The sequence below is a fragment of the Erpetoichthys calabaricus genome, chromosome 13 (assembly GCF_900747795.2).
Source record: "Erpetoichthys calabaricus chromosome 13, fErpCal1.3, whole genome shotgun sequence".
Classification (NCBI taxonomy): Eukaryota; Metazoa; Chordata; class Cladistia; order Polypteriformes; family Polypteridae; genus Erpetoichthys; species Erpetoichthys calabaricus.
The window spans coordinates 110,052,843-110,197,021 of NC_041406.2; the positions used below are offsets into that span (position 1 = coordinate 110,052,843).

General features: G+C 37.9%; 1 protein-coding gene across 1 annotated transcript; it reads left to right on the top strand.

Moving 5' to 3' along the window:
- The first annotated feature begins 2,598 nt into the window (after positions 1 to 2,598).
- vwc2 (von Willebrand factor C domain containing 2) lies at positions 2,599 to 104,012 on the top strand. The gene is made up of 4 exons (XM_028818011.2): positions 2,599 to 3,010; positions 31,568 to 32,318; positions 60,069 to 60,198; positions 101,507 to 104,012. The coding sequence occupies exons 2-4, from the start codon at positions 31,647 to 31,649 to the stop codon at positions 101,656 to 101,658; spliced, it is 954 nt and encodes a 317-aa protein (XP_028673844.1). The 5' UTR covers positions 2,599 to 3,010; positions 31,568 to 31,646; the 3' UTR covers positions 101,659 to 104,012.
- Positions 104,013 to 144,179: the final 40,167 nt, after the last annotated feature.

Consider the following 144,179-nt stretch of genomic DNA (forward strand, 5'->3'; position numbering starts at 1 on the left):
ACTAGAGCTGACTATTGTACTCACAAAAAAATAACATTATGGAATGAATGGTCGACTCAGATGTTGCTAACACACTGTCTTGATTCTCTCGAGCTATTCTGGAATCTGCACCATGAGGTCTTTGCAGGGTATGCCAACCTGTTTTACTTGGAATCCAAGTACTGGCTGGGCACAAACATGCTTAGCTACAGGTAGATGACCTCTTCTAAAGTGCAGGTAATATGGCTACTAGCTGTGTGATAAGAGATAACAACAGCTACTATAGATGGGCTGTCTACAGTAGAACCAATTACTACTGCTTACTCTGCATTATTAGATGTTGCTCCACTAATTAAGATACATATTTCTGTGAACTATTCAGAGTGCCTAAGATTTTTGAACAGTACCTCATAAATATATATACATTCTCTTACTTTGCTAATCCATTTCAAATATGCAAGGGACTATAGAAAAAGTGGGTTCAGAAAATTATTATTCTATGAGGTTTTTATGTTTACAAGTCTATATGTGTAAAATTAAAGAAGTTGCAGGTTAAGTCATCTGGATTTTACTGTCCAGTCACTTCATTAAGCATTTTTTACTGTATGTGCTACAATTAATGGTTTACTAAATAATTTTTATTTCTTCAGTTTTTGTAAAATATCATTTTATTGTTACTTGAAAAAGAACTAAAGCACATTTTGGTTTGTTGCATGGGCAATACTAGGGAAGTGTAGGAATATAAGAATGTTTAGTGCTTTAGAATGTATCCTTCGTAGTTTCTAAATAGATGGCTAGATCCCAAGGTCCAAGTTATGTGCAGAAGACAAAAAAGAGGACAGACAGTGGTAGGTATTATTTATCTTCAGACACATGTGTAAATAGGAGATAAAGCAGGACAGACAGTGCCCATATTGATATACAATGACAGCAATAATATTCTTATTTATACAGAAAATTAGGTAACAGTTGAAAAGCATTAAAAAAAATTGGCAAAGTCCATCCAACCATCCATCCATCTCTCCGTTCAGAAGGCACTGAACACAAAGCAGCATTCAACCCTTGCCTGCACTCATACTAAGTCAAAGATGTGAAAGAAAGCCAACTCAATCAATCAAAGCCTACGCAGATACTGGGACCAGGTCAAAATTCCACACAGACAATAGGAGAGCTGGGAATTAAGCCTGGGCACTTGGAGCTGTAAGGCAGTGCAATAATCACTGCAGCCATTACTGTAAACTGTAAAAACGGTGTAGGAATTCAAGTCAGAAAGACGCTCAACAAAACTACAGTTGTGTGTATTGTTTAACAAGTATGCAGTACAATCACCCTAAGAAGTGAATGGGACAGTGTAATCAATCCATATTTATTGTGTATAGCATATATAGCACCTTTCAAATCATAAGATCATAGGATATTAGAGGAGGTGTTTCATAAGGCATGCACACAACAGTACAATAAAGTGCAAGAAACGAGTATGAAGGGTGCCTGAGCGCTGTGGTCATCTTAAACGCCAACGTGTGTTTTTTCATTTTGACATTAAAAAAAAAGGGAGAGCTGAGTTACATTTTCGTAAAGGGCGGTGCAGTGGTTAGTACCGTTACCCACTGACGGTCAAAGCCCTTATGACCAAACCTCAGGCACCACCAAACGCCCACCTTGGTGTTTGTACAGCGCATCCCCCGGATGACGGCGCCATAGCGGGCCACCTCTGCCGCTGCCTCGCGACCAGTGCGTCTTGGATTCAAACTCCACGCTCCGTTGTTGTCCATGAGTCGTTGGCACGCTCTTCCGTTCCCTATGTGGTATTTACTTCTACTTTCTCAAAGTCATGCAGTTTAATGTAATTGGTTACTTTAAATTGAACCCGTATGTTCGCTGGCCCTTCATGGAATCGCGCCCTGTCAAAGAGCTACTCCAGCCTTATTGCTGATGCGTTTTGATTCCACCCCAGACCCCAAAGTAGATTTTGTTCCATTTTCATGTGTTTTTTTTTTTTTTTTTTGCATTCGTTTATGTTTGGATGTATGTTGCTAAATTTACACTATATAAGCGAGTGTAGACGAGTGGGTGCACTGGCTGGATGGTCATCTTGAGCCCTACGATACCGGGATTGGCTCCGGATCTCTGCGAACCCGAAATGCAGAAGCGAGTTAGAAACTTAACAGATTGGTTGAGGTTTACTTTCTTCACCTCTCCAGAAAATAGACTTTGCGTATCCAATTCCTTAAAAGGAATTATGGTTTAATCCCTACACCCCCATCGACGCCGTCGTGTACAGTGCATGGCTGCTTGAAGTCGCTACCCCCTTGGCCACTTCTGAACATTCCGGCTGAAAGATTTAATTTGCAGACTTGCCAGCATAAAAACATAACGGTGTTTGTCGCATTGACTGTATCTTGGTTATATTATAGGAGAGTAACGGTTTAAAGCTGACTAATATCAATTCTCATTAAGTAATAATACATTTTAAATTTTGCTTTTGGTTAAACAACACGTAAGGATTAAATACTGTCTCAGCAATGCCATCAATTGCCAGATAGATAGATAGATAGATAGATAGATAGATAGATAGATAGATAGATAGATAGATAGATAGATAGATAGATAGATAGATAGATAGATAGATAGATAGATAGATAGATTTCATTCATGCGGTTTCCGCCGTGATACTGAGGTGGTCTCTGCTGGTTTTGCTGGGGACTCGCTGAGCGCCACAAGGTGCTCCTCCTCCGCTGACAGATCGCTCCGCTCTTCAGCCGCCAGACTCATCAGTCCTCTTCTGTGCAAGGAGAACGGAGTTGCGTTCTGAGAAGCAAGACTTTTCGAATCGCAAAGAGGAAAAAGAAAGAAACCTCATGAATCTGCGCAAGGTCAAGCATCCACTGAGCTGTTGGGAAATTGAAACGCTGCCTTGAATGTATTTGGATTCATTTAATGCAGCCCCGTTGCGCTCCGTTTACCGAGTTTTTCGGATTTTGTCGTAGATTTAAAGGACTGGAGTGCAATATTTTGAAAAGTACCGCTGCAGGTAACATTTATTTCCTTACTTTTACTGAGTAAACACGCTTATTATCACCTTATCGTAAAAGATAGTAATATTAATAATGAAAACAATCATCTCTGTTGTGTTAGCTTTGGGTTTCTTCACATAAATCGGTTTAAATTAGGTTGTGTTTTGATATAAGCAAATTGTCATCCGTGTTTATGTGTTTAATTCGTCTGTGATGTTTGTACATAGTTGGGAGAAGTAGGAAAATACTGCATCTTTAGCAGAGTAGAATCGCTACACCTGTACATCTCTCGTGAAAACGTGAAAGCGCCGCTGGTATCCTACTCGCAACATCATTGAACAATGTTTAAAAAGTCATATGAAGGGACGGGCACGAGGAGGAGCTGATCTTAAAGTAGTGCGTTTTACTATCTATCTATCTATCTATCTATCTATCTATCTATCTATCTATCTATCTATCTATCTATCTATCTATCTATCTATCTATCTATCTATCTATCTATCTAGATAGATAGATAGATAGATAGATAGATAGATAGATAGATAGATAGATAGATAGATAGATAGATAGATAGATAGATAGATAGATAGATAGATGTCTTTGAGAAAAGGGACCGTCTGTTTTCGTTTTGTCAAATGCCCCATCACGGAGAGCGCCAGCCAATTCCAGCAACAAATATCGCATGACAGGAACCATCCCTGGACAGAATGGCACACTCAAGCAAGCAGAATATTGTAATTAATGCTTAAATTTACCGGCATGCTATATATGCTATGGCCACAAAAGAAGAATGAAAGACTGGACTTTTAATCTGTAGCCTACTGTAGGAAAAAACACCTGATTTCTGTGAAGATTTTGTTTCAAAAAACTGTGCGTCAATCGGACTTCGTGTGGTTTCTTTCATTATTTGAACAAAACAGATTTAGTGTCAAATATACTTTTCTTTCTTTCTTTCTTTCTTTCTTTCTTTCTTTCTTTCTTTCTTTCTTTCTTTCTTTCTTTCTTTCTTTCTTTCTTTCAATAAACCACATTTAATATCTAATATGCTTCAGATTAATTGGAAATCTTCTCAACACGTATTGAGCGCATACGGTTAAATACAACGCCGATTACTTAGGATATAGCGGGTTGGATAATGGATGGATGGATGGTTTGATCTTTCCAGATACCGTAATTCATATATATGTTATAAAACTTTGCTCACATAGCCTATATACTGTTTAAATTCAGTATGTATACTGTATGTCTGTATATAGAAAAACAGTTGTTTGCAAAGAAAACAGATGTTATAAAAAGATTTGGCGTATATTACAGGATAAATAACAGCAGTATATATGCAAACCTGTGTGACTTAGCCAAGTTAGTAGATAGGCATAGCAGATAGCAGGGCTGCCTCACAGCTCCAAGAAACTTGGTTCAAATCCTGGCTAGGTCACTGTTTGTGAAGAATTTGCACCTCCTCTCCAAAGTGCATGAGCTTGTGTCTCCGTTCAATATAACCCCCAGCCCAATTTTTTCCTAGTCTTTAGTGGTTGTATTGAACAGAGACTCTACATTGGTTCTTCATAAATGAGTATACCCAATCAAAGTCTTACATTCTGTAAAGAGCTGACTCCTGCCTGACACTTGATGCTCGGACTCTTGTGGCTCTGAATGAATTAGGAGGGTCAGTCAATTGGTAGATGGATAGTTTGAATATATATATGGATACTTAATCTGTAAGTGCACAGTGCTAATAATTGTCCAGGTGTGACATTCATGTTATTATTTTAGTTATAATAATATAATTATTAAATATCATTGTTAGTAGTAGAAGTAGTAGTAAGTATAGTTTTCTACATTTTCTTAAAGCATAAACACATGGTCATATACTGTATGTCTAAGGATGGCACTGCGTAGTTGTATTTTACTGGCCTATTACTTAATTTTTATATATAAGATGCTACTTGTTGTTACTGTTCTCTTAGTAATATTGTTCTCATCAATTATTTTAACATAATTAGTAATACTTATTGAAAAAGAAAAATAATTCAAAATGTGTCATGTTTCACTTGTAGCAGTGATATTAGGTGTAGGTCAATAAGAATGTCTTTTGTTGTATAATATATTTATTTAAGAGAAGGATGGATCCCCATGTCCTAGATATATGGAAAAGATGGGGGAGTGGGTGGGTATGATTCACAGTTAACTATTGGTAAAGCTAGCACCATCACAGGACTGACTCTGGAGGCTGTTGTAGAGAAGAAGATGGTGGCTAAATTAAATGCCATCACCAGCAATTTTGCCGATCCATCCAGGGGGTGCTTTCTTGAAGTACTTTCAGTCACAGGCTTATTTCGCCATGGTGCAATAAGAAACACCTCTGGGGATCTTTTCTGCCCGCTGCCATTAGGCACTTCCGATGCTTCCCCTAGACTTCCCTTCCTTCATTTCATGTAGGAGACTTAGGAAGATAGAACAGACTTCAATGTATTACTGTTATTTTTAGCATACTATTTGTGGTATTGTATGCTTTAATCTTTTGTCTTATATTGTACTTTAGTTGATATCTTTGTATTTTATGTTTTTGCTGTGCTATGCATATGAATTTCCCTTTGGAGCCTAATAAAGTAAACCTAACCTAATCTAACAGAAATAATTACGCATGGATAGTATAGTTTAGTAGGTATTTCAAATTTGGTTATATGATATTTATAAATTGCTCAAATATCTTAGAATAATGTGATATGCTTTAGGACATATTTGTAATGGCCACAGGAAGTAGAGGGTGACATAGGATTAACAGTTACAGTCCATGTCAAATGTAATAGTAAGAAACAGAGTTTCATGTGTACAACAGAATACAGTGATTTAAGATCTTATCGTAGCTTCTAGCCCAGAGATATATGTGCAGAAGTGGCGCTCATCATGCTTTATCAAATCACTAACAAGACAAAAATGAACAGAAGTTTATAGTCACGTAAAATGTTTAGCAATATGACATCATACATAATATTTGTACAGACAAGACAAAACCTCAGATAGATAGATAGATAGATAGATAGATAGATAGATAGATAGATAGATAGATAGATAGATAGATAGATAGATAGATAGATAGATAGATAGATAGATAGATAAAATTACAGTTTTAATAATTAACTTAAGGTAAGTTCCACAAAGAAATTCTATGGCACTTTTTAAATAATAACACAAATTAAAAATCAATATAGTGACAAGAGCTAAAAATGAAGGAAATCTTATAAGTCTTTTCACCCTAAAGTTGGCCAATACAGAAATATAATACTCACTGTCAACTTCACTGCAAGTCTTCAGGCTATCTCGTAAAAAAAACCATCATATGAAGGTGTCTGACAAAAATGGTGCCTATAGAACTTTACATATTACGATAGCAGCACTGGTTCTTCCTTAGGAAAGTGTCGCCTGTAGGGTAATTGGACAGAAGAAATAAGGTAAATGTTTCTTACAACATAAAAAAAAAAAGTTGAGGATGGCAGTGTGAAGAAGTGCTTAGCACTGCTGCCTTGTGCATCCTGTAAGCTAGGTTTGAATAATGTGCCCATCTGTTGTCCATGTGTAGCCTGCATCTGATCAGGACAAATAGCCATTTTGTTTAAATGAAGTGGATATTCGGTAATTTTATCCATGTTTAGATTAAATTCTAAATGCCCAGCTTTTTACATGTTCCATTTTTCAACTTGACTACTTTTCCCCTCTGTTCCATTAGTATTCTCAAGAGTGAATTTCACTGAGTATCTCACTCTGTTAATCACTTTTTGTATTTTGAACACTTTTGTTAGTTTTGCCACTCAGTGCAAACTTAATGGAATCATCTAGTATGTTATTGTATTGTAGCACATACCATTTGTCTCCAGAGACACACCAACTACCTCTAGAGTCGACAGAGTCTAGGGCAGTAATCGGGTGTCTTTTCTGGCAGGGTGGTGATCATAGTGGTGCTGTTTGAAGTGAAGGTCTTTATTTATATTTTACCCCTTATGAAAATGAAATGCATTTAAAATATATATATATATATATATATATATATATATATATATATATATATATATATATATATATATATATATATATATATTTTAAATATATTACTAACAATTAATATATTAAAAAAAAGTTATTCTTAAAGGATACATATTTTACAGTATCTGGCAATACACTGAAGTACTTTATAAAATATGTAAATTATTGCCATTTTTGTATATGGTGATGCATTTTTCAAAGTATAAAAACATAGTTCTTAATATATTCTTTAAATACATTGAGGAGTTTGCTGCCAAAATATTTCACAAAATATATTTCAATATATTTAAAATTTTTAAATACTAGTTATCCTGTGAAATATATTTTAATATATATATATAAATATATTTGTACTAAGGAGGCAAGCCCCCTAGCGCCTTTGGAGCCCAACCCTCAGTTGCGGCCAGAATGTTAGTAAAATCTGTAAATGTACAAAAGAAAAAATATTATTTATTGGAGTCAAAAATCATAAAATTCTATAAATATGTAAAAGAAAAATTAATTATCATTTAACGGAGTAAAAATCATAAAATGAGAATAAAATATTTACTGTCTTACCGATCCCGTTAAAACTGAGGTCCACTATGCTCGATGAACAACTTTCTTGATATTTTAGTTTATAATTTAAAAACCGAATAACAATCTCAAAATCTAACAACATCACATTAAAGTTCGATAAATTCTGAAAAGAATGATACCAAACATATATATGTAGGTTTTAAAATAAGCCCAATTTAAAATGTGACAAAAAACAAGTTAACTAAAAATAGGTGATTTCAAACAAATTGTATCAAAAGAGATATTTTTAAATCTTTAACATTCTTGATTTTGATATGATGACTTTTAATTTTACTTGTAGCTTGTTACTTTATATCTTGATATGCTACATAAGAATGTACAATTTTCTCTAAAATAAGTTTTGCTTGGGATCCAATGTGCTAATATTCCAGATTTATTTCTATTTAAAATTATTAGCTGGAGAGTACATTTATTCATCTGCAAGAAACTATAGTTGGATAGATATGCATTTGACAAACATTCTGCCAAAAACTACTTGAATACATTTTTAAATACAGATTTATACAAGTGATAGAATCAAACAGAAGACTTTGCCATTTAGGTGTAGAACAGACTCCAAAATAAGATTGGAAGAGCCCAAAATAAAGTTTCTGTTTTTTATTATCAGGAATAAAAACAGAGGAAAGTATGCAGCAAATGGAGTAAAACATGTACACATACAAAATAATACCCATTATACATTGTGAAGCCCAAGGGCGTACGGCCGCCCTAACGCAGACACAGACAGACAGGACATAGGTTTTAGTCCACACAGCACACGGTTTATTCACAAGTGCGCTTTACAGCACTAAGGTTAAACACCAACAGAGTCCCTTTACCGCCTTCTCCAGTCTTCCTGAAAGGCTTTGCCCTCTTCCTCCCGACTCTGGCCACTGACTCCTGGTGACTGGCCCCTTTTTATAGGGCACCTGAAAGGGCTCCAGGTGCTCAACGAGCTTCTTCTGGCAGCACTTCCGGGTGTGGCGAAAGTGCTGTCACATGGGGCCCTGCAAATGTCCGGGCACCCCCGGCCCCAACAGGTTTGAGCTTCTATGCTCATGACCCGTGGCCCCACTGGAAACCAAGGGGGTTGTCCTCTGTCGGTCCCGGGGAGAAACGATATTGAAAATTCTCTTTCCCCTGGTCTAGCCATAATCAGGGCGTCCCGGCCGGGTCCACAGTGAGCCCACTACTTAATCCAGTTGCAGTCCTTCCTATATCTTGAGACGTTCTTCCAAACCAGTGGCCTCTTCTCTCTTCACCTCATAAAGTGAACACTTACTTCTACGTTTCCATCTGACTGTGGACCTAGCAGAAAGAGTGGAGGATCTTAATAGCCTGACCTTAGTATATTACTGGTTTCATTACATTTCTCCAGAGAAGACCTCTCAGATCAGATTCCTCCTGTGAAACCTTCCACAACAAGTACCTGGAGCCACCTTGTCAGCCACAGGTATCACTGCAGGCTTACATAATTCATTTTGCCTTAAAGTCACAGGCATCAGTTCAGGAACCCAATATCAGTAGTTGCTGGGTAGTGCCTATTCACCTGTATGGGATGTAGTAAAATCGACTGCTACTCAGCCTACATCCCTTTACAATGTTAATACTCTAATGTGCAGTTTTATTTGAGTCCTTATGCTGAGGAACAAGTAAAGTGTTTCCTGAAATTTAAAAAAAGCATACACAATTGTTCCACAATGGAAGAAACTGCAGCCTAAATGCTGGCACAGCTACCTACTTGAAAAATGTTTAGTGAATTACAGGGAGCTAGGAATAAACTGGATTAATTACAAAGACCGTGTCAGTTAAAAAAGACAAGCCAAACAAATTAATGATTTTCCTGAAGCATAGATCAGGACACGCAGTATATTCTGTGTCTTATACACAATATATTTGGGAAAAAGTTTGCTACAAAATATTACATGAAATATGTGTCATTATATTTAGGATATAATCATAAAAATATTTATATTATACTACATTACTAAATTATACTATTATACTATTCATATATTTTTGGGTATATTACAGTATATTTCATTTTGTAGGGGATCAATTTAATTCTTTTATTGTCCCAAGAAGGTTTTACAGAAAGGCCACAACATAATATTAAAACACAGCAACCAAACATAAATGTAGTTCAAATGACATTTAGCAATACACATAATACTTATGGTGAAACATTAGATCAAACATATCGCACATAAAATTTAAAACAACATATAGACTTGACTGATGCAAATGCTAACTGTTCATCTCATAAGTTAAGCCTGTGGATGTTTATTAAAGTTGAACTTCTTTAGAAGATTAATAAGTGTTGGGATGAAGGAGTATTTGAACCAGTTGCTTTTTATCCTTGGAACGTTGAACCTGTGGCCTGATGACAACACCTGAATTTAAGAATTTAGTGGGTGAGTCCTGTCTGACAGAATACACCCTGCTTTCTGCAATACTCTCTTATTAAACAGGTCAGTGATATTTGACATTATTTTACTACTCTGTTTTACAATTTGATTTTTTCTGTTTTTGTTGCAGACATTAAGATTTCCAAACCAGGACAGCAGAACATAAGTAAAGGCAGACTTAACACAAGATTTATATAAGTGTTACACAAGGGCAGGGCTCATATTAAAAAGACTTGTGTTCTGTAAACAGCAGTGGCACTGCTGTCCCTTTTTACTTCATTGTATACAAATTATAGGGAAAGTATTGTAATCGTCCAAAGATTCGATGTCAGGATTTTGATGAATCTTGACGCTTTAGACCTCCCTGACTTTCTCATATATGAAGTATTGGAATCCTCCAAAAATTCAATTTCGAGATTTTGATGAATCTCGATGTTTTAGACCTCCCTGAGTCTGAAAACACCACTTTTGGAATTATGTCTTTGTGTCTGTCTCTGTGTGTGTGTGTATGTAAACACGATAACCTGAGTATGCTTTCCGTTAGGTCAACCAAATTCCGCATACAGGTCTATGTACAAAATGTAGATTTCTATCAACGTTTGGGCTATTTATGCTAACCGGAAGTGGTACTTTACCTTTTATTCATACAGCTGCAGAGTCCGATTTATTCAACTTTACTTTTATAAAAACTTTTCAATATATTATTAATTTGATTTGTTGCTGATGGTTATTTAATGTACCTAATATAAAAATATAAGGTACTTTTCTATTATCGTGACACACAAATCAAAATCAGACAATTTACCCCTACCCAAATCCTAAACTTAATCTCACAAATCAGGCAGTAACAGTAACATGGGTCTCTAATCTTAATAAAATAACCCTCCGGAACATAACCCTAATATTAAAATTAGTCTCCAAGTAGGCAGGCACATGATGCCTTAATTTGTGTTACGATAATAGAAAAATACCAAATATAATCATTGTCTTTTGCTTTACTCCTCAAATATCCATCCCCATATCTGAGTATACAACAAAGTCAAGGGGAGACCACTCCCGATTTTTGAAGATGGCTTCTGTATTTTCATTTTTAGTAGGTTATTTAAAATAACATTGCTTTATCAGTTAAAATTAATCAAAATTTTTATGTTACCTTATATATATATATGTATATATATGGTCACAAATTACCTGAGAAAGGTTTAATGTGGTAATTGCATACAATATTGCTTTCCTCAGTTATCTACTACAGCATATCTTTGAGAAAAAGTAAAAGGGACTGAAATGCAATGTGAAAGCATTTGAAGATAAAGAAGCTTGCGGGTTTATATACTAGATTACTCATTCTGGAGGTGGCTAGAGATCTTTTTATTAAAGGCGATTGAACACAGTATTCATGTTTGGAGTTAGAATTTCACAAAATATATTCCTCCAATGTTGAAATGTATTTCCCCCAAGCTTTACTGTCGATTACATGGCTCATAACACATGAACATTTTCTTTGTGATGCATAAACCATATACATTTTTTAATAAAAACTCAACAGATAGAGTGGTTTGCAGCAGTGTTGATGCCTTGTCGCACACATTAATACAAAAGACGTACTTCTTTGAGATGTATTTTGATTCAATAATTGGACTTTATGTTTCATTTTTACTTATTCATCTGATTGACCTTCAGATTGTTATGCTTGCATGCTGTGATTTTATGAATAAGCAATGTCAGTTTTGATCAACGTTAAGGAACATGCTGGTCAAGTCAGCTGTTAAAGGAAAGCCAGCTGAGTTACTTGGGCTTTAGTTTTATTTTACATATTTTTAATTGCAACTGTTCTTCAGAGTACTACTAATAAAACAAATTTCAGCTGGTTCAAGGGCTCCCAATTTTAAAATATGCCTTACATACTAGCCTTCTTTTTCCATTTTTAATTTATTTTCTGAGATTTTATTTGCATGTGGGTTTTATTTTTTGATAACATTTCTTTATTTGTTTTTATTGAACTTAGTAAGTTTAACCAAATGACGTTCAGCAGTTTTTAATCATAGCTACTGAAGTACACAGTCCCATGGACCTAAAATAAAAGGCAAAAAAGAACCAAGTTAAAGATTAATAGCTGTTGATACATCTTGTGTTTTGTAAACAGTTACTACACAAGGCTAAATTTGACAATCCTCTCATTTGTCATTTCTGTCCCTTGGGCGTTCTTGCATTCCGCATCCTGGACTTTGTCTTGCCTGCCTATGAGCCATCGTGTTTGTCTGCTGCTCAATTGCTCCTTATTCAAGATTGTTTCTTGCTTGTCAATGTGATTCAGCACCTTGTCTGCTTATTACTTCTCATTTGTCATCTTTTTCTTCTAATTGTGGTGTTATTTGTTACATAAATGGCTTCTGTGAATTGCTTGATGCTCAGAAGATGCTGCTGCTGTTGTTTTACTTTACACTATGTCACTTGATTATGTACTTACTTTGCTGTAACAAACACACGACTACAGATAATTTTCCCAAGGCTGCTGCTATGTAAAATGTTTTTAATTTCTGTTCATAAGCTTTCGACTAAGACCAAGACCAAGACCAAGGTTCTAGCCCCAGCAATTTAGGAGTAATTGCATGACAGATGGACAAACCTTAGCATTTTATAATATATGTTTGATGTCTTATTATTTTTTTAAATTATTTTAGGACATGGTGCCAGTGTCAGTTGATTTGGAATCTTAGTCAGGGTGAATGGACATTGTCCTTTGTTGTCCATTGTTTTTGATGACCTGTTTCCCCCTCAGTGTCCAGAACATATGCCCCTTCAGTATCACAAGCATGTCCCTTTGTGTATACACCACAGACTTTAAGGAGTGTATGCCCCATGGTGTACGGAACGTGCGCACTTTTACTTTCATAAATGCTGCCCAGTGTGTAACAGCGCCCTCTGCGTATCATCAGAGTACAATGCCTAGGGAGGGTTTGATCCCCCACAGTATCCACAGCGTGCGCCATTTAACTTTCATAAATGGCTCACCTCAGATGATGACGCCCTAGGCAGTCACCTGTGTTGCCTAATGGATTGCCTGTCTCTGTGTGGTGCATTCTGTGTTAAGTTTGCAAGTCACTCCTATGTCTGTTTTCCTCCCACAGTGTAAAGTCAGGCTGTTAGGTCAGCCAAAGTCTAAAATTATTCCATTATGATTGTGCTTGTGTCGGGTGTTAAGGACTGTTGACCCTTACAATACTTCTTCCTGTCCTGTGTCAGAACGCAACTATTGTACTGACTATGTTGTAAATTAAAAATAAAAATTATTTACTGCACAATATTTAGAGTTGAGTGGTAGAAATACAGTTAGTGTTAAAAAAAGAGAAATCCAAATGGAAAATCTGAAACAATGGCATGAAACAAAGACAGGCAGTGTGGTATAGTGGTTAAGGCCTTGGACTTCAAACTCGAGGTTGTGGGTTCAAGTCTTGCTACTAACACTGTGTGACACCATGAGAAAGTCACTTGACCTGCCTGTCTTCCCCTTGGAAAATCAAAAGAAATATAACTAAATGTTGGAAGTCACCTTGGATAAGGTGTCAGCCAAATAAGTACCGTATATACTCGCGCATAAGTTGGGTCTTGAAACCCGAAAAATGAATCATAAAATCAGACCCCGATTATACACCCGTTCAAAAATACGACACTTAATGTTTTTTTATTTTATACATCTTCTTGGTTCCTCCAATCTTGTACCAGTTTCCAGTTTCTCAGACACATCAAATTTTGTTGCAGCAGTGCAGTTACCAATTTCTTTCACCACTTCAACAGCTTTAAATTTAAAACCAGCTTCATATTGTCTTCTGATCGAATGCACCATTGTAGATAAGGGATGCTCTTACAATAAAGGTGTATGAGGGTGTGAGATACAAAAAACACAAAACAGTGCAAACGTCGCTTCGGAATAGTTTGGGTATTACCGTGTGGTCAAGTAGGCACAATGCATAGAAAAAAAAAGGCTCCATGGTTACTGTCTCGGCTGGGCGTTAGCATATCATAATCTCTTGGACCAATAGTGTGAGTTTTCTGCATTTGACTTATACGACCGACATTATAAAATACTAGAAATTATACGGTAAAATCAAGCACCGACTTATCTGCGGGAGAACTTAAATGCAAGTATATACAGTAAATGTAAACAATGGAGAATCTAAGCACCCACACTTTAATCAATCTTATCCTCAGAAACTAAAGCAAAGTCATACCCAACCATTTCTAAATACTGTAAGTACTGAAACTTTTAAAGCAAAAATTGCTAATTTTTTTCCACTAGAGAGAGAGAGAGAGAGAGACAGGGAAACAAAGACAGGGAGGCCATTCCTTAAGTTTATTCCAAGTTACAATACTTCCTTATGAATGTCATCACATTTTAAAACAGCAGCTTGGTGATATTGCATGACATGTGACATTGCTGTAAACAGTATGGGAATGGACATAGAAAAACAATGCACAAAGTGACTCTACTCATTTAACCAAATGATGATATGATGAGGTCACAAAAAGTACATCAAAAAATAAAAAGAATCAAATAAAACAATACAAAACTGTACAACACAGTAGACACAAGTAAACAATGCATATTAATGCAATCCTGACAGGTATAAATAAAAATAAGTGCTCTGGTGGCAGAAAACATACTGTCGAGTTTTCTGAACTGCAACATGGAGACTAAAACAAAGCAAACAACATTTAATGTTTAAAGACCATAATGCTAGCCTGAAGAGATTGCTTCACCCTACTTTATTAAAGCTAACATCAAATGCAGGGGTTCTTAAGCTTTTTAATCTGAGGACCCAACTCTGAATATCAGTTTTATACTGCTATAATGACATAATGACCTTGAAAAATAATAATTACCATATGACAAAGAACAATAAATGGTTTTGTCTCCATTCACCCATATTTCTCACATGAATATTACTAAAGGAGCAAAGTGGAAAGCAAATTTATTGTTAATAAAACAATGATTATCATTTATGGCATTTTTTATCTTGATTTTCAGATGGCTTTTGATAAGGTACCACATGAAAGGTTAGTGATCAAATTAAAAGAACTGGGAATTCAGGGCTTGGTCTCTAGGTGGGTAAAACTCGGTTCAAACACAGGAAGAAAAGGGTTGTGGTGAGTAGAACATTTTCGAAATTTGGGGCTGCGTCCCTTTTTAATATACATAAATGATCTGGACAAGAATGTGATTAGTAAGGATGGTTAAGTTTTCAGATGATACCAAGTTAGATGGAATATAATCCAGAATCAGAGTTGTTACAGAGGGAATTGAACAGACCCGTGGCAGATGAAATTCAAAGTAATTAAATGTAAGGTATTACATGTAGGAAGTAAAAATATTATTGTAAGAGACAATTTTAGAAAGTTAAAGTTTTGAGTTAAACTCATATTAATGTTTGCTTAATTTGAATAGAATATAAATTTCTTCCATAGTCATAGACAATGGTATAGTCTTTTCCCCCTATAAGTTAGTAAGAGATAGAACCTTCTTGCTATAACTGAGAAACAGTGTGATAATAGATTCAGTTGTGTGTAGAACAGGTCCCAGTACATAGGGACTTAAAAGACCCATTTTCTACTCAGAGATGGGATAGGCATACTGTTTTCTGACCGTCGTTTTGAAATGGTTCAGAAATGTTAAGTAAATAGTAACGATTTGAGATGTAACAAGATTTAAGCTTTGAACAGAACTTTTCTTAACAAGAATTTTCTTTTCTTTTTTTGCCATCTTAATTTTCTTTTTTCTGTGAACTGTTTTACTAAACTTTTAAAAACAAAGTGGAAATGATGTGGAATCATTTCAGCGCGTCAGGCTTTTGTTGAATCCCATTTTTAGAGTTAGAGCTGCTGAACTTTGGTAACTTTGAAAAAACGCAGCTACAATTATATTTAAATACACAATAAGAGGTCTGAGTACACCTTATGTGAAGGATCTAGGAGACGTAGTGGTCATCAAGACAGTGTAGAGAAACAATCAAGAAAGCTAATAGGAAGTTAGGTTATAAAGCATAATGTAAAGAATACAAGTCAGAAGAGGTGATCCTTAAATTATATAATGCAATAGTGAAGCCTCTTCTGGAGTACTGTGTTCAGTTTTGGTCTCCATACAATTAAAGTGACATAGCAGAACTAGAGGAAGACCAGAGGAGAGCAACTAGGCTGATTCTGGGACTGAGAGGAGCTGTGAGGAGAGATTAAAGAAGTTTAACATTTTCAGTTTAAGAAAACAAAGATTAGGAGGAGGCATGACTGAAGTGTTTAAAATTATGAAGGGAAATAGTACAGTTGATCTTAGCTGTTGCTTTAAAATAAATTGTAGTAAAGGTATAGATTCCTGAGGAACATCAATGGCAGGGTAAGATTAGTGTAAGATTTGGTGAAACTGAAAGACTCTTCTTGATAATGGGTGTGGTGAGATGATTTTTGAAAGGATAGTTTTCATGGTCACTTAATTTAGTCACTTAACTAATGGCACTAGATAATGAACAAGTGATCAAAACAACAAAAAGGAAATTGATTGAATTTATTTACCTTGTCTTAAATAACCTTAAACATGAAATAAGCTTAACCATTAACAATATCCATCCATCCATTATCCAACCCGCTATATCCTAACTACAGGGTCACGGGGGTCTGCTGGAGCCAATCCCAGACAACACAGGGCACAAGGCAGGAAACAAACCCCGGGCAGGGCGCCAGCCCACCGCAAACCATTAACAATATATTTTTTGTAAACGAGTTTTCAAATTGTTCAGCATATCCAGGTTTTCATCTAACAATTAAAAAAAGAGTAAAAAAAAATGGAGCCAGATAGCTAAATTATACCTAAAAATTATGCGGTATTGACATATTATTCAGGTGATAGGATAAATTTTGTTGAAGAATTCAGTACACACACTAGCCTGAAATGTTTAATGTAACTGACAGACATTGTGCTGAATTTGAAAGGCTCCCCTCTACAGCCTGTCTCACTCTTTTGATATTTATGGCGTTTTTACAGTTTTCAGTCATCCAACAAACACATCCTTCAGACTACCAGTTGACTGGGATTTATCAAATCAGTGTAAAATACTGTTATGAAAAGGAATTCTTTCTTCTTGAAGGACATTAAACTTGATACAAAAACCTCTTTTGCACCTTTGTCACAAATTAAGATTCAATGTATGCTATAATGGTGAACACACAATGTGGCACTGATCAGTTGTCCTCGGCCACTGAAACTAAATTTGGCCTACAACATTCCTCCACCCTATTCACTTATCCCTCCACAGCATCCCATAAATTCTCTCATTCTTGAGCCACACCCTCCGTTTCCATTTTGAGATGTTAAACTAATACCAGATTCCCTCCGACTCACAAGCTTCTCTCTGTGTTAACCCCCCTTCCCCCCCCCCACCCCCATTCCTCTTTCTTATATATCTTTGCTTGCCAGTCACCTCAGTTTGATTGTTTCACAGGATGTGAGAGGGGTGGTGGTGTCGTGGGGAATATTTATTATATTTTCATAGCAAAGAAATAAAAGCTGTCTGTGATGCGCCGTTGGTGTTATTTATGGGCTGTGTCTCAGATCATACAACCACAATAACTGGAATGCTAAACAGAGGGTGGTATATCACTCAATACAGAACTTTCACTTGAAGAAAGCAGGCTAACTTTACTGCACAATCATGTGGTGACTCATCACACACGTCTCTGACTGACCCATAGTTTTAGAAACACTGCTGTAACATCCATAACAGTGCTGAAAATAAAATTAAAATGGCTTTTTAAAAATGGCTGACAAAATTAGCATTGTGCAGGCCTACGTTATATTGGGGAAAAGTAGCCACTAAACCCACGTAATCAAGCCTAGCATTTCACATAAGTTCACCTTGATATCATGATGTAGCAGCAGTTTAGGATCACTGAAATCATGTTAAGACCAATAACCACTAAACATTAATCAATAAAATAAGAAACAGAGCATAAAACAAGCTCAAATGTTTGTCACACCTGACACTTCTAGAAGGTGTTCTGCTACTATACTACCTCAGAGTAAGACAGAAAGAGTTTTTAATGGTAAAGTTCAGGACTGGATTAACTTGGTACTTCTAATAGATATATAGATCCTCTAATTTGTTTAAAATAAGGAGTCCCCTCAGATTATACCAGGAAGAAACCTACATGGATCTTCCATTAACCTTTGGACCTAAATACTCAAGACTATAGACTTCTTATGAGAGATGGAATAATAGATATGCAGAGAATATGGTGAAGGTAGATTAATTGGATCAGGTCACATTTCTTGACTGTTCATTAGTCATTTTTACTCTTTACTACACTGAACTGGTAAGTCTGCATTGCCAGGTTAAAGAAGTGCTACGATAATGGTGCCCAGCTCTGCAGAATTCTGGATTGGTCATTCTTGATGCTTCCTGAGGGCATATTTTAACATTAGCTTTCATTATGAGATCATTTGCTCATGTTTGAAGGATAGCAGAGTGGTGCATGGGTGGAAATAGCATCCTGAATCATATCTAATGTTCTTGTGAGCTTTGCATATTTTACCTCTATCAGCATGGATTTTCCTACAGGTACCCGAGTTTTATTCTCACATTCTCAAAGATGTACAGATATGGTTAGCCAGCAACTCAAATTTGGGTGAAGAAGTGTGAGTGAGTGGGTCCTGTAGTGTAGTGGCTGCCATGTTGTCCAGGGTTGTTTCCTTGTTTGTGTCCCCTGTTGACAAGTAGAATTTGGTCCCTGTAACCCTAAATTGGAAGAAACTGGTTTGGGAATGTTGCGTTACATTTGTTGTACAGATAATTCTTTCAAGTTACATTTATGAAGCACCAGAAACTCAAACAGGTATTAATATTCTGTTTTTGTGTCAGCATACCTAAATTTTTGTGTTTAAATATGTCTTTAACACAAGTGTTATAAAGATAATAGTTTCTCCTTTTTAACCAAAGAGACTAATTGCATTGTACTTTATGCATACAGAAAACCAAATGTCAATCTGTAAAAAGTTGTGTTTGTTTAAATTGATTTAAAAAATAAGTAATGAAAAAGTAAAATGTTATCTAAAACTGGCTCAGACAAAAAAACAGTCAAACAATGTTACTTGTCACGAAAAGCAATTCAGAGTAGTGGCCTACATTGAATTGTTCATTCAGTTGATTTGTCTCTGCTTGCGTGAATTGACTTTCATCTTGTACTTTTCTTCAGCTAAATCACAGTCTTAGTGTGAGCTTCCAACCAGAGTTACCATTTAATAGGATGGTTCTTCCTCTGGTGTCTCATGAGGAGATAGACATTACGCAACTTTTTTACTAGAATTAATAACCGAAATTAGGCTGATGGCCATATTTTAGATGTTTTCAACTGTGAGGAGATCTAACTTTAATACAGATCACATCAAACATAAGCAACAGTGATTTGCATGTTTAACAACACAGTAGATACAGAAGAAAGTATTGTTCTTTCTAACTTTAACATGATTGCTTGTTCCTTTTTTTCTTCACTGTTTTATGATACAGTATGCATGGTATCAGTTTTGCCAACTTATGTACTTATGTATAGCATACTTATGTATAGCACTTTGCTACGGACTGAAGTTTCCAAGTTGGACAAATTCAGTTGAAGAATCTGTATTTAGTTCAATATACTTACTACTTGAATTTGTATAAAAAGTCACTGTTGCACAAAACAAACAAAAATCCAAAGTATTTCAAAATGGTGCATAGAGAAATAAAACTTGTCTTTTCCACGACAACACTGACTATAAGTAATCACTGACCACAATATCATTTCAAGCTGTAAGTCTAGGAAAGCTCAATTCAAATTCAAGTTTATTGTCATAATTAAGGGAAAAACCCTGCCTGAGGGTTACAAGATGACCTGTAATGCTGTCATTGGAGTTTGGAAGTGAGCAAAAATATCAATGCATCGTGTTGATTCATGCATAGGAAATCTTTTAAAGTTATACAAGTACTATCTGGCATTCAGGAAGAACAGAACATGAGACCATGAAAGTGACAGAATGAAAGAAGTCATGCTCCAAGGTGATCTTCAAAAGTTGTTTGATACTGAGAATTTTTGTGCAAACGAAGACAAGTATTTTCATCAAAGAAAGTGCTAATGTTGTGAGCTGTTCAGTTCAGTTCAGATGGCATAAAAATTGCCAAATGGAGGGAGCTCTAAATGTTGTTTATTTTAATTAAAATGTTGTGTGTCTGTTATATAAGGTCTGAAAATTAAGTTCGCAAACTCATCCTAGAAAAGGTGCTGCATATCTCATTGCTGAATATCACTATATTCACCTTCGAAGTTACTCCCCTTGGGAAGCTATGCACCGATGCCAGCACCTAGTCCACCCTTCAAAGCAATTTTGGAACTCTTTTTATGGAATGGACAAAAGAGCTTTCGTCGTATTACGCTTGATGTCCTGAATGTCATTAAAATGTGTTCCTTTCAATACTTCCTTTATCTTCGAGTAAAGAAAAAAGTCATTGGGGGCCATGAGTAGGGAGGGTGTTCCAATACAGTTATTTGTTTACTGGCTAAAAACTCCCTCACAGACAGTGCCGTGTGAGCTGGTGCATTGTTGTGGGCGAAAAGCTCAGGTCGTTTTTGTCTAACTAACGCAGCATTTTTAGCACTTCCAAATAGTAAACTTGGTTAACTGCTTGTCCAGTTGGTACAAACTCATAATGAACAATCCCACTGATATCAAAACAAGGTTAGTAACATCGTTTTGACTCTTGATTTGGACTGACAGAACTTTTTTGGTCGTAGAGAATTGGTTGACTTCCATTGTGCTCTGACACTTTGTTTCAGGGTCATATTGGTACACCCATGTTTCATCACCAGTAATAACATGGCCCAAAACATCATGTTGCCTCTCCAAAAGGTCTTGGCAAACTTCAGTTCTCCTTTGGTTTTGTTCATTGGTGACCATTTTTGCACACACCTTTCTCGTACCAAGATTTTCATTTAAGATTTTCCTAATTATTTTTCTGTTGATGTTTACTTGGTCTATGCTTTCTATGCTTCTCACAGTCAGCCAACAATTTTGCCGCACAATTTGATGCATTTTTCCAATGTTTACGTCGTTACTGCCCGCACTGACCTCTCTTCATCAGTGACGCATTCTTTCCCCTCAGAAAAATGTTTAATTCATTTGTACACTGCCATTTTCTTCAGGGCATTATCCCCATAACCTTGAATTAACATGTCTCTGATTTCACTTCCACTCTTGCCAAGTTTAACAAGAAATTTAATGTTTGTTCATTGCTGTAATGCAAGCTCCGACATTCTCGCAACGGTACACAAGAACACACAACAACAATAATGAACGCCACTTAGCAAGACACTACCACACGTCGACACGAACACAGCTGTGAGACACTGATATACCAAGGTTATGAAAACTTACCAAACTCTTAGTACAGTGCTGCCAAGTTCGTGAACTTAATTGTCAGACCGTAAATATGATAAAGAGTAAAACTAGCCTTGTGGACAACTTGAATCTGATAGTTGTTTTTTTGGACCACCTTAATACCTCTGTGTGGATATATTGTGATGTGTGAGTCCCTGTCTTGCACCACAAAACACGAGGCTGAGTCTCAGTACTTTAGCAAAACCAGCTTTATTCAGCTTGAAACAGGAACAGCACGGTTATTTGTTGTAGCAGAATCTACCACTCTCCTATACACAGACACAGCAGTCAGGGTCGTGGCCAGGTTAGTGGCCGAGTAATACTGTTCCCAAAAAGAAGAAGCCTTTGATTTCAGTCTGTAACAGCCAGTGTAAAGTTTGGGCGCATACACTGTCAGCACAGCGCTGTCAGATCTAAACACTAGTGTGGCAAATTGCTCACATACTGAATTGACTTTAGCTGCAGGTTCAGGTCTCATTTTACTTATGATGTCAAGAAGAGTTGTGTTGTGTTACAGCAGTCTGTTAACCGATGAAAGCTCTATGAAGAAGCTGTCTGTTGCTACGGTCCTGCCTTTGTCCAGTCTGATAGCAGTAACGAGACATTGTATCTTTGATTGTCGCTACAACAAACAGTTCTGAGCAGGCATCAGCCACAGCACTGCTCTTGTGAAAAGAATGGAGATAAATGCCATCAACTCAAAGAGGGAGAGGCAAGTTTGTCATACCACATGAACGTCACTGAGAGAATAAAACTGAATAAAAAAAAACAAGCGCTAACTTTTACAAGTAGCCAAAATTTACACCAGGTGTTACAGACCCAAATCAAATGTAGAAATAATAATAATATAGCAGCTCACTACTCAAAACACAGAGTACCCGGTCTCAACAGGACCTTCAGGTTATAAGGAAGCAGTTTTTACCTATGCACAATTCAAGAATATGTGTAGCCTCTCTGTTGATTGACATTATAGCTTTCCCTTTGGTTATATTCTTGAATAAAAATGCACATGTTTATTTGATTTTTGGACTAAAGTCTTCACACATTATACACTTCTCATCATTATCTGTATAACATGGAAAAAGTTTCTGCTTTAGGTGTGTGTTCAGCATTTCTTGCATTTCTCGCATTTCCTTTCATCCTACACTTACCCAGATCTTTGTACACTTGGAACACATGCCTTGGCTTGAGCTGGGAGAACTTTTTGCCCGAGTTGAGCTCCATCAAGGCCGGGGATGGGACAGCAGGCTGCTTGCTGTTTGTGCTGATCGACATATTTACAAAACAAAAGACACTGATGGAGAGGTGTGAAGGGATTTAAGGTGGGCCAGGATTACGAGTTTTTCGTAGGCTTCAGGAATTCTAGTGTTAAGACATGGGTGTACAATTACTGTATTTTTACCTGCAGGCTAGTTTTATTCTGCGCTGTTTATTCAGGGGCACCACACTTTAGCAATGGAATTCCGTTGCTTTCTAAATTTTTAAGCAAAGTGTTCTGCTGTACTGTGTTAATTTATTTTATTTTGTTTCATGTGATTTTAAACTTGTATTTCATCACATTTACTATATAATGCGAGGCTCTATAACTTAAGTAACAATTACGTAAACAGTGGCACTAATTCTCCACATGTATATTGTCTACAAAAGATTGCACTACTTATTCAATTAACAATTAAAGACATAGCATTTAATTGTACAACCTCAGTAACAGTATTTGATTTCATCAATGTAAAAAAATGACTTTAAACTCATTTACAGGACTTTATTCCTACCTTTTGTAAAAGATTGCACTACTTGAAGAAGTTGCATTTAATGACTAAAATTTCAATTATCTGTTTCCATCAAAGTAAAGCGTTTAATGCGTAAAGAATTGCAATTGATTTAAATAAATGTTTTATTGAGTTTCATTATATACTGTATTGGGTGTTGAAACTGGTGGTAAATTTCAGTACTTGTAGTATATAAAAGTTTCAAAATTTCGCATTGTAAAAACCGTAACATGGACTCACTAGTGCAACAGTTTAATGGTCGACAATTCACTTTCTGGCGTCCAAGATTACAGATAAACTCCTTTCCTGGTTCAAAAGGTTTATCTTTTGATGTAGTATTTCTGTTTGATTTACATTTACTTATTTGGCTGACACCTTTATCCAAGGTGACTTTCAACATTTGTGATACAATTGGTTACATTTCTTTTGTTTTCCCAGTTGGAGCACAGACAGGTCAAGTGACATGATCATGGCCACACAGTACCAGTACCTGAATTTGAACTCACAACCTCAAGGTTTAAAGTCCAAAGTCTTAACCACTACACCACACTGTCTTGATGATAGTGAATTCTGATTTTCTGGTTTTGATCCTTTGCTTTTTATATCGACTATGTTTCATTTTTTGATCCTTAAAAAAATCTGCCATCTCCATCTATGACAGTATACTGTAGGCATGGGCCCCAAGAATTTTAATACCAAAATCAGCTGTAAAGATGAGCAGTTTTAAGTAGATCTGAAATACTATGTTGGTCTGGTATGAATGTACCTGTCTGTGAACGTGACTTTATTCTATAATGGACTAGCACCTTTTCCAAGAAGCTCAATAATTATGATATATATATATGAATACATGCCTGGCTGTTAACAGATTTGCAGGAGTTTAAAAGCAGCCAGGGTGATAAAGGGAAGTGAAATGTGAAATATGAAAACTTTTACAGTGAGAGAGAGCAAGATAAAGAGAAAACTGGAATGTTCATAATGGGATGAACTGGGTGCGCTAGGTCCTAAGCACAGAAATGGTGCCCAGGTAATGGGACTCTCCAGATGACAGCTTCAAAGTTTAAAGTTGCTTCACAACCAAGGTCTAATGAGGATAATATAAGCATATGAATTTGAACAATGGCTCATTTTATAAAGACACCAGAGAAAGAAAACACAAGGTGAGTGGGAGAGTACTGTATGGCAAGAGGAAAATCCACCCCATATGACAGATAGTTGTTCTTTCTGGTGATAGCTAGGTCCAGGCAGGTAGGACATGGTGTATTTTCATGTTACCTTTCTATTTGTGTTTTACTTCTTTTATTCTTCCCTTGTGTATAGAATTTGATATTGAAATTCTTCATAGCATTATTCCAGGTATGGAGATAGGAAGGTATCTTGGGTAATAGATGAAAAAAGAGAATTAAAAATGTTCTTATCATTACACAGATTTTTAATATGATTGTGATCTGCATCAATCAAGGTGGTACTGGACCTTTCATTGGTTTCTGAATGAAGGCAGAGGAAGTTATATGATATATTACAGTTGAAAGATTGGTTTGTTATTCTTTGTAAGAGGTAGTCAAAGGAAAAATAATGAGGTAAACAAAATTGTGATTTTTATGGTTAAATTAAGAGCATATTGGATAATTTTTCCCTGTGTAAATTTATCTCATCCTTTATATAGACTTTGCATGTAGCATCAGATATATAGTACCATTGAAAACAGATGATATTGCAACAGTGGAAGAAAGCAGCATAGTATTAATGATTTACCTATGAAGTAGCTTTTCCATCTCTGCTGTTATTCATGTAAATTGCCCATAGCAATGTTTGGAATTTTCAGAGTATAAGGCATGAGGCGATTCTGAATGTCTGCATCATAATACTGTGAAAGAATGGGTTTGTTTACCTAACTACTGCAATGTCTAAAAGAAGTAAGTCTACAAATAATGATCCCCTCCATTTCATATCTCCAGAAACCAAGCTGTTGGAACTTTGTATTTCTTCTAGCTTCAATGCTGCTTCTGCTGCTCAAAAACCACAATCATTCTTCTAGTTACTAAGTCTCTGAAAGCATCCTCCAGGTCATTTTTCACAATGACTTCTCTCCTTTCAGTGCTTTGCTTTCAAATGATGCTCTTGTGGCACTAATGAAAAGTAAACAGACCACTTAATTTATTTTTGCAGTGTTCCAGTATCTTCATTCTTGCATTTAAATGTAACAAATTTTCCTGGATCAATACTTAAAGGCTCAGGCCTATAAATAAAATTATTTGGAAGAATTCAGACATTCACTGGCTATACATGGATCATCAAGGTAAATCTGCATTGGCTGTGAAACTTTACATATTTGAAGCTGTTAAATATGCCACTATGATTTTTTTTTTTATAAAATATTGCCAAAGGAGTTGTAAAAATGAGCTAAAACACAACTGATTACACCTCCAATTGTCCCACAAGGAGGTCTTTTGTAAACATAAGGTAATGAATGAAAACAGCTTGCACACACAATCATCTTAAGAATAAATAAAATGACTCTTCAATAAATCACTGTTGTTTGGCATCTCAAGTTGGCATGCAATAGATGTACTGTACTGTGCTTACTCAGTCCAAGAAAAAATGTTTACACTCAGCAACATTAAATATTAGAGCTTTTGACGGACCTGAAGAGCTTCTGTTAGCCACAGTTTTTCCTGCCATTTTCTACCAAGTCAGAGTGTCTTCATTTCTTTTGGCATTTTTGAACTAAATACTGCTCTATATATATAAAATCCAACATCTGTCTGTCTGTCTGTCTCTCTGTCTGCTTTTCACGAGAGAACTACTTAACTACCTCCTCACTGTCCTGTTTCACTAATACGCGGGCGAAGCCGTGGGGGACGGCTAGTTATAGTATATTGAATAAACATTCTTCTGCAGACCTGTTCTTACCACAAAAGATTGATTATGAAATATTCACAGTTGAAAAGCCTTCATTCAGAAATACAGACTGAATGCTAGAAATAGTTGCAACATGGCTGTACTTGCAATGTAAGGATTTCTAATGTGGGGTCCCAGATGCGAAAGTCCCTAACTAGACAAAACAAAAAGATGTGTGTCCCACTGCCGACAGTCATTTTCTTGAGATAGAGCGTATCTGCTTCTTTCTTTTGGGTCTACGGTGAGCCTGTAGGTAAGGAGACCTATTTAAATATGTTGTGAGCCAGGTCACCAGTCAAAAGATTTTCATCTGGGTCAGCATCTACCAGGCTATTGTGAAAGAAACGACTGTCTCCCCCTGGGTGACCTAAAACCTCTAAGAGGAAACAGGCAGGAGGAAGTTTAAATCATATCCATTTATTCTTTTCGAACAGGGAGCACTCCTATTACAGGATGCTGTAATTAGACGCATACAGCATTTGGTAACAAGATGCACACCTTTTCTGCTTGATGAGGTCTTTTTTATAAACAAGTAAAAGGAACAGAATTAGATTACATCATACAAAGTTTCTTATCATCATTGGCTACTTCCAGTTGCTAGCCAAACACAGGGCAAAATGAACCATAATACATTGTAAGTAAACATGGTCAGCAAAAGCCTGTAGATCATTAATGTCAAGTACTGCGTGTTTTCTTTGCCATTTCCAACACCTTTCTTTATAAGCGCAGAAGCTGAAGGCAGATGCCTTCCTCATGCAGCAAATAAACAGAGTTTCCTGCTGACAGCCTAATGTAGTCTGCTTGCATCCCGTCTCAGTTGTCCTAGTTTACCTGGAAGCACTTTTACATTATAGAGTGGACTTTGGTAAATGTGCTTAATTACTTTAAGATATAAAATCCAAACCTCACAACCATTAATTAATTTGTCTTGTTATGATATTTTTTACCACACTATGAAGGAAACAGATAGGTCACACTTCAGATTTAAGTAATATTACTTCCTTTGTTCCCTTTATATATTTGCTACAGTAAAGGTATCACACTCTTTTCCATTCTCTCATTTACAATATACTTATTACTCTTGTAAATTCCCCACAGGTCACTAGTCAACACTGTGGTTACACTCACAGGAGTACTAGGGATGAGAGACAGTCTGGCACTCCCCATCACACTCTCAGAAACCTGGTGCCACTAGCGGAAGTTCCTCAAGAATACCATTAGACTGTTGAGTGTTGGCCAGTTAGCACAGATGTGCTTAAGAAAGTTTACCCGGAAGAGTTCCTGACGCCAGGCTCAAAAACACCTTTCATTTGGTAAACGGGGGGCTTGGAGTTGGGAGTAAGCCACTAATGAGAGATCAGTAGGCAAGAGGAAGGAAGGCAGGTCAGAGTTGTGGAGAGAGAAGGCTGAAATAGTTTGGGAATAAAGTAAGGAAGGTCAGAAGAGTTAGGTTTTATTAATTTTATTCTTTATGTTTAATTTTTTTTATTTTTTGTGCTTTGATTGTTTAATTAGCTTGTTAATAAAGCCTTTTACTACTTTGGTCATTCTGCCCATCATTTGAGTTCAGGGATGACTCATAAGTGCCTCATACAGTCCACAATATATATATATATAATATATATATATATATATATATATATATATATATATACAGAGAGAGAAAGAGAACATATATATATATATATATAAACGTCTATGCGTGGCAGGGTGTTTGTTTGTTTGTCTGGCCCAGAAGTGAGAAGTGGAGTCGGGGTAAGGGCTCCTCCTCCGAGGTAACAGAAAACTCACTTAGCCACTAATAACATAAGCAAGGCCAAGAAGTCAGCAAAACGAAACCTTAGAAGAAAGACAAAGTTGCTTAGCTGCTAACATCAGCAAAATGATATCCCTTTTATTTTTCCTCCCACCACTAATGCACAAGCAATGTGAGCACGTTGACATAACGAATCCAAGAGATGCTCAGAGTAGTTTCTTTCAATTACCTGACATCTCTACATTTCAATTTTTTTTCTGACGATTTCAATAGTTTCTAGGACCCTGGGCTTTTTACAGCACGGGCTTACACAGCTACAGGGTGGGGCAGAAATAACTCCCACATTTCAAAGGGGGATTGAAAGAAAATGGTACGAGGTATCACCAAAAACTTTTTATTTCCCAAATGTAGATTTAAAAAAGTTTTTTTACTTTAAGTTTTAAAAATAATATCGTCCAAACGGTGGCCTTGACGGCTGATACACATTTGTAGCCGTTCTTGGAGGTTTTCCATCACTCTCACTAGCATGTCGGGCGAAATTCCTTCAATTTCTTCTAGAATGGCCTCCTTTAGTTGGTCCAAAGACTGAGGACGATGTTTGAAAACCTCGGCCTTGAGGTACCCCCTTCAGTGGAGATCCTGTTGCCCTTTCCCTTTGAACCAACAGCAAAATCGTTTTCTGGTCTGGAACACTTTCATTAGCACGTAAACCGAACCGCGTGCAAAACGCCCTCTGCGTCGCAGTTACAGATTCGCCATTTTTGAAAAAAACCTCCACTACAAAGCCTCGATGCTCATCTGACCACAGCATGGTGACGACTGAAAACTTTATTATGTACCCTACCTAACGGAATGGACCGCACCCCTCTACCTGCTTCGGGGACCCCACAGTGATTCTTCGAAATGTGGGAGTTATTTCTGCCCCACCCTGTAGTATATTATAAAAGGAATGCAGTTGTGGACTTTATGGTATTGTGGCATCTAGGATGCCAAAAAGGGCATGTTAAAGAAATAGATGAATACTTAGGGGCTAAAGTTAAGGCTATTATTGAATACTTAGGGGCTAAAGTTAATGTTATTACATTCCCCCATCTTAGCAGACGACAGCAGCTTTTGAAGACTGCTCCAGGTTCCCTGGCCATTGTAGTCCAAGCAGGCAATTTTCTCATTAGGGATCTGCTGCACAGTAATATTGCCAGTGTCAAAGTAACCCTTAAAAGGGAATGTATGAAAGCATGAACCGATATTCGCATTTAAAGTATTCATTTAATAATGCCAATTTTGATATGTGGGATTGCCATGGGGATAAATTTCAGTACTTCTATGAGGAATTGCTTCTGATATATGTCATTACAGCTCCTGAAGAAGTGGACCATGTGCAGATTGGGCATTATCAAGGGATTTGAAAGACTTAGCAAGTTCTTTACTAGGTTGGTCTACTCCCACACCATAAAATTAACACCCACACAGATCCTATACATAATTATGCGTGAATAATGCCTAACTGCCAGTTAGTATGTAATATGCTACATAGTATCCCATCCACATAAGAATGATGCCTGATACCTATTACTTGTAAATACTCCACATACAGAAGGGACTCACTATTTACTGGCAATGACATATAAATGTTTCTGAGACACACAAAGACTCAACACCCTTTCAGTTACATGCCACTTACCAACCAACAGTGCTTTACTTCTACTGCTCTTGTTCTTCCTATTGAGGTGTGATCTCTCTGCCTTGATAACCCTGGAGTGATGAGCAAATGGCAATCTCTCCTGCACCACGTGCCCCAATATTTACTTTATTACTTTAATCACTCAGGATAAAAAGAAAAGTATAGAAGTGTGAAAGCAACATGGTATTTATTAAAACATAATAGTACTAATATAAAAGTATAATAGAAAATAAAATTGATAGCAAAATCTGGAAATAAATAGTCTTAGAAAAAGCTACTAAAAATCAGCAGTGTCAAGGGTGTATGTTTTCCTGTGTGGCTTTTTAATTTAACAATCGGTGTGGTGCATAAGTTTATGTCCACCAATGTTCTGACCAAATGGTCACTCACTGTCTCTTATTGATGTGTTTGGTCTCCAACATCACTTCCAATATTGTTCCCCTCCCCGGTCCTTCGGATGGGCCATTGTTTATGTTTAAATTCCAAGTGGGGGCTCTGGGATGTGACATTACACTCATTTGATTGGCTAACTCTTCTTGTGATGGATGGCTCTGTTCAAAGTTTTTAATCTGTTCATATCCATAATGGTAAAAAAGAAAAGAAAAACAGTAAGTTTTAAACTAACTAAAACAGAAGAATTAAAGCCATGCATTACTGTGAAGAAAGGATGTTTTCGATGTAAATTGCCCATGTAGTTAAACTGCCTTAAGGGCCCTGTAAATTCCTTTGTAAATGAGTTCCTATACTGTTCATCCTGATTCGTCTGAGCAAAATTAAAACTTATAAGTACTCTGCAGTTTCAGAATAAGATGATTTTATACCTTAGGACAGAAGAGAATTGTTTGTCCTTCATGCTTGGTTCTTTATACTGTGTATTGAGTAGTAACCTCCTTGGGCTGGTCAAACTCCAGTGACCTTACTGGGTGTGATTTCTGTGAGTTGCTTTTCATTCTCCCTTCAAGGAAGAAGGCATCTGGAGTCCTTTGCATCTTCTCCTAGGGGTTTCCCAATGCCTCCAGCACTTACATTCTGAGGAGGAAGAACGAAATGTAGCTATGTACTGTATATAGATAAATGAAGTATTTCCAGCAGGTACAACTCAAATGACAGCATGATTGGAGATTAAAAAATAACACTTTATAGGAAAATTCATTAAATGACAGATAATGTCCCTTTTCAAACAGAAGGGTGTGAATCAGTGAAACACATTAGAAAGAATGTGTGAACACAGCAGCACATAGGCAATAGAAAATGCAATTTTGTATTTGTCTGTTTTGTGTATTTAAGTTAACATGGACTAGTAAGAAGCATGACACAGGGATGTGCAGCAGTGTTTCTGTAAGGCTCATAGGAGACTACTTTCTTAAAACTCGCATTTTATTGTACAGAATGAATTATACATTAAGGTATTATTTGCATTGTAATGTATACTGTGTTATTTTGAGGGATTTTCAAACCATAATTAGGATTTGGAGAAATAGCTGGAGAAATGTCACACATCAGGTGTATATATCCTAAAGTGGTTTGTTGGATGCCATTATAAAAACAAGGCACACTCAGAAAGGTGAGGAGTATCAGAAAATGAAGAAGCTAATTACACAGAATTTTAAAAGGGGGATAAAGAAAGACATACACGTGGGAGAAGAGGTAAAAGCAAAGAAGGTAAGAGAGGATGGAAGTGAAGGCGTGCTTCATGGCCCAAGACAGAAGGCAATAGGAGGGACTGTCTTTTCTGGCAGTGTGTCTTAATAAACCAAGACCAGATGGTTGTTTCATTTGAAGTCAAAAATACTGCTGTGACAGTTTCATTAGCCTCAATATTATTCAAATGTATTGCGTTTCAGTTAAACTTTTTTAAACATATTCATAAATATTCTAAGTTATCAAAAAAACTGAAATGTTGTGAGACTATTTACTGTATGTAAGCTGAGACCAGGTCTGTTAGAGTTGGTGGATGCCACAGTAATATGCTATTCTTTTTAATGATTGTGTGTTTGTGTCTAATTTCCAGGTGCTTGGCTCCTATATTAGTGATGTGATGCTTGAAGTGTGAGCCTGGGGGTCCTCACTTGTGTGGGTGGCAGCGAGTCATGCAACGCTCTCTTGCCGTCACGACTGGAGTCTTCTCTAGATCTTTGTTTTTTGCCTGCTGCCTTATGGGAGTTCTCTGCAATTCTAAAATCCCTTTCCAGAAGAGCCAAGAGAGGCTAGAACGTGCCTTGACCCAAAACAAAGCAGACGAAGCATCTAAGACTGGACTTAGTCAAGCTACCCAAGAACAACTCAAAGAAATTTCAAGAATGGGTAGAGAAGAAGTGACAAAGGAAGGGAAAAGCAAAGCTAATAGAGGTAATTGGAGCAAGCAAAAGTCAAATATGAACCTCCAGGAGAATGAGAAAATTCCTGAAATCCAGGAGCCCACCAAAGAAGTAGTCCCAGACGAGAGTGATGGAGGACCAACACCAGAGACCAGTGTTGCTCCTGATGCTTTGGAAGAATATGCTTACCCAGATTATCGTGGGAAAGGCTGTGTAGATGAGAGTGGGTTTGTATTTGCAATTGGAGAGAAGTTCACTCCAGGGCCCTCAACCTGCCCTTGTCTTTGTACAGAGGAAGGACCCCTTTGTGCCAAGCCAGAGTGTCCTAAGGTTCATCCTCGCTGCATTCAAGTGGATACAAGTCAGTGTTGTCCACAGTGCAAGGAGAGAAAAAACTATTGTGAGTTCCGAGGCAAGACCTACAAAGCATTAGAGGAGTTTAGGGTAAGCCATATAACTTCCTCTCTGATTCTTAGGGACAATTTACACTTGGGCTGTAGCTCATTAGAATGACATATATTTAACCCTATACATATCTGTGCAGTAATCATACCAAAAAATAATTAATATTCAGTGCGACTGTGTTGTTTTGTGTCAATCAGTGTGAACTCATGTGCCTCACTTCCATAAGTACAAGTGACAAATATGTTTTTCTGTAATTTTTGTGGATGCTTACAACTTGATAGGGAAAGCATTTTGGCTTGTCATCTCTTATTGTAGAGACTGTGCTTCATCTATTAAGAAGGATTAAACTTTCCAGAAGGCTATAAAGATATTCTTCAGACCAACATATAAGTAAAAAACATTTAAAATTGTGAGAGGATCCAGTTATTTTTATCAATCGAGCAGTCCCAGAAATGGGGTGATCAGCATGGTTTTAAATATAACACATTTCCCATAAGTTTTCATTTTAAATTTCTAGGTAACTTTAGAAGGGGAATCCCTATTTTACATTAGCATTCCATCTTACGTTGTCAGCATTTAACTACATTTCAACTTTAATTTTGTGTAATGTTTTAATTGTTTTCCATCATTTTTTTTTCTTTAACTCTGTTGATTTCTTCTCAAGTGCATGCATATAAGTGACATCATACAGTATCAACCATTTTATTAAAAAAAAATACATGGTTTGATCTTTATTTTAGGAAAGACAAAACACTGCATATTTGATGTCAAAACATGAATAAGTTAACTGATTCTTGAAAATTACATCTCTGCTCCTCTTTTCACATAGTTTAGTGGCTTTTTCGCTGTAACGTTGTTATTCATTACCTGGGGTGTAAATGTGCAGAGCAAGAAAATACAGACAAAGTGGATAAGATTTGTTGGCCATTTATTAAAACAACAGAATCACAAAAGAACAAAAAAGCTAAGTTACAACACACACTCCCAACGTTGTGGCCCTGTGGGACTCCATCTTTATGCCCTGCTGGTCTAGTCCCCATACAATCCAGCCAGTCTACCAGTACATTTTGCCAGCTCTGATATTACAATCCAAAGAACCTCTTGCCCTTGCCATGCTAGTACCCTCTGTTTTAAACCAGTGTCAGGTTAATTGGCTTTTCTCTGTTCTCTCTCCCCATGTCTGTTTCCTCCAACTTCCACTGGTCAAAAGAATTCATCTCCTGTGCAGAAACCCCTCTTTACCAGAAGGTAATCTGCATATTTTGCCAACCTGGAAAATTTCTGTTTTGTCCGTCCATGCCCTTGGAGCTCCCACCTCTCATAGCCTAAAGCGACTCTGATTTACATGGAACGTCAACCAGTTTCTTTATATACAGTATATCAATGGACACTACAATATTATCACAGTCACTGAAAATACAGTATGTAGTGACGATTTTATAGGCGTCTTCTTTGTTGTCCATCAATGAAAAGACAACCATGAGAACAAACATCAAAAAATACAAGTGAAAAGATCTCAACCAAGATTCTATGAATTCTTTTGTTGATCCTAAATTCTAACCCAGAAATCAAAGTTGAAGCCAGAAAATGAGTCTAACGCACCAACAATGAATTACAATAATCACATCACAAATTCTTTGGGTTTATCTGGAAACTCAGATGGCTGGGAAGTGTGTGGTACTGACCTTCTGTTGTGGGTTGTTGCATAGCAATGTCAAAGTAACTGATGCTCAAAATGGTGATGCCTGAAAAAAAAAAAAAGGTGGAGTTGGAAAAACACATAAAAAAATTATTTTCAAGAAAAACATAAAAAAATTATATTCAATGCAAAATGTAAATAACAGAGCACTTTTTCATGTAAAACAAACCCAAATCATGCCATGCTTATTGTAATAACAACATAGATGTTTTCATTTCTAAGACTCTCACATGCATAGTGTTTGCCCAGCCGTACTCCGTGAATGCTAACCAATTTAGCCATGGTTGTTATGTCTCCATATTCTGTAAGTAAATACCCCTTCCAATTACCCCCACTAAATTAGTTCTTTTAACTGTTGTGCTGCATTTTATTTACATCGAAAGTCAGATATTGGGGGTGCACGTAATGTCACATCTGAGTTGACTGCATTCTAGTAAATTTATTAGAAAAATAATATGGACATTTCCAGGAAAACCTTTCTTGTTCTTCCTCTTTCATAATACAAACAACTACCGAACAACGCATTATGAGGTATTTTGCACATCCACCCACCATAGTGACATGTCCACAGATAGAGTTTGGACAGTACTGTGTGTACAATCGATTTCATGAGACACAAATGGTCTTAAGTGCTAATAAACAGTATAATACAAACGACTGCAGTATGTACATCACCATTTTGGACTGACATCATAAACTGAAGTCAGACAAACTCAGCCTTGAGAGACCAGCTCCAAGTAGGAAATCTAACTTGTGGGGGTGCTCCAATTGAAAATTCCAAATAGGAACTCAGAAATTCTGACTTTCCAGTTCAAATGGAATGCAGCAATAGGTTAGCTCAGAGTTTTACACCCAACTTTTCAGGTTCAAGGACTGTCTAATGTCATAGTGAAACAGATCTCTACAAAGTGGTCTAAATCACAAATATACAACACAAAATAATTAATGGCATAAGTATTCAAGCCAGTATTTAGTAGGTGCACCTTTGTCAACCGTTGCAGCTTTGAGTCTGTGTGCACAGGTCTCTCTCTCTATCAGCTTTGCACATCTGGACACCGCAATTTTTTCCCATTGTTCTTTGCAAAAATGCTCAAATTCTGTCAGGTTGAATGAGGACTCTGACTCTGCCACTCCAAGATGACAGACAGACAGACAGACAGACAGACAGACAGACAGACAGACAGACATGCCCCCAAGGGGAAATGAAAACTTTACAGAAGCTCAAGAGAAAGAAAGAGAATGTATTTAATATAAATAATATTTCAAACAACATTTAGTTATGATTAAATAATAAAATATGAAGTTTGTCTTCTCATCTGCATCCACTACCAGACAAAAATAACATAAAAACCAAATAGAGACAAGTCAGGATAAAACTTAAACAGAAAATCTGAAATATTTGCATAATTGAACAACAAATTATTTGCTAACTACTTCTGGCAGTTTGATATGATATTTTTACCTAAAATACAATACATATAAAAACAACTCTACATTTCACAGTCCCTGTGATATTCCATATTAAATACAATACATATATACAAATACACAAATACAATACATTATATACAAATACAATACATATAAAAACAACTCTACATTCCACATTCCCTGTGATATTCCATATTAAAAATCCATATCGTACTAGGAAGAAAGAAGTGGTTTACAGCGACTATCCCCCCTAGGTTACTATAGCGAAGTTTTACTTATAATGGTTATCTGTCATCAGTTGAGGTGATTTTCAGTTTGGCCTCTGACATTTACGTCAGCCCCAATAACTTCAGGAGCATGTGTGGAATCCTGCTGAAGCTTTTTAAAAATTTGATTTGTCACATCACTAAACCAAGAAATGAAGCTGAAAGTGATAACAGACTGAATCACACTGTAATAAAAACACAACATAATAATCACTGATTGAATCTGGAGTATATATTTTTGTATTAATATTCCAATTAAGATTATTATCTAGGATAGTTTCTAAGTATTTATATTCAGTCACTATTTCACCCTCCTTTCTCAAAACATTGATGGGTGAACATGCAGATGTCTTTAGTTTTGCTGACAGGCAGAGTAATAGAGCTATTGTTGCACCAATTTAATAAACAGTCCACTTGGTTGAAGTAATGGCTTTCATCCTCCTCAGATATGTGCCATAACAGAGTATGTGATAATGGAAGAGTGGTCATTGTCCTGTCTCAGGTCACTTGTATACAGTATAAATAGTAAAGGAGACAGAACACAGCCTTGAGGAGCCCCTGTATTTGAGAGGATGACCTTTGAAAAAATGTCCTGTACTTTGACTATGTGTGAATTGTTTAAAAGAAAGACCTACATTCATAATGTAATTGAAGGGTTAACATTTGTACTGTTCAGTTCCTAAATCCATATTTGAGGAAAATCAAGAAAAAGCGCTCTGACATAGGAACCAGGCTTTCCACAGCTCAGGGACCAGTTAAGAAGCAAATGAAAAACTGGGGAGAGCTACTTTAAAAAAGGGACTTTAGGAGCCATCCTGACATATGCCATCTGGCCCCACTGCTCTGTTTGTTTTTACCTGTTGCAAAGATTTCTCCACTTCAGTTATACTGACCTCCATCCCAGTATGATGTAACTTTGGCAGCTGGCATTGTTTTTAAGTGATGCTTTGAATAAATAACAATGTCTGCTATTACCTGCACTACTGTAGAATTTGATGGCTTGCTTTTGTTCTCAGCTCATTTTGAAAGTACACCACAACTGCTTGCAGACGTAGTCCATTTACGCTTTAATGTATTTTCACATGAACTTTCAAATACAAATTTATTTTGTATAAGACAATTATTTTTAAAACTACTTATCCTTGAATAAAATTGGCTTATAACTTTCAAATTTGAACTTTCTCAAAGTATTATGACAGTGTGCGGTGCTATGGATATACAGTATTACTTTATTTTTTGTCATTTAGTTCAATTTTGTTGTTCTTTTAATGAGGTTGCTTAAAAGGATTGCTTGCTATGACACACCTAGATTGCATTGTGGCTGTGACAGATTCACTTTTTATAGCCCCAACCAGTGATTTGGATCTGGTGTTTGGTTTGCACTTTGTGTTTGAGAATTTTTCTGTATATGCTGTAGATATGAGTATTACAATTAAATCATAGTGGTTTGAACCCTTGCCATACGATAATTATAAAACTGATCTGTTACCTATATAGTTCAGTGTATTTCATCTGAAAACTACGAGGCCTGGCTCAAACAGCCTACACCAAGTACTGATTTTTTTTTTTTTACCCCAGAGTTATAAAATGAAAAAAAAAGAATAATTAAGAAATTTGATATGTGCATGAATGAATGAATGGACAAATGAATGTGAGTGGTGATTGAAGGTAATACTTTAACAGCTGGGAAATCAATTAAATTTTACTTAAACATAGCATTGTCTCAATTTACAGTAATAAACTGTGTGCTGTGTGGGACAATAATTTCTTCACATGTAATTATTCTCATTTTCTTTTGACTTCCAATAAGCTATATGCCTTTATAATCTGGGGATATACTGTAACATACAGTATATGGAGTATCACTAGATCACAGCTTATTCAATGAGGCTGTTGATTATAAATGTGAGTGGAGTGATAGTAGTAGTAGCACCTTTCACAGGGACTGCTAGATCAGGAGGAGACACTTATCTCCAGACAGGCACTTTGATTGGTATAGTTAGTGTCACCACCACAGGAATACCTCCTGCGGCCTATATGGAGTGTTCCTAATTTAGTTAGTGGATATTGGGTTTTCATGAGTGTGCTGCATGGACAACATGCTTGAGAGTGTATTGGCAACAGACTAGAGAAAACACACCTTTATCCTACTCAATAGTGCATGTTTGCACTGTTGCTGAACAAACCCAAAGCCAAGCAGAAGTTGTATCTATCAGACATATACAGTACACACAGAAAATCCAAGACACAACACTAAATATGTGATTTATTGCAGTGAAAAAATCATGAAACAAAATAAAGTTTTAAAATAAAAAATAAACATACAAATTCAAGAATGACACTTCAGAAGTTTAGCCTATAACTGTCTGCAGCTAACAAGTGTTGTGAACTTGGAGTTTCAAAGAGCACAAGTCTGAAAAAGCACTTCCAACAATGCCCACTATAAGGGCAAAACCTTCGAAACCTGGCTAGTACGAGGGCAAATACAGGATCTTTATAAATAAAATATTTATTGCCCAAAATTGATCTACAAAAAAAATAAATCTCATTGGAGCACAAATGCAAAGAAGAGTTGTCTAAACAATAAGGCAATCCAAAGCAAACACAGTCCCAAAACTAAATCCAGAGAATGGTTGGAAAAGCAGAGCAGAAGGTTAAATAGTTACAGTAGTCAAGTAATCTGTTTATTAATTTCATTTGAATTATATATATATATTATGTAAAACGCATGCATTTAAAACAAAAATATATACTGTATGTAAAAAATATTCAACAATTTGTACTGGAGGACAAAAGCCTGCCCCCCAGTGGTTCCTACCACACCCCAACCACTAAGAAGTCTCACACCTTAACTATTCCATGTTTTGTATATAAATATCTCTTTAATTACAACAAACAGATTCAATTTTTTCAAACGTAATTGCCTCTGGTCTTTCTCTTAGCTAGCAAAGCACTATAAGAGCTTTCAGTGTATCTTGCAGTTAATTTTGTCTCTCTTTTTTCATGGTCATATGCTCACTCTTTCCATAAAGTTCATCCCCCATAGGGTAGAATTGCTTCTTCTTTACAGCAGCAAAAAGTGAACTGCTCTTCTCTCTTCTAGTTGTGCCTTTCAAGCATGCCTTTGAGGTCATGCATTCATAAGGTGGTGACCTCACAGTCTGTTCTTTTCCATACTATTTCCTCAAACATTCTGGATACGGACAGTTAGTACCAATTTCGGGTCCTCAACTGAGAAAGATCACACTCTTTAGGGAGCTTCTCAGCCTATTCTTTGGGTTTTGTGAGGGCTTCCAGCTTGGGTATCACAAGGAAGTGTTGCAAACAGTGACAATGGATAAAGAAACTCGGTTTTTCATTTCTTTCAATATTCATTTTGTTCTTTAACCTTAAAGACCCATTAAAGTACTGAGTCTCTGCTGTGTCTCTTCTCGCTGATTCTGTTGAGCTTATATCAGCTTTGAGACATTAGCCCCATACTGGCATCTTACATTTTGTCTAATATTGAAGTTCATACAGTGGATGAACAGAAAGTTTGGGATTACAATGCCCATTCTCCTAAGGAGACATGTTGTTTGTAGGTGTTTTCTTGCATGGGTTTTTCAGATAATTCAAGATGGACTCTAACCCTTATGATGAACTAACACAACATTCAAAAACCAGGAGATTTAAAGTTTTTTCCTTTTTTTTTTTTTTAAATGGTACAGTATAACCTGTAGGCAACTCCAGTGCCCATATATTTACTTCACACCAGACACAGCGTGATGAATTGAGATTATCTTTCTGGAGCAAGTATCTGTTGCCAAGCTCTCTCATGAGACACTCCATTTAAGTCACTAGTGTTATAAGATTGAGTGAACTTATGGACAGTGCAGTCAAAGGTCAGTCTTAAGCTGTTGCCTCCAAGTAAAACTGCATCCTGCCGGCCCTTTGGGACACTGCAAGCCCAGTCTTGGATTATTTTAAATAGTTAGCAATTAATGACCATCCCATTTGAGACTGAGGGACTACACTAGTATTCATTATACAGTCCCTTCTTTTTTCTTTGAGTGACCCTTTCAATGGGGCACCTTGTGATAATATTTGTTAAGATTCCAGTCACACCATTTGGATTCAGCTAGTATTATTTACAAAAGAAAAATATATCAAAAAGCGATTTTGAAGAACTCAATCTCTCTTTTTATATTCAGCATGAACAGAGGGACACAAAACAAAAAAATGATTATAAAATGAAATGCCTTAAGTATCAGTACACAAAAGTCAGTTCTGATAGAAGTAAAATCTGTATTTTTTAGAGGACATGCAAGGAGAGCTAAGAATGAAGAAACTAAGAGTCTGTGCAGTACAGTTGAAGATGGAAGGTGTTTAGCTTACACTGAGCAATCCAATCATCTACATCTTGAAATGATTCCAAGTTTTTTACCTTTCCTGGCTCCCAGAGGTTGTAGTCACAGTCTTGTTTGGTATTGATAATTTCATTTTAATGCATTCCATCATTGTCCCCACTGTAAAAGAACTTACAGAAAATAAAACTGAAGGATTGATTGGTTGATGAAAGGGTGGCTAGATGAAGAGTCACTGGTTGCTTTCTGTGTTCTCCTTATGTCCACATTAATTTTCTCCAGTTTGCCCCCACACTTGAAAGACACCGTGTGGTCAATGGGGCAGTCTGATCCGGCCTGACAAGTCTCTTAGATTGCCTTGCATTGAACTGGCTTCTCCTATAGAGTTTGTTCCTGCATTACAACCTTTGGTGTTCATTTAGTCATTAAATCCTTGCATCCCTGACCAAACCGAATGGGATATACGAATGGATAGAAGTCTAATTCTTGTACTGTTTTGATGAGCATTGATTAGATGTTGCAGTGGGCAATCACAAAAGCTTTGAGCAGCAAAATAACACCTCTGTAAATGAAGAGTTAATCAAATATTGGAGCTGGCATTATGTAAGGCTTTTTTTGCTTTTTGTTTAATTTTCCAAATCATAAACGGCGTGATAATACAAGTGGATAAGTCTAAATGACATTACCACTGAAGCTCAAATGTTAATGGAATGGCGTTAACTCCAAAGCACTCAACTGAGAAGACAATTCACAGCTCTAGAGCATTTTATTTCTTTTCTTTTAACACTTTGGGCAAGGTGTTAAAGATGGACGCAACACATCATCCTGCTTTTATTCAGTTCTCAAGGAGGTGACAGTCTTAGCCTTTGGGAATAAGGCACAAGGATGTAGCTAAGAACCGAACTTTGGGCTTCTGATGATAAGTGGAACTGAAGTCTATTACGAAAACACCAAAAGAATACAGCAACATCTGTCCCTAGATTAACTGGGATGGGGGGTTATGGTGATAAGTATCATTGTCTTTCTTAATCATTTTCAAGTAACTGGTAATATTTGCTTAATCTCCGACTGTATTGTTAGATAATCAGAGACCCTTCTTTACCCTGTACAAGATGCCAGTCCCTTGCAGGGATGACCCTGTCGGGACCATTCTATGGCATAGCTTATATACAGTAAGCAGCACATCTGTCTGCAGGAGGCCCATGACATGCTGTACGCAATTCGTGCTGCACATTTAGACTGTAAAATGTTGACAGAGCTGTTATATGGAAACCACGTTGAGAGGATTGCAATCAGATTATCCAGACACACACTTAAAACGGGCAATTTAGTGCTGCCAGTCAGCTCCCTAATTAAGCAAGTAGTACTTTATAAGTAAAATATATTATTATTGCTATTATTAATATTACAGTACTAGTAGTGATAGTGTAGCGCTGCTGCCTCGCAGTTGGGAGATCTGGGGACCTGGGTTCGATTCCCGGGTCCTCCCTGCGTGGAGTTTGCATGTTCTCCCCGTGTCTGCGTGGGTTTCCTCCGGGTGCTCCGGTTTCCTCCCACAGTCCAAAGACATGCAGGTTAGGTGGATTGGCGATTCTAAATTGGCCCTAGTGTGTGCTTGGTGTGTGGGTGTGTTTGTGTGTGTCCTGCGGTGGGTTGGCACCCTGCCCAGGATTGTTTCCTGCCTTGTGCCCTGTGTTGGCTGGGATTGGCTCCAGCAGACCCCCGTGACCCTGTGTTCGGATTCAGCGGGTTGGAAAATGGATGGATGGATGGATAGTAGTGATAGTAGTATTCCAATACAGGGTACTCCAGTCATCCTGGCTAAATTAGAGTTTAGGCAACGACTAACTAAGGAGATTGTGTCAGTCTGTCTCAGGGCACCCTGACATATCCATCCCATGTCAGTCACGAGTCAACGTTTGTCTGCACTCATTTGGAGTATGGGAGTAACAGTAGAAGATCTGGTTAGGCAGAGTGAGATGGTAATTTGTATTTTCCATCTATTTATTGCCTCACTCCCCTTTATCAATTCAAGGGTACAGTAAGATGGCTCCTATGCTGAATGCATTCAGTGCATAGCAAGGGACATTTTCAGATTTAAACTTTGGAGGTTCCCTCATTGACCGTGTATAAGTGTTGGCAAATTGACACCATGGCTGGGGTTTGAGGTATTAGAACGTCTGCTCGGTGATGATGTGGTGGGCTTACAGTGCTATCCCGCAGCACTAGGAAACTGGACTGACTGCCATCTGTCGCCTGTGTCTGTGGGAGTTACTGGGCCATGGATGCGGATATTCTTCCCATATTCCAAAGGAATGAATAATGTGGTAATTTGGAGCTCTGTGTTGAACCCACAAAGGTGGATATAGCTGTGGAAAAGAGTGTGCTCTGTGATGTATAGGCTCTAACACCTTGCAACCTTTACCTAGAGTGTGGGGGTTCAACATTGGATGAAGACGTATACTCTTTTGTGACTTTTAACTACTCATCCACCATTCAGGAATCACATAATACCGAACATTATTGTTACATTAGAACACCTGTGTCTAGATGTTTGGTGGAAAAGAGTCAGATACTGTTTTTGTAACAGTGTATTTGTTTATTACACAGAATAACATTAATATGTAATTTTTGAGATCACAGTAAAAGGTAATGTACAAGAAACAAAGTGTGCAGCATTGGTGAGAATCGACTGCTTGCACTCCTGCTGAGGCCTTTTGTGTGCTTGCATTTTCTACCAGTGTCAAGGTGGGTTCGCTCAGGTGTCACCAGAATTCCCTCACAGTCTAAAGATAAGATGTTGGCTCAATGGAAGACTTTAAATTGTCCCAGGGTGAACATTACCATGGAGTCATTACAGCCAGAACAGGCTCTGATGGGCCTCATCGCTCTACTAGGAGAGACGTGTTTAGAAAATGGATTTATGAATAATTGGATATCTACTTTGAAAGGGGCTAACTAAAAAGAAGGAGTAGTGTTTTGTTTTACATTGCACTTTTTTTTGTAAACACAAAAAACCCATTAACTTTAGAGATTTATAGATTGTATACATGAAACATTAATTCAGTTCTATCTCATTATTAATTTGCAGCTTCCAGTTAGTAGGGCTAGCTCTACCATTTAGGTGAACTAGGCAGTTGTTTAAACATCTGATGACCTACATGAGTCCTTTACGGGTGGTGTTTCAAACCCCAGAATGCATTGTGTTCTCTTTACACTGTTTCGTTATTTTCTTCAAGTATAAGTTTGTAGTTTTTCTTTTGCTTTACTAGAGTATCCTCTTTGGCAAGTTTGTTCTTCATCGTATTTTTGGCCCAGAGTTCAAGTTTGGATTAATATAAATTTTAAATTCATACATATACAGTATTTTTCTTGCCATTTCTTCCTTTATTTTGCAAGCACAATGCCCAACAATTATGAGAGTTTTTAGACGGATTATTAATATGCCTGTTTTGAATCCTCACAATGTGAGGGATAAAGATGCTGCAAGGGTCGATTTCTGCCAAATTTCTGAACTGGTCAGCCTATTTTACAACCCTGGCATTTGTTGAACTGCATATTCAATACTACAGTATGTATGTTATGACTATTTCATATTGCTATAATTATTATTCTATTAATGGCATTAACGTCAATAATCTGAAAGTAGTGAAAATGATAGACAAACTGTATCATTCAAGGTAGAAGTAATTTCTGTGATTTATATACACGTATAATACTGTATATAAAGATATGTATTATGGCTGGGGGAAGAATGAAAAGGTTGAAGGAGGGTAAAAGTTGGGACATCAACCGGGTTGTCCTGTTCAATCAAATAAAAGTCCAATAAAAGAAACTCCTCTTGCTGTTATACAGACAGCACTTAGGTGAAATATAAGCAAAAGATGTTTGGCTCTTAGCTGCAGAAAATTTGTTGTTTCACAGGAGCTCTGTCCAGTGGGTTGCTCTGATCAGAAAAGACACCTCCTTCTGAGCAGCCGAGCTTCTTAGAGCCGATGAACCGGAAGGGGCGGGGCTAAATGCCTTCATTGGGCAGTTACTTGTAGCTGCCGGGAGAGAAGAAGAGAATGTTAGCAACAGAGTCCCCTACCTTGATCGAGCCCCTGAAGAGATACTCTGAAATGCATGTGTGACAATATATATGTTGTGGCCGGGTGCGGGAATGACAGGTTACAAAAAGGAAAGATATGGGGAGCCAATGTTTAACATCCAATAAATTAAATTAATTCATTCAATCAATTAATAGAATAGTTACTTTCATCATAAAATTAAAAAAAAAAATTATAATTCCCCACCATGCTAAACAAGTTTCAAAAATTGTTTAAATCAATTAATTTATGTGCACCCCACAATTTTATTTAGTCACATACAGCCACGAAAATTGTGGTTAAAGAAAAATGTATTGTTTTGCTTTTTAGTGCATTTATAACTAAAGTAAATAAAATTGTTTTACTTAAAAAAATTTTCATACCATCATACCTAATTATAGAGAAATGTTTCTAGAACTTTTTATGTTATCACTGTAAACGAAAAATTCTGTAGCCCTCTTTTTTTTTTAAATGATCACTCAGTTCAGCTAAGGTCCTGTATGTATCAAAACCTACCATTGAATATCAAGGTTGTGTTTAATAATCCTGGATTTTCAAGTTCTGCTTAAATACATATTTAATTTTTTACATGTTTTAAAGCCTTTAAAAGGATATCTTAAAATACAAATTTAATTCACCATTTCACTTTAGACTCTGCAGTTTCAAGTGGCATGTGTAATGTTAGATAAGAATGTATGCATTTATGTGTGTGCATGTTTGTACAAAATTTGTACTTGATATAATATGAATCCATTATGGAGAATTTCAACAATGAGACATTTGGAGACATCGTGGCCATCTGGTGGCAAAACCCTCCAATGTGAAGCATTTATTTACACTTTCAAACCACATTACTTAACTGACCTCTATAGTACATTTAATAAAACATTTCTCTAATTGAAAAAGTATTAGAGCAATTTCAATTTTTTCCAGTCATTTGTAAAGCAATGGCTAAATAAATAAATGTAAAGACTGTCTATGCAGGAACCATGTACAGTGTCTCTGGTTTCTAGTTTTCCACATGCTTTTTGCAGTAGCTGTAATCACTGTTTATCTAGCTATCTATCTGCGGTGCCTTTCATATGTCTAGACTACCTCCCATATCACACAGTGGACTCAGAAAGTATTCAGACCCCTTCACGTTCTACACACTTTATTGTGTTTGATTTCATTTTAAATGGATACATTTACCATTTTTGGCCATCAATCTACACTTAATAACCCATAATGAAAATATGTTTTCCGAAAGGTTTGCAATTTGTTTTTAAAATAAAAACTGAAATCTCATTCATAAAATAATTCAGACCCCTTTGCACTCCAAATTCTGGTCAGGTGTATCCTCTTTGTCTTTACAACTTGGTTGGAGTTGTCCTGTGGCAAACTGATTTGATTGGGTATTGTTTAGAAAGGCACATACTTGTGAAAGCCTAGACTTAAATGCCTTAGAATATCTAAGGAGAGACCTGAAGATGGCAGTTTACAAAGGCTTCCCATCCAATCCAACAGAGCTTGAGTGGATCTGCAGTGAAGAATGGGATAAACTGCCAAAATCCAGGTACTGTATGCAGTTTTTGTAGAGACAAACTCAAAAAGACACAGAGCTGTAACTGCTGCCCTAAGGGGTTCTGAAAAGTACTGAATTAAGGGGACTGAATACATATATGAATGAGACATTTCAGTTTTTGATTTTTAATAAATTTGCCAAGCAACTTTGCTTTGATTTTGTCATTATGGATTATTGAGTGTCGATTGAGGGGCAAAAATGGCAAATTTATCCAAAGTGTACAGAAAGTGAAGGGGGTCTAAATATTTTCTGAATCCATCCATCCATCCATTATCCAACCCGCTGAATCCAAACACAGGGTCACGGGGGTCTGCTGGAGCCAATCCCAGCCAACACAGGGCACAAGGCAGGGAACCAATCCTGGGCAGGGTGCCAACCCACTGCAGGACACACACAAACACACCCACACACCAAGCACACACTAGGGCCAATTTAGAATCGCCAATCCACCTAACCTGCATGTCTTTGGACTGTGGGAGGAAACCGGAGCGCCCGGAGGAAACCCACGCAGACACGGGGAGAACATGCAAACTCCACGCAGGGAGGACCCGGGAAGCGAACCCGGGTCCCCAGGTCTCCCAACTGCGAGGCAGCAGCGCTACCCACTGCGCCACCGTGCCGCCCATTTTCTGAATCCACTGTGTCATATCATATCATGTCTCTGCATGCATTTCTTTCACAGAGAACATTGTCACCAGATAATCAGGTGGATAAACAAAGGGGATCACCAGGGATCTTTAGATATGCATGTATTTACTGTATATGAATGCCTTCATGGCCTACCTTTATAGCCTTCATGGAAATAATTCATTTCTTGAGGTATACAGAATCTTCCACAAATACAGTTATTTTAGGAAATACAATATCTTGTAGCTACTCCTTTTATTCTGCTCCTGCATACAAAGGTTGGCTTATTAAGCTTATGTGCTTTTCTTCCCTTTATTATATTTCCCTGCTTGATGGTGATGTGCCAGTTTAATTCACTTGCTATTCTTACTTAACTCCATAAATGTTTATGAACTTTAATGCCTAGTATATTCTTCATGGGGCAGTGAGACTTTTGAATGCACACCTATAACAACAAGAATGTAAAATAAGGTATGCCTATGTGTTGTTAGTGTCCATAGTCCAAATGCAAACGTCCTCGCTTCTCAAATAACAGCAGTGTACACACAGAAAAGCATGAGTATGGGCATAGTGGTGATGAACAAAGGAGGAGTTCACTCTGTATTTTACTGAGCCTCTTTCAACAAAGCCTTTTTTCCCGCATGAAGGAACATAAAATTTCTGAAATAGCAAATCCCATATCTCCTAACAAATAAATAAAAAAAAATCTCCCAGGAGATAACAGTGAGCTTTGAGCAGGTGGAAGATTTGACAGCTCAGTGGCTTGTGGAAAAGCAGGCTGAAGCCAAAGTGGAGATCTGTGGCAGTGACTGAGGATAAGAAACAGAAGTGTGGCATGCCATCCACTCTATAGTGGGTTTTATGAAAATCTATCTGTCTATCTTAGAAATAATGCTAAGACGGCCAAAGAATATAAATATGCGTTTTTCCAGTACAAAAATGCACATCATTTACCATATCTCTGCCAAATATTGCACAGATTTCCCTTTTGAACAAAGGGAGGCCATAAACTATATTTCATTCCAAAATCCACAGACAGAAGTGCCCCTATGTGCCATTTTGGGGACTTGGCATGAACATGAAAAGTTGCTCTCCATGAACGGTTTAGTCAGTAAAATTTTGGCGTGGAGGACAAAATTTCCCTCTTGGGAGTTTATTTAGTCACCAAACCTGCAGTTTTTTCCACCCCAGGCAACACTGGGTACACCAGCTACTTATAAACAAAACGCACAAGAGAAGGATTAACAGAAGGCACAACAAAAATTCACCAACACAAAAAAATTGGGAGTGGTCTCCCCTAGACTTTCTCATATACTCAGATAAGGGGATGGATATTTGAAGAGTAAAGTGCAAGACAATGATTATATTTTTTATATTATGTACATAAAAGAACCATCAACAACAAATCAAATCAATTTAATAATATATTGAACAATTATAAAAGTAATGTTGAATAAATCAGACTCTGCAGCTGCATGAATAAAAAAGTATCACGTCCGGTTAGCAGAAACAGCTATAAAATTTATAGAAATCTACGTTTTTTGTAACTAATACTTGTATGCAAAATTTGGTTAACATAACTGAAAGCATACTCAAGTTATCATGTTTACATACACACACACACACACGCACACAGATAGACACACAGACATAATTCCAAAAATGGTATTTTTGGAGTCAGAGAGGCTTAAAACGTCAAGATTCATCAACATCTCGAAATCGAATCTTTTGACGATTACAATTCTTTCCCTACGAGAAAGTAAACCGGACTCAGGGAGGTCTAAAACATCGAGAATCATCAAAATTTCGAGGCTGAATTTTTTGATGATTACAGTATTTTCCCTATACTTTATATAAGAGAAAGTAAAAATAAGAAACCACTCTCCTACACACTGTTATAATTTTTTTTTGTTTTGCCTGTTTGCTTCGCTCACTCCCCCCCTCCCCCCCATCAAACCCCCAGGGCACGCAAAGCGCCAGCCACTGGGGGGGGGGGGGGGGGCTGAACACACGCTAAAGAGAAGCGGTCGGATCAGCTGCTGGCTGGCTGCTGCTGCCTCGCTGTATGTTCTGCTTGTCGCGCTGCGTATCATTCATTTAAAAGACTGTATAGCAGCTGTCCTTTTGTCTCACTGCCTTGTCTCGTGGGATGTTAAAGTGTCTCTAGCAGGACGTCAAAGTGTCTTCCGAAAAGATCACGTCTTGCCCCAAGATTTTTTTATTATAATAGAGAGAAATTTTTCTTAACCTTCATTTAGTCTGTCGTAATTTAAGATCTATTACTGTATTCCTTTTCTGGAGTCTGATGTTATTTATATCTTTTCCATCATTTTTTATTCTGTAGAATTTATTTCTGATATATTGTTATACCTCTTAGCTTTATTTTTATTTTCATTAGTTTGCAACGCCATTTTGTTTTTGCATTCTGCCACTCCCTATTACAATTGCAGTCTCCCGTGAGCCTCTGGGTGGGGTGACTGCTGATATCATAATGTGCGACGATATTTAATCGCCCCATATGAACTCACTTTATCCAACATTAGATAATCTTAACCTTTCTTCATGCTATTACTTTTGTTTCTGTTCTTACTGACTTTGATCCTCTGCTTCTTGTTTTTAAACTTTGAGTTTTAGTTCGTGATTAAGAGTGACGAGTGATCAGCTTGGCTTTTTGACTTTGGTATTTTGAACTCAGCTCATTATTTAACCACTGTCTGTATTTCATTAAATCCCTTCCAATCTTGCTGAGATGGAATGTGGATCTTTTTCTGATCTTTAAATGTCTTTTACAGATTTTTGACTGTGAAGATCCCAAATCTGGTTTATTTTTGTACATAAGGGTGTTTCACTTTGTTAAAAATATTTTACACAGTTTTTTACACAGTTTTTAATGCCACATTGATTTTGTGATGGGTACTGCCATTGAGACTCCTACTGCCAAGGCGCAGCTCCTGGTTGTCGGCGACATTGTCAGAGAGCTTGTGGCATCTGACATTGCTAATGCAAAGGGCTTAAACGTTCACTGCAAAAATGAAAGCAAGTGACAAGTGCGGGCTATGCATAGTGTAAAGGACCACCTTGCTGCTATCACCTGGAAAGAATTTATATATTTATACTTCATCCTCCAACATCATGCTGCTGTTTCTATGCCCCAGAATGAAATAACACACCTTTGTGGTATTTTTACTGTCTTAATAATGCTGTATATGCTGTTCCTGTCACACTTTGCTTTTCTATCACCAGGCCTTGTAGGGCCATGTCTCTGCTCTTTAGCTCACTATATTGCATGCAACTCTAGATATGACCTGGCATACACCTACACTATCTATCATATTGATTTATAAAGCCTTCTATTTGTGTTACAATCATACATTATGTCTGCTTGTTTGTCTATTGGTATTCTTCTCTCTTTTAATACTTGGCTGTGTTTCCTTGTGGAGTAGAGCTTAACACTTCCATCACAGCCTTGGGGATTTTGGATTGATTCTGGGTTTTTACCTCATTTGTTGGTCCACAGGGGCTTTATCTGAGTATTAATGTTTCCTTTCACATCACAAACTTGTGTGTATGTCAGGTTGCCTGGTGGGCCCTTAGTGAGTGGGGATGTGTCAGTGAGTGTGCTCTGTAATGGGCTTGCAGACTATTCAGTACTGGTCTTATCCTCCCAATCCCCGGAACTTGGATAAGGCAGCTCCAGTGGATGGATGGATGTTATTTTTCTTTGCTCATGACTTAAAATGCAAGTATGAATAAAGGACACCCTGCACAACACAGTCCTGTACTAAATAACATATGCAAATAACTTAATTTTATTTGTTACTAGGGGGGCCAAGCCCCCTGGCACCCAACCCCCAGTTGTGGCCAGAATATTAGTAAAATCTGTAAATGTACAAAAGAAAAATTATTATTTATTGGAGTCAAAATCATGAAATTCTATAAATATGTAAAAGAAAAATTAATTATTATTTAACAGAGTAAAAATCATGAAATGAGAATAAAATATTTACTCTCTTATTGATTGGAATATTCCTGCTAAACTGAGGTCCACTATGCTCGATGAGTATTTATAAGAAACTAAATAAACAATCCATTCGTTTTAACTGACATTCTTATAGAAAAAAAAACTTTTTTTAAAAAACTGACTCATTTAAATAACAGGAAGAATCTCGTGAAAACTAAAATGGTATGCAATGGGTCATCGTAACTCGACCTTCAGCTAACTAAATCACCTAAATACAAACACTGGTGTTATGAATAGATCATTTTTTTAATAGTTTGTTCCTGTGAAAGAAAGTTTAGTCGATCAAAAATAAAAACCACGACTTTGATATTTTAGTTTATAATTTAAAAACGGAATAAAAATCTGAAAATCTAACAACATCACCTTAAAAGTTCAATATATTCTGAAAAGAATGATACCAAACATATATATGTAGTTTTTTAAATAAGCCCGATTTAAAGAGTGAGAAAAAACATGACATAAAAACGTCACATAAAATCGTTGCACTTTTAGGCTTAGGATTTTATGTATATAGAGTAGATTATATTGGAATTTTGCAAGCAGGCTAATGAACAGAGGGACATTAATTGGTTGAGTGCTGTTCACCTCATTTATGAGCCTTTGTGATTTCTGCTTTTTTCCTTGTTTCACTTCAGTGTTCTCCAGAAGTCAGGTCATTTCTGACAGTACTGCATTGACAAACTAAAGGACGATTTGCCCCTTATACAGTATAAGTTCGACTTTGAATTGCATTGTTTATTTTAATTCCTTGTTTTACAAACTTTATGCCTATTCATGTTGTATTTAATTCTGACATCACAGTACATCTTGCCGTCTGTGGAAAGGAGGTATTAATACTGGATGAGTCACCACACTTACGACTCAACAGATAAATAACTTGTCCTTAGCCACATGCCACTATATATTGTATACATGTAACTTGTATGCTTAGATGCTTGTGTGCTTAATTAACTCCTCCTTATTTCAGCTGCTCCCATTAGGGGTTGCCACAGTGGATCATCTTCTTCCATATCTTTCTGTCCTCTGCATCTTGCTCTGTTACACCCATCACCTACATGTCCTCTTTCACCACACCCATAAACCTTCGCTTAGGCCTTCCTCTTTTCCTCTTCCCTGGCAGCTCTATCCTTAGCATCCTTCTCCCAATATACTCAGCATCTCTCCTCTGCACATGTCCAAACCAACACAATCTCGCCTCTCTGACTTTGTCTCCCAACCGTCCAACTTGAGCTGGCCCTCTAATGTACTCATTTCTAATCCTATCCATCCTCATCACACCCAGTGCAAATCTTAGCATCTTTAACTCTGCTACCTCCAGCTCTGTTTCCTGCTTTCTGGTCAGTGCCACCATCTGCAACCCATATAACATAGCTGGTCTCACTACCGTCCTGTAGACCTTCCCTTTCACTCCTGCTGATATCCGTCTGTCACAAATCACTCCTGACACTCTTCTCCACCCATTCCACCCTGCCTGCACTCTTTTTCACCTCTCTTCCACAATCCCCATTACTCTGTACTGTTGATCCCAAGTATTTAAACTCATCCACCTTCGCCAACTCTACTCCCTGCATCCTCACCATTCCACTGACCTCCCTCTCATTTGCACAAATGTATTCTGTATTGTTCCTACTGACCTTCATTCATCTGCTCTCTAGAGCATATCTCCACCTCTCCAGAGTCTCCTCAACCTGCTCCTTACTATCGCTACAGATCACAATGTCATCAGCAAACATCATAGTCCACGGCGACTCCTGTCTAATCTCGTCTGTCAACCTGTCCATCACCATTGCAAATAAGAAAGGGCTCAGAGCCGATCCCGGATGTAATCCCACCTCCAATTTGAATGCATCCATCACTCCTACCGCAGACCTCACCACTGTCACACTTCCCTCGTACATATCCTGTACAACTCTTATGCACTTCTCTGCCACTCCCGACTTCCTCATACAATACCACAGCTCCTCTCAAGGCACCCTGTCATATGCTTTCTCCAAGTCCACAAAGACGCAATCCAACTCCTTCTGGCCTTCTCTAAACTTCTCTATCAACATCCTCAGAGTAAATATTTGCATCTGTGGTGCTCTTTCTTGGCATGAAACCATACTACTGCTCATTAATCTTCACCTCACTTATTAACCTAGCTTCCACTACTCTTTCCCATAACTTCATGCTGTGGCTCATCAATTTTATTCCCCTGTAGTTACTGCAGTCCTGCACATCCCCCTTATTCTTAAATATCGGCACCAGTACACTTCTTTTCCACTCCTCAGGCATCCTCTCACTTTCCAAGATTCCATTAAACAATCTGGTTAAAAACTCCACAGCCATCTCTCCTAAACACCTCCATGCTTCCATAGGTATGTCATCTGGACCAAAGGCCTTTCCATTTTTCATCCTCTTCATAGCTTTCCTTACTTCCTCCTTATTATCCGTTGCACTTCCTGATTCACTATCTCCACATCATCCAACCTCTTCTCTCTCTCTCGTTCTCTTCATTCATCAGCCTCTCAAAATACTCTTTCCATCTGCTCAACACACTTTCCTCGCTTGTGAGTACGTTTCCATTTTTATCCTTTATCACCCTAACCTGCTGCACATCTTTCCCAGCTCGGTCCCTCTGTCTAGCCAATCAGTACAGGTCCTTTTCTCCCTCCTTAGTGTCCAACCTCTCATACAACTCATCATACGCCTTTTCTTTAGCCTTCGCCACCTCTCTCTTCACCTTGTGCCTTATCTCCTTGTACTCTTGTCTACTTTCTGCATCTCTCGGACTATCCCACTTCTTCTTTGCCATCCTCTTCTTCTGTATACTCTCCTGTATTTCCTCATTCCACCAACAGGTTTCCTTTTCCTCCTTCCTCTTTCCAAATGTCATGCCAAACACCCTTCTTGCTGTCATCCTTAATATATCTGCTGTAGTTGTCCAGCTGTCTGGTAACTCTTCACTGCCACCCAGTGCCTGTCTCACCTCCTCCCTAAACTCAACCTTGCAGTCTTTCTTTTTCAACTTCCACCATTTGATCCTTGGCTCTTCTCTCACTCTCTTCCTCTTCTTGATCTCCAATATCATCCTACAGACCACCATCCTATGCTGTTTAACTACACTTTCCCCTGCCACCACGTTGCAGTCTTCAATCTCCTTCAGATCAACTCTTCTGCATAGGATGTAATCTACCTGTGTGCATCTTCCTCCACTCTTGTACGTCACCCTATGTTCCTCCCTCTTCTTAAAATATATATTCACCACAGCCATGTCCATCCTTTTGGCAAAATCCACTATCCTCTGACCTTCTTCATTCCTCTCCTTGACACCATACCTACCCATCACCTCCTTGTCTCCACTGTTCCCTTCACCAACATGCCCATTGAAATCCGCTCCAATCACCACTTTCTGTCCCTTGGGTACACTGTTCATCACTTCATCCAACTCACTCCAAAAATCTTCTTTCTCCCCCATTGCACAACCAACCTGTGGTGCATATGCACTAACAACATTCATCTTCACACCTCCAATTGCCAGCTTCACAATCATTACTCTGCCTGACACTCTTCACCTCCAAAACACTCTTGACATACTGTTCCTTCAGAATAACTCCTACCCCATTTCTCCTCCCATCCTCACCATGATAGAACAATTTGAATCCACCTGCAATCCACCTGGACTTACTCCCATTCCATTTAGTCTCTTGCATGCACAATATATCAACCTTCCTTCTCTCCATCATATCTGCTAACTCTTTCCCCTTACCAGTCATACTGCCAGCATTCAAAATTCCTACCCACAGTTCCACTCTCTTTACTTTCCTTCTCTCCTCCTGCCTCCGGACACGTCTCCCCCCTCTTCTCCTTCGGCCAACAGTAGCCCAATTTCTGCCAGAACCCTGTTGGCTAACAGTACTGGTGGCGGTCATTGTTAACCCGGGGCTCGACTGATCCGGTATGGAAATTTGTACTGTTGTCCACATATTGATTTGGCAAAGTTTTACACCGGATGCCCTTCCTGACGTAACCCTCCCCATTTATCTGGGCTTGGGACTGGCACGAAGAAAAATGACTGAATAGATACATACTGTAGTTCCCTCTTATTTGTTTACTGAAAGATCTCAGGATGTGAAAGGCACTATATAAAATAATGATAAATTTACTAAACTCTTGGGCATGATGTGATTGAAACAAATTACATTTAGCATTTAATATATGCTACCATTGTCTCTTATAAATGCTTTATCTTTTAATGATGGTTGCAGTGAGGACCAGAGCCACTATTCTCATGTGCAAGCAGAGACTATAAGAATCGGTGCCTTCAGCCACGTGGGGAATCCTCTAGATGCTTGTGCTCTGGATCAGATTATGCTTTTCTGAGCTGTAATAAAACCTGATATCTTTATTTTGCCAATCCCATCTCAGGCCTAATCCTCTCTACCTTTAAAAAGGCAGCATGGTGTGGGAAAATAGATATCTTTGGGTTTTGTTGGTGTGATTTAGTCCATAATCATATATGTCAATTTTAACTTTTCAAATATGATTTCTTCTTCCAGTGTACCAGAAAGGAGTGAAGTAATTTATTCAGAAAACAGTGCCTGCTTGAAGGCACAATAGGAGAGCTGAATTTCTGTAAAAACCATTAGTATATTCCAACAAATTACTTAGCCTAATTGCATATTAATAACATTAACAAAATGAAAGATGTACAAAAAGTAGTTTTAACTTTATTTAATTTTTTACAGTGTTTTATATATATATATATATATATATTTTTAAATTTATATATAATTTTTGATGGACGGCACAGTGGCACAGAAATTAGCATAGCTGTCTCACAGCCCTGGGTGCAAATCCTGTGGCCAGTTGTTGCCTGTGTGGAGTATACAAATGCTCTCTGTAACTACAGGAGTTGCTTCAGTTTTTCTTCCACATCCCAAAGATGAACATGTTAAAAAGATGACCTAAAACTGGCCGGTGTGTGTGTGCATATGTGCGTGTGTCGGCCCTAAGGAGAATCTTGTGACCAATGCAGCCTGGTTAGGCTATGGCCAGGTCACAAGCTGGAACTGAATCAAGTGAATTTGGGAATGTTATGTTAATCACCAATGTATTTTAAAGAATATGCACAATCCTAAAATTGGATTAAGGGAGTCTGGAAATTGAAGGATGGATGTCTTAATGGCTGATTGGTCAAATCTAGTCAGTTTGGTTCACTTTCTTCTTATTTTTTGTGTCTGTTAAACAGTTCAATTACAGTGGATTCAGAAAGTATTTAGACCCCTTCACTTTCTGCACATGTCAGTTTTTGACTTGTTTTATGTAAATCACAGGCTAAATAAATAAATGCAAATGATGATCTGTATGGGCAACATTTACAATATCTCAGGTTCCTGGTTCTGCACATGTTTTTTGCAGTGGCAGGGAATGTTATCTACTGTATTTATCTATCTACAGTCCATGTGGTGCTTTCATATATATCTGTCTGTCTAGAGTATCTCCCATACCATAGGATGGATTCACAAAGTATTCTGTATTGAAGTCCACCTGTGGCAAATTGATTTAATTGGACATCATTTTAGAAAGGCACACACCCGTGTATATAGAAGGTCACACAATTTACACTTCATGTTGTTACAAAAACCAATCTATGAAGTCCAAGTAACTCTCTGTAGACCTCTGTGATCAATTTGTGGTGAGACATAGATCAGGGCAAGAGGATAAAATAATTTGTAAACCTTTACAGTGTTCCCAGGATCACAGCGGCCTCAATAACTGAAATAGAAGATGTTTTGACCCACCAGGACTTCTAGAGTTTGCTGTCCAGCCACACTGAGCCGAATAACAGGACAAGAAGGACCTTGGCCATGGAGGTAACCAAGAACACACTGTTCAGCTTAACAGAGCTTCAGAGGTCCTCTGCTGAGCTAGGAGAACCTATTGGAAAGATGACCATCTCAGCAGCATTCCATCAAATAAGTATTTAAAGAGTGGCTGGTTGGAAGCCACTCTTGACTAAAAGGCATATGATAGCCTGCTTGGACTCTGAGAACATGAGGAAAAAGGTTCTCTGGTCTGATGAGACAAAATTTGAATGCTTTAGGCAAAACTCCAAACACCGTGTCTGGTGAAGACCAGGCACTTCTCACTGCCTACCTAATACCATCCCTACAGTGAAGCATGGTGGTGGTATCATCAAACTATGGTGGTGCTTCTCAACAGCAGAAACAGGGAGACTGCTCAAAATTGAGCTAAGGATGAATTCAGCCAAATGCAGAGAAATCAATGAAGAAAATTTGCTCCAGAGTGCACACTGTTCACCTTTTAGCATGACCATGACATGATGAATACAGCCAAGACAACACTGGAGTGGCATTAGGACTAGTCTGTGACTGCCTTGGAGTGGCTGAGTCAATGAACATCAGTGGAGAGACCTAAACCCCATAGAATATCTGTGGAGGGACCTGAAGATAGAAGATCACAAACACTTCCCATCCAATGTAATAGATGTTGAGTATCTGTCAGGAAGAATGGGATAAAGTGTACCAAGTACAATAAATAAATTAAATAAACTGCCCAAATCCATCTGTGCAAATAATCTGTAATTATTTTTACAAAGTACTGATTTAAGGGTTTGAATACCTATATGGGGCGGCACGGTGGTGCAGTGGGTAGCGCTGCTGCCTCGCAGTTGGGAGACCTGGGGACCTGGGTTCGCTTCCCGGGTCCTCCCTGCGTGGAGTTTGCATATTCTCCCCATGTCTGCGTGGGTTTCCTCCGGGCGCTCCGGTTTCCTCCCACAGTCCAAAGACATGCAGGTTAGGTGGATTGGCGATTCTAAATTGGCCCGTGGGTGTGTTTGTGTGTGTCCTGCGGTGGGTTGGCACCCTGCCCAGGATTGGTTCCTGCCCTGTGTTGGCTGGGATTGGCTCCAGCAGACCCCCGTGACCCTGTGTTCGGATTCAGCAGGTTGGACAATGGATGGATGGAATACCTATATAAACGACAGATTTTACTTTTTGATTTTTAATAAATTGGCCAGCCTTTCTGAAAACATATCATTAAGAGCTATTGAGTGTCACTTGATCTGCAAAAATGGCACATTTACCCATTTAAAATTAAATCTACAACATAATAAAGTGTGTAGAAAGTGAAGGGGTCTGAATACTATCTGAATCCACTGTACATGATAACACATAAGATTTTATCCTTTCAAATAAATAATGCACATTTGCCAGAATATTTTTGGTGTAACTGGAGTGGATGAGATGCTGGGATGGTGAAAACTTACCCTTGAAATATGCATCTGAGCAAGTAGTCAGCATTCGGTAATTATTTTCCAAAGCCTTGTCCCATTTGCCACCAGTTTGTGCTTCAGCATTAGCCTGTTTAATGGTGTGCTTTGTATCATTCTGCATAGGAAGAATACAAAGGGTACGGCTGATGTTTGTGACTACTCAGCCGCTTCTCTTTATTATTTCAAATAGTCTGGATCAACCTGCTATTCATTTCAGGAGATTTTCTAAAATGTTTCCTTGTTTTCAGCCAAAACAATGTATTTTTTTTTCATACGATTATGTGGCAATTTTGAAGCCCTCCATGTGTTTTATATTGTTGTTTGTGCGGTATTAGGATGCTGCCAGTGGACAAGTCTAAAAAACCTTAAATAAAGAGTTGCTTAAAAAAATGTAACCAGTAGACTGTTGGAGTTACGAGAAGAGGAGAAGTCTTCAAAAATCTGTGTGGAGACATGATGAATGACAAACAATGCAATATAACAAATAATATATTTCTCAAGTAAGGCACTTTAAAAATTAAAGAGTTGTCAACCAAGCAATGCTTACTTAATTGTTGTGAGTGCAATGGAGACACGAGCATTTGGGTTTGGTTATATTCTACTATAGATACAGATAGTAAGTTTTTAAATGCGAAGGAATCAAATATAAACAGACTTAGGATGAAACCAGAAAGTCAAAACTTCTGTCATCAAGGCCAAACAAAAATTACTGTAAATCAAAGTCAAAGAGAAATATAAAGTTCATACACCAGGAAACGCTAACCAAAACTAATTGTGCAGTACATTTTGAAGTTTATTTGTAATCTTGGAAACCAGGAAGTGAACTGCATTAACCTTTAAACATTCGCACCAGTGAGTCACAGGTCATGACCTCTAAAACCACACCACTTAACAACCAATCACTGCATTGCAGCTACAAAACCACATAATGGCGAAATTCATGAAAACACAAAATGCAATTGGAAAAGGTGTCAAAATAATTAAACTGTTTTAGATACATTTATAAACCGAAAACTAACTGTACCGACTGAGCATGGCAGCTGTTTTAAATGATGTAATCATGAGATAAGGTGAGGTCAGGGAAAGAAAGCTAAAATCATAACCAGGCAAGCAAGAATAAAATAAATTAAGCATAGAATAGAAGACAAAAAATTGTACTGAATAGATTGAAAGCCAAAATAATGCACATAACTGGTATGAGAAATGTGTGCGAGGGTTTGGAGTACCAGGATAGATAACCTCATTTAATAACAAAAGCAGTCTAATTTGGCTCAAGTTTAAACAAAATGAAAAACAGTGGTGTGGCACTATGAACAAAGAACACTAGAGAGAGTTCTGTGTACTTAGATAGTGGGGCCGTGAATGATGACCTCCCACTGCAGGTTGCCTGTTTATCTACGTCCAAGCTCAGAAGGGGTGGGGGGTAGGCTAGGCATCATTTCCTTGGGCTGGTTTAGAGCTGTGGATGAATCAGCAGGTATGGTTAGTGACAGCCCACCCCAATAATTGCCGGGGATCTGTATTGATGGGCTTACCTGAGCTTTCTGGGTGGTCACTTTGTGCCCATGCATGACTTGCAAAAGGTCTAGAAACCAAAGAGCCTTTCCAATGAACATACAAACAAAAGCTGGAGTCTTTTTAGTGAATCCAAGCTTGGACACTGGTGTGGCTTTTAATGTCATGCTGTCCATCACCCCCTAATGCTACCCTTAACATCCACGTAGCAACTGTCAACACTAAAGTCACAAACTGGCAGTAACCATAGAAATAAAATTGTGCTTTGGGGTAACACAAAAAATAATTATAAGAAAAGGTGCATTGAAACAAAAAATAAATGCGACCATTGAATTCCTGGGCTGCAAAATCCCCCAAAATGATATATAAATTATGTTTGGAGTCTCAGTAATTGTTAGGAAAAATTAAAAATATGAGTCAAAACATGACAATAACCTCAGAATTTGAACCTATGTGAGAAAAGAAACTAAAAAACAGGACAGATGTTGCAAAAAATTAAAACAAATCTACATAACAACAGATGTCTTGTGTGGTCGGTATTGTGAGGCTTACAAATCTCCAATTCACCTTATTAAGCTTTACAGAATTCAAATTCTGTGAGGTTCCTTCAGCCACAGTATTCAGATCGATACAAGTAGTTTCAAAGTTGATGAGTTTGCCATTTATTCAGAATAGGAACCCGAAATGGCTGAATCACATGCGACTGATATATCTGTGGCAGTACAGAGTCCAAGAATTCAAGGGCATCTTGGTTCCTTGAAATCCAGAGCCAAGTGGAGCACAGATGGATGTTCTAAGGGTATGTTCTCAACATTCCATTGCTTTGCATCCTCTCCAGTTACTCCATACATATACTGACAGTCTAACTAGACCAATTTGTTTGGATAGATGTACATGTATCTGCAGTGTGTATGAACCTTAACTTGTCATCATCTTGATGCTTTGTCTGTTGACAGGTGTCTCCATGTGAAAAGTGCCGTTGTGAAGCCAGCGGAGAAGTGCTGTGTACAGTAGCAGCGTGTCCACAGACGGAATGTGTGGATCCTGAATATGAACCAGATCAATGCTGTCCGATCTGCAAAAAGGGTAATGATTTGTTACTGTGGTCTGGAAGTGATAAGAATGGCCATACACACCCTTCTCCTACCCACCCACCCCTCTTCCTATAATTACAAACTGATTAAATTTAGTTGGTTCAAGAAACAGATAAATGCATGGATAATAAGCTTTTTAAGAAAAGTAGTGATCAAGTTCAATATCCAAGCAATATTGTTTAAATTCCCATCTCTTATCTAACATTGACAAATTCACACTTATTTCAGAAAAAGTCCACAAATGGGTTTTATGATGGTGTTTACCATAAATATTGCTGTACACAGTCAAAACCAATTCTGGACACAGTTTTCCGTATGCCCTGTAAAAAGAATATTTGGAATTCATTTAAAAAAAAAACATCAGTCAAAAAGTGTTCAGTGCAAGAGTCACATGTATGGATGAGATGTTCCTGTGGTTGAAATAGTAGATGCAGAAATGGATGGATGCATGGTTATTACTGTTATCATAATTTAAAAAGGTCTTTTAAATGTCTTGCCATGTCATCCTCTAATGAACTGGCAAATTGGGACTGAGGAGGAGGAGGAGGGTGTGTGATGAAAGATATGGTAGACATCAAGAGCTACTGAGAACTGAAGCAGAACTCAGCTTTGCCGGTTTGTAAGCTTTCAAGTTGTTTTGTTTACCTGTGTGGATCTTATGGAATTGCCTATAAAACGTATTCACCACACCTTGGAAGTTTTCACATTTTATTATTATATAACAGTCAACCCACTATATCCTAACACAGGGTCATGGGGGTCTGCTGGAGCCAATCCCAGCCAACACAGGGTGCAAGGCAAGAACAAACCCCAGGGCATTGTTATATAACATTGAATCTCATATCATTTAATTTTGCTTTTTCAGCATAGACTAACAGATAAAGACTTTTAATGTCAAAGTGAAAAACAGATCTCTGCAAGTGGTCTAAATTAATTATTAATGCATAGGATTTCACCCCACCTTGAAGTCAGTGTTTAGTAGATGCACCTTTGGCAGCCATGACAGCTTTACGTCTGTGCATAGATCTCTCCCTGTCTGCTTTGGACACTGCATTTTTTCAGCATTTGCTAAACTACTCAGGCTCTGAGAAACTGCATGAGGCTCGTGAATGAGCAACCTTTTACAAGTCCAGCCACAAATAATCATTTGGATTGAGATTGGCACTCTGCCACTCCAGAATATTAACATTGTTGTTTTGAAGCCATTCTTGTGTAACTTTGGTTTTATGATTTGGGGTCATTGTCTTGCTAGAAAACAAATCTTCTCACAAGTTGCAGGTTTACTGCAAATTGTATCACGTTTTCCTCCAGGAGTTCCTTGTATATTGCTGCATTCACTTCTACTCTCAACAGCCTTCCAGGATCTCATGTTGCCATCCCCCAGCTTCAAAGAGGGGGTGGTGTACCTTGGGTAAGTGCAGGGTTCAAAGTTAGCCTGTTTAGTCCCTTTCCAGCTGACTCCAGAGTCTCCCACATGCCTTCGGGCAAATTCTAGTTGAGATGTTATGTGCATTTGTTTTTACTTGAATGGTGGTTTTCTCATTGCTACTCTCATAAAGCTGCTCCTGGTAAATCATCCAATGAACAGTTGTTGTATGCATAGTCTCTCTAATCTTATCCACTGTATCTTCTGATTGATCAATTGGTGGTCTCCCTCACTAGTCTTCCATGATGACTCAATTTCTTTGTGGACAGTCTACTCTGGGCAGATTTACAGCAGTTCCATACTTTTTCTCAATCATTGATTTAACTGGACTCCATGGGATTTTCAATGATTTGGATATTTTTTGTCTCCATTCTCTGACTTGTGCTTTTCAGTTACCTTTTCATGGAGTTTCTTGGAGTGGAGTGTCCCTTTATCTTCATTGTGGTTGGACCATTATACTGATTCATCATAAGCTGGACCTTTCAGATATAAAATGCCACTGTATTACAGTCAGCTGAAACTCCTTGAATACAAACAGGTAGTCTAAAACCAATTGGCTGTACAAGTGAGGATTTAGGTGCGTCTTATTCAAAAGAGTGAATACCTAGGCATTCAATTATTTGATATTTTATATTTGTAATTAATTTAGACATCTTTGAAGAGATCTGTTTTTACTTTGACCATAAAGAGTCAATATTAAAAACATCAAATGCTGAGAACTGCCAAATGTAATTCACTATAATTTGATATTTATCGATAATATGTGAAAAACTTCAAAAGGGATGAACACTCTTTAAAGGCACTACATGTCCATCCCTCATCAGGGTCAAAGGGATACTTTGTCTATCCTGTTAGAACTGGACATAAGGCAGGAAGCAACCCTAGACAGGACCTAATTGAGCACATACCAACACCAGGGCAAAGGCTACTGATCAATATTATCGGAACATCTTTGGGAAGTGACAGGAAACTACAGTACCCAAAGAAAACCCAAATAGACACAGGGTCAATGGACAGACTTCACAGACTTCTGCTATATGTTTGTGAGACATAGATGCTATCTAGTGACCTGAGACGAAGACTGGACTTCTCCAGTATTGCTAGTTTGACTTTGTGTTGAACGAGCGGTTGCTCATGGACTCCCAAATGAGGCACATTACCTGCATTGTGTATATGACCTTTAGCCATGTGACATGATTCCCTGAGGGTGATCCAGCTCACAGAATCCTCAATGTTGAGGATCCGAACGGCTGGATCAAGCCAAGGGGATACCCACATAACACCTGGCTGTGGCAAATAGATGGTCATTTCAAGGGAGTGGGACTAGAGCTTGTGTCTGCCTGGGGGGTTGCCAACCAGGATCCCGAGCTGTTTCGTCGTGTACTGGGTATTCCAATGCACTGTACCAGTGCATATTGCATATTCCCCAACCTAACCTGACCTGAACTTCTTCATAACAGAATTTTACATTCAAATCCCAGCCTGGTCACATTCTGAAGAGCTTGCATGTTCATCCCCTTATCCACAGACATGTTCATTTGTAACTTTATGACTGGTGTCCCATCATAGATTACATCCAGCCTTGTAATCATTACAAATATAGCAAACGAGAAAGCAGGGAGCAGAAAATAAATTTGATGTGAAAAGAATATGCAATACCTTACAAGGGTGACATTCTACAAACATCTACATTTCTGCAGGAACCGTTTATCCAAATGAGAATCAAACAGCTTATTGAATGCTGTTTCGAATAGTAAAAACCTTTTAGTTGTTGTTTCAGTGTCTCCTGATTGGGTTCTGATGTAGTAACTAACAGACTTTCAAACATGTCATTAATGTTATTGTCATACTCGCCAAAATTCAAAAATATGATTGTGCTGGTTTGGAACCTGTTCCAGCAACATCAGGTGCAAAGCACAGACCAGCCCAAGACGGATTGCCAATCCATTGCAAGGCATATTCACATTTATCTTTATAGAGCAACTGTAGAGCTACCATATATCTGTGGCATTTGCGAGGAAATGTTACCGAGTGCTATTTATTCAGTGTTTCTATTAATCTAAAGGTAGTTTTATCCCAAATGATTTTCATCACAATTTTCTCAGCTAGAGATAGTTTTCAGGAGAAAAAAAGACAAGGATACAAATTAAAAAATAAATCATTATGCTCACATGCCCCATCACCTACATCTGGTGTGTCAACCACTACACTTTTTCTTCCTCTCTTTCTTTCTTATACTAATCCTATTTTTATGAACCATCCATTGCATGACTTATCCTCTTATCTTTTAGATGTTCAGATAATGCACTTTGAAATGTAGATTCAAGGCTTTGAAATTAATAATGTATTTACTTATGGACTTATGCTTGGCTGAGATTTAGTAAATGATTAGTAGTTAATGCTGTTCTTTCTAGAGGGTCAAAGATTATGCAAAAAACTTTGCCAATCAATAGAGCTTGTACTTGTGTGTCTAACACAGCCACTGTCAATGCTTATAGTTTATTTAGTAGTAACCCTGGGTCAGTACAGTAATCCCTCGCTATATCGCGCTTCGCCTTTCGCGGCTTCACTCCATCGCAGATTTTATATGTAAGCATATTTAAATATATATCGCAGATTTTTTTGCTGGTTCGCGGATTTCTGCGGACAATGGGTCTTTTAATTTCTGGTACATGCTTCCTCAGTTGGTTTGCCCAGTTGATTTCATACAAGGGACGCTATTGGCAGAAGGCTGAGAAGCTACACAACTTACTTTTCTCTCTCTCTCTTGCGCTGACTTTCTGTGATCCTGACGTAGGGGGATTGAGCAGGGGGGCTGTTCGCACACCTAGACGATACGGACGCTCGTCTAAAAATGCTGAAAGATTATCTTCACGTTGCTACCTTCTGTGCAGCTGCTTCCTGAAGCGACATGCTGCACGGTGCTTCGCATACTTAAAAGCTCGAAGGGCACGTATTGATTTTTGCTTGTTTGTTTTTCTCTGTCACTCTCTCTCTCTCTCTCTCTCTGCTCCTGACGGAGGGGGTGTGAGCTGCCGCCTTCAACAGCTTTGTGCCGTGGTGCTTCGCATACTTAAAATCCAAACAGCCCTATTGATTTGTTTGCTTTTCTCTATCTCTCTGACATTATCTGCTCCTGACGGGCACTCCTTTGAAGAGGAAGATATGTTTGAATTCTTTTAATTGTGAGACGGAATTGTCATTTCTGTCTTGTCATGGAGCACAGTTTAAACTTTTGAAAAAGAGACAAATGTTTGTTTGCAGTGTTTGAATAATGTTCCTGTCTCTCTACAACCTCCTGTGTTTCTGCGCAAATCTGTGACCCAAGCATGACAATATAAAAATAACCATATAAACATATGGTTTCTACTTCGCGGATTTTCTTATTTCGCGGGTGGCTCTGGAACGCAACCCCCGCGATGGAGGAGGGATTACTGTACTGTATTAATGGACCCCTACTCAGCCTTGCACAGTATTAACTGTTTAATAAGACCATTACTAACAGAATAATAACATGTATTTTATAAAACTTCAACACAAATCCAATTATTAGCTCATATTTTGTAACTGCAGACTAAATGGAACTAAATATCCTCTTAACATCATGTAAAACTAATACAAAAAAAAAAAAAAGGGTCCTGTCTTACTACACGTATTTTACAGAATCCACCTCACAGCTTTTGCAGGTGTGGTCGAGATAAAAATAATCCATTAGTATTAACATAATTTTGACTCGCCCTGTGCTAAAATATAAAGTGCAATATAAATAAAATTTATTATTATTATTATTATTTATACTTATTTTCATGCACTTGATATTTTCCATTTTATATGCATTGTTCTTACAGCATATATTTAACACAGGTTATGTTTAAGTATATATTTATGTTATACTGTGAGCTTCCAGTAAATTTCATTTTATAAAAACAATAAAGGCTATTCTTTTCTTTTCTATAATGGCCCACTTGGTTCAAGTAATTAGGCATTTCCCATCTTCTGTAACTATGTAGTTGTTGCTGCCTTTGTTTCAATATTGCTACTAATGGCATCATTACAAAAACAATGAATTTCTGCACAGATTATCCTGGACCCCCATCACAAGCACAATGGCTCAGGACAAGTATTCCAGTTTTCGCCCTAGTTGGCACCCCATCCTGCTATTTCCTTTCATGAATTACTTCCATCCCACTAAGTTCTATTCCTAGTTCATCTCAGCTGTTATTCCTTCTGAAATATCAATAACTGATGCTGCCCTCAAACATGCCTCAAAAATCAGCCATGTCATAGGGTTGCTGAAGTAGAATCTCAGCCAGTAGTGTTGAGATAGTCAAATTTTAAGTCACAAGAAACCAGAACCTAAGCAGGATAGAGAGTGAATAGATGGTTGATTGACCATTGACCTTGTTTGTATGGGGCCACAGTCTATTCTCTGTATTCGTTATTTGTCTAATGATCACATATGTGAACGTACTGACTGTTAATGACACAGTGGGCCAGTGTTGACATTTTGAACTTGAAATATATTGTGCCAAATAGCAGCCCACCTTTGTGTTTTTATGTTGCAACATGACCTGCTCAGGGCTAGTGTAGTTAATGGGTGTTCAGGCTAAAAATGTTGGTGCCAAGCCCACCTCATTAGGCCATGTTACCTCCTGGTCAAATAGTCATTATTTATTATAATGACTTTAAGAGACAAGCACAAGCAAAGCTTGCATTACATTGAAGCTTAATTACTGCTTGGTACTGAATTTTCCAGTAGGTAACTATCAGCATCTGTTCCAGAGCATCACAGGGTGCAGGGCAGTAATTGCAAAGCATGTCATTAAATCCCAGCAGGTCCTTTGTTCAAGATGCTGCCGCTTGAATTCCTGTCGATTAGTGAAGAAGTCTGACTTTTCTGACTTCTCTATCCCGTACCACTTATGCCTCATGAGACTGCAACTTATCAATTTGTCACTCAGAATTAGATTTGAGATTTTTCATCTCAGAGTAGAGCTATCTAATTTTATTTTACAGCCAAAGTCAAAAAAAAAAGAAAAAAGAGATTGAAGTAGATTGAAATGGCTTGACCACCTGCCGTTAGTGAAAAGAAAAACAACTAAGAAGCATGAATAAAATCTACAAATACACACTGGCACAATACTGACTGGCAAAATGAGATTTTTTTTTTTCTACAGACCTGTGGAAGCAATTGCATTTCACTCCAGGTCTATCACTCATTAATGGATAGCAAGCTATAGTTGACACATCATACTATTCTATGATTCTGGCACCTCTGATTCCACTGTAATTTTCACCTCACATGCACTAATGGCATTTTTTCTACAGATTGTCCTCATCCACTTTGGTAGAAGTTTTCTTCTTTACAGTTTTCAATGCATTTTTTTTTTTTTTTTTACAAATCTCTGCCTGAAGATCAAGATAAATATGACATCATATGATGGAAAGAACTAATAATATTCAAAGAAATGAAAATGGCAATTCCCGGAAAGGTATCATGAGAATAGCTCTCTGTCTGACCTCTCACCCAGAACAAATTTGCCATGGGAAGGCCTAACAGGAGTCTCTGAGAGCAGAGGTTTGTGTGCTAATGTTGTCCAGAGCAGAAAATCTTGGTAGGGTCTCCATAGGTTATTTGGTCCCGAGTGAAGGATCAGACAAAGAGCCATTCATTGTCCCTAATGATTCAGATCGACAAATATAAAAAGTACCCCCACCAGGTATGTGCTTGCCAGGCCTGGTCAGAGTGCTCACAGGTGAACACCTGGTGGCCAAGGTTGGGCATAGCCCGAAATCGTGACGTAGGACTGCTCTCCAGTTGGCCCACCACCTGCAGGAGGAATAGGGGCCAGATGCAATGTGACCTGGACAGTGGTTGATGGCAGAAGTTTTGGTGGACTAGAACTGACGATTGGGGTGTGGAATGTCACCTGTTTTGGGGGGGTGAGGGATGGAGGAGTTGGTGGTTGAGGCATATATAGTTGGGCTTACATCCAACCACTCTCCTTGTTCTGGAACCAAACCACTAAAATGAGGCTTCACTCTCTTTTACTCTAGAGTAAGCATCAGACGGGGGAGGACTTCTTATTGAGCATCAACCAGGCTGATGCCATATTACAGTTTATCCCAGAAAATAAGAGTGCTGCTTCCTTTGTGGCTGAATGTAGCAGAGGGATGAACTCCGACTGCTGTATGTGCTTATTCACTAAATGGCATCTCATAGTACCAGGACCTTTTGGAGTGTCTGCAAGTGATCCTTAACAGGGTCACAGCTGGGGACTCAATAGTTCTGCTAGGCAACTTCAGCACACACATGGGCAACGATGGGGACACTTTGAGAGGCGTGATTGATAGAAATGGGCTGCCTGATTTAAACCAGAGCAGTGTTTTGTGATTGGACTAACTGTATGTGCTAGACATAGTTTGTCCATAACAAACACAAAGTTCAGACATAAAGTGGCTCATAAGTGCACATGGTACCAGAGCTTCTTAGGCCAATGATCTGTGATCAGTTTTATAATCACATTAGATTTGCACCTGTTTGTTCTTTACACTTGAATGAAGAGAGGGGAAGAGCTGTCAACCTATCACCACCTTGTAGTGAGTTGCATTAGATGATCGGGAAGACACCTGGACAGACCGGAAAACTTAAGTGAGTAGTAAAGGTGGACCGGGACCATCTTGGGGAGGCCCCTGTCCAGAAGACTTTCAACTTCCATCTCCAAAAGAGCTTTTCCTGTATCCAGGGAAGGCTGAGGACAAATAGAACAAATGGATCATGTTCAAAGCCTCAATTGTGGAAGAAGCTGCTAACAGCTGCAGACACAAGGCCATAGATGCCTCCTGAATTGGCAAGCCAAGGACCCATTGGTAGACACTGGAGGTGAAGGATGCCATCAGGCTGAAGAAGAAGGTTTTCTATATATATTTATCATGGGGGACTCCCAAAGCAACAGAGGAGTACCAACAGGACAAAAAGACTGTAGCCTTGTTGTTCAGGGAAGCAACAAATCATGCATGACAGGAGTTTGGAGAGACCATGGAAAGTGACTATCGATTGGGCTCAAATAGGTTCTGGAAAACCATCTGCCCACTCAGAAGGGGAAGGCAGGGCTTCACTCAGGTTGTTCTCAATAAAGCTGGAGAAATGCTCACCCACACCTCAGGATGTACGTTGTGTAAGGAACACTTTGAGGAGCTCCTGAACCTGACGGACACTCCCTCTGTGGAGGAGGCAGAGCCAGAAGCTGATAGGGGATCCATACCCATTTCCCTGGTGGAGGTCACTGAAATAGTTAAGGAACTATGTAGTGGCAAGTCCCAGGGCATGGATGAGATTCACCCAGAAATGCTGAACGCTGTGAACATTGTTGGGCTGTCATGGCTGACATACCTTTTCAATGTTGGGTGGTTGGAGTGGCATACCGGGGTGGTGGTCTTACATTTTTATAAAAGGGGACTGGAAGGGAGTGCTCTAACTATTGGGGGAAATCACACTGCAAAGCATCTCTGCAAAAGCTTATGCCAGGGTACTAGAAAGGATACTGCCTAGTCATTGAACCTCAGATCCAGGAGGAGCAGTGTGGGTTCCATCCAGACTGTGGAACAGTGGACCAGCTCTTTACCGTCATGAGGACCCTGGAGGGGGCATAGGGGTATGCCCATTCAGTCTACATGTGTTTTCTGGTTTTAGAGAAAGTGAATGATCAAAGTTCCTTGATGGATTCTGAAGGGGGTGCTGGGAGAGTATGGAGTTCAGGAGCTTAATAATGTCACTTTAGAGAAAAGGCAGAAATAATCAGACAAAATAGCTTCTAAACGTTTAACATTCTTAATTTAAAAAGTGCTCATTGCAAGACTGATGTAATGATATGAGCACATGCTAATTCAAAAAGACAAAACGTTTACACCACAGTTTGTGTAATGCTATTTGTAGGCCAGCACCGTTTGTTTAAGGGTACTAAAAGGCCGACATTGAACACTTCGCTCTTCTACAGTCAAATACTTCCACTCAATAATAACCACTAGTGGTGAGCAAACCTCACTAAGTTCACTTTGCCTCAAGTTCAGTGAAATCGTGGAAAGTTTTAGAAATTTTGATGAACTCAGTGAAATGAAACTGAACAAGTTTTGTGTTGGTTATAATTGTGCAGTGGTGTTTTAAGTGTCCCTGGGGGCTATGAAAATGTCTAGCAGCTATGCTGGGCTGATTATTGAAGACAATAATGTGATCTGAGCTGTGAGGCAGCGGTGTTAACGACTGTGCTTCTCTGAGATAAAACTAATCAAAATAAAATATCAGAACAATACATTTTTTTGCAGACAGTGGCAACAGCAGCAGAAGGCATGAATTCACTGACTAGTCCCACACAGATATTTATGAGATATCAGTGACAGAATTTATTATCAGAACAGTAGAATTTATTGCGCAAAACAGGAGCAGGAAGCATGATTTCAATAAGTCTTGGCCCCCACAAGCCCAGAGTGCTCGAGAGTTACAGAAAAGTACAGGAAGAGCAATTGCAGGGCAGAAAGGGACAGAAAGGGACAGACAAGAGAACTATCAAGTCCCTGGAATCAGCGGTAGTGGGTTGGAAATCTCCACTAATCCAGGACTCTCTCATTTTTATTAATGTCCATTTGTGGACAGCTGGGTCCTCTCCCTTGAGCACTGAAAGTCCACTCAGACATTAAGCTGGAAGCTGAACAACACAGCACTTCCAGTGCATACTTAAAAAGCTTGTGGCTTAAATTTAGAACTCTATGGGATCATCAGTGCACATAGACTAATGTGCACTGATGCACCCCAGGTAGTCACTAACCAGTGCTGCTGCTGGCACCTGTGTCTGATTGGGTCACATTCATCAAATTACCGTCACCACCATGGCTGCTGCTTCTACTGAGGCTCTCTGATGGACATGTGAAGAGGTAGTGGGGATAGTGAGAGGGGTTAGGCCTCAACCAACTTGCTTGAAAAGGACCAAAAGGAGACTATACATCTAAAATTGGTAGCTACAGCTGTCTGGTGTCATCCAGCCTTGCAAAGCATCTAGGTCACTTGGTATATAAAAGAAAAAAAAAAAACTTTTCCCAACTCTGATGCATTGCATATTTTTAGGGAGAAATTCGGCAAACAAGATCACCCATGAATCCAGCAAATTCGTTCTGCAAAACTCTTTACTTAAATTTGCCTATCAACACTAATAGCAATAACAGAAACCTAAAAAAATATAGGAATGCAAAAAGTATATACAAGATAGAAAGCAACAATATGCAATAAACACAATGACAATAGTACAAGATATGACAAATGTATTATTTACACACAGACCCAAAAAGACCTAGTAAGGCAAAGTTGACACATGCTAAGGATTATGGCATTAACCTCCTACAAGAAATAACAGGTTTATCGTGCTGAGATTCTGACTACAGGTGTTAACAGCAATCTTTACAGGCGTCCCCTTGTTGATTTCCCCAGCTGCACTGTGCTACACATGTAATAGATCCCTTCACAGATCCCAGAGCTGTAATGCTTACGGGTGTCAGTGTATACTCAAAGAGCAATAAATCCTTCTGAAGTAAAGAATAACTTCAGCTGCAGTGGTTTTGCCACATTTAGTACGGCATCTCACTGGCTCCTTGTATAGCACATCTTCTTGATTCCTTCTAGCTGCGGCACTCTGAGATAAAGGCACAATCTATAAAGGCAGACATTCTAAGAGACAAAGATACATGAACAATGGTGTAAATGAGGAAAATTGACTGGTACAGTTGTTCCGAGGCTTCTTTTTAGCAATCTATGTCTCACATCTGAAACATTATTAAAAGCATCTAATTACATGACATGTCCAGATGCTCCACAATGCCTCAGTCGTTATGACTGTGGCATTTTATAAAAGTGACAGTATATTATTGTGATTAACTCAGGTAATGCTTACAAACCATAGCAAAGATTACTGGACATCAGACTGACTTGGCGCTGCTGCCACAAGATGAACAGCATCCTGTGCTAATGAATGTTCATTTAGCAGTTTTGTTCTTTTCTTTATTTGAGTATAAGTTTGGGGGTTTGTATGTAAGAAATGAACTGCCCAAGTAAAATACTGTGTCCACCTTTTACAGTGTTGATTTCAATATGGCCAGATAATCATGTGTGTCCATAAAAATACATTAAAGTGCATTTAGGGCTTTGGCACATTTAAATCTCACACTGTAAGTATTTTGGTGAATATATGGCCAGGCCAGTTTATGTACATCAAAAAAAAATGTTTTTAGCTCTAGCAGGAGAGAAAACAATTGCTTATACTAAAAGTGTAAAAGTGGTTGCAAAACCACTTTCAATCCCTTTGGTTTCAAAAGGTCACAGACAGAATACTTCTGATATGAAGATTTAGGGCAAAGATGAATCACCCCGGAGTGTCCCTCTTGCCATTCTGTTTTATTTTAGTGAAGGAGATAATAAAGAACCTCAGAGAAACATGAGTAGGTCGAGAGGCTCAGTGTTTTTGATTTCAGCCTCAGAGAAAAAATAAGTATTGTGCTTTGCAAGAAACCACAAAAGATTTTGTAAGGTAGCCAGGAGAAATGACATGGTCAAAGTACAAAACTGGGTCAAGAATACAGCAACCTAAGCCAAATCACAAGACAAGAATCGGGAGTCGAAAATATGAAAAACAAAGGCCAACAGAGCCAACAGCTTGTTAAACAAAAGAAATAGCAGGGACTTGTTTTTTAATGTTTTTATTTTTTTAATTCATAAACTCTGATACAGATATGTCCACACATTTAACATTCACCCTGCCACATCATGCTTGATGTTTTCTTGACCTCAAAGGACACCCCCCCCCCCCCCCAACAAAGGGTGCACAAAAATGGGTGCAGAAACATTCCAAGATATTTCACAAAATAAGAAACTAAGCTCTAAAGTGAAAAAACTAATGTCATCATCAAAATTCCGTGGGTACAAAACCTTAGATGAACTGCAACTTTGTACCAAAAGGGCCAGGGGAAGTTAGAAAAGATTAACAAAGACAACTATCTAAAAGTAGTGCTTCTACAGATATCCCTGGAGATACAGTAGTTTATGAAAATAACCTTTTTGAAAAATTCATTTCATAAAATATTAGGTATTAAAAAAAGGGCCGATACACCTGTTGCAAGTTATATTAGTGCAGTTCAATAATGTGAGTTTCAATTAACCACCATTATATCTATCTATCTATCTATCTATCTATCTATCTATCTATCTATCTATCTATCTATCTATCTATACAGTATATATATATATACCCAAAGAGCTGATGATGTCAAGTAGCAATTACAATCACGTGACAGTTAATGAAGTGGAAAACAAGGAAAAATAAGGTATAAAACAAATCATCATAATTAAAACTAAACTAAATCTAAAACTAAATAGAATTCTACATACTAAAAAATCTTTATACTATTATTGCTCATTATTTGGCTGATGCCTTTATAGAAGGTGAGTTACAATATTAGATACAATTGGTTATATTTGATTTGTTCTACCAATTAGAGCACAGGCAGGTGAAATTACTTGCTTGCACACAGTGTCAGTAGTGGGGCTGCACGGTATGTTTGTACTGGATAAGTGCCGAAAAACCCAAATTTTAAAATGGTACTTGAAGCAAATGTCAGCATTCCTCTCAATACCCCACCTTCCTCCAACACTGGCTATTGCGATTGTGAAAAAAATGCTAATTTCGTAGACTTATAATAAATAAAACTACACACTTCGATGCAATTGGGACTTCACAAGAGACCATTATTGTTTTTATGCAGTTGGCACTTCACAGCTATTAAGAAGGAAGTGGTGAGTAGTCTAATGCACCAGGGAGGCTGTAGTAAGACAGGGGCTTTTGGAGTTTTGCGTCAGAGCTGTTTTGGTAATGGTGCTGAAGTCTAAAAACTGGCATCAAAACTGAAGTCAATATTTTAGTATAGATCTAATTCTAGTCAGTAGCGGGATTTCGGTTCACAACCTCAGAGTCTAATAATTAAAGCATTAACCACTACACCACACAATAGCACAAAAGAGTCAAAAAAGAAAACCATACAGACTAGAAAAGAAAAAATAATTTAAAGACAGAATCACAACAACAAGTAACTGATGTACAGGCAAAAATAGGAATATTGCCTGAAATGTGGGCGAGATGTTACTGTCAGTTGCTCCTGTTTACAATAATCAATTATTTTGTCCACCCTTAACCAAGACAATATTTAATTACGGAAATTAATGTATCCAGACCTTTAGAAATCTCTGTACAAATAAGGCAGTACTTTTGGATCCTATGAATTACACTTAATTCACAATCTATGGTACCTAAAACACACTAATCTAACTAAAGTGCAAGTTAGAAACTGTGTTAACAAAAACCTACCAAACTTCCATAATCTTGCAGTGATATTTGTGCTGTAAACTATATGATGCAGAGTTGATAACTATGTAGTTAGAATTTCTGGACACTAAAAACTTATCTCAAAGTTCATCTCATAATGTTATATAAAATAGCATATTACTTGTATCAAAATTCATCTTCTAACAATCTAAGACAGAGCTGTTCAGTTAGCATTACACAGCCTTATTCCAGTTACTGAAACATTTTATCTTGTACTATGAAAACAATTATTTAATCTGACAAAAAAGAATAATCATTACAGGGAAGAACTTTTTCACCCACAACGAGATTGTACTTTCACTCTAATTAGAACTGAGGTGTTCCTTTACACCCACCCAGTGAGTGTTATTACCCTATGTGATTATCCATTAGTGCATCATACTCTCTGTTCCAGTCCCTGTAGGTTCCGTAGCTTGCTGTTTTGCTAATTTCATGGGTCAAGCATTTTTAAAAATGTCACTTACTAATCTTAAGAAGATGAAAGTTCATAATTACAACAGTTTAACAGTGTGTGGGCAGAACAGTATTTGTTTGTACATATACAGTATGTAACTATGGAGTATTATCCTGGTACAGTTATTCATTTTTTTCTGATCGCAAGAAATTCTTGAAGATAGGAGTGTTTCAGTATTATTGTTGCTATTAAGATTTGTTTTGATTTATTGATATCAGTTTCATTTTTCTAGTTTTCACAATGCTGTTTGCATTTTTATTGGGCTTCTCCATTACCATCTTCTTGTTATTAGACATGGGCTCACATGAAATTGTGAAGCTCATTATTTCCTGTAGAATGACTATTTAACCAGGCAGTACAGTACACCACTACACAATACACCATGGCCAACGTTGTTGATATCCATCCATCCATCCATTTTCCAACCCGCTGAATCCAAACACAGGGTAACGGGGGTCTGCTGGAGCCAATCCCAGCCAACACAGGGCACAAGGCAGGAACCAATCCTGGGCAGGGTGCCAACCCACCGCAGGACACACACAAACACAGCCACACACCAAGCACACACTAGGGCCAATTTAGAATCGCCAATCCACCCAACCTGCATGTCTTTGGACTGTGGGAGGAAACCGGAGCGCCCGGAGGAAACCCACGCAGACACGGGGAGAACATGCAAACTCCACACAGGGAGGACCCGGGAAGTGAACCCAGGTCCCAAGGTCTCCCAACTGTGAGGCACCAGTGCTACCCACTGTGCCACCATGCCGCCCTAACATGATACTCTCTTATTAAAAAAAAAAAAAAAAAAATCACAATATCTAAATCATAAAAAATGTGGCAAATTACATCAACTAATTCTCTTGGAGTGATGCATTCTTGATGCAGAGGAAATGACTTTTCAGAAGATTGTTTTACATATTTTGTTAGGGTGTTTCACACCATAATTTCAGGAGAAAGGATCCCTGAAGTCAGTGAGTGTCAGTTTATTTTGCAGTCATTGCTGCCATCTAGTGGATAAAACCAAACAGTCCACTGCAGATGACTTTTGTTCAGGTTTTGAAACTCATTTCAGCTGTCTACCCTTGGTGTCAATTTTTGTCGACACTTGCCTGGAAAGAGTTGAAGACAAATTTGCAACTAAATTTCATGACTAAGGTGACATAACTCAGAAAATCCTTTCTTTACTGGTGTTAGTGGGGAGTTTACAATGAAATTAAAGCAAGTGTTGGAACCTTAGGATGTGGTATATACAACCTTTGGGAGCAGAGTCAATATTATTTTTAAAAAGAACAAAAATAATAAAGGTCAAAAAGGATTCAACTAAACAGGCAATCCAAGATAAACTCATCCCAATCCACAATCCAATAATAAAATCCAAAGACAGAAGTAAAATAAATAAAATTTGTCAGAAAATCAATAACGATACTGTAAACTCCTTCACAAACTCAGTGATGCACTGTTGGGTCTCTCTTAGAGGACACTAAAGCAGTGATATCGTGGTGAGTCCACCTGCAGAGTACAAAGAACGGGTGAATTATGGAGACATTAAAGAGGTAGTGCATAACTAACAATGAATACACAAAACTACAGGAATAACATAAAAACATGAAGAATAATAACTCAAAATTAACAAAATCAATAAAACACCAAATAAACTTTGATTGTCCATTTCCTTAAAGAAAATCGTAAGTCTAGAGACTCTCAGAGGATAAAAATTTCCAAAGGGTTTTGGAAATTTTTAGATTGCATCCTGGAAATGACCTGAACACTGACCAAAATGAAATCATGGAGTACAACCTGTCACCCCAATTAGGACACAAGTTGGGACAAGGACTCCCTGGCAGAGAGTTGAGGTAACTTAAAAAAAGAAGATGCTGAGACTTCTGTGTGGTTCATTATTTTGTTAACATGCGCATATGAGTAAATCAGCCTACAATACAGTGAAGTACTAACCTATTGTTTATTTAAATCTGACAACCCTAAAACTATAGACAAGCAGCTGGGATTTTGTTTAGTGCTTACCCATACAGTTGATATCCATCAAAGTATAAATTCCTTATTCTGTCAGAAAGATGTGTTCTTAAGGCTGATTGGTGGCTTTATGCTTGAATATAAATGAGGATGTCTTTTGCCAAAAGTCCTTGTCATTGGTTGTTCTTGTCCATAAACTCTACTTACCCTTCAATCTCGACCTATGAGAACAGAAAAACTTTGAGTCTAGGCCAGATTAATAGTAAAAAAAACTTTCATTTTTTATGTAAGTGATCAGTTAGATTATATAAGCCATAAAATGAAGTACCATTTATGTAATCAAAATAATTAGCCTTACAGTCTTGTGGATACTAGCACTGTCACAAAGATTCAGCCTTATCATTTGAGAAATGCTTTAAGTCAATAATTCTTGCTATTTATATTTTTACTACCCACTTTTAGGGCAGCTTCCACAGCTTTCTTACTAAGCATCTCCCGTCATACTTGCTTTTCAATTTATCTTAATCTGATACAATTGCATGGAGAAAACATTCATTTGTAATTAAAAAGACTTTTTTTTTTTTATTTTGAAATTGATACATACATGTATATGATTTGATTCTTAGCTTTTCAGTTACATTTCTGTCATGATCAGCATCTTCCCAAGTTCCCCTAAATATTTAAAGTTTATGTGTCCTTTTGGGGGGTTTAAAACTCAAGGATTCTGAAATTAACATTGTTTTTATATTTTATAAAAATTTGAAAATGGTGAAAATAGTTAACATCATGCTACAATGCCATCTTTGTTTTTTGCTGGGGATGCCATTATTTCAGAGCAGAGACATTGGATGTGTTCATGGCGATTGTTCCCCAGAATTGCCTGGAAAACAATTATATATTAGTCACGCATGTGCATTGCTGCAGTATACAAGATTGATGTATAAGTCCTTGTGTAGTATATGAGCAAATCTTTATCGTCTTCCTGGTTTAGAAGTCTGTTCTGTTGATTGCAGTTTGAGTTTTGGTTAATGATTCTGTTCGGGCTCATGATGGGCTTGATTTCCTGCTTTGACCTTATCATGTTCATGATGACATTCATTTCCTGGCCATTATCATAAAATATATATTGTCTTTATTTAAGTCAGTAAAGTTACATTATTACACCTAAGATATTCTGAATTCACAGTTTGACATTTTTAACATAAAGCATAATTGATTAACTACAATATATAACCAAAAAATTGTAATTCACAGTAAGCAAGGAAAAAAAAAACAATCTTTGAAAAAATTAACCCATGTTTAGTTCAGCTGCATTTGATGTCTTTCTTTAAATTTTTAGGGTTCATGTGTTTTTCCAATTGTTGTAGTTTTGTTTTTTCACCCTCTTGAACCTTAATAGTATGTAGTCCAGGGGTGTCAAAGTCCAGTCCTGGAGGGCTGCAGTGGCTGCAGGTTTTCATTCTAACCATCTTCTTAATTAGTGACCAGTTTTTGCTGCCAATTAAATTCTTTTCCCTTAGTTTTAATTACATCGACTCAGGCCCAATAGTTGTTACTTTTTCCTTAATTAGCAGCCAAATGATAATGAGATACAAAACAAGCCGCCACATGACTAGTTCGCCTGTGCCCATCACACAATATCTAAAAATAAAGAAAGGTGAGGGTCTCAGTAAGGTTGATTTCTCAGCTGACCAACACGTTTTGATGATGTTCTTAGAAAAAAACAGAAAATCAATATATTTGGAAATGTCTGCTATTGCAGAATGAAAACAGAAACGAGCCATGGAATTAAATATTGGGTTTAATTAACAGAAAGAATCCGCTTCTCATTAAGAAACTGGTTGGAGTGAAATTGGTTGGAGTTTGAAGTCCCAATTTAGCTGATTATTTGTCAGCTTGTTTCACATCTCATTTCTATTTGGCTATCACTTAATGAAGAAAAGAATCAATTTAGAGGACTGATTCCTTAAAAACAAGGCATTTAACATGAAGGAAAAAGACATTAATTAGAAGTGAAAACTGGTCACTGATTAGGAAAAGGGTTAGAATGAAACCTGCAGCCACTGCGGCCCACTAGGCCCGGAGTTTGACACCCCTGATGTAGTTTATTTATGACCTGATTCAGTTTTTACAATAAGATGGATAATAACTGTTCCATTGAGATTGGGTCTTTTTCTCGACAATAGGTAAACCTGCAATGAAGTCACCATTCAAGTGGACAGTAGATTTAGGAATCAGATTTCATGCATTTGAGAATACATGTTAGAACTCTAGAACTCTGTTCTATAGCTTTTACTTTTTTTCCTTACTCTTTTTAGTCATTAGTATTCTGTGGTACTTTGAGCTACTTTCACATGTGAAAATGTGCTATAAAAATGTTGTTGCAGTAGTAGATAAGGCTATATTCTGTTAATAAGTGAAAATAAAATTCAGTGGCAGAATGAGTTTAAGAAATCAAAAAGTGTCAGGGTGTTTCGCTTACAAGAAAGATTTATGTCAGATTTATAATTTCAGGCAGAGCAAAAGAAATTGCATGACCCACCCTTTTTAATTCCATCTATGCCTCCATCATTTTGAAAGCCTGGTTACTAAGACTAAGAGTCATCAGGAACTGCAAGCAAGTGATACAAAGCACATATCATCCCACTTCAGCACACTTGCTTGTTTTTGGCAGAAAAGAGTGATACATGTCTGAGACATTATGATACTAATACAATACACTGCACAATTAAAATGGCTCTTTGTAGACTATCATTGTACTCAGTTGTTCAGTGGTCCATAGCACAAATCATGTCAGCCCATTTCGGCTCCTTTTATCATAATACAGACCCACCAATGACTGGCTGTCATACCCTATTCTCAATGCACATGTGAGACTGTCATGCCAGCAGGTTTGAGGTTCCATATAAATTCATGATGGGATCATTTAATGCCCATTTAAAGCTTAAGTCTTGCGTGTTCTGACACCAGCTGTTGTTTCCATCAGCCTGAAAACTCAAATTTACTCTAAGTTTATTTTTATGTATACACAGTGCAATAAGATATTTGCTAACATGTCACCACTTTCACAGTAGTATAAAAGGCAATGAATATAAACACAGCATGCAGTACCCAGTATAAGCAGCCATTGAGAGTAGCCTTATTGGCCTATGGATAAAACCTGTCCCTCAGCCTAGAGGTGTGACAGTGAATGACCCTATTAATTTCTGCATAATGAAAGAAAGAGAGAAAAGTGACATTGCGGACTGGATGAGGCCATTTGCCTTTCTATGGGAGTGCACATACTGTATATATGTTCTGAACACAAGGAACCTGAGCTCTATCTATCTATCTATCTAACATCACCAACTCTCCACAGTGCTCTGTGGTTCTGAGGTGAACAATTGATCTACCAGGATGCTATATTGCTTTCGAGGATGGCCTCCACTGTGCTCCTATAGAATTTATTTAACACAGCTGTTGAAGCTGTGGCTGGTCACACAGATATATATGTTAACCAGCGGTTTATGTAGGTGGCTCAGCACACAACTCTGGCAATAGCTGCAGTATATCGACCTGCAGTGTGAAGGAAGTGACAATGCCAAACTGCACATGATAGGGTCTCCCACATACAAAATACAAAATCCAGTTGCAGATACTGGCACTAACTTCCAGGTATAGAAGCTTGGTGATCACTCCTGACAGAATAACACTGTTGTTTATATAGCTTATATGCATTAACAGATAGATTAGTTGGTGCAAAGGTAAAAAGGAGAAAGCTATGCATGACTAGGTGCTGCAAAGGTCTAATCTCTATATATAATCTTCATTTGGATCTTGATCTTTGTTTGTCCGCGAATGAATTAGAAGAAGCACTAGATGGCAGTAGAGAGACAGCTAAAACATAGGCATTGCATTAAGAATCTCCTCCAGGCTTATACTACTGAAGACTGTAGTACTCCAGTCACACCTCAAAACACAGACATTCAAACTAAACAAATTGTTGTGCTTTAAATTAACTAATCTTTATATATAATCTTCATTTGGATCTTGATCTTTGTTTGTCCGTGAATTCCATGCATGCGTAGACCACCTTCCAGTTTAGTACGTTGTTGTTACACACGGATGTCAACAATGTGCCGGAATAACAAAAGTGGTGGTGGACAGTGTTACGCTGGTTAGCTCCTGAGGCCTGGTTAGAGAATGAGATTGCCGAAGATAAAAGGTACGTGCCTACGTAACATATGAATGAAAGAAAGACAGTGGGTAAAATGAATGACACCGTAACAGCACATTCCGTTAATTATTATTGTTATGTTGTAGCCGGCGAGTGCTGCGCGTCTCACAGTTGTACCGTGGCTTGCTCACATGTCAGTGAAGTGATCCCTATTTATGCTTTAAAGAGCCTGGATACCTATGTGTCCCCCTTTTATAACCATTGCTCCGTGTATATTGCCTTACTCTTTGGATTGCCACAAAGCAACCTGCGAGATTGGAGAAAGGTTGAGAAGATATCGTGAGAGGAAACAACAGCGTCGTGAAAACGAGACGGACTGTGAACGGAGAGAAGCAGAAATGCGCCTACACCACCACGTAATTACTATTCGGACAGTGATTCCGAGTAGGCCATTCCTATCCAATCAATGTCCAAGGGTTTTCTTTTATAATTTTGTTTCCCTTATAAAAAATCATAATGCTGTGCGACGAAGGGCCCAGTTTAAACAGGGAGCCCTTCACAGACAACTTTAACACGCGCAACGTAGTTGGGCGCACATGGCTAGTATATATACACTGTATATAGTATGTTATGGGCTCAATGAACAAATATCAGATAGGGACACTATAGCAAGAAGGAGAAGTGGCAGAATGGACTGGAACAGTTAATCCTTCAACTTGACACCATGAAATGAGCATTGCAATAAGAGGGCATGTCTGACCCTCAATCTCTGTACAATCCATGTACAGGAAGATGGCGGCAGAGAAAATGCCTCCTGGCTGACCTAGCTCCTAGCTTCTGTTGGGCTATCTGGCCTTTCTTTTAGGGCTGTTGGTAAAAGAACAGCCAAAAGATGACAAGATGGACAGGGAAGTGAAGAATTACTAGAAAGAGAGCGAAAAAGAATAGTAGTAGAACTGGCAGAACAGTATTTGATCCAAAAACTGGATACCATGCACCTCCATCTTTTAAATTATTTAGACTGACTTTTGATTAGTGATCCCACGGTTTAACGACTTTTGATTGTCCTTTAAACATTTTTGTTCTTAGGGTTAGACAGTTTGTTGATACTGATGTGGAATATGGAATGTAGAGTGGGTGACCTGGGGTTTCCCTGTGACATTTAGCCCTATTAGGACCTTGTAGGTTGTTTTTTCTTAAAATTTTGTATGTAAGTTGATGAATATTTTGTACGTCTTTATTTTCAAGTCAGACAAAGCAAATGTAACATTAGTTGTTCAGGACTTCATTCATGAAAACAGCAGTGCTTTCATGTCTAACTAAACAAACCCACTTGAGTCTTTAGAGCTGACTCAGGACGTGAATTTTATTGCAAGGTTGGTGGGATTTGAGGCCTCAAACTGGTTTGACAACCCCTTCAGGAAAGCCAAACTTCCTAGCTGGCAAGCTTCAGCTCAACAAATTGCCTTGGGGTCAGGTGTGAAAAGGCAGTGTAGGGCAGCGTCTCTCAACCTTCAAGTATTTGCGACCCGAGTTTTCATAACAGTTTTAATCGTGCCCCCCTAACTTTTTTTGAAACCCTAATAAAATTTATTCCTATATTTTTTGCTGCCGATACACCGCTACAAGTTTAAAATTTTCCTATGAATAGGGAAATTACGCCACATATGGCAACATTTGTTACTTTGGGGCGTGTCCCACAGTTTGAGAACCGCTGGTGTAGGGGATGGAGCATCATACCAGCTTGGCAAGAGTGACTGTGTTTGGACTAAGAGCCTAAAAACCATCCAAAAAGCCATAAAGCGACTTGGGGATGAGTTGTGCTGGAATTCTTTTGGTCTAAATTTGGCTGTTTTGGACTTATTTTGAATCAGATGCCATTCTGTACCATGATGTCCTATTGCTGTAAGGATCTGGACAGAGAATCTGTAAATTTGATTGCTTTACCCTCCCTCCATCTCTCTCTCTCTTACACCATGGCCATAAAGACGACACACTGAGGAGCACAGCTTATTAGCCATATTGAGACAGGGATGTGTCCTGTCCTGAAGAAAGCATACCAGGAATGAGGTCTTAACTAGAGACATTTAAGTAACTACAAGACTGTGTGCCACCTGAAATTGCACATCTAGCATTTATCAGGTTGTATGGTTGCCAATATGCTTATTGTTATTTTATGAATATTATCAATAATCCATTATGTAAAGCTGCAACTTAACTCTTGCTTTTACATAATTGCCTGAGGTTATAGATGTAGAAGTAAAGGTGGAGAGAAGTTATAAAGTACAATACATTATAAACAGTGGTGAGTCTATGGGAATTAAGACATTTTTTTCCTTTTTTTTTTTGGATTTTATTGATTTTATTAAAATCAAATAACATTCCATCCAAATAGGTCAAATTTTACAAAAATAGGTTAGAAACAAATCAACCCCCACCCCTGAGAAAGAGAGCTAGGCCAGCAGAGTAAAACCTTAAGCTAGTAAAAATAAGTAAATACAGTAGATAAATTAATAAATGGAATATTTGCATTATAGTTTACAAACCTGGGAAAGTACAAGTAGGCAGGTGGAGACTCTCAGGCATTGTTAGAGCCTTGCAGAAGATAAGGGGATCTCATAGAGAGATAGACATGACACACAAATCTGGAAAACGATTGTGAACACTGGAAAAGTGAACACAGCATTTTCAGTATAAAACTTACTTTACAAGGCATTTCCCATGGCCATAATAGCGGGAAGGTGATTATTCATTGCTTAATAAATATGCTCATTATTGGACTTAGCTCTCATTCAATGTGTTTGCCTCAGTCTTTCCATCTTGGTGCTTATTTTTGATGTTTCTGTGAAGTGGCAACAATTATGTGTAGCTTATTGCAATATACTACCTAATTATGGTTTCCTTTATCTTTTAAATTTTCTTTGAATATTATCATCATCACCATCATCTTTGTGGAGAAGTCTTACCATTAGTATCGGAAAAATACAATGCACCATCATGAAACTACAAAACATCATCATGAGTGCCACTTTGTGGCTCCAGGGTGCTATAAAATTGTAATGTCATTAGCTCTAAAATGTGCTTCCTAAACAAAAAACTTCTAATGATCTACTCTGAAGTAAGACAATTTCTTACCCTAGTCAGACTTTTAGTTCAATTCCTCAGAGTAATTCTAGATAAAATGATAAATATGGACTCTGGAGTCTATCACAGGTATTGACACTTTTTCACTCTACCATTTCCAAGGCAACAAGGAGTAAACTGGTGAAGGAAGTAACAACCATAGCATGGCAATTACAAAGAAAATGAAAAGGAAGAACTCAATGGTTGGCCCTAGTTGCTGTCGATATGCAGAATGATAAAGTTGCCCAGCTATCTGTCATTAAGGCCGGACATATCCTGAGCAAATTCAACCTGATTGTAAGCCTCACTTACAGTTGTCAACTGATTTTCTGAGTCAGCCCAAATTTCAGTCTCCCATCCCTTATTTCATGAGCAGTATGAGAAATGTTGCAATGCCAGATTACTTTTTACAATTGGGCTGTTGTACAATCAAAATAATTTGTCACGGCAGACGTTTCAGTTGGCTGTCTTGTATTGTGAGCAGTCTCACAAGCAGATTTTCTGATACTGCAATCAAATTTCACAAAATTCGTTGTACCTCGACTGCAGTGAGTGTGCATGTGGCAACAATAACAACAACAACTGACACACCAAAAAGAGAAAACATTGCATCTTCATTTTTGCTCTTCTGATTTCCAAAAGCTAACTTTTAGATAGCAACACACATAAAGCTAAATGGCCAATGACAAAAGTATCTTAAGACAGGTTTACTGGAAGATCTCAAAATAAACACGTAATGTGGTAAATTACATAGATTACACACCTCTAATTCTATCTGTAAAATAGACAGACCGTATTGTCCACAGTTTAGCAAGCCATCTGCATGTCCTGTAACAAAGTTTTCTTTTCTTTGTAGTTTTAGAGCACAGTACAGCAAGAGTTAACAAAATGGCTCTTTACTTTGTTGACATATTGAGAAGCCTGTGGTTAAACTTTTTTTTTTTCTTTTAAATGGGTAAAACTTTACTGCAAAATGTCAATGAGTAAAACTGTTCTTCAGTGCCATTTACACATATAGTATGAGCACCGATGGCAATGTGAGTAGTCGCTTAACCACAACTTCTAAAAATTGCACAGCGTACGCCTCATCTTAGGGAGAAATGATGAAACAGGAAAAATCATTTCTTATTGCTGATATCATTAATCACTCTCTCCAGAGCGGCTTAGTCCCACTGGCCATGAAAATCGCAAAAATAAGACCTCATTTAAAAAAAATCCTCTTTGGATCCTGAAGTGATAGCAACATATCATCCGATCTCCAACCGTCCATTTTTTGTCTAAGGTTTTCGAAAAGGTTGTTTTGGTCCAGCTTCAGGATCACCTCAATAAATTCAATCTGTTTGAAAAATTTCAATCTGGTTTCTGAACTTCTCACCGTACAGAGACAGCCCTGGTCAGAGTCACCAATGACCTCCTGATGGCTGCTGACCAGGGCTCTCCAGCAGCCATCCCACAAGGGGTCCCACAAGGATCAGTGCTTGGGCCGACCCTCTTTAATATCTATATGCTACCCCTGGGTCACATCATCCGCAAGCATGGAATTTAATTCCATTGCTATGCAGATGATACACAGCTCTATGTTAGACTGGATTCAACTTCTCTTACACCTCCATCAACTTTTTCATCTTGCTTGGATGAGATTGAGGCCTGGATGTCCAAGAACTTCCTCAAGCTGAACAGCACTAAAACTTAAGCTCTTTTAATTGGCACCCCCCCCATCAACTTCGTTCCTCTGTAAATTGTATTTCCTTTTCTGACCGTACTATTACCCTCTCCCCTTCTGTTACAAATCTGGGTGTCAAGTTAGACTCCCATCTGTCATTTGATACACATGTCCATCACCTTTGTAAAACTGCATTCCTTCATCTGCGAAACATAGCCAAACTCCATACCCTACCTCTCCCTTTGTGATGCTGAAAGCTGGTTCATGCCCTTGTCTCATTCAGGCTGGATTATTGTAATGCACTCCTCATCAGGATCCCTAGCAAGAGCCTTCAAAAGCTCCAACACATTCAAAATAGTGCTGCAAGAATCCTGATGAGGGTGCGGAAATATGAACACATCTCACCAATCCTTCGGTCACTTCACTGGCTCCTTATTCATCTCCGTATTGAATACAAACTTACTCACCAGTGTCTCCATGGAAATGCTCCACAGTATCTTAAGGAACTCCTTATATTACAATACACTACAAGAAACCTCCGTTTTACAAATACCTACCACCTTCATCCCCCTGTGACCAAACTTCATACAATGGGAGACCGAGCCTTTGCAGCTGCTGCTCCACGGCTCTGGAATGCCCTACCAGAGAGCCTAAGAACACAGCAGATTGTGGGTTGTTTTAAAAAACAGCTAAAGACTTTTCTATTTAGGAAAGCTTATTAACAAGAATGCTATAATTATTGTTGTTTTGTCTCTGTTTTTATCTTGCTGTGCCTTTGTTTAAACTTTTTTATGTAGCACTTTGAGATTTACTGCTAATGTAACGTGCCCCTATAAATTACATGCATTATTATTATTATAAAAAAACATTCCTAGTTTGAAATGATATGCAGGGGTTAGTAGCCTTGCCTATGGGCTCTGAACAATCCACCCCGTGTCTGCAAAGGTTTCCTTTGATATTCTCACACATTTCTGAAACTTTCATTTTAAACTAATTGACACATCTGAATTGTCCCATTGTGAGTGAGTGTGACTGTGTAAATGATTATACCCTCTTGTAGTTATTTGCATTGACTCACTTTGAATGTTGCCAAAGCCTGACACTTTGTGACCTTGAATAATCAAAATGGATAAATGTGATATTATTAAATGATGATCAATCTGTCTGTGTTTTAACTATACTTATTCCGAATGTTGCATCTTCTTCTAAAGCTGTTTCACCAATGAGTTGTAGGTACTTGCAGATGATTTACGTTAGTCACAAAGCTAAAGCTACAGGTTGGTAAAGTTTCAATAGATGTCTTAATTTTAGTAGTCTTATTATTTAGATTGTTGCATTTTTCTCTTTATTTATTTTTGCAAAGTAGGAACAAATCAGAAGTAATTAAATACATGTTTAGCTTGAAACATTTTTTGTAACACAATCTTTAATATTGTATTTGTTATGCCAGAAACGGACACTCGAAGTAGCTCAGCAGCTCTGATCCTCTCTGCCTGCCTTTTGATTTCTATCCACCCTTTATGAATAGTGTGCTGGCAAAATTAGGGAGAGCAACTGCTAGATGTTGTTAGCAAAGACATAGGAATGTAAGGGGCTTTTGAGACAGAAATTAGAACAAATAGGTTCCTAAGCAAATCAAAAATGTATCATCAAGCAGGAATTGCCAGGTGTCAACAAATACAAGATAATTCAACTGGAGCAAAAATACTAAGACTGAGAATTGAAATTGAGACTCTTGCAAAGCTATGAGTCATTATCAGAAAATCAGAACCTAACTACGGTCAGACATGACATTCTACTGTCCAGAATGGAGAATATGCTGGGTATCTCTGGCACTGCCCTCCAGTGGTTCAAGTCCTATCTGACTGATAGGCAAGAGTTTGTTAGTCTTGGCAACAGCAGATCCAGCTCAGCGCCAGTCACACAAGGAGTCCCTCAGGGCTCTGTCCTCGGCCCTCTTCTCTTCTGTATTTACATGCTTCCCTTTGGCCATATTATCCGTAGCTATGGACTGGGTTATCATCTTTATGCAGATGATACTCAACTCTACTTCAATGTTAAAAGTGGAACTTCATCAGAGCTTTCTCAGCTCACAACCTGCCTTAGTGTAATTAAAACCTGGATGGAGCAGAACTCTTTAAAATTAAATTGCAATAAAACTGAACTCTGGCAAATTAGGACTAAAATGCAACTTAATAAAATTAGCTCCTTCCCAGTCTATCTTGGCGGTGATCTCATCAGACCTGCCTCTACTGTAAAAAATCTTGGTGTCATTTTTGATTCCTCCCTCTTATTCCGCCCACATAAATCCCGTTAAGAAACTTTCTTACTTTCACCTCCATAACATATCCCGTGTTCGCTCCTTCCTCTCCTTCTCTAATGCTGAGAAACCTGTCCATGCTTTTATCACACCACGCATTGATTATTGTAATTCCTTACTGGCAGGTGCCCCTTCTAATCTTCTATCACAGCTCCAGCTTATTCAAAACTCAGCTGCAAGAGTCCTTACTCGAACCAGCAGCAGCGAGCACATCACACCCATCCTGCTCCGTCTCCACTGGCTCCCCGTGTCTTACAGAATCGAATATAAAATGCTACTAATAACCTACAAACCCTTAAATAACCTCGTGCCAAACTACATCAGTGACCTTCTCCATCACTATGTGCCTGCCCGCCCACTAAGGTCCTCTGATTCTGGCAATCTTGTTGTGCCCCACACGAATCTACACTCCATGGATGACAGGGCCTTCAGCTGTATAGCGCCCAGACTCTGGAATGACCTACCGAAAACAATCAGGTCAGCTGACTCCATGAATTCTTTTAAAAAACAACTCAAAACTCCTCTGTTCAGGAAGGCTTTTAGCTCTACCTGACTTATTACCCTTCTCTCTTGTTTACTTCTCTGTCAAGATGCTCATGTAACCTGTATGTGTGTGTGTGTGTGTGAGACCATCAATTATGTTGTCTGTTTTTTTTTCTCTGAATTCACTGTCGTAATCTTCTTTATTTATTTATCTGGTTTGTACAATGCTATATACTGTATACCCTGCCGTTCTTATATTCTGTAAGTGCCTTGAGCATGGGAAAGGCTTTATATAAATAAAATGTATTATTATTATTAACTACAAAAATAAAAAATCAGAACCTAAAAAACTACACCAACACCTATACACAGTTCAGATCTGTAATTTTGGATAAAGGACAAATGGTGCTGTGCTGGAATTCATAAGCAAGTCTTTTTTGAAGAGAATTGCAGTACCTCTTGGGAGGCAGTATTCTTGGCAATCAGCAAATGTGTCTTAGCCCAAATAGATTCTAAAATAGGTGACAAACTTAAAAATGACAAAGAAGAAGGATATAAGATTGAAACACATGCATGAAAAATAACACTTGAAAGTTCAGCTTTCCATATATCAAAATTTCATGAACAAAAAAAAAAATTACCAGCCAGAACACAGAGGGGTTTCTATCTCACAATATTATTGATTGCATTTTTACTGAACTGTGTGTTCTCGTAATAGAAAAATGTAATTAAAATAATGACCTGAAATGATTTCATTAACTGAAGATGCAATTATGTTTTGAATTTGAACACATAATTAATAATTAGATAAGAAGCATGATTATAAGAGCACATTGGTCGTTTAAAAATTAGGAAATTTTAAACCAAGCAGAGATGCAGATATTTTGTTAATGATGCCTGTTTCTACACCTATGTGCAGATTAAAATGACCGAACTCTAATGAGCAGTACAATCATACTGAAGGTCCCCAATCAGCTAAGGATGAGGCAGATGGCTGAGGAGGTCTGTAAATTAGTAATAAGTTAGTATCATACAGTGCTGTCAGAGTTCTGCTGCTACTGCATTTTTCCATCTTTGTTTGTCATCTCCATGCAGGGCTTTTGATCTATTAGACTCAAAGTGGTCTATAAATTTTAGTAAGCTTTTAAAACTTCATATAAAAAATGGTTGATGTTCGCTCTGTGTGCATGAAGTTACCATATTTGTTGAAGATGATTATTAGTAGTCTTGTTCGTGGTGTATGCATACAGTACTCAGCTGTCAATCATCCTGACACTGAACTCACCTGCAAGATAAAATGTTCACTTCACTTCATGTTGAAAAGTTGCTGCAGTTGCAGAGTGCGGCTGTTCATGATGCACAGTGCACATTCCTTGCTTGGATAAACTTATATTTTGTTGGCTTACTAATATAATATTATAATATAATGTATTATTTTTGATAATGGAATAAAGATCTACAATCTTTTAAGTTCCATGTTTAGTAATAAAGTAAATCTTGCTCTTTCAGACCACCCTTCTACTCCTCTGCCTGCCTATTTATTTAAAAGGAGTCTAGCTAAAGACATGTTCAGGCAACTGGGGAAAAACTGGGGGATCCTGACAATGTACGTCTGCACCTGGAGGATGCTATGCTACTGTACTAGATACACGCTTCTCTCCAGCCATTTTCCACTTTTAACATTTTAGATACCCTGTGTCTTAATATTAGGCAGCATCATATTTCTAAAACTATTTATTACTGGTGAAACATACAAACATCTGGTCCTAAAATTTAATGCTGCAAAAGAGGAGGTATAAATAGTAAACTTTCCACCCTTTCTTTACAAACATAAGAACTTACATTTCATTATGTTTTCTAACACATATGTACCATGTCCTGGGGGATTATCAATAGGTGGGCTTGCCGAGACCGCACAATAAACTTTTCTGCCCACCAGTAAAGTGCCCACCAGGTTGCTGCTAGGAGATTCTTTTTAAATTGCCATAACAGGTCATAAGTTTACGACTAAGACCAAGGTCAAGGCACTAGCCCCATTAGTTTGCAACAAAAACACATCATTTTGGATAACATAGAGCCTTTCATATCTATCTGTCTGTCTCTTATATGTAAACGTCTACACATGGAAGTGAGTGTGTCTGTCTGTTTGTCCGGCCGGAAGTGAGAGGTGGAGTCGGGCTAAGGGCTCCACTTCTGAGGATACACAAGTGAGACCAGCACGTCAGCAAAACAAAACATCCGAAGAGAGAGTCACTAGCTTACCTGCTAATACAGAAGCAAGGCGAGCACATCAGCAAAATGAAACCTCAGAGGAGAGAGAAACTCGCTTAGCTGCTGATAGACAACGGAGTCAAGCAGGTCGGCAAAACGAAACCACCAAAAAAAGAGAACCTCGCTTAGCTGCTAAGCATAATTGATGCGATTGATTGATTGAAGTGCCAGAATCCATGGTTTCTAGGAGCTTGGACTTTTTACAGCTTGTACAGCATATATATGATGGCTCCTGATGGCTGCTGACCAGGGCACTCCATCACTCCTTATCCTCCTGGAACTTACAGCGGCATTTGATAAAGTAGATCATAATATTCTCCTTTATCATCTTCACTATACAATTGGACTTTCTGGCATTGCTTTAGAGTGGTTCAAGTCCTATCTTACAGACAGGACTGAGTATGTGGCCTTGGGGGATGCTAAATGTCATACCCACACTGTCACCTGTGGAGTCCCACAGGGATCAGTCCTTGGGCCGACCCTCTTTAATATCTATATACTACCCCTGGGTCACATCATCCGCAAGCATGGAGTTTCGTTTCATTCCATTGCTATGCCGATGATACGCAGCTCTATGTGAGACTGGATTCGACTTCTCTTACACCTCCATCAACTTTTTACTCTTGCTTGAATGAATGAGATTGAGACCTGGATGTCCAAGAACTTCCTCAAGCTGAACAGCACCAAAACTGAAGCTCTTTTAATTGGCACCCCCCATCAACTTCATTCCTCTGTAAATTGTATTTCCTTTTCTGATCATATCATTACCCTCTCCCCTTCTGTTACAAATCTGGGTGTCAAGTTAGACTCCCATCTGTCATTTGATATACATATCCATCACCTTTGTAAAATTGCATTCCTTCATCTGCGAAACATAGCCAAACTCCGTCCCTACCTCTCCCTCTGTGATGCTGAAAAGCTGACTCATGCCTTTGTCTCATCCAGACTGGACTATTGTAATGCACTTCTCATCGGGATACCCAACAAGAGCCTTCAAAAGCTCCAACAAATTCAAAATAGTGCTGCAAGAATCCTGACGAGGGTGCGGAAATATGAACATATCTCACCAATCCTTCGGTCACTTCATTGGCTCTCTATCCATCTCCGTATCGAATACAAACTCTGTTTACTCACCAGTGTATCCATGGAAATGCTCCACAATATCTTAGAGAACTCCTTATATTACAATCCACTACAAGAAACCTCCGTTTTACAAATACCTACCGCCTTCGCCCCCCCTGTGACCAAACTTCATACAATGGGTGACTGAGCCTTTGCAGCTGCTGCTCCACAGCTCTGGAATGCCCTACCAGAGAGCCTAAGAACACAGCAGATTGTGGGCTGTTTTAAAAAACAGCTAAAGACTTTTCTATTTAGGAAAGCATATTAACAAGAATGCTATAATTATTGTTGTTTTATCTCTGTTTTTATCTTGCCTTGCCTTTGTTTAATCTTTTTATGTTGCACTTTGAGATTTACTGCTAATGTAAAGTGCCCCTATAAATAAAATGCATTATTATTATTATTTATATATAAAATAGATTAGACAGCTAGTTATAGAAGACACTAATATATGCTATATATATATATATATATATATATATATATATATATATATATATATATATATATATATATATATATATATATATATATATATTGACAGATAGAGATCATTTTTATTAAAATTGCTTTCATATACATGTTTTCATTTTCATAGAACAATAGTGATTTTATCATGCTATGGTGTGGCTTTTAATTGAGGTCTGTCTTATTTCTAGTGGTTTATCAGTATAATATTATTTTGAAAAATGATTCTGATATTCTATAATCTTTCCTATTTCTTAGAGAAAATGAAATGTGATGGTAGTTCAACAAAAATAATAAGAATAGTAAGGGAATTTCCTACTCTAGGCTTTGATTTCCATTTCTTTTACTAGTTTTAGTTGTCTTTGTTTTGATGTTTTGGGAACATTTTGGACAGAAGTAATAAGAATTGGCTTGACATGAGTTCAGATACCAATGACAGGTTCTAAATCAATAATTACATATGACAGCTATATATTAGGGAGTTCGGTCAATTCAAAGCTTACTCTGAAACCAAGTCACATCCTTTTTTTGTAACTTTATTATAGGCATAAAAGAAATGATTCATTTTGACTTGGCACTTCAGCTTGGTATTAACTTTTTTCTTTAGCTGCATTTCAATGAACTTACTGTTTCAGTATCTGAACTGTGCCCGTTTGTGCCTTTGGATTCTCCTTTTTCTGAATGATACTGCAAAACTACCACAAACTGAAGAATGTGAGGGTGTGCTTTTAATTTCCTACCTAATTGGCTCAAATGGGTAAGCAGTAGAGTAATTGTTTTTTTTATGGAGGCATAGTAATGAATTATTGTAAGTGATCTGAAGCAACCTACTCAGTGCTTCTATTTGACGATTTGCCTGTAGATTTTATACTTGAATAATTATACATAATTATATATTGGGACTTGAAATCTTAATCCCAAGTAAGTTTTATTTTGAAACAACACCTTGGTTTGGTTTGCATATTAACTGTTCTATTATTTATGAACTTCAACTCTCTTCATAAAATTTTAAGAGGCTGAGATTATCCATCCATCCATTTTCCTAATCCGCATATCCAGGGTAGGGCCAATCTCAGTAACCATTAGGCGCAAAGCAGGTACAATTCCTGGACATGCTGTCAGCTTATTGCAGGGTGTGCACGCGCACACACACACACACACGCGCACGCACGCACACGCACACACACGCGCACACACACACACAGAGTAGGACCAGTTCAGTAATGCCATTCAGCTGACTTGCATGTTTTTGAACTGTGGGAGGACCCTGGAGCACCCAGAGTAAACCTACACTGAGACGGGGAAAACATGCAAACTCCACAAAGAGAACACCCAGCTGACATTAACTGCCTGTTATTGATCATTCTTAGATTAATTAATGTATCTTTAAGGTAATGAGAACTTGCATTACGAAAAAATACATTGCCGGTTTTGAAACACCAAAATGAGAGGCATTTTTCCACACAGAATATTTATAGTAACTCAGATTATCCTACAGTAGAAGGATTATTCTATTATTAATCATTAAGATGCCCACCCAGAAGGATGCCATAATAATGTGGAATTTTAATGAAGAAATTTTTACTTGGGTAATTATCAGTTTTGCCTTCAGCAATACTGGCGATTAACTGAATAATTCGGCAACGCTCCTTATTTACTTTACCTCTCCCTGTTGTAGGAGTTGGGTCTCTGGCTGTAAGACTTAGATGAATGTAACTGAAGCACACTTGTTTTAAGAAACAGAATAATACATTTATTGACAAACACAAGAAATATAGAAATATAATAACGGCATATAGACAATGCAGACACACTAGACGGACAAACGTAACATATATGCTGGCTGTTTACTGGTATTTAGAGTTCTTCTTTATCTTGGCACAGAGGAATAGTTTACCAAATCTTTATGGATGATGACTGATGTGTGGAGTTGTTGTTTTGCTGTTGCTTTGGGTTCAAGTGGAGGATTCTTCACTTGTTGGAGTGCACTCTCTCTTTGCTGCATGATCTTTGTCAGTGCTGCGCTGCTGCTTCCTCAGCTTGCCTTCTGCTGTCTTTTGCAACTTCATAGGAAGAAGGCATTACTCATTCTGGCCCAAGATTTTAGATGCTGAAGTTTCCTTCTTAAAGTAAAACTACTAGGACACAGCTTTGGCTTGACAAACTGGGTCTCGGCTTCTGATTCACAAAGAGAATAGCTTGTCAGAGTCTGCTCTCCAAGGAAAAGCAGCTCATAACTTGTTAGGTTTCAGAGACCAGATCTCATAAGGTCATTTTGCATATCTCGCCCTCTCTGTGAGAATCCCACAGAGGGTACCACAACGGAATTCCTGGACTTTTCTTAACATGCCATTCTTGTTTTTCTTATTACTATTATTTTGAGAGACTAGATGCATGTGATTTTAAAGGAAGGTTGTGCCTTCTCCTAATTGGGTTAAAGTCACTTCAAATTACAAAATCAGTCTTCTAATAGGCGAATTCTTCTGTTCATCTTAGTTGTTCCCCCTTGAACTTTAGGTCTTTGCTCTTGCTTGAATCCGTTTCACACCCTTCTGGCTCAAGAGGTCTGCAGAGTGGTCTCTGAAGGGATGTCCGTGCAATTCTGATTTACACCTTTGTTACTAGATGAAGTCCAGGCAGATCCTAGTGCAAGCTGGAGTGCAGTCACTTAGAGCAGAATGTAAGTGGGAGAAGGTGCAGCTGAATGCTGGCATCCCTGTTAAATCTGCTTTCTTGACAGACTGGGAGTTCCACAAAAGACAAACAGAATGGGCAATGCCCTCTTTGTCCTACAGCACTGGCAGGTAAGTTTAGTTGAAATCAGGATATTTGATTGGCAGTTTTTTTTAAAATAATGTCATCCTAAAGATTAAAGAATTCATTTGAATGAGTATGGCGGAAGTTTAAATGATCTAACTACAATTTCAATTCAATTAGGCACTTCTTTAAAAGAGATGTTTAGAGAGACAGAGGGAAAAAAATGAGCTAGTTCAAATGAGCTAGTAGTCATTTCGCTCCAGCTTCACCTATTAAAAACAATCAAGAAGAGCCTAAGCAGGCTGAACAAGCCAAATTATCTAATCAATAGATTTTTTAAAAAGATTTGTCTTTGTGTTGTGGCAAAGTGGCTCATTTTAAAATTCTCTTCTCTTAAAGAAAGAGGAGAATAGCGTATAATATAATTTTATGCAGTGTCTACTACCAAGGAAAGTAATAGCGGGCAAGATAAAGCACCGAACAAAACCTTTAAAGAAGTGAAACACCAATAAAAGTAATGGTAGACCATGTCTGTATGGTGGTGTGAAAGACACAGAGACTGTTTGACAGGGACATGGCAGACCTGGTCCCCTAAAAGTAAAGAGATGAAGGACATCAAAGCTAGAGACAGAGAGTGGTGCTTTGGATGGACAGAATAAGTCCCCCAGCATGCGAGGGCAGCCAACACATCTTGGGGGCACTGTTCTAAAACTAAACAGTTTTCTTTCCCACATCTTATACCATTTTAACATATACCGTAATTATAATCTGTTATTAATGTTTTCTTAAATAGCTTGAAAAGTTTCATATTTACTTTTAATCGTTAAAAAATATACTTTTTAAAAAAGTTTTAATGATTAATATTAGCATCACTAGAACATTAGAACAATCTATTAAGCATAACAAAACCAGTATGCACAATTGTACCCATAATGCACAGTATTTTCTGTAGTTAGATCAGTCCTGTGTCAGATCACATTCATGCCTCATGCGAACCACTCCAGGTTTTGCTTGGTATCATACTGATTAAGATTACCGATTGTTTTGGTCGGCACTCAAGTGCATTTGGCACGTTCACATCAACCTAAACAAATTTGGCCTACAGAGAAATTGCACCAGAATTCCAAAAAATGCACCAAATGAACTAGGTGTGAAAATGTCCTTCAATATAAATATCTAAAAGTTTTTTTGCGCAGCAAATTATAACATAGTGGAATTTCTGGAATAAAGTATGAATAGATGCAACTATATGGTCTATCTATTTTGGCTACAGTTTTGATTTCATTGATAATTCTAAGTGGCTCAAAGAATTATTTGAGATGTCTCATCAATGTTTATGAGTAAAGGTTATAGCAAGTTTAAACTGTAAATCGTAATAATGTATAGTCTGCAATTTGGGATTACACATTTTAGTCCAGATGGTGCTCTGATTAGTTGGTCAGGCAGATTTGTTGCCACATTGTAGTGGCGCAGTGACGCAGTTGTTAGGACTTCTAATTCAAAGATCCAAATCTCACACCAGGGGTCTCGTGTATAAACTGTGTATGCACAAAAATGTTGCATACGCCTGTTTCCAGGCTCACTTCGAGATATATCAAAACTAAACACTTGTGTAAAGCCACACACATTTTCATGGCAGCATCCCCCCCTTGCGTACGTACATTTCTGCTCGGTTTTGCAAACTGGCGGCACCCAACATTAAAGCATTGCCGCTGTTTCTGTGGTCTGCTTTTCTTTTTTTTATTTACATCTATGATGTGGGTTTAATCAAACACCAAAATTAAAATATAATTTACAAATTTAATTCACTTGATTATAATTATTCTGTAACAATATAATGGTACATGGAAACTATTCCAGCTACCATGGCTGCTTTAGCATTGTTAGAAGACACTGCAAATGGAAGAATTAGTGAATATTTATAGATGATGATGACTGGCTTCTAAGACGATTTTGATTTTCAAGAGCTATCCTCTGATTTGTATTCTGAAGTTGCTCTACCTGCTCTATTGCAAGTTCAGTCCACTCTCTGGTTTTTACAAACAGGTGCTTTTCAACATGATCTTGGCGACTGATCGGGTATTTCAGAAACATCACTGAGTCAGCACTGAGCAGTACAGGATGGTATTATCCACTAGTCATCCAGATATGTTCGATTTCCTTGCACTGGGAAATATGAAAGCACAATTCGCAGCAGCATGCGGTTTTCCAGATATAAATGGAGAGGTCAGCTGGACACACATTGCTATTGCAACGCGCTGAACAAGTTGCATCAGCCAATAGTGAATCACCAAAAGATCTATGCGTTGTGGTGCTACATATAAAGGTGCCTTCAAAGAATTAAATTGCTTATGTAAATATAAAGCATTTCCACTCTATTAATGTGCTCCTCTATAGTGCACAGAATGTGTGTAGCATTGTGCAAGCATGTAGCATGCTTCACAATGTGGCACAAAATCATGGCTTGCCTGGACTAGAAGAGATGCTGTATGATGAACCTGACTCTGACACACCAAATGATCAGCCAAATTGGACAGCATTACAACTTCTTTTAAAAGTAATTAGCAGAATGTAAAAACAGGTAATCAGATGCAGCATTTATTTAACCAATTCATTTAATTTGTAGTCCATCAGCAAGAGGGTAAGAGACTGGTCTTTTATTGGATTACTGGATTACTTATATTTATTTAGCAATATTGTAGCAAAAAATACATGCATTCTGCACACTGTAAGCATACAACTGGATGACTTGACATGTAGATTATCCCTTTTGGGTGGAGTATTCCTTGAAAAAAATAATAGAAATAGGATCACAAATTTACCTAATAGAGCATTATGGTGAAGTAAATACCATTTGCAACTATTTATAAAGATGATATGCAGTGAATAGTGTGTTTCTGAATTAAGAGCCAGCAGGGAAAAATTGATGTAGCATAGAAATCGTTGGCACAACCTGATATATAAAAAAAGCTTTTTCAGCAGAACCTTGATTTAATGGTTCCAAGTTTAGTATTTTCCCCACATGTAATGTTATTTTGGATGCTTTTTTTGACATTAAAAAAAAAAATCTCCTGCCTAAACAATGTGCGGGTCTTTTAAGGCACACTGTAGCTAAAAACTGATTCTATCCTGATTTTTGCTTAGTTTCTGAATTTGTTTTTGACTGCTCAAAAGTTTTTGTTAGTGATACAAATCAGGTATGAGTGTGTATATATATCCATCCTGAATATGCTCTGCACACACACTATAAAATAATTTTATCAGACACGTACAAACTAATAAACAGAAGGTGGTTGTTGTGCTGCTTCACATTGTTTCAGTGCAAGACATGCAGCAGGATGAGGGAAACAGTAAACGAAACATCATAATTGTAGGCTTGAGCGCAGCTATCACTGCTGATCTGCATGTAGAACCCTGTGGGCACGAGAGGAGGTAGGACTTGAGTGCCATGTGGAGGGTTTGGATGCAAAACAGTTGAGAGGAAACTAGCCTAAATCGTTTATGAAAAGCTTTGACGTAGTGTCTTTATTTTTAATCACAGTTCTTGTGTCACATACTGTATGAGTAAAAAAAATAAATATATGAATTTAGATACAGTGAGGAAATAGAGTCTTTTGGTTTTAAATGCTGCAAATGGGATTTAGGCTCCATGGTTTAATGACAGCACAATTGCTATGAACAACATAGAGGCATTCATGACAAGGGATACCAATCTAAAACAACACAAAGGCACTAATAATGCCACAAATTAAATAGAATAAATCTGGACACATTCCAATTTGATCATAACTAGACTCTATACCCTTGGTGATGTATATGCATGCACAACCTAAACTTTCCAGTTGAGCGATGGGGCTTCAAGGTCATCACCTTTCTTGTTATTTTTGGGGTTTCTTTTGCGCACTTGTAGTAAAGAGCTACAAAATGTCTCATACCATTTGCTCCCATAAAGATAGCCACAGTTATGTTGAAAAAAAAAAAAGGAGATCAATATCTGGAAGATATTATGCTGCATAATTAATTTTCATCCACCACTAAAAGTCATACTAAAGTTGAAAAAACCACCAAAGAAGCCTGCATGTGCTCCTATCTCTTAATGGAAAAGAACCCAGAAGTATGATACTCCTCTTTCAATGAAGCACAGAATCCTGGTACAGAAAGAACATGTAAACAAGTTAAACAAATCCCGGCATGCTGTAATATTCAGGTGCATTTGGTGACTAAGTTAATTGATTTGACAGTTGGAATATTTCACATTTTTTATTTACTTCATCCAAGAGTTAATTATTGCATTTTTGTTTATTAAATAGTTTTGTAACAATGAGTCATATTCAAAATTAATAGTGATAACAGAATACAATTCAGTGTATTAGCAGACTCCATGAAATAAGCCTATTCTTAACCGCTTTTTATTTCGGAGTTAAAAATGGTAAATAAAGAGGCTTGTGGTAGCTCGAAAGTCCATACACAGCAGACTAAACTTCAAGGGAAAATGTCATTGATTGATTTGAGTTAATGGTGGAGGGTCTGTGACTAATGTTGTTCAATTTTCTTAAACATAACATTTTTGAAACTATACAACACAATGCAATTATTTATTGTTATATAGCCCAAAATCACACAAGAAGTGCCGCAATGGGCTTTAACAGGCCCTGCCTCTTGACAGCCCCCCAGCCTTGACTTTCTAAGAAGGCAAGGAAAAACTCCCAAAAAAACCTTGTATGGAAAAAACAATGGAAGAAACCTTAGGAAAGGCAGTTCCAAGAGAGACCCCTTTCCAGGTAGGTTGGACGAGCAGTGGGTGTCAAGAAAAGGGGTAAATACAATACAATACACAGAACAGATCACAAGCAATCCTCAATACAATATAATAGTGCAATAGAAATATTACAAGTACTGAGCAGAATTCAACAGTAGATGATATCACATAATACGATTTGGATTTGTTCAGAGTTCTGGAGACCTCGGCCATCAAGCTGCCTCCCCCTATTGGCCATTCCACAGCTGAGTCAGCGCTGGGCCAGCCAATCCGATGAAAGGACCCCTCTACCCAATGATTCCTGCAATCCTCCATCGGAGATGACTTTACCATAGGCAGGCAAAACTTGGCAGGTGGGCAGTGGCACCCAATAGAGTAGTACTAAGTAATTAGCAATTTAAAAGTAAGAATTAAAAATGATCAATAGTAAAATAAAATCAGCATCATTATTACCCTATGAAAATAGAAAATGAACAGAAATAAGGTTCCCATCTAACTATTAATATTAGTTAAAACAGTGATTTAGTAAATTTATATACTGTAAATAAGTACTTGGAAAGGAACCAATTTAATGTATAATTTGAATACGAATGGTAGACGATATGGAAGAAAATCAGGGTCTTCCTGCACATGTATACCTGAGACTGAAAGATCTGGGGCTTAAGCCAGTGCAGCCCCCAGTCCGTGACACCACTGTCTATTTTTAAACCCGTCAAATGCTTATATCAGTTTAGAAAGCCGCACCTTCCCGTTTTATTAACCATTTAGTTGCAGGTTGATAATGTTCGTTCTTTACAATAATCGTCTGTTCAATCAATTCGGTCTTATATATGTTAACGTAATTGCTTTCCCCTTCTATTCATTTCCAGAGAAGTGACTTTTTTGGGCTCTATTAGTTATCTTACTTAAAGCAGCAGGAGAAGGTGCCACTATGTGAGCCGACTGCATGTGCACTCTCCGCCCGGCAACTGACTGACTTGCATTGGGCATCCAAGCGGATATCCAGCAAAATTAGAAAATATACAAGTTCAAGCAACTGCTCGCATAACTGAAACTGTAAATCATTACCTATTCAAAGTCTCACAGAATGTTTCCCCATTTTAAGAGGGACAAGTTTGCAAATTCGCCAATGCGTTTCACTGTGAAATTTAGAAATTTGAAAACGTCATGCAGTGTGTTCTGCTCTAGATAGCTGAACAATAATTGAACCGTATTGAGAAATTTCTTTTAAGAATAAGTGTGCCACATCTTAACAAAATTCGTCCACTGGATTTCAAGTTGTTTAATGCGAACAGACAGACATGGGCTTTCGTAATAGGTGCTTTGCGCATTATATGCGAGAGCAAATAAAAATCATTTTTTAAATTGTTTGCTGTCCTAACAGTACAGTAGTTAGAGATGCTACCAGACTATGCGGTTCAAGTCTTGCCATGTGTATAGTCTGCATACTCCTTTGTTTCTGTGGCTTGTTCTTTTCCACCTCTGAACAATACGATTGTTAATGTTGAGGTGTTCCCATTCCCGATATGTCTTCCCAAGCAGTGGGATGGTGTAAGGCTCTCACTATTTTTTAAAGTGTTTCAATCTATATGTTCGGTTTTCGTCAGATGATGGCAGTGTCAGAGGCTTATCTCAGTGATCTGATGTTAATCGAGACAGACCAGGCACCAGCATCCCACTGTCTGATTTTTTGCTCACATAAAAGGTGTGTGAACTTGTCAGTCATTAGCAAATGAGGCACAGATACTTGGTAAGTTAATGTTAACTTTACAGAAGTGTGCTCTCATACACAAAAAGTCTGGTAAGACAAAAACACTCCTGCTAGCGACTCAGACTTATATTGTAGACTTGTCAAGTTAATTCTAGTACATTTGTCTTACAGCCTGTTTCTTTTCTCATTTTCAACAGGGCCCAACTGCTTTGCAGATAACACAGTGATCCCAGCAGGCCGTGAAGTGAAAGTGGATGACTGCACCATATGCTATTGCACGTACGAAGAAGGAACATGGAGAATTGAACGTCAGGCCACATGCAGCAAGCATGAATGCAAAGACAGCTAGGCAGATGTTCGAGTTTTGTGTAGGGATGTGATCAAGAAGCTTATCCCAGACACCCCAAAATGGCTTGGTAAAAGTTTGTTGTAGATCCCTGCAAGGCCAAGCATATAGAAAAAAAAATCAATTTAATAGACACTTATACCAAGTAGATGATGTGTGGGTGCAAGGGAAACACAAATAACTTTAAACCTGCTATCATTTTTCTTCAGTACTTAAAGGTTTATTCTCTTTTGCTTTGATGTTCTTTGAAATGTTAAATGAGAGCAATTTTTATCTTTTTTGATATGCAAAGGGAATATTTTAATATATAGTAAAATTACAAAAGAATTATTTGAAGAGTTCAATTGCTTTTCTAAACTGTCTTACAGTTCCCTGGAAAAAGGGTGTATACTAAATATTTAAGACCGAGTGCCATTAAACATCAATTTATAAAGCAAACAATCAAAAGGAGAATGTTTCACTAGGAAAAAAAATATTAAGGGAAAGGAATAAATGTAAAAATGTAGTCAACAAATAGAGCCATCTATGTTCTGTGTCTGTCATTTGAATGATTTAGGTAGCAGGTTGATGAAAGGACACAAAAAAAAACCTTGGTGAGTATGTACCCTTCATCATCGCAACACATGAATTCATACACAACTCAAGAATAAAGTAAAACAGAGTAATAAATAAGCTTTTTGTCATTTAAATCTATTCTGCTTTGAATGTATCTGCTACTCCTGTAATGCATTTTACACATCACTGGTTGGTTTACAGTGCTCTATTTTGCAAAAAAAAAAAAAAAAAATTGTTATATTACTGTTAAATACTGAAAAATATTTATTTTATTGTGAAACACATACACTGTAGATATATGATAGAATGGACTATAGTTATTTTTAATGTGCTTGACTGTAAATAGCAGTTGTCTGACGGATAACATGTTGCAAACATTAGCTAGATCATATTTTTTCTTCAAAAAATTGATATATGTGCACACAAAAATTAATATTTTTACCTTAAAAATGTAATGTATATAGCCTCTCCCTTGCCTTGTCCAATGTGTTAAAAAGACTGTTTACTTATTTTTTAAAAATTATGTGTAAATTTTGCTAACCAGTAGAAGCTACCATTATGCAGGTCCTTATTCACCTCACAGCAACAAACCACACACTGTAGCCGCTGTGAATTAACACATTTCAGTCTAAAGTACTTTGCACATTGCAGATTCCCCGAAATCCACCCTCTAAACCACTTATTCACCTGAATCATTGGTCTCATTTCCAAAAAGATTAATATATATATGTCTTTATTTTGCATAGCATCTTTCACAACAGCCACCATCTCTAAATACTTTACACAAAAAGATAAAATGCAAAATTAATACCCATGATGATTCAGCCCTGCTCTCAGAGTTCATCCAATTGAATCATTCAGGGTGCAACTGCATATCACATCACGGAGATCAACAATCAAGTCACTCTGTCTGACTGAGCTTCAATGAAAGGTTCTTTATAAAATAAAGACATTAATTGTCCTTCTGGAGTTAACACTCAGATAAAAGGGTAATTAATCACTTCGACATTTCCCCACAACACTGGTCATCTATCTGTCTACCTACAGTATCTGGGCATGTAAAAGACAATCTATTGGGAAGTAAAAAAGTACTTTTTTGCATACCTCACAGTGGAAACACAGAGAGTGCCTGTCTTTCAAGTGCTAAATAAACCCTTAAAGCTTCTGCTCCTTACATCCATCACAAAGGTTGTTTTTACTGTCTAAAATACCTAGCATTAGGTTCTTAAATTAACTTTTTCAAATAGTACAGTTTAAAATGTATAGTATAACCCATTAAATAATCCAGAAACTGAAAACAGTTAAAAATCTGAAAAATGATTGTCCAAGAGAATTGTAGTGTCTTGTCCCTAATCTTTACACAAGCCTGTATTTTGTAAATTATGTATGTACAGTTTTCATATTTTATACGGTTATACATGATACATCCAATATATGCCATCTGATCTTCTCCTGTGACGTATAAAAATTTCAGAAACACGCAGATTAGACAACAGTGTGAATCAGCTGGATGTCAAGCAAAGTGTACCCGTATATGACAGTTGTCATTCATTCATTGTTTTGGCAATAATCTTTTTTTTTTTTTTTTTTTTTTTGATTTTCCATACTATCAATCGCTGAGATTTCACAGTGAATTTCATAACAAATATAATCCTAATACAGGGATATTTCAACTGCTATGTACTGTTATTATTATTAATGGCTATGCTTAAAAACAATCATTTGGCTTCTAACTCTTGGAAAAATCATTCTGTACATTCCCAATATTTGCCACTGAAATAAACTTTACTTGTTTAACTTTATTAATATGGATGTGCTTTTAAAGTCTGATTTTGCTGTACACGTCTTCTCTGTCATAAAAAATCCTAAAAAAATGATCTTTTCTGATAAAACCACATGGAATATGCTGTAGAAATCCATGTAAATAGTGAACTCACTTCTAACTTGGGGCAGGTTGGTTAATGGATGGATGGACTTCTAACTTGGAGATAGAGAGAAATAGATGGAGTATAAATGTATTTAATGTTACGCAATACATTTTAATTAAGTTTATGCCTACTTTTAATTAGTCAGTCAGTCATTATCCAACCCGCTATACCCTAACACAGGGTCACGGGGGTCTGCTGGAGCCAATCCCAGCCAACACAGAACGCAAGGCAAGAACAAATCCCCGGGCAGGGCGCCAGCCCACCGCAGGGCGCACGCACGCACGCACGCGCGCGCACACACACACACACACACACACACACACACACACACACACACGCACACGCACGCGCACGCGCACACACACACACACGCGCACACACACACACACACACACACGCACACACACACACACACACGCACACACACACACGCACACACGCGCCCACACACACGCGCCCACACACACGCGCCCACACACACACACAAAACAATTTAGGATCACCAATGCACCTAACCTGCACCCAGGTCTCCTAACTGCGAGGCAGCAGCGCTACCCACTGCACCACCATGCCACCCCTTTTAATTAGTTCATTTGGATAATTTAATATCCTTGTAATTATTATTATTGTTAACACATGTGCCCAATTACCTATAATATTTTGTATGGGCATTTAAGAAAGATATATATATATATATATATATATATATATATATATATATATATATATATATACACACACATACAGTATCTCACAAAAGTGAGTACACCCCTTACATTTTTGTAAATAGTTTATTATATCTTTTCATGGGACAACACTGAAAATGACACTTTGATACAATGTAAAGTAGTCAGTGTACAGCTTGTATAACAGTGTAAATTTGCTGGCCCCTCAAAATAACTCAACACACAGCCATTAATGTCTAAGCCATTTTCCCTCCCCAGTGTCATGTGACTCGTTAGTGTTACAAGGTCTCAGGTGAGAATGGGGAGCAGGTGTGTTAAATTTGGTGTTATCGCTCTCACACTCTCTCATACTGGTCACTGGAAATTCAACATGGCACCTCATGGCAAAGAACTCTGAGGATCTGAAAAAAAGAATTGTTGCTCTACATAAAGATGGCCTAGACTATAAGAAGATTGCCAACACCATGAAAATGAGCTGCAGCACGATGGCCAAGACCATACAGCAGTTTAACAGGACAGGTTCCACTCAGAACAGGCCTCGCCATGGTCGATCAAAGAAGTTGAGTGCACGTGCTCAGCGTCATATCCAGAGCTTGTCTTTTCAAAATAGACGTATGAGTGCTGCCAGCATTGCTGCAGAGGTTGAAGGGGTGGGGGGTCAGCCTGGCAGTGCTCAGACCATACGCCGCACACTGCATCAAATTGGTCTGCGTGGCTGTCGTCCCAGAAGGAAGCCTCTTCTAAAGATGATGCACAAGATAGCCCGCAAACAGTTTGCTGAAGACAAGCAGACTAAGGACATGGATTACTGGAACCATGTCCTGTAGTCTAATGAGACCAAGATAAACTTATTTGGTTCAGATGGTGTCAAGCGTGTGTGGCGGCAACCAGGTGGGGAGTACAAAGACAAGTGTATCTTGCCTACAGTCAAGCATGGTGGTGGGAGTGTCATGGTTTGGGGCTGCATGAGTGCTGCCGGCACTGGGGAGCTACAGTTCACTGAGGGAACCATGAATGCCAACATGTACTGTGACATACTGAAGCAGAGCATGATCCCCTCCCTTCGGAAACTGGGCCACAGGGCAGTATTCCAACATGCTAATAAGCCCAAACACACCTCCAAGACGACCACTGCCTTGCTAAAGAAACTGAGGGTAAAGGTGCTGGACTGGCCAAGCATGTCTCCAGACCTAAACCCTATTGAGCATCTGTGGGGCATCCTCAAATGGAAGGTGGAGGAGTGCAACGTCTCTAACATCCACCAGCTTCGTGATGTCGTCATGAAGGAGTGGAAGAGGATTCCAGTGGCAGCCTGTGAAGCTCTAGTGAACTCCATGTCCAAGAGAATTAAGGCAGTGCTGGAAAATAATGGTGGCCACACAAAATATTGACACTTTGGGCACAATTTGGACATTTTTCACTTAGGGGTGTACTCACTTTTGTTTCCAGCGGTTTAGACATTAATGGCTGTGTGTTGAGTTATTTTGAGGGGACAGCAAATTTATACTGTTATACAAGCTGTACGTACACTGACTAATTTACATTGTATCAAAGTGTCATATATAAATATCTATATATCTATATCTATATACTGTAGATCTAACTATATCTATCTGTATTATCTACCTATATTTGTCCAAATGAAAGGAACACATTCTCCAAAGGAAGAAGAGCCTGCTCTGCCTTTTCTTATATAATTCATCTGTGTTCTAAGACAAGTCCAACCTGTTATTTATGTGGACCTCCAAATACTAATAGGAGTGGACCACTTCTATATCCACTCCCTGAATAGTGATCACAGGTCCACACATGGATGCTATTTGGTGTGGTGAAAGTCGATAAGCACTTCCTTGATTTTGCTGATGTTAAGTTGCAAACATTTCTTTCTGCACCACGAATCAAGTTCTCCACCTGACTCCCATACTCTGTCTCTTCCCCTTTAGCAATACACCACATTTGTGCAGAATTGTCTGAGAACTTCTGCAAGTGATATGACCTGGTGTTATACTTATAGTCCAAGGTGTACAGAGCGAAAAGAAAAGGAGACGTGACTGTTCCATGTGGTGCTCTAGATATGCTGATTTGGCAATTGATTCTGGCCAAAGAGGTTGGGTTATGTATGTTTGGACAATTGAGGTAGGATGCTGTGGCTTTGTATCTAGATCAGTGAGGTTATTACTGAGAGAGTCTGGTTTCTCAACAAGTGAAATAAAGGAGGAGGTTAAAAAGCTGGTTAATTTGGTAGAGAAGGCAAGCTGTTGGGTATTGCTGAAACAACAGAGTATGCAGTGGTGAAAGGAAGGCTAGGTGAGCTATTTTTCCCCATCTCCTGGTGGTCACTTTTTTTTCTCTTCCTTCTTTTTTCTGTTGTTTTAGAGATACAGGGGAGAGGAATCAGAAAGGAGGTGAGCAAGTTTCTTCTTTTTAGGCTGTTAGTGCGGATCAGAGAAATTGCAAGTTTCTGAGCAGGTTACATGGGTGAACATGGTTTAGCATGCACTGTAGGTTGGTTTATGGAGTTCTTACTGGGGGTGGTTATACATATGACATATATAAATTGTGTTTATTTTAGGGGTTTTAACTGTATTTATATCCATGTGATTTTAATTTGTAAATGTTGTTTTAGTTGGATTTTATATCTATTTATGGTTTTATTTGTAAATTAACTAGGGGGATTTGCCCACTGCTCGCTTCGCTTTCCAACCCCCCCAACCACCCCTATAGGCATGAACTACATACCAGCCACTTCGCATCTCTGCTGCTCGCATTGTGAAGAGGGGGGCTGAATGCACCCCAAGGAGACGCAGTTGCTCCTCCGATACCCCCTCTTAAACAGTGATTTTTTTTTTTTACCTCCTCTTTGCTCGCTGGCTTGCGGCGCACTTCTGTCATATCACCTATGTCCATATATTCAATCTCTTTTCACTTTTACCTTTTCATCAATATTGTATTGAAATTTGATTCAATGTTTGGAATTACATCATGACGATGCAATGTATAACTGCCCATGAGTGAATATCGTTTCTTTCTCTCTACAAGAAATGTGTCTGACAATAGCATTCACAAAACTGAGAAATGATTGAACCGTGTGCGTGGTTATGTAGGCAGGACTTTTCCAAATCTCTTTGCATAAGCTCTTGTCTCGAGGGGCTTCCGGCCCCAGATGTGGTTACATCTCTTGGCACGAAGACTCTTCTCACGGGATGTGAAAGTGTCTCTCTGAGACAATCACGTCTCGTCTCCTTCCAAGATTTTTTTTTTATAATAGAGAGATATGGAAGTGGGGTATAATATAGCTATATTTGGCTGAGCCGCTGTTGTCAGCAAATGAGGCGTTGTGTGTATGACGTCAGAACAGTTGAAACCTTCTTAGTGTTGTGGGCCTTAAACTCTACGAAACACTGGAAGAAAGCTGCTCACCTGATGAGCTTTGTGACCGTCTTATGCAACAGATACTCGGCCAAAGCTGTGACGTTGTTGTCAGATAAAACTTAGAGGTACAGTAGGTTAAAGTGATAGCTTAGTTATACTGGCTAAGGCTTTTGTCTGCCTAATAATAATAAAAATACTTGGGCCTGATGTTTACTATGTGGCTTTTTTAAAGTAGGGCAGGATTCTTTTGAACAACCTAACCGTAGTGCACTTTGTGTTTAAAAAATGAAAGATAAAGATAGTTAGCAAAGAGATTGTGTTAGCCAAGTTTTTAACTTATGACAAGAAGGTTATAACAAGAAGCACGCTGATGTTTCTTCATTTGTTTTGAGACAGTATTCCTTTTTCCTCCTGTGCATCACAGTTACTTATGAACTACTGTACTTTCTAATTAACAATAACTTGTAACACTCTGAAATTTTTCAGTTACAACACAGTTTTTATTGTCTGGCAACATTCCTTTGATTTAAAACATTAACCACTACAAGTCCAATTTGAAATCATGACTCTGTCCATTATGATTTTTTTTCCTAAAGAAGATTTCATTAAGTTAATTTGTACACACATTGATAAACTGCACACTAGAAGAGTGTCAAGGTTGATTGCTGATATTACTAAATTTGATTATCAATTAGCAAGACCCCCTAATGCTCCTAATGCTGAGTTCTATAAAGGGAAAAAAAAAGCTTGGCACTGTTTGTTAACCACAAGAGCAATGTTGAATCCCATCACTAACATTATAAACATGCTGAAAAGGCTAATAAGATTTTAGCTGAACAAATGTATAAGAAGAAATCTTGAAGTTCAATCACTGAAATTAATAATTCAGAAGAAAATAGACTCGCTGAATACAAAAAAAAGTAATTAAGGTATAATATTGACTTGATATACATCAAAATGTAAAGAGACTGAGGCCTTTAGTGAAGGCTTCTTAGATAAATTAGAAATGTCACCACTCAATGTACTGTGCATAGAAGAACTCAATAGACATCTGAGACTTAAGGAAGTTTAAGATGTGATTAAATACGTGCAAAGCAGAAAACTCACAGGCACAGATCACTATGCAGTAGTATTATATAAAACATATAAAGCAACCCAGTTAATGCTAGTTACATATAAGGAAGTTCAACATAAACCAGCTACTAAAAATACTATGCCAAGTGTCCTTTACTGATTTCACAAAAAAGAAAAATGCCATGGGAGTTTGCATCCTATAAACCAATTTTTTTTTTAAACAAAAATATTAACATTTTGGAAAAAGAATGGAGAAGGTGCACTATTCTATAATATTACCAGATCAAAGTGGAATTGTTAAAGGGTAATTTTTTTCAACATTCAAAGATTTATTTCAGTGTAATATATATGTTAAAACACCATCTGGATTTCAAGAGACGTTGCTATCTTTGAATCTAGAAAAAGCTTTTGATACAGTTAAAATAGAATATTAATTCAAAACATTAACAGGGCAGTGTTTTGGACCCAACATATCTGAATGGTTCAATTGATTACAATTGCATTAAAATTTTTAACTGTAACCATTTTGTGTTAGAATGAGGAATCAGACAGGACTGTCCATTATCACCATTCATATTTGCTATTGCTATTGAACCTCTCGCTATTTGTAAATGACCAGCACCTCCGGGATTTGAAAGAGAAGATGACTATAGAAGTGTTTGTGATGGGATTCTACATTATTTGGTAATAACATTAGCTGGGTTGGTCCAAGAGCAAATTATGAAATATACCACCCTCTACTCATTGTGGTAGCCATCCGAGATGTAGTCTATAAACAATGCTCTTGAAACATTAAATATAACTTTTCTTTACATGTTATGAAAACATAATAAATATTCCTATGGCAGCACCACTCCTATAAAAACCTGTGAGACAATCTAACTGGGGTGACAGACAGCAAAGACACCTATAAGAAAGGAGGAAAGAAGAGGAATTGACACCGATAAGGTGAAAGGAACACAGATTGAAATGTCAAAACAAAACTAACAGGTGCAGCACAAGGATGACTTTTTGGGATGTTGTGGGTGTGAGCGAATAGGCTGGGGGTGTATTCTGTATATAGTGGTGCGGTAGTGCTGAATGATGTCTCTGGTTGGTAGATTGTTTGGTTATGCAGGTGTTAAGACTATGAGCAGGAGTTTTCTACAACAATACTAATAAGGTTTTATTGATTATTGAAAAATGAAAGAGAAGCAACTAGTGGGGGGGTTGAGTGGACAGCAAAGGTGAGAAAAGAAGCAGCTGGCGTAGCTATGCATTGTACGTTTATGGTTGTCTCTTTAAAAATACTTGGCAAGGAGCTCATAAACTGAGTGATCATCTCCATGTGCCTTTCTATACACCAAAGAGTTTTCTGCTACATTACCGAGGTCATTCTAAATTGAGAAATAACCTGATATTGGATTGTTGGTAAGTTGATAGTAGTGGGCTCCTATAACCACTCTTAACAGCACCACAAACAAAAGAATGACTTTTACAAATTAAAACCAATATGCTGAGCAATTTGCAAACTCATTTACAATTGATTCTTAATAGTGCAGCTCATAAAAAAAAAATGAATTTAAAAAAGGTTATTTAAAACAAGGTAAATAAACAACATGAATTCATTTTTTGACTACTTTACTTCTTATCTGTGTTGCAACTCATTACAACCCTGATGCCTACAAGGAGAGACATGGATCACATCACCACTATATGGAACCATAAGTAAAGTTAAGTGACCATTCATACTGTACCGAAACAAAGGAGAAGGCTGAAGGTAATGACTGAAATACAAAAACAGGCTTTATTTTTGGTAGCCTGCGTAACTGCTTCCACCATTAATACATGACTGTTTTAAAAGAAATTACACCATGGTTTATAAATGACACACAAAAGCCCACTTTATGGGGGGATGGGGGGGGGGGGTATGTGAAAAGTAACAGAGCAACATGCATTTTATATTTACAATATAAGCTGCAGTTTGCCCATTTGAACAAAATCCATTAGAGTTAGAATACTATTCTTTGAAAAAAAACAGCATATTCTCGTTCCACAATTGTTAAAAGGAAGAATTTAATCCTCGGTTCACTAAGCATTTACAATGGCAGTGATATACAACAGAAATCTATTCCCTGTCTCTCTATTATAATAAAAAAATCCTGGGACAAGACGAGACGTGACTTTTTCAGAGAGATACTTGCACGTCCCACTAGACGAGACTTTTGTGACAAGAGATTTAACCAAGCCTGGGGCCGGAAATAAAAGAAAGAGTAGATGACAAAGTAGAACATTGTAAAGAATTGAAAAACATTGGCACAATACACATGCAGAGCAGGTTAGAGATAATGAAAGTACTAAAATTTGAGAGTCTCAAAAAAATTATAGTAAATGTCGTATTAGTGCGAACAAACGGAAATTATTACACGGTGAAACAACGGAACAGCAAAAAGAGATTGAATATATTGTTTGGATTTAAACTTTAAGTCGGAGATTTGTAGATTGTCTAATTCGTGTTGCCATCAGGGAAAAGTACTGTTTCTTCCCAATGAAGAGGCCTATCCGCGAGAATTAAAAGATTTGTTGTTTGGTGAAAGTGAAATCCACATACACGAGCGGCAGAGACACGAAGTGGCTGGCGTGAAGCGCAGGCCGGGGGCGGTTAGCAAGCAAAACGAACAGGGGGTTAAGCCCCCTACTTTTTAATGATGATCATTGTTTTAGTAACAATGCATCTGCTCTTTAATTTTTTCTTTTAGCAGTATGAGAAGTATGCTTGGAATGGAAACAAACTTTTTTTTTTATTGTACGGCTATTGTCATCTGTCCATGTATGCTTCTGCTATCCTTATAGTAACCGTTTTCTTGGGTCCCAGTATGGTGCTGGTGTCCTTATATTGGGTCCTCAGATTAAAATGTTTAAGGAAACAAAATGTAATAAAACTGCAGTGAATAGCCAAAAAAAGGATATTTTGCTTAAACACTTAAAAGGCTGGGATTCAATTATTAGCTGTTTCCGTGCTCAACAACCAGTTATTACAGCCATCTTTAACTTAAATGGTATGTGAACTGCAGGTTGCGCAGGCCTTAAAAACAAAGGAACATACAAACACCAAAAAACAAAGCCCAAACAAAAAGTGGGTATATTGATGTCTTCTTTTACTTAGTTACATAAAATTACATTTTATCTGCAAGGATAAACGCTGGATTTTTTAAATAATCTGCCATGAATTTAATGAAACAGTTCCAAAATCTGGTGGTGCAGCAGATAGCTCTACAGTCTTACAGATTCTGTGTCTTGGGATTGATTCTGGTCATAGTCTGTGAGGGGTTGGCACATTTATCCAGTGTATACATGATATTTACTTTGGGTGCTCTGCTTGTCATCTCACATTCCCCAAGTTAAGTTATTTGGCGACTCTAAATTATGAACACAATTGGGTCCTGTGATGGACAGGTGCCCTGATCAGTGCAGCCATGACAGGCTCTGGCCTCCACAATTGGACATTGTTAATTGGGATGAAGAAGGATGTGCATCTGTTTAGGCCTCTGCAAACCTTTTTGATGTCTCAAAATCTGTGAAGGTCAGTAAAAAGGTATTGGAAGTGATTTCAAACAAACATATGAGATGAAGTGATGACATCATCTTTGATTGATTTGTGACTTATTCTATCTAATGCGATTTTGCAAAATGAAAAATATACAATAAACGAGAACAAACTGCAAAGCCTACACCCAACATGCTGAACCTTCTGGCAAGCCTAACAAGTTGTAGTTGATGGAGTTTACCACTTAATTCTTGTAAAACCCTAGCAAGGCTGAAAAGGTAAGCCACTGAAAGTCTACTAATTGGAAGTTTCATTTTACTTTTAAAAAAGAATGGGCCATAGAGACCTTGACAGAACCAACAACATGTGCAGGGTCCATGAAATTAATTACGCTAGGCAATGCATTTATACAGTGTGTATAGTGGTGCAAAGTAACAAGCAGAACAGATGTGTGGTATGGTCAATGAACCACTTCACTGTATTTTCAAGACGTGTGGCCTACACATCCAATGAAGCCTATAGACACGAGTCTTGGATGCAACAATGAAAAGAATTTGAAGTTGCTTTATTGTGAGTGGTTCACTTGATTGGTAAGGTTTGGGTTCAGTTATCCTGTTTAATTATATACATTTATGACATTGTCAGGCACGTGCGCTTAGGGAGCTTCGTCAAGGCTCTAATAACTGAAGGAATTCTCCTCTAGACAGAGTGGGGAGCAGTCACTTACATTTTCATCACTTTTACCCCCAGACTTGGAGTCTCTAGACCAGAGGACAACTAATGTCACTTCTGTGACCACACAGTCCCACCTCTTTAGCCCAGAATCACACTTAACTGGTGATGATAGCATCTTGCTTCTGGAAACAACACCCTGAGAACAGTGGGACATATTTTTACATTGTATTTTTCTTACATCTCTAACAGGCTTGCCTATGAAATAGGGTTTAACTAACTGGTACCTCAACACCTTGATGTTTTTTGTTATATTTTACCATATATACATGATTGTTTCTATAATCTTAACATGCCTTTGAATGGTGTATAACACAGAAAGGTGCAGCAACCCTCTCAGATTTTAGTCCATTGAGGATATTGTCAGTTTAATTCTATGTTGCTTATTTGCAATATTCTTGTTGTGTTTTTTTTTTGTAATGTCTTGTACTACATTTTGATTCCTGTTGTCAGGTCGGCTTCTCACATTTCTAGGTTTGTGGCTTCTGAGGTTGTGATCAGTGAGTATGGACACAACAAGATTAAAGGATATCCTTGTCGAACCTGCGGATACCAAAACTCTAAGAAAAAATAAATAATCTATCTTGTTAACTGTTGTCTCATATGTTACTTTTGATTTTGACCCTGTTTGCTTTTTTGACTTGGATTCCTGTTTTTTCATTTTGGGCTTCAGTTTCATTATGTTATCAACAGTTTATTTGTTTTGCTTTCTTACATGTATCTCCCAGTCCAGCTCTAAAGTTTCTGTCAGTGCGCTGACAGAATAGATGTGGGAGATCCTGGATGAAGGTCTGCAACTGCAGTTTCTTCATCCTTTGAGCTGAGTAACCCATTGCTGTTGATTTACTACTCTGGAATTCCAGATGCTAGTCGCTCCTTCCCCACAATGTATTCATAATTTTCAGGTAGCAGTTTTTAACCAACACCACATTAGGGGAGATTTAGTTTTATCTCAGGGACTGCCTCAATATATTTATTTTTTTTAAACATCAAAACAACTTTAGAAGAAAAGACAGCCAGAAAAAAGCTTGGGAAACAGCAGGAATCCTGTCATCATTGCTGATCATTGTTGTTAATTATAATAATGATCTTGCTTACAGCTTAGAACTGATAACTGCAAAAGAATCTGAGGCTGTTAAACATTTACCATTTAAATTTCTCCCAGTGAATGTAAAAAGCCAAAAACGGTCATTGTGATTTTTAGAGGATTCCATTAAACATGAGCACAATTTGCTGGCTCAGATATAGAAACACTACAGTGGTTGAACAAAAATTGATTTAACTTTAAACTAAAATGGAAAGAAAAGCACAGTGCTCGATCTGTGTATGCGTGCGTGCGTGCATTCGTGCATGAGCGAGCAGCATAATATGATGGTTAAAGAACTGAACTTTGAACTGCAAAGTTGCTAGTTCAATCCACACCTTTGACTTAATGTCTGACCCTGAACAAGTCACTTAACCTCCTTGCATCCCAGCTGCGAAAAGCAAATGTAAAAGTTGTGACATATATCTGTATTTGTGAAATGCCAAGGGACTGAATATACAAGCATGTGTTTGATTGTGTGATAAGTAGAAAATATGCTTAAATTCTTAATGCTGTTTATAAATTTCAAAATGAGAATGAAATGACTTATTGTCTTAAACTTATCTGTTCAATGGAGTGGAAATCTTAATATTCAATTTAGTGGGCTATGAAAAATATTAGCCTTTTGTGGGAATTTGCTCATTTATTAAATTCTTCATATATGTAACAATTTCTATGCACGTATAACTCTTATCTCATTAGCAATCGATCAATAAATCACTCGGCTATTTCAGCTCAGGTTCAGATTGCAGGCAACACCAGAGCAAAGTGGTTTGAAATTAATTACCTTTCCTTAAATGATTAACCTCCTTATCCATAGCTGGTGGAAAATTGTTACACAGTCATGTTGTGGATAAAATCAAAAAATATGATGCAGAATAAATAGCACTGGAAACCCCATGATGCGCAGATAATTGAAACCTTGGTTTAGAAATCAACACACTATTCATTCTAATTATAACTGATTATTATGTGGATGATGAACATTTGGGAACTTTATAATATGATTCTGTACATAGATTTATTTTTATACTGCAAGAGACAAATATCTGCCTTTTATTTGGAGATTGACTCAACCAAGAGAAAAGGCCAGGAGAGAAATTTTGGTAATGAGTCCAGACAAAGTTAACCCCTAGTGATATAAACATTATAATTCTAGACCACTTAATAAGTTATTCTGCTTTTATGGAAATTTTCAAATCAGTTCTAAAAATATATTTTATATATAGGATTGTTTTTTTGTTGCCAGTCTGGTTCAGGTACATAGACTGGCAGCATGATCAACTGAGTCAAGTGCTTTTATGAAAATCGACAAAGGCTCCAAAGAAACTGTCAATATTTGCATTTTCACTCCAGGAGAACCCTCAGTGCCAGGATGCAGTCGATGGTAGACTTCTTAGGCATAAAATTAGATTGCTCCAATCACTGGTAGGTGAGCAAGTGATCACAGATCCTAATGAGGACGACCCTAGCAAGGACCTTACCCGGCACTGAGAGCAGTGTTATCTCCCTGTAGTTGCCGCAATAACAGGCGATCACCCTTCCTTTTCTAGATAGGGATGACAAGTCCCGTTTTCCAGTTGGGACTGTGCTTTCTCCGGTCCTGTTCAGCCTATATATATCGGACTTCCAATACAACTTGGAGTCCTGCCACATGCAAAAGTTCGCTGACAACACGGCTATCGTGGGCTGCATCAGGAGTGGGCAGGAGGAGGACTATAGGAACCTAATCAAGGATTTTGTTAAATAGTGCGACTCAAACCACCTACAGCTGAACACCAGCAAAACCAAGGAGCTGGTGGAGGATTTTAGGAGGCCCAGACCCCTCCTGGACCCCGTGATTATCAGAGGTGACTGTGTGCAGAGGGTGAAGACCTACAAATACCTGGGAGTGCAGCAGAATGATAAATTGGACTGGACTGCCAATACTGATACCCTGTGCAAGAAAGGACAGAGCCGACTATACTTTCTTAGAAGGCTGGCATCCTTCAACATCTGCAATAAGATGCTGCAGATGTTCTATCAGACGGTTGTGGTGAGCGCCCTCTTCTACGCGGTGGTGTGCTGGGGAGGCAGCATAAAGAGGGACGCCTCACGCCTGGACAAACTGGTGAGGAAGGCAGGCTCTATTGTAGGCACGAAGCTGGACAGTTTGACATCCGTGGCAGAGCAACGGGCACTGAGCAGACTCCTGTCAATCATGGAGAATCCACTGCATCCACTGAACAGGATCATCTCCAGACAGAGAAGCAGCTTCAGCGACGGACTGCTGTCACTGTCCTGCTCCACTGACAGACTAAGGAGATCATTCCTCCCACACACTATGCGACTCTTCAATTCCACCCGGGTTAAACGTTAACATTATACAAAGTTACTGTCTGTTATGCCTGCATTTTGATTATTCTTTAATTTAATATTGTTTTTTTTATCAGTATGCTGCTGCTGGAGTATGTGAATTTCCCCTTGGGGATTAATAAAGTATCTATCTGGTTGGGATGATGTCAGTCTCCCAAATGGAAGCAAAGATTGCTTGCAATGCGAGGAGAACAGCCTTACCACCAGCCTGGAGAAGTTCACCCCAGATACCACAGATCCCTGCAGCCTTTCCTCCCCTCAGCTGGTTCACCACCTGTGCAATCTCAGTGAGATTGTGTGGTTCACAGCTAATTGGAGGATCAGCCTCAAGAACCGTGGACCCAGAGATTTCCAAAGTCCTAGCTGGAAGATCAACTTTAAACAGCTGCTCAAAGTACTGAGTGTCATCTGTAATCACATTAAAAAATTCATCACATATGCTTATTTGTGAACACTGGAAAGCAATAAACAATTAACATTTATCCGACTTTTAGAAAATCAGTGATATTCTTCTACTGTTTCAAAAATTCATTGTACTTTTATCATTCTGTGTTACAAATTTGAATTGTTATCACTCTCTGGATCAGCAGAGAGTGCAGCTTATAGGTGTGTGTGTGTGTGTGTGTTTGAGACTTCAGAGGCTTGGTCATATGCGTCATGATCGGGCTCTTGTTTCTGATTTGGTTTTTTTTTCTTTATAAATTCTCCTTGACCTTTAAAAAAATCATTTAGTCCTCATCTTGGAGATTTTTAAAATGTCAAGGAGTCTCATAGTCAGATGTATTTTGATCTTTGATATGTTTTTAACAATACTGAAAAGAATTAGCATGTCTCATGACACGATTTTATTTTTGTTGGTAAAGTAGTATCTGTAGATGGTTGTTATGCCATTGTTAGGCAGGGTCAACAGGAAGTGTGGTGTGTAACAGAGGGGTCAAGAGTATAAAGGTTGTGTCAAACACTTAATGGCTGTCCTTGATTGAGTTTAACCTAAACCTTTAAAGTTTAATTTCTTGTTGTTTTCGTATTTCTAGTTAGCAAACTACATCTGTGCTTTTTTTACTACAATTTAAGCTTAAATGTTTTGGCTCTGGTTACAGTGTGTTCATTGCTTTTTAAATTCCTGCCCTATCTATTTGGCTGCAATTTTTGTTACATGTCTTGAGCCTTGATTATTTGTTTTTTTGACTTCCCAGTTGTGATCCACCAATTGTTGCTTTGGTTAACCAATAAATTAAACACATATCTTTGGTAAGTTTAGTACCTAGAGAAACGTTCTTGTACACATTATTCTGAACATATTTTGGATTGTTATTTTGATACATGTTTTCTTGTGGTATGGTCCTAAAGTGACCCTGTTTTCCACTTGTTTTCTGAACAAAATATCCCAAATCCCATACTCTTAATACAATGGCAGGTTTGATTGCTGAAATACTTGCCCCTTTGTTTGCAATCCATTACCTTGGCAATTATATACAAGAGTACAAGAGGAGGATGGAGAAAAAGTTAAATATTTGTGCATTGTAGATAATATGCTCAAAATAGAGTTGAACGAGTGCTGGTAAAATAATATAATGTTATACCATATATACTTGCATTTAAGTTCTCCCACAGATAAGTTGGGGCTTGATTTTATAATTTCTAGTATTTTATAATGTCGGTCATATAAGTTGAATGTGGAAAATTCACGCTATTGTTCCAAGAGATCATGATATGCTAATGCCCACCTGAGAGAGTAACCTCGGAGCACACTGCCTTTTTTTTCTATGTATGGTGCCTATGTGACCACATGGTAATACCCAAACTATTCCGGAGTGACGTTTGCACTGTTTTACGTTTTTTTGTATCTCACACCCTCATACACCTTTATTGTAAGAGCATCCCTTATCTACGATGGAGCGTTCGATCACAAAAAAATATGAAGCTGGTTTTAAATTAAAAGTCATTGAAGTGGTGAAAGAAATTGGTAACTGCACTGCTGCAACAAAATTTGATGTGTCTGAGTAAACTGGAGCAAGATTGGAGAAGGCAAGAAGATGTAAAAAAAAATTAATAAATTAAGTGTCACCTTTTTGAATGGGAATATAAGTCGGGGTCTGATTGTATGATCGATTTTTCAGGTTTCAAGACCTGATTTATACTCGAGTATATACGGTAATAAGCAGTTCATCTTATGTGCAATATGTTTACTGTTAGGTGGCTCACACATGGCTTTTGAGTGGAGTGGCCAAAACAGGCAGGATGGCCTGTCTTCTTCATAGATGAAAAAAGAGCTCATTATCATGTTGCATTATTTCACCAGTACACATTCTACTCAATTTTGGGCATATTTTTCCTGCCCGTTCTTGCACACTAATTGCCTGTGGTTACAGATGTAAAAGAAAGGGGGAAGTGCAGCCTTGGCAGAGTGGCATTTGAGATGTTTTGTACAGGTCCATGTTAGGAATAGTATAAAAGAGTAAATAGGGTCACCTTACGACCCAAACACTGCAAAATACTTGGCATAGTCAGTAGGATTATGTCAGTCAGTCAGTCATTGTCCAACCCGCTATATCCTAACACAGAGTAACGGGGGTCTGCTGGAGCCAATCCCAGCCAGCACAGGGCGCAAGGCAGGAACAAACCCCGGGGAGGGCACCAGCCCACACACCCCAAGCACACACTAGGGACAATTTAGGATCGGCAATGCATCTAACCTGCATGTCTTTGGACTGTGGGAGGAAACCCACACAGACACTGGGAGAACATGCAAACTCCACGCAGGGAGGACCCGGCAAGTGAACCCAGGTCTCCTTACTATGAGGCAGCAGCGCTACCACTGTGCCACCGTGCCGCCCGCAGGATTATGTGGTAACCAATATTTACACTCTGTTTGCAAATACTGTTTTGATGAGTGAGGATGTTGAGTTAAGTGGTTACAGGGCACCTAGTGTGGGGAAATTGTCATTTGCTTTTCCACACGGGGTTGGCAGCCTAAGGGGGATGTTCCTAATAGGGTGAGCTGCATATTGAGAGTTATTCATTGATGGTTGGTAAACAGTTGTAACCGAGGTTTATCAGCCTTTATGTGTCAAGGTTATTCTCAGGGATTAAAATGTGTTAGTCTTAGGTCTAGGTTATATCCAAAGACACAGTAAAGGTGTGCCAGCCTTTGTGTGTCTAGGAAATTCTCAGGGACCAAAGTGGTCTTAGGTTTAGGTTATATCCTAGCAAATCCCTATGTGAAGTAGTGAAGGGGGGCAGGCTGTGCAAGCATCCCTTAAAATCAGTGCTTAAGTGGATAGAATTTGTGAGTGTGACTGTCTGTGTTAATTTAGGGTGCATGAGTAGGCCAACCCATAATGAATTTTAGAAATAATATCAGAAATAGTATAACAGGGAGAATAGGGTCACTTTAGGACCCTACCAGGACAAAACATACTGTAACCAAGGACTTGCTTTGCCGAATAATTAGACTAGACACTGAAAAAGACAGCTTATAGTTTTAGGACATCTAAAAACAGTATCAAAGATTAACAGTTTTTATCGACCTTGAAAGCTAAACAACTTTAATAATAAAAGGACCCTTTGATATTGATACCTGGATAAACAGGAGCAAAAGTATAAAGCAGCTGCCCAAATATGACAGCAGACATTCAACTGTATATAGGTTATACTAATTGTTTTGTTGTCTGCCACTAATGTTAGCAACATTTCCTGCCGTCTCATTTGCAGAATAACTACAGTATTTTTCAACCATAACAAATATAAAAAAATAAGACTAAAATAATTAAATCAGAAAAACACCTGATTGACATAATGGCATAATCAAGGCAGCTGTCTTGCTGTGGGTATTGACAATGTGCTAATTGAGGAAAGAAAGTTCCATTTTTGTTGGCAGCGTTTATGAAGTAGAAAAACTTGGCATGGGCAGAAAAGAAATATGCAACAGCCTTTATATTCCATAGTGAGGCCTTGCTGTTGACCAGAGCTACACAGTATCTAAAACACCAGCTTCTGTGTGCTGCAATCATTTAGATGTGTCAGTAAAAACAAAAAATGTTGGGTTGTATTGAAGAGGCAGAGATTGCTTATGAACAATAGAATAGTATTGGTCAAGATACTGAGAAATATTTTCCGAAGTTGTACAGCATCCCACACATAAACCTAGGGAGTGCTTCATGTAGTCTTGGGCAGTTTGTGAATGATTCATGCTTCCTGAACTCTTCAGTGAAACATGGGGATCAGTTTGCAAGCATAAACAAATTAATTCAGTAGAGCTATAAATCACATCTTTGATGCCTCCAGGCTCTTTCATTTAGGTGCATAAAGCACATGTGCAAGTACTGCCTGTCTGATTCAGGATTCTCATTCACTTATGATTCTTTCTGTTTAGAACATTATCGGTGAAAGAGAACCCTGTCATTCATCATTTATAATATAAATACAATTCAGTAACACCACATTTATGTGAGCATGCTTCAACTGTTTATTTTGTACAATTCATTATCAGATTTGGTTTAATCGGAATCGTATAAATATACCATTAAACTAATATGTTTACCTCCCTTTGTACTTTCAACAAATTAGTCACACAAAACTGAACCTTATAAAAAATACTATTTTAATTTCTAACAATTATTTACTTTTAACTATACTTTAGAGCACACTTTTTATGGCTCATTAAAGGCACCGAGCATGTATCATCCTTTAATTCTTTCAAGTTCAAACTGAATCTTTACCTGTGAATGAATCAAACGATTCTCATTTATTTGATTTATGAAGTGAATCGCTGAATCATTACCCAAGAACAATTCCTGTTCACTTATTATTTTCAAACTTTGTGTCTTATTTTAATCACGCATTTTCAATAATTTGATATGCAGCATTCTTTAAAAGAGGCTAATATTATATGATATGAATTATCGGAAATTTAAATACACAATTTAGTAAATAAATATTATAAACAGATATAATTAATTTTCAATTCATTCAAGACAGATCCCTGGAATTTTTTTTTTCCAAAATGATGGATCAAACATAAAAGTAAATGAAGCAATTCACTTAATCACTTTCATTCATCGAATATATTATCTTCAACTCCTCATTCTGTTGTTTCTTTCTTCATAACTCGGGGGCTTCTCCCCCTGCTCACTTCACTCGCCAACCCCACTGGCCTGCATCGCATCTCTGTTGCTCGCGTATGTGGATTTTACTTTCACCAAAGAAGAAATCTTTTAATTCTCACGGATACGCCTCTTCATTGGGAAGAAACACTACTCTTCCCTCATGGCAACAAGAATTAGACAATCTACAATTTTAAATCCGAACAACATATTTGATCTCTTTTTGTTGTTCCGTTATTTCACCCAGTAATAATTTCCCGTTATTTGCGCTAATTCGATTTTTACCATCATGTTTTTGAGACTTTCAAATTTTAGCGCTTTCATTATCTCTAACTTGCTCTGCCTGTGTATCACAGCAACATTTTAGAAACCTTTATGACGTTCTTTGTCATCTACTCTTTGTCTTGTATTTCCGGCCCTGAGAGTGGTTAAATCTCTTGGCACAAAGTCTTGTCTTGCGGAACATGAAAGTATCTCTCTTAAAAAGTCACGTCTCGTCCCAGGCTAAAAAAGTCTTGTCTCGTCCCAGGACTTTTTTATTATAATAGAGCAGTGGTTCTCAAACTGATTTCACTTTCACCAAACAACAAATCTTTTAATTCTCACGGATACATTGGGAAGAAACAGTACTCTTCCCTGATGGAAACATGAATTAGACAATCTACAATTTTAAATCCGAACAATATATTTGATCTCTTTTTGTTGTTCCGTTATTTCACCCAGTAATAATTTCCGTTTGTTTGCGTTAATGCGATCTTTACCATCATTTTTTTGAGACTTTCGAATTTTAGCGCTTTTATTATCTCTAACCTGCTCTGCCTGTGTATCACGGCAACATTTTAGAATCCTTTATGACGTTCTTTGTCATCTACTCTTTGTCTTTTATTTCCGGCCCTGGGTGTGGTTAAATCTCTAGGCACAAAGTCTTGTCTCGCGGAACATGAAAGTATCTCTCTGAAAAGGTCATGTCTTGTCCCAGGCTAAAAAAGTCTTGTCTTGTCTCGTCCCAGGACTTTTTTATTATAATAGAGCAATGGTTCTCAAACTGTGGGGCAGGCACCCCTAGGGGGGGTGCGAAGATGTGAAAAAAAGAAAACAAGAATCGAAAATATGAAAAATACATCTATTGAAACCAAAACAAATTAACTAAAATTACATTCTGGTACTAGAAAAATAAATATAGAGTTAGAAAAATGTTGATAAAAGTTAAGTAGGTATAATAAAATATGTATCTATGATATATCATTAATTAGAAAAGAATTGGTATTAGTGGGCTCCTTTCAAAAAAACATTAGGGGGGCGCGATTAAAACTTATGAAAACTCGGGTCGCAAATACTTAAAGGTTGAGAAATGCTATAAGAGAGATATTCAGAGGATTTGACCCTTCCTCACTAATTATGCCACGCAACTCCTTGTTCAGGCACTGGTTCTCTCTTGGCTGGACTATTGCAACTCTCTCCTGGTGGGACCTCCTTGACATGCAGCTGCTCGACTCATGTTCTTTGTAACTTGCTTCACTCCTACTACTCCTCTCCTTCTATATCTTGATTGGTTTCCTGTGGCTGCAAGGATCCAGTTGAAAACTCTTGTCTTGACCTACAGTATTTTCAACAGTTCTACTCCTCATTATCTCCAGTCCTTTGTCTCTCCTTACGTCTCCTGATGAAGCCTCTGATCTGCCTCTGCCTTTCTGTTAACCAACCCTGCTCTTGCCAGACGTGCCAAAATTGGACAGTGCTTCTCTGTTCTCGTTCTTTCTACTCACCTTTATTTGAATGGCACCCAATATGCTTGTGTTTAGGTGTCTTTTGAAAATGTATCTTTTTAATAAATATTTTGGAACTGCTTAGTTTCTCTGCAACAGGAGTAGCTGCAGCTGAAATGACAAAGAGTTTTAGGATACTGGTGATACACATTTAATTATGTACAGTAGATGTTCAAACTCCCTTGTGCTCTTTTGTTTATTTTATGCTCTGCTGGTTTTGATGCTTGCATGTATGTAACTTGCTTTGTAAATTGTCTTGGAAAATACACAAATAAACTGGATAAAGAGAGTACCCAGACCCCTTCACTTTCTGCACACTTTACTTTGTTGCAAAGTTAATTTTAAATGCATGAATGTGCCTCTTTTGCCCATCAATCTACACTCCATTAATTACCCATAATTGCAAAGTGAAAACATGCTTTCAGAAAGGTTTGCAAAGTTCCTAAATATCAAAAACTGAAACCTCTCAGTCATATAAGAATTCAGACCTTTAATTCAGTACTCTGTAGAAGCCACTTTGGCAAGAATTGAAGTTTAAAGTCCTCTTCGGTAAATCTTTGGAAGCCTTGCACACCTGGATTTGGGCAGTTTATCCCGATTCTTCCTTGCAGGTCCTCTCAGGCTCCATTCGATTGGATGGGAAGAGTCAGTAAACTGACACCTTCAGGTCTCTTAACAGATGTTCTATGGGGTGTAAGCCTGGGCTTAGGCTGAGATACTCTAGAGTCAGAACAGTCAGAAACTTGTCTCAAATGATCCAATGTTGTCTTGGCTGTATAATTCAGGTCATTGTACTGCTGAAAAATGAACTGTCATCTCAGTCTGGAGTAGGTTTTCTTCAAGGACCACTCTGTATTTGGCTGCATTCATCCTTCTTTCAATAGCAGTCTCCCTGTCCTTGCCACTGAGAAGCACCTCCATGCTGCCACCACCATGATTCACTATAGGAATGTTTTTAAAAAGGTGATGAGTAGTGCCTTGTTTTCAGCAGACATGATATTTGGAGTTTTGCTCAAAGAGATTAATTTTTGTATCATTGGACCAAAGAACCTTTCTTCTCATTCATTCCTTTTAATGCCATCATATATGCATTTTACTTTACAATCTAGCCCATAAACATCTGATTAATGGACTGCTGCTGAGATTGTTGTCCTTCTGACAGCCTCACCAACTTCAGCAGAGAACATCTGAATCTGAGTGACTATTGGGTTCTTGGTCTCCTCCCTGACTAAAGGCCCTTTTGCTTGGTTACTCAGCTCTTCTGGACACCAAACTCTAAGAATAGTCCTGGTGGTTCCAAACATCTTCCATTTCACAAGCATTGAGGCCACTGTGCTTCTGGGAACACTCAAAACTTCAGGAATGGTTCAACATCCTTGCCCTCATCTATGCTTCACCACAATGTTATTGTGGAGGTCTACAGTGAGTCCCTTGCAATTCATGACTTGTATTTTTTTTTCTTGAGATGTAGTATGGATTGAGGGACCTTATATAAACATGGAAGGAGTATGAGTACTTTCTGAATCCACTGTATATTATTATCAAAAAATAACACTTTTAATTATTACCTTGATAAATAAGAACAATTAACCACAATTATCAATAGATCCTCCACAATCAACCATAATCGTATATCAATGGATGTGATTTCTACATCACTCGAGTTGTTTTCTGAAGTAAGTAAAGAGCAATGAAAAAGCTCTGTATTCCTAAAAAGTTAAACAAGTCCTCAATTGCACCTGAATTTTGTGCATTTTCTAACTTGTTTTTGTACAGCGCCTTTAGAAAGTATTCAGACCTCTTCGGTTTTCACACTTTACTACTGTATATTGCTGCCTTACGCTAAAATCATTTAAATTCATTTTTTTCATCATCAAACCACACTCAGTACCCCAGAATGATAAAGCAAAAACAGGATTTCATGAAATTTTGCAAATTATAAATATAAAAACTGAAATATCACACTGGCACAAATATTCAGACCCTTTACTCCATACTTAGCTGAAGCACCTTTGGCAGTGATTACAGCCCAGGGTCTTCATGGGTCTGATGTGACAAGCTTCACACACCTGGGTTTGGGGATCATCTGCCATTTTTCTCTGCAGATCTTCTCAAGCTCTGTCTGGTTAGAAGGAGACTGTCAGTAGACAGCAATTTTTTAGGATGACCCAGAGATGTTCGATCGGGGTCAAGTCTGGGCTCTGGATGGACCACTTGAGGATATTCAGACTTGTCCCTAAGGTTCTCCTGTGCTGTCTTTGCTTTGAGCTTAGGTCACTTTCTGGTTGGAATGTAAACCTTCAGCCCAATTTGAGGTTCAAAGCACTCTGGAGCAGGTTTTCATAAAAGATATCTCTGTACTTTTCTCTGTTAAAGCTTTCCCTAAACCCTGTCCAGTCTCCCAGTCCCTGCTGATGAAAAACAACCTCATAGCAAAATGCTGCCACCACCAGATTTCATCGTTGGAATGGTACAGTATTGTGCAGGTAATAAGTGGTGCCTGGTTCTCTTCAGACATGATGCTTAGAATGAAGGCAAAAGCAGTTTAGTCAGACTAGAAAAACTTGTTTCTTTTAGCTGGAGAACCCTTCAGATGCTTTTTTCCAAACTCCAAGCTGACTTTCATCCAAAATCTGGTCACTCTGCCATAAAGCCCAGATTAGCAGAGTATTCCAGTGATGGTTGCCCTTCTGGAAGTTTCTTCCATCTCCACACAGTTGCCCTTCTGGAGGTTTCTTCCATCTCCACACAAGTTCTCTGAAGCTCAGCCAGCGTGACCATCAGGTTCTTGGTCCCCTCTTACCGAGGACTTTTTCTCCCAGATTGTTCAGTTTGGACAGGTAGCTAGCTCTCGACAGAGTCATGATTGTTACAGGCCTATTCTGTTTCAGAACTATGGAGGCCACTGTATCTTCAGAAACTTCAGTGTTGCAGAAATGTTTATAGCCTTCCCTAGATCTGTGCTTCAAAACAATTCTGTCTCTAAGTTCTGCAAACAATTTGTGAGTTCATGGCTTGGTTTTTGCTCTGATACACTTTGTCAAATGTGGAAACATCTTTAGACAGATGTGTGCCTTTCCTAATGATGTTCAGTTAATTGGATTGACCGCAGGTAGAATCAAAACAAAGTGCAGAAGCGTCTTAATGATCAATAACAAAGGATGCACCCAACCCATATTTTAAGTATTATAAAAAAGGGCCTGAATACTTATGTCAGTGTGATATTAGTTTTTTAATTTTAATTAATTTGCAAAAAATCCTGAAACCATGTTTTCACTTTCTCATTCTGGAATATTGAGTGTTCTTTGCGGAGGAAAAAGAAATGCATTTCAACAATTTAAGTATAAGGCAACAATATAACAAAATGTGAAACAGTGAAGGTGTCTGAATACTTTCTGAAGGCACTGTACATGGTTTGCCTTGAAGAAATCTTCACTTATTTGAATTTTTTTTTCATTTAGTTAGAAAATATAATTGAATTAAATGTAAATGCTTGTAAGTAGTAACAACTAATTAAGACCCCAAAAGAGTCTTGATTGCATAAGTCATTGTAGCCTTTTTCAAAGCAAACAACAATGAACTTGTGCACTGTAAGTTTGTAGCAGTTGCATAACGTTAAGATTCACACCATCTGAAAATGATGATTTGTTTATTTTATTGCAGGGACCCCAGGAACATACCAGGCCTTGACCTGGCTCACACACACTCACACCGAGAGACACAAAAGCGGCTGTCCAAATGAATTGATAATAAAGAGTATATTAAGCAAATAAAGAAAAAAAAAATTAAATAACTAACGTGCATGCAAAATCCCTCTCCAATACGACAGTGATAATTAATTAACTATAAAGATATGAACTATAAACAGTACAATACATAGTCCAGATCCAGATTTAGATTGGAGGTGAAAAATGAACGGAGGTCCCATGAACAGTATAATATTGTGAACACTAGAGGGCACTGTCGCTCCTCTAACCCAGCAGACCGACACTGAAGACACAAATTATAAGCACCAAGATTTGTTTTATTTCTTTATATTCTTCTTAGTGCTCACCACCACCACAGCCTCAGGTAAATGCACAATATTGCCCACAATTATTCTTTTCACTCTGTCTTTTCTCCTCCACACCTCCCAGCAAGCTTTGTCCACCTTTAGCCGGACTCTGGTGACTTCTGTGCTTCCGGGTTAGTCAAAAAACCTTGCAGTGGCGTAGCTAGCGGTGAGCAGAGGGGGCAGTCCAACAACCAGGCGGCACATTTTTGAGGGCGACATTATCGGCCAAAAAGATTCAGTACAATTCATGTGTAAGCAGCAGGATTCGGAAAAATATCACTCATGAATAAAAAAAGTAAAATTCCCTGGTTTTTATCCACAAATGCTTCAAAAATAATTTTCAGATTGTCCTTCTGTGATGGCAACAGACAGCAGTTGAAATTTATGAGGCAATAACAAAAATAAACATCCATCCATCATCCAACCTGCTATATCCTAACTACAGGGTCACGGGGGTCTGCTGGAGCCAATCCCATAAACATTACACCGATAATTTCTATGAAGATAAACAATTTACAATTTATAATTTTGTTTCGTTATCAATCCGAATGTGTTCTTGCTCTGCGCAGAAAACATCCCTACCTATCACTTGCACACTACACTGGCTCTTGTTTTCACAGCATAATTATATTAAACTAATAATTAGAACACGGTTTATCAGTGCGTCTATACTATATTCTTGTCTAGTTGATGCTTATAAATAAATGTGAAAAATTATTGCTGTTTCTCTATATATGAATAAATCTATGCAAAATTTATCTTAATTTTTCTCTGTATGTCATTTTAATTTTCTGTCTAAATAGGTTAACATATTCAGGTGGTAAACTGAAGCACCACGGCATGAACTCTAGCTACACCACTGAAGCCTTGTCCCCCATGGTCAGGGCCGGATTTATATGAAAAGAGGCCCTAGGCTATTCCACTTATGAGGCCCTTTCACCTTCCATTTTTAAGTTTGTAAATTACATGAGAGATAATAAAATTTTGCTAACAATTTGAATGTAGGCCCCTCTTGATCTTAAGGCCCTAGGCTGAAGCCTAGTTAGCCTATAGGAAAATCCGGCCCTGCCCATGGTCCTTCCACGGGACCCCCTGGCGGTACCCACGGCACCAAACAGGGTAGAGATACAGAACTCCAAGTCCCATGGTGCTCTGTAGGAATCTGGGGCACCACTGTAAATCAGGGGAGCCACCCTCCAGTGTCTTGGGGGAGGCAGTGCCCTAAAAAGCTGCCTTCCCCCACCCTTCCATATTCAGGGAGTCCCTGGGGGTTGAGCTGCCGGCCGTCTCTTACAATATGTAAAGTTTTGTTCCACCATGATGAGGTGATGAAGAATTGCAGGCGTTGGGAGGGCTCCACAGACAAAGACTTTACCAACTCTGATCAGACCACACGAAAATCAGGCACAGGACACGAACACAAATCCAGAAGTTCTAATGCACGGGAAACTGTAGCAATCTGAAGTTGGGGTGAAGCATTGAGACACAAAAGACAGACAGTTGAGCTCTTTTGCTGGCTTCCTCTGGTGCCCCTTTAAAGTCTTCACCATACCTTATTTCCCCCAGCAACACCTGAAGCTGACCAATGGCAAAGCATTAGCAGGGCTGCTATGATTTGTAGTTTATTTAAGTAGAGCTACTACAAGTTGACAAGACACATGAAGAGTTAAATAATTGTACTGAGTCCAGTTTGAAAGCTTACTCCAGATCTCCCAGGTGGAGAATGGAGATCTCTCTCCTGTATGAAGTCAAAATGTGGCAAACAAGGAGCTGCCAGAAGAATTCCAGGGTAATGCATTGGAAAGATACGGTATGTGAGAATGTAGCTGTATTTCATGGTTTTCGAATATTGTTGGGGTTTGGTGGAGGATTCATGTCAGTGAATTTACCAATTTCTAGAGGACCACCAAAACATTGTCTCCATCGTGAAGTGTTTAAGAAGTCAAAAACAATCAGTTATGTAACCAGCTAAGGGAAGCCTCACATTACTTCTGAATAGCTCTAGAGTCCTACAGTTGAAGATCTGGGAAAAAAAACATTGAGCAGTTGTTCCTCAAACAAAGCATTATATAGGAGATTGCAAGAAGAATGCCACTGATGTAGTAAAGCAAGTTAAAGAGAAACACTTAAGTGCATAAATCTGGTGCACGTTTCACACAGAAATGAATTTGTAAGAATTACACTAATAAAATGACAAAATCAAGGTGAAAAGCAACATTTGGGAACTTTGTGAGCAGGGCAGCTAGCCATTAAATAAGCAGGACAGTACAATCAAATGACTGTATTTAACACTAATCCACAAAATGTGGGAGAGAGTGTCCAAAAAAATCAGTGTTATTTAAATAAGTGTACTGTAGTGAAGGTCTTTAGCAAAGCAAGCCAAATGGCTTTTCTGGCATTAAGAATGTGGTTGATTATATTTGCTAGCTTGAATTTCCATGTACTGTCACAGGAGAGAACACATGAATTAAAATTAAATGTCTTGATTACCAGTCTCTATTATATCATTTGAGGCATCTTTCTGTGTTTTCCAAATGTTTTGATCCTCTTCTTGGTTTAATGCAATATATTTTTTTGACCAATGCAGCAATCTTTCATACTGGTGTTGCTGCAAGGTTTAGTGCTTTGTGTCTTGGATCTGTACACTTGATGCTTACTGCCATCTAGTGGATGTCAGTGTTTATGCCAGTGTTTCAAGGCAAAGTATAGAAATTATACAGTATGCTTTGTGCAAAAGTTCAGCCTTACCTGGATAAAATGAATATTTTATGTACTATATATGTGTGGGAGAGAGACAGGGGGAGTCCTAATCCAGCCTTCTGCACTCAGAGGGGAGGCAAAGGCCACAAAAATCTAGTTTCAGTCATCAATTAAGCATAGACGTGCCTAGACACGGACTACATTTAAACAGAATAACAGCCCCAAAATCCAAATCTCTCTATTATAAAAGAAAATCTTGAGACAAGATGAGACTATTCCTAAGAGATTTTTTCAAGTCTTGCCATCCTTTCAACCATTTCCTGTTAATGGCCCACACCCGTGGTCCTCTTATCTCTCATTCGTGTGAATGCTTTTGTTAGACACAGTTCCTGCACTCTCAGCTCTTTTAAATTTTTACGTTTTCCTCACTTTAAGTTCCCAAAAAAAGAAGACTTATTATATCCAAATCTTATTGAAGAATTTCATCCCAGAAGAAATGAGTACACAGGCAATCCTAGCACCGAGAAACGATGAAGTCAAACAAATTAATAGGAAAATTGTGGATCGAATATTGTCGACCGGTTACACAGAAAATTGGTTAAATGCATATCAATAGACTATGCTGAAACAGTTGGTGGTGATGGTGCAGAAGATGAAAACATCAACTTACAATATCCCATAGAATATCTGCAACCATTAACACCGTTCAGACTGCCATCGGCCAAATTACTGTTGAAAAATAATGTATCATAATGTTATTGTGTAATTTATGTATGAGTGATGGGCTATGTAGTAGTTGTATTCAAAATTGGTTGAACAATTCTGACATGTAAAATTTTAACAGGTGACAAGAAAGGTAATGTACTACATCTACCGCGGATAACATTAGACATCAAAGAAGATCTTGATATGCCATTCGTATTAAAACGTTTACAGTTTCCCATTAGAATAGCTTTTGCTATGACAATTAACAAATCACAGGGACAAACATTTGTAAAAGTCGGTTTATTTATTAGAGAGAAAAAAACAATATTCATTCACGGGCAGTTATACGTTGCATTGTCACGATGCAACTCCAAGCACGGAATCAAAATTCAATGTTATATTGGCGAAAAGTTAATTCCAAATATTGTTTTTACTGAAGTTTTACAGTAAAAGTGTAACTTTAAAAAGTATTTGCATGCTAATTTCAAAGCCAAACAATGAAAATACAAAAAACACAAAGAATACCTCTAACACAACATGAAACATAATTTTCTTTCAATATATTATGTTTTACTATGGTTAATTACTCGCTGTGATGTAAAATAGTAGTTCAATTATGCATATATAACAATTCCCATGAAAATAACAATTTGTTTAAATTGTACATCTGCTTCCCCATATGTGAGCAGCAGAGATGTGAAGTGGCTAGTGCATAGCACCCGCCGGGGAGTTTGCAAGCGAAGTGAGCAGGGGGCAGAGCCCCCTAGTTTTAATAAAGAAACAAACTTAACCAACAAACAAAGATCAAAAACGTGTCAAACTTGAGAAGCTTCTAAGAACTATATTCAGTTACATATAACAGGAATAACTCTTAAAAGCAAAAAAATGACTTAAAATGCAGATTTTTGGAGGTTAATTCTTTAAATTACATGACCAATAGCTTTACTTCACAAGGAGGTGGGGAGAATTCACCAAAAAAAAAAACTTTTACCTAAAAACTAGTTATTTTTAAAAAGAGAAACATTAGCAATCATAATATTTCTTTAACATACTCCAACAAGTAGCACCAGAGACAAAGAAGACATTACTCCATGCCCAGGCAATCAGACTGAGACTCAAAGGGTCCTTAAATAAGGCATCCTTTAGTGAATGCCCTAATGATAAATGGTGCAAATCAAACAACCTACAACTGAACACCAGCAAAACCAAGGAGTTGGTGGTGGATTTTAGGAGGCCCAGACCCCTCATGGACCCCGTGATCATCAAAGGTGACTGTGTGCAGAGGGTACAGACCTATAAATATCTGGGAGTGCAGCTCGATGATAAATTAGACTGGACTGCCAATACTGATGCGCTGTGCAAGAAAGGGCAGAGCCGACTATACTTCCTTAGAAGGCTGGCATCCTTCAACATCTGCAATAAGATGCTGCAGATGTTCTATCAGACAGTTGTGGCGAGCGCCCTCTTCTACGCGGTGGTGTGCTGGGGAGGCAGCATTAAGAGGAAAGACGCCTCACGCCTGGACAAACTGGTGAGGAAGGCAGGCTCTATTGTTGGCATGGAGCTGGACAGTTTAACATCTGTGGCAGAGTGAAGGGCGCTCAGCAGGCTCCTATCAATTATGGAGAATCCACTGCATCCACTAAATAGTATCATCTCCAGACAGAAGAGCAGCTTCAGCGACAGACTGCTATCACTGTCCTGCTCCACTGACATATTGAGGAGATCGTTCCTCCCCCAAACTATGCGACTCTTTAATTCCACCAGGGGGGGTAAACGTTAATATTTAACATTATACATAGTTATTGTCTGTTTTTCACCTGCATTGTTATCATTCTTTAATTTAATATTATTTATTGTATCATTATGCTGCTGCTGGAGAATGTGAATTTCCCATTGGGATTAATAAAGTATCTATCTATCTATCTCTATCTCTATCTAATGGTGGAAAATCTGTAAAATAAGCCCACGTCCACACTATGGACTTCACTTCCAGAGGTACAAATAAGAAAAAAATGCAACAAAAGCAAATTAATGACAAAACTAGCGCAAGACAATTAATGCTAAATAATGGCTTTGTCAAAAAGAAAACAAACTACCATACAAACTTGCAAAAACAATGAATGCACAAAAAAGAACAAAAGATAAAACAAAACAAAAGTCAGAGACAGAGCCCCACTATGAGTCTGAAAAGTTGGTCTAACAGACAGCAGGAAGAGAAGCGTATGGGACATGAGGAAGGAATACCGAATTGTGTGTCTTCTGATGAAAAATGGGCCACCCCACTATATATCCTGATGCAGATTCGGATTTCTGGGTGAGCCTCAGGGTGTTGTGTCTGGCCAATCAGACTGCATTGCTTGTCCATTAAGGCTTTTTTATTAGGAAAAATGGAAAAATATTCTTGAATTTAAAAACTGCTGTTAAAAATATGTATCTATATCTATATACTGTATAATATGAGTTTGCAAAGAATTTAAACAGAAGACTTTCTTCCCCATACTATGCATAACGTGATCACGGACAGTTCTGAACAAGTTCAGCTAAGCACAGACTGAGGGAACTCCACACATGGTAAGTTATCATTGTCATTTTTGCTGTATGAGTTTGTGTCTTGCACATTACATGATGTTTGTACTGCTTATACTATGAGTGAATAATTATTGAGTACAGCATTTAATTAATTTAATATCTGATTCATATATATTTGTATTATGTCTGCAGCAGCATCTGTGTGTTTAAAACATTGACTACATTTATTGCTTGGCTGTATTTATTTTACTGTTCTTTTGTTAGTTCTGGTGCAGCTTTTGAATAAAAGATCTATTCCATTGATGTAGGTTCATCTGCTGGAGTGTAGCATATCTGCCACAGTGGCACTGACTTCTTGTTACAAACCATGTCTACAATCTAGTATTTGACTACAGCATTAGCAGTAATACCATTTGTTACATTTAAATTCTTTTGAAATCACTGCTTTATTAAAATAGTTCTGAACCAGGACTTTATTTTCCTTAAGTATTAATTCAATTTTATATTAGAAATCATACTGACTAGGGCCTGTCCAGAGACATGCACATGCCCACCATAAGATTTGATTTTGGTGATGGGCCTGCCTAATGTGAGAAAAGGTCTATAGGATTTATTGTTTTCTGTTCATTACATACTTTGTTCCCACTAGTATTGTTACTCTCAACTGTACACTTTTTTTTGAATAATGCAAAGGTGACCGACTCATTCACTCATTTGTCAACAAAAAGAATATTTTACATTTAGTTAAAAAGCATTTATTTGGCATGATTGAACATCTAGGTCAGTAGGTATCTGCTAAGAAAAGGGCATTTCAATATATCGATGTTTAGGGGTTAAAAAAAAAATCCTACAAGAGGAAAATTAACTACTCCAAAATTTCAAAAATGCTTTGACAGATTGAGACAAATTTGGTGATGTTACAGAAAAAAAAAATGCTGACCTGTGTTTATTTATTTGTCAATACTTGTCAACAAAAATCTTGCAGTGAGCAGGCTATTTAAAGACAGCCCCCCGGATCTGTTTTTCTACTCAGTGCAGGCAAGTGTGACTATGAGTTAATCTCCATCAGCACAACAGCATCATGCGCCCATAGCGTGGACAGACAAGTAAATAAGCACAGGTCTTGTGACAAGAGAAAAGACACAGGATGATAAGTGGTGTGACTTCTCTAGTGGAAGAAGGTGAAGTGAGACGTGGTTAGACACTTGAGGTGCACTATACACCTCGAGTTCAGCTGCCAGGGAGGGAGAGGGAAATACAGGAGGAGTTGAAGAAGAGAGAGGGGATGGACACTGTACACAGTGCCAGTCAGAACATTAGATGACATAGGTGAGTCCTATACATGCGCAGGGACCCAAGACCACCACCGCTTTTTGATTTTTAATACCCTAAAGTGCATGCATGGATCACGGGTCTTGCACACGGGAAACATTGCCATCAAAACTCCCACAAAGGAGCATAATATTTACACCTTTGCATATGGTACCAAAAAATGTCTAGCTCCTACATTAACTGTAAGTGCAGTAGTTTACAAAATTATTTCTAATGTGATGTTTGCAAACAACTTGTTTCATTCTTCACAGTACATACACCAGATACTGAAACACTCACACTGCATACTCTAACAAATACACAATTAGTAAAACATACACCAGATACTGAAACACATACATTACATATTGAGATTTGGTCTCATACACGATATACTAAAATGCATACACTTTGTATTAAAAAGTATGCACTACCTGTTTAGGAGAGATTGTTTAGGTGCAAGAGACTAGATGTTTCCAAAAGGGAGACATCTTATGACACAGTATAACTTTGCAAATCCATGGGATATGCCATCTAAACATGGTATAATTACAGCTGAAAGACTGGGGCATAAAAGAAACTTGATTCCAGGGTTGTGCATCATAAAATATCTTACATATTATAAAAGCATGTTTTTTGAGAATAAATCCTTAAAGCACAAACATTTTTGTGTTTTATTTAATTTGTATTGCTGTCTACACTGCGGCGGACTGGCGCCCTGCCCGAGGTTTATTTCCTGCCTTGCGCCCTGTGTTGGCTGGGGTTGGCTCCAGCAGACCCCCGCGACCCTGTAGTTAGGATATAGCGGGCTGGATAATGGATGGATGGATGCTGTATACAAAGGTTGTTAATCATATGAAAGCTCTTAAAATAGGAGTGTTGTACTCACTGCTCTTCTGCCATTTGTAGCTCCTTTATTACATAAGCAGAATAGCAGCTATTCATTTGTTGGGTATGTAATTTAGGTGTAATAATGGCAAAAAACCCTTAGTGCATAAGGGGTTAAATAATCATCTGGGAATATTTATTCAGTTATGTAATGGGGTAAAATTTTGAATGGAATTTTTTGGCTGAAATGTCTGGGAATATTGCATTATGTATTTTAAATTCTAAGGTCTTAAGGAGCAGCCTACCTAGTTAGCAGAAAAAAATGTTTTAAAGTCACAGCCTATTATGAAATGACCTGCTGTGGCAACCTCAAAGGCTATTGATTGTAAAAATAAAATAAAAAAGCTAAAGAGCCAAATCAAAATGTAAATGGAATTTCAACTAGAAATATGGATATTATGGCTGCAAAAAATTGTCAGAGTTCATTTTATTTAAAAAAAATGTAATTTATGGAAATGTTGCCTCTATGGAGGAAATGCTATTTTGAGAACAAAGCCACAGCATACAGTAATAGGACATTCCCACATCAAATCCAACTAAAATCCAATCGGCTCTGTGGATATGTAAAGTGGCAGGTGCTGAAAGCAGCAAGTTGCTTCTCAAAGCCAAAGCAGGCAAGATAATTTGTTGCAAACAAGTTATGCAAAACACTTTTAAAATTTCTCTCCCTACTAAATTCAGTTATTGTGTGTGGTGTTTATCTCAGTTTAGCATTAACACTGAAAATGGCTTCTTTATGACAGGTGTCTTTGTAATATAAATTCTATTCATTCTGTTACGTGCTAACTAAAATATATTTGGGTTTATATAAAAATAAAAAAAGTGCTACCACTACAGGTATCTACCCAAAGGATTCTGCTTAAGATTCAACCCAGCATCCTTCGGGTCTTCTAAATGTCAAACCAATATTAAGAGACTCCTTCAGTTTTCCCCATAAACTCTTGCTGTCCACCATACATTACCTTGAACAGCTCACACTCAAAGATGGTACATGGAAATCAAGAACCACAGAAATCACATTGCTCCACAACTATTGTTCTTTCCACAAATTACTTCATTTGAACTTTGAATTCCAAGCTTTATGACTTTCTCAAAAAAAACAAGGAAAACAAACTCAATTGCTTATTGAGAAAAAAACTAGAGAAGTAAACTTTCTCCATTCTCTACCAACAGTAATCTTGTAGTGAATATACCCTCTGACCACCATCTTTCACAGAATGAGCAATCACTACACAGCAAGGGTGTTTCTTTTGTTCTGGTGCCAAAAACCTTTGACAATCCCCAAGTCTAAATCAACCTTAACCAATTTTATCGTCTCACAATACACTTTGCTGGAGAAACCAGCAAGGTGAAATAGAGTGATCCTGTCTCTGAAACCAACAGCTTCGTTAATTCCATACTGTTTCTTAGCTCCACCCACTGGACATTTTGCATGTGTTGATTATTTCATCAATCACTGCTTGAACCAAAATCCTAATAAACTTTCTCATCCCAAAAGGTCCAACCTTACTAAAAGTGAACTTCAAGCACTTCACACTCTGTGCCATTAAGATGATATTGTCATCAAATCTACACACAATGAGAGTGAGTTGGTATTGTGGCTGAAGATCTTTATCATACAAGCTGCAGAACAAGTCCAATACAGCGGTGTATCTTCCCCTCACACAGGATTCAATACATGATTGCCTGCAAGAGGTGAAGTTGTACAATTCCCTTCTCATCAACACAAAGGAATTGCCTCCTAATGTTAACCCAACTCATTGTTGAAAACCCACACGTCTCCAATTTTACCTTCTCCCCAAAATCCACAAACAGGACAATCCTGGACACCCTATTGTTTCTGCATACAACTGTCCTACTACTCATATTTCAGCTTTCCTTGAGAGTCATATGAGACCGCTGGTTGAAGGTCTCCCTTCATACTTAAGATACTAACAATGCTCTACAGTTGTTTGGAAGCTTTAAATTTCACAGTCCTGACTGCTTTATCTTTACCATGGCCATCACACCTCTGTACAGTCATTCTTCACAATGAAGGTCTTGTTACCCTCAGACAGACATTCAGGTGTCCAGTCAAGGATCCTCCCATAAACAGTCTCATCAGACTGGCAGATCTGGTCCTTACTCTCAATGCTTTCTCCATTGATAACAATTTTTTCTCCAGATCAATGGAGTTGAGATGCGTGCTAGAATGGGACTTAACTACACCAACATCTTTGTAAGATGGTTGGAAGAATCTTTTCTTCCTACCTCGACTTTGTACTGGACTTATACAAAAGATATATTAATGATTGTGTTGGTGCTGCCTCTTGCTCCAGAAGCAAACTACAGGAATTCATTATTTTACTAGTTTCCATCCATCTTTCAGCCTCACAGTAAATATTTCCAACACAACTATTTTTTGACATCAATCTTTCTGTCAGTTGGGACTTAAAACCTCTGTCTGTTACACAAACCAACTGACTCAGATACTTACCTTCTCCATAGCTTCTTCCATCCTTGGCTTGCTGAATCTTCCACCTTTTTGAGAGTTCCTTAGACCAGGGAAAGGAACACTGAGAAAGCCATAGACTGTCATCAAACCAAAACTCTGTATTTTTGCCAGAAACAAGAAGTCTAAACTGAAACATAAATACTAACCACTAACTGCAACCACTTTACAAATACCTTGTTAATATTTGCAAACTCAGATGACCACAATGTGCACAACGACAACCTTTTATCTTATTAGGGTGATGACATCAGTGCAGTACACCTCTGTGTGATACTGAATGTCAACACTTTGGAAACTGCTGCACAAAATTACAGCATGCATGAAAAAACAAGAGGGTGCCAGAAAATGACACAAAAAGATTTAGAACTATCTTAGAACAAACTCCTACCCAAAAGGTGATGTCATAATTGGCTCATGTGACCCAGAACCACCTCATATTTGAAAAAAAGTACTGATTAATAGTTCAGGAAAGCATGTAAGAAATTAATAATGAACATATAACATTAAATAATATGACTCCTGATACAATAATCATCAACTGGGACTAATCCTAAACAGCAAATATCAAAGGTCCAAGAAAAAATCTCAAATTACAAATGTTGCACAATCAACACATCTGGTATCTAGTCATTTTAAATGTATTTTAATTATTTTATTAATATAATAGCAGTTTTCAGTGCTCTATACAGTATATGTTTGAATAATATTATGAAATGTACAGCTTTGAAAATGATGCCTTTGGACTCTGACCCTGTGAGACCTCCATAGTTAGATACTGTCAGCATGACTTAAGTATGTTGGCCTGTTTTTCAAAGAGTTTGTTGTTTGAGCAGTGTTTGAATAATATCTGACAGACTTTATTAAATGTCAGTAATCTAAAAGCATGTACACTGAGTGGAAACTTGGTCCTGCTCAATGAGTGACATTGTAATTTCTGCAGCCAATGCTATTAAAAATAGGTAGGTTGGAATTATCAAATCATGTGTGTATGTGCAACTCATAAAAACAATGTCTGAGAATAAAGATGTAGCCTCCACACCAAAAGCATCTTCAATAACATTCCTAACAGCAGTGACCAGTGAAGGCTGAAAACTGCACCACATCAATTGTGAAGCTACAGTCAGTCAACTAATAACTAAGTACAACAACTGGGCCAAAGAGAGCTTATTAGAAAGCACAACTTATCAGATCTCACCTTGGAAGGAGGTTAGCAATCGATAAATTAATTGAGTTCAAGACCTGTTAGTCAAAATGAGAAGGTACAGGTGATTCATTACATCAATAAACAAACATATACTACTTGTAAGAGTAAAAAAACATCGAGTTTGATGAATCCATGTTCCTACTGAATCACACTGATGACAATACCGAGATATGTCAAAACCCTCCACAATTACAACCACCTGGGTGATGTCAAGGTGATTGTGGCAATGTAATGATGTGGGGTGCATTTCCCAACCCTACACTGGACACCATGACTTTACTGTACCTGTACCAGTATAGAACATCTGAATGCCTCAGGATATCTGAACATGACTGGTAATAAGGTACACCCCTTTTTAGTAGCAGTGTCCATGATACAAAGTGAGGAAGATGATGGAATAGTTCTAGGAAAAGGACAGGAGTTTTAACATAATAGAATGACCACCTGTCTCAATTCCATTGAAACAAAGTCATTGGAACAAGATGTAAGATTCGGTCACAACAGTGATCCACCACAAGATCTACACAAGTATGGGACACATTCTTGTGATGAATTTTTCTTTCCCATTTTTAATCTTTGTTGTAAGAACAAATATAAGGAGGCAGTGGCAAGAGTCAAGGGACAGGTTTTGGAGGAGATTAAAGATTGCAGATAAAAGAGAGAATGATTTTTACAAAAGTGAAAGCTAGGAACAAATCTGGAGAGGGTTTAAGTTGGATAGAGCAGATGAAAGGTGAATAAGGTGTGGTCTTGAGTGATCATAATAGGATCGAGAATAGATGGAAGGGGTACTTTGAAAAGCTTTTGAATAAAGAAAAAACAAAGATAGGATTTGAAGATAAAAGTCCCAGATGAAGGGCTAGGACCAAAAATAAGAAGGGAGGATGTAAAGGGGGCACTGAAAAGAATGAAAAATGGGAAAGTAACAGGACAGGAAGGAATATCAGTCTTGGTGAAGTGGAAGTAGATGTGTTGTGGGATCTAACGCAGAAGATCAATAAACAATAGAGAGTACCAGAGGAGAGGAGGAACAGTGCGATTGTACCTATTTACAAGGAGAAGGACAATATTTGGGATTGTGGAAACTATTGAGTGATAAAGCTGGTGTCACACATAATGAAAATTGTGAGAGGGTTATAGAGAAAAAGATTATGGAAGAGACCACCAGAGGGAAGGAGTAGTTTGGGTTTATGATAGGAACAGGAACAACTGATGCACTCTTTGCATCAAGACAACTTATAGGGAAGCACTGAAAAAACAAAGGTTTACATATGGTGTTTATTGATTTGGGGAAGGCCTATGATAAAGTGCCATGTCAGGTCTGGAGGAGTAGGAGAAAGAAAGGAGTACCAAAGAGGTCTGAGGATTGTCCAGGATATGCATGAGGGAATGAGCACTCTGGTTAAAGGCAGTTTTGGGGAAGCAAAAAAAGTTAGAATAGACCTTCCTCAAAATTTAGTTTTAAATATGGTTAAGGATGTGTTGACTTGTGGGATAAAAAACAAATCCCCCAGGTGTATGCTTTTTTGCTAATGACATTGTGTAACACCAGAAAGTAAGAAGGGGAAAGGAAGTTATAAGAAACAAGAAAAGTTTTGGAAGATAGAGGATTGAAGATAAATTAAAAGACAGAATATCTGAGATTTAGTGATGATCGGGATTCAGTAGTTAGCCTGCAGGGAGAAATATTGAAACATCAGAGAAGTTTAAATATCTAGGATCAGTGGTAACCTAAGATGGAAAACTAGATGCAAACATAACCCACAAAATTCAGTGTGAATGGAACAATTGGGAGAAGGTATCCGGAGTATTATGTGATCGAAGAATTAAGGCAATGGTTAAAGGTGCAGCTTTTAACACAATGGTAAGACCAGCAATGATGTAAGGAGCAGAGATATGGGCAGTAAAGGAGGTGTAGAAGAAGAAGTTAGATGTGACAAATAATGTTGAGTTGGATGAGTAGAGTCACAAGGTAGGACAGAATAAGAAATTAAAATCAGAGGAATATATCAAATATGGGAGAGACATCTAAGAAAGTACAGGAAAGCAGGTTGAATTGGTATGGAAATGTACTGAGGAGGGAAAATGAACATGTGGGCAAAAGAGTGATGGAAATGGAAGTACAAGGGAAGAGAAAAGTGATAGAGGCAGAAATGAAGGCTGATGGATAAAGCAAAAGAAGATTTGGAAGAGAAGGGTTTGGCTGGAGTAGAGGTGTAGGAGATCAAATGCTATATGGAGAGGTTTGATCAAACACACCAATCCCAACTAGAAATGGGCAAAGATGACCAGGGTGAAGAAGTTCTAAGAATCAATACTAGATCATCAATTTAATACCAGTGTAAAAATGTCAAGTTTACCAAACATTCTGCTGAAAACCAAGTTACTCTAGAGATGCAAATGGCTTTGGTTTGCAGAATTCCAGAAAACAAATTTAATGTGTACACAGGTCTGCACATACCCACACATTTTACCTCAACACTGTTCTGTGAGTTACAATGAAGAATTTCAGGAGCAAATGTCAAACTGTGAAAATGATTTACCTACTATTTTGTAATAGAAGGGTCCTAGAGTGACCCTATTTCCCTTTATACTCTTTACTATGCAAACAGTAACATAATGCCTCAAATTCCATACTCTTACCACAGTGTCAGGTACTGTAGTTCAGTGCTTCACCTTCCTTTAGCCTTTGGCAATTAGGCAGAGTAAAAGAATAGGCTGGAGAAAAGTTATATATGTATATACTGTATGCATTACATACCAAATAGTAACAATAAAAAGCAAAATAAAGGATGGCAAAAAACCTCAATACAACCTGGTAGGGATGTCACAATACCAGAATTTTGTAATTCAATATTAATACTAGTGAAATTTCATAATACTTGATAGCTTTCAATGCCAAGGCTAAAACAGAAATCCCATTCAACCACTTTTTATTAAATGTATGTCCACTATTAAAGTGAACAATATTGTGCCTTTTTTCTGTAATAGAATAAAAAATTATTTGGCTTATTTGGCTGACACCTTTATCTAAGGTGACTTACAACATTTCAGATACAACTGGTGTGATTTCTTTGTTTTTCCAGTTGGAGCACAGACAGGTGAATTGTCCTGCTCATGCTCACAGAATCAATAGTGAAATTTGAACCCCACCACTTCGGAGTCTGATGTCCAAAGCCTTAATCATTACACCACACTGACTGCCAAAAACTACATCACATTGGCAAAGTGGTAACAGCAGCTTTAAAATACTGGTAACACCCATCAAGAAGTTACCCCACTACCACTTAAGTAAACTAGTATACTTAATTAAAAAATACATAAAATACAATACATGGCTTGAAGTTTAATGTATGATGGACATGGAGATCAGAGCAGTGGAACAACAAATAGTGGAAATTGTATGATCTTGAGAATATTTCAGCATAGGGTTTATAAAGGAAAGAATCAACATGGACTAAGTAACTTATCTTACCACGTGCACATTACAAATATATTCTGGCATATTCTCTCTAGTAACTGAAAAGTACCGCTTAGTAACATACAAATTCAAACATTATATCTGTACTGTTGAATTTCAAGATAATTCAGCGTATTTTAATATAAACAAACTGTTTAAATCAGTTTTTGTAATTGCATTTAAAATCTGGTTTGTCAGAGTATACCTCTGCTAGGTTTGCAACATTTGACATTATAAGATTTATATTTGCATTATTAGCTGGTTAAAAAACAAAATAAAGAGTAATGGATGAGTCAAATTGATTACATTTTCCTTTGTCATAAAATCCTGGAACTTTAATTTTTCAAATCTGTCCCTCATTTTTTATGTTTGTCCAAACTTTAATTTCCATTGTGAAATCAATCCTGTCAGTGTTACATTAATTCATTAATTCAAAACTCCCAAAATAACACTTTGTGGTGTGGTTTTCAAAGTATTTTATATGACTGATCAGACTTTTAATTGCTTAGATGGTGTACTAGTCTGCAACTTGAATATTAACTGGCCCTGCAGTTTAACTGTTAGACTGCATTACCAATGCACCTTTTAAATACACGACATACTGTACATGCTTGACTTTACCACATTTTAGAGATTTTCTAATACTGTGCCCTATAAATTACTGATTATACTGTATGAGTGGACGTCAGCTTGGCTTCAAAAACTGAATGAATGGCACAAATTTATCATTTGCATATTAGTATTTAGCAATGAAGTATGTAATTTGCCCATACTACTAACTGGCATAATTACAGTAATTTGTAGCAATAAAGTTTATTTTGGTATCAACAACTGGAGCAGCTCACTTCATTACCAGTGTAGACGAGTCAAATGGCCCCTTCATTTAGGAGCCTTCCTTGACTTTTACTTTCTACAGCCATTCACACTGCCAGTGCATGCAACGTTTCCACACAACTACAAACTGTACAAAAACAGTTAGAAAATGGATGGTTA

What these genes read in the sequence shown, in the direction of transcription:
- vwc2 (XM_028818011.2), top strand. Translation starts at nt 31,647, where the DNA reads ATGCAACGCTCTCTTGCCGTCACGACTGGAGTCTTCTCTAGATCTTTG. An exon ending in AAGCATTAGAGGAGTTTAGG is followed by an intron (nt 32,319 to 60,068) that starts GTAAGCCATATA and finishes GTCTGTTGACAG; the next exon opens with GTGTCTCCATGTGAAAAGTG. An exon ending in CTGTCCGATCTGCAAAAAGG is followed by an intron (nt 60,199 to 101,506) that starts GTAATGATTTGT and finishes CATTTTCAACAG; the next exon opens with GGCCCAACTGCTTTGCAGAT.